At 46.3% G+C, this 138,438-nt stretch overlaps 1 protein-coding gene across 1 annotated transcript; it reads right to left on the bottom strand.

Moving 5' to 3' along the window:
- Positions 1-24,769: 24,769 nt before the first annotated feature.
- On the bottom strand, positions 24,770-98,510 carry LOC138489460 (zinc finger protein 135-like). Its single transcript, XM_069617181.1, has 3 exons — positions 98,422-98,510; positions 63,591-64,049; positions 24,770-28,748 (listed from the first exon to the last, which is right to left on the bottom strand). The coding sequence occupies exons 2-3, from the start codon at positions 63,991-63,993 to the stop codon at positions 27,481-27,483; spliced, it is 1,671 nt and encodes a 556-aa protein (XP_069473282.1). The 5' UTR covers positions 63,994-64,049; positions 98,422-98,510; the 3' UTR covers positions 24,770-27,480.
- Positions 98,511-138,438: the final 39,928 nt, after the last annotated feature.

Raw genomic sequence — 138,438 nt, 5'->3', positions numbered from 1 at the left:
ACCGGAGAGGTTCTAGGACATAGGCTGCGGTGTCGGCAGCATGCAAGTTAATCACTGTGCTACTGGCAGCTGGGTACACATTTGTGACTGCATATGGCCATATTCTGGGCAATTTAGTAGGTGTACACCAACTACCATATACATTTTCATTGCTGGGTGGATGAAGAGAACGCTCAGATCAGGGGGGCCTTCACATCATATTGAAAATGTTTTCATTTAGCTCTTCTTGGTTTGAGTTTAGTTTATGTATCCACCATGCCTCTTTATGGTTAAGAGATGCATTTATGATGATTGAATTTGGTTCTACATCAAACACCGACCATCAGATTTCGTCCTGAGTGTGTTGGTTTTGGACAGAACAAGAGATCAGAGGGGCGGTCATGGTCCTGCATCCGATCCTACACCTGCGCTCGGTAATTCTCTTGTGCACAGGTCGTTTTGTTTGGCTAACGTCCCGGGAGGATAGCTCGGGGGCAACGAGTTTGCCTTGGAAACAAGACGACAGACACAGAGCACCACAGGTTTGATCCCCGGGTCAGCGCTTAGAAGCCTCTGGGTATTAAGCGCGTTATAAATAACCTGTCATTTCATAACATACTTCAAAGTGCAGAGGCACTGAATGCAGTAAATGACATTGGCCGTTTTTGCAATTCGCATGACGTTTAAAATGCCATTTCCTGCTATTGATTACAAAGTCTGGCATTTTCTTTGTGAATTTACACATGGGCAGGTGCCACATGGGAAAAGGCCAACAATGGGTCTTCAATTCCACAATGTGGTCCTGCTAGATGGGCTTCTGAAGTAGGAATGGGTAAAATATTCTGGTATGTTTTTTGACCTTTTCAGAGCCATCAGTGGCGCTGGTTCATCAGGAAGTGTGGTTTGGACCAGTGGCCAACATTTCTTTTCTTCATGGCCTTAATTTTCATAGCTTGATGGTTTTATGTATTGACAAAGATCAATCGGTCCTGTTGTTGTGAATTTTTAGCTTTAGGGACCAGTAGGACCTCCCCTCAGTTATCATCTGGCTCTTTTGCGGGCATGTTTCATTACTGGTTTTGGGTACCCCCTTGCTTGAAATCTGGCATCAAGCTACGGAGCGTTCTCATAGTAATCCTCTATCAAAGTGCAATTGCGATAAACCCTTAGGTATTGGCCGTATGGCAGATTATTCCTCAGGGTGGTGAGGCGACGGCTTGTGTAGTGGAGCAAAGTGTTGTGGTCCATGTCCTTTTGGAACACAGTGCATTGGAGTCTGCTGCCACTGACCTGAATGGTAAGAACAAGAACGTTGATCTGGTCCTTGTGCCATGTTATGGTGAACTGAATATTGGAACTTCTAGTGTTGAGCCATGAAAGAAAGGCTTCTAGAGTATCTGATGTGCCATGCCATAAAAAGATAACCTCATCAATGTATCGCTTCTACATATGGATCTTATCATCGAATCGCCACTGTAAGTTGATCAGGAAATGTGTCCGGATTCTGTTCTGTATGTCTTGAAGTGCAAGTTCCTCCCTGGTGCACTTGATAGCTTGGATTTGCAGTATGCTGGTATAGAGTGGAGAGGGCGCTAGAGGGCCAAACCACGATGGCGGCTCCTCTATGAGCTCCTGTGAGGCTTCCCAAAAAATCCTGTTTCATCGCCGGTTCCCTGGCAAGAATTCATTCCTTCACACACCAATCATATAGAAGTAATTCCAACAGAAGACATTTCAGTCAAATAAAACATGACAATTACTGTAGTAAAAAAAAGAAACCGGCAGGGCTGTACGAGTTATACAAGACACCGCCGTCATATAGATGGTGTCCAGGTACCATTTTCATGACACTTAGCCCTCAAGGGAAGGAGCCAAAGTGGCGTTTAAACATTTTGAAACACACGCCTTGAGTGGAGGGAACCAGAATGGTAATCCCGTCTTGTCCAACACACCCCTCGAGTAGAGGGAGCGGGACTGGCGTTTCTTTCTAAAGCACGCCTCAAGTGGAGGGAGCTGGACTACAATTGCTTGCCAAGGCACGCCTCAAGTTGAAGGAACCTGAATCACGAACTTTCCAAGGCACGGATCGACTGGAGAAAGCTGCACTAGCATGCTTTGCCAAGGCACGCCAAAGGGGAGTGAACCAGAATGGTGTTCCCTTCTTCTCCAAGGCACGCCTCGAGTAGAGGGAGCTGGAGTGGCATTCCATTCTAAGATACGCCTCAAGCTGAGGGAACTGGAATGGTGTTGCCTTCTTCTCCAAGGCACACTTCGAGGAGAGGGAACTAGACTGAAGTCACTTGAGCAACGGGGGGGGGGTAGTCACAAAGTTAATTCTTGCTAATCCACCCTTAATCTATCTGCTAACCTAGCAGTCCAGGGAGTTATCCCCTTCCCTCACTCAGTTTGAAGGAGTTAACCTTCCACTTACCTCAAAATCCCAGTTCTTAGAAATTGTAACTGAAGGAGGCGTTACCTGTGTCTGTCTGGCAACCAATGGAGTAGCCGCTGGGGAAAATGGTGGTATGAACTCAGGGTCTGTGTACCCCTCTGCGGGCAGTACCGGATAGCACCCATGTGGGGTGGTGAAGAAGAAATTTGTGCACCCTCCTTTTTTGGCCCCCCACCACAATTTCAACATTATGGCCCTTCCCACCTTTTGTTATACATCCTCGTTTAAATACGTATCTAACTTTGAGCCCTTGTTCTTTACAATTAAAAAGGTATGCAGGTTCTCCAATATCCACTTATCATAGGCTCCATCAATAAGCCAGGAATGTATAATTTTTCCCTTACTTTCCCGCAACCACTCCCTGTGGTAATTTAGAATGTCTACCTTCTAGCCGGGCAACACCTGGCACAAATGATTCAATGGAGATTCCATCCTCCTTCCAAAGTTATCAAAAAATAATTTCCCAGAACAAATGTGGAGCCGAACCCACGGCACAAAACATTTTCACCCAAAGAACCCACTTTTTATTCATACCCAATTCCTTAGTTCTCTACACTCACTCACTGCACTTGTTTATATGGCAAATAACCTCACTTAGCTACTTACTTAAATTCTACTTCTACACAAAAGACAGCATCTTATCAAAACCACTAGCCGGCCAATATTTCTGAGATATCCCCACCACTGAGCATAGGAGGGGCACAATGCTTTCCACTACAGCAGCGCTGCCCTCGCTCTCTCTCTCACGAGTACGGCGTTCTGTATCCAAAAACCGTCTTTTCCTGACTACAGGAAGTTTCCCTTTCACTTCGACTAACCAAGAAAATCGTGGTGAGGGTCTCCGCCCGCACGCTAATACAAAAGGATGTCAAGGCCTACTTCAGAAAGGTATCTACCGTTGGACTTACCCTAAGATACCATCCCACATTAAGGTGAGGGCTCCCAGCCAACCAGGCAAGCAAACTAAAGGGTATCAGGATGAGCCTCACACTGGGCGTGCGGGGTAAGATGCCCCCTCCCACCTCTAAAATAACAAACTAGGTAAAAAATATATACAGTGGAATTACAACATAGAACAGTTCAACCACTCATCAAAAACATCCACTTATGCAATCCCTCCAACCTCAACTAATTTCACACCCACACCCCAAGTTTACCCTTACCAAAACCCCTTAAATCAAAGAAACAAACACTTTTTACCCCAATTTCTCCCTTGCTTTACACCCCAAACGTGCAGTCACATGAGCCTGAGGCACTCCGATGTGGTGCTCCGTCAAGTCGCCATGCACAGCTAGGCCACGGCACCACATCTCTGGGGAGCAGACAGACCTTTAACCAATATGGCATCCGCTGACCTCTTTTTCACTGTGCATGGAAGACTGACCCCCGTTGTGAAATGCCACAGCTGAGAAGTCTGGACAAAAGACCCCACCACCCCCAAAATCTCGGAAATCCTTGGCTCCTGACCTGGCTCGCCAAATTTGTAGGAGTGTGGCCCTTAATCACCTCAACCCAAGTGGGCCCACCACTTGAAGAATTTGTGCATAAAGCAAGTTTGTGCATAAGCAAGTTTATACAATTATCTGGGGAGCAGTTTGATAGTGTTGCAGGACCAAACTAACTCAAGTCTCAACAAACCGCACCAGTTGCTATCTTGTATACAATTTTGCAACAGTTAAAACACCCCCAGATACTTTATTGCAATCCACACCCAAAAATGATTGCACAAAAACCTTTTCAAAGACATCTCACGTTTCCCCAATTCCTACATTTTCATTGGCCAGTTTTATCTAAATAGTCATCTTCAGATCATATTCATAACACACCTCTTCTTAGGATTCGTTCGTGGTGGGTCATAACGTCAGCTCATGGTTAAACATTGGTTATGAATCATAATTCATTACTAGCAATAATTGGCTTAAGCCATGTAAACCCTAACTCTTGATTTGCACATGGTGCACATGAATATTCCCCACAATATGAGGGAGGCTCGGTAAATGATTTCTCTGAGTTATTGATGCCATCTCATTCCCCAGGTGACCGTTCCATTGAACATTTTCAATCTACAGAACTACCACTTCATTGCACAATTGAAACTCCTGAATAGCCTTGGGCACTGGCTTACCCCATGTTTTACTACTCACCAAAATAAACAACAAAACTCCTTATTGTGCGCTCTCAGGAGATGACCGCTATTATCAATGATAAATCAGACCATAACAACTCATGGATAGTTTCTAAAGCTTTACTGACCGTAAAGGTTATGAAGTTACTTATTACCTATCCCCTGGCTCCTATAACCTCACAGAACCAGTTTCAAAGTTAACTTTGCAAAACAGCCCTCGACTACTGTGTTTTGATTCCTTTGTGAAAAGCGCACTATAGTGAGATTCATGAATTTGCCATGTATTTGTATTAATGTGCATGTATGTGTTTATATTTGGTGGGTTTGACATTTTATATTTCTACGTGCCTGCAAGCTAATATGTATCAACTTCTAAACAACAGTAACACTAAAGTAACATCTCCTATACTTAATTAACTATGCTTTGGTACATATAAAATTGCAACATGGCCGCCACCCCCAGTTATCAATATGGCACACGCAACATGAAACCCCCGCAATCATGGGACCTTTCACCTAACATGTCCAACACATCCTTGGGTTCACTTCCATATAATAGCTCAAAGGGAGAAACTCCAGTAGATGACAGAGTTTTCCGAATAGTAAATAGGGACCAAGGTATACCAATATCACAATTTATCTTGTCTGCTTCGACTCATTTCTTTAAGATGTGTTTCGTGGTTCGGGGGTTGATTACATCTTTCAACAAGTCGTGTTTCGTGGTTCGGTGGTTGATTACATCTTTCAACAAGTCCATCAGTCTGGGGATGATAAATGGAAGTTTGCAGAGTTTTAATCTGAAGGACATCTTTTACCTGAGCCATGAGTTACTCATAAAAGTAGACCCTTGATCAGTACAAATTTCTTTTTGAAATCCAGTTCAGAAAAAAATGGAAGTAAATGTTTCAAGATCTGCTGTGAGGTATTGTTTCTTAGGGGAAAAGCTTCAGGGTAACGGTTTGCATAGTCTAAAATGACTAACATATCCATATTACCCAATTTGTTTTTTTCAAATGGACCTAATATATCCATTCCCATTCTAGAAAATGGAACATCAATAATAGGTAAAGGTTGTAAAGGAGTGGGAGGGGGCATTTTAGTACTAGTTTTCTGACACAGAAAACACGTGTTTATAACATTCTTTATATCGGCATAAATTCCAAGCCAATAGAATCTGTTTACAATTAGAACTTTTGTTTTAGCTGTCCATAAATGTCCTCCTATTAAATGAGCATGTGCAATTTTCTGTATAATATTTTTATGACTTAAGAATCACAATTTGAGTCCTAGGATTACCGGAAGAATCTACATCACCCCTATACAATAACCCCGCTTTTAGAGGAAAACAAATGGGTCTTCTTTTTTCTCCCTTCTTCCTCACTTGTAACCGGATTAAAGCTTTCCACCAGTAATGGTTCATTACTCTGTGCAAAAGCTAAATCAGGAATAATCTTGAAACTGCAGGACTTCCAGCCCTTTAAGATAGGTCAGCAATACATTTGAGAGGAATGGGAATGCAGAGGTTACTCAAACATCAATAAACAAAACGGCTCAGGAAGTTGGCAAAAAGATAACTGTTTTAATATCAATTATCTAAAACAGGGAGTACAGCGGACATCAACGGACGTCGCACAGCATGATCTCAACAAACTTTATAAAAAAAGCACTCTTTTATACTAAAATTTCATCATAGGTGATGTACAACCTGCGTATTACTAACGTCATCCTACGTGGCAAACTACAAAAACCTACTGAAGAGAGCGATAGGGTCTATGGGAATATCCAAGTATACAATCCATACTACTATAATGGGCATGAGAAAGGTGATATCAGGTGGGGCAACTAAACCCTTCTCTCAAAGCAGGTCACTATGAACGTCACTAAATATACAACGTCTTATTGGCTACTTAACTATAGGACCCCGCAATCATGCGATCCTCTATCATTGGTTGGCTTCTAACCTCCATCAGCATCCTTCAGCCCACGCTAGTAGCACGCAGGCCAGACTGCCAGGTGCTGGTGAGTTAATCTTAAACATCCGCTTCCCACCAATTAGAACATCATCACCTCAGTGGCCCGGTAGTCAATTAGGGCCTTTGAACTGGTCCTTGGGAGTGTTCTTTTGCTCTGGAAGATACAGGGGAGTAGAGGCACGCTCTGCCCTTGTGCGTAGTTGTGACCATCCTGCTCGTCCGACTCCCTCTTCTCACGTGACTGAAGACCACAAAATTGAGCTTTGTGTATTAAAAAGACTATTTTTCCAATGAGTCTCTGAAGTCTTCCTTGTCCTCTTCAAGCTTCTGAACAGGAGGTTCATTCCTTCACAAAATTGTAACTAATTTCAGTTTTTTTCAGCCAGATACGACCATGGCTTCTTGGCTCGTTCAACCTCGCCTTTCTGAACTTTGTAATCCATTTGTTTTCTAACTGCGCCACACTTGGAAAATATGGCTTTTCTCCTTTAGCTCAGCTCTACTTTATAGTTCATAATGGGACCATCCATTCTTTACTTATTCCTATGTATCCATACATTTGTGCTTGCCGCAATCTATTTTACTATAAAGCTAGCCTCATGAAAACTTTGTCTGCTTGCGTTACTTTGCGTTTGTACATGTATGAACTGGCTTAATATCTTAATCGTTTCTGTAGCATAAGCCTCTTCATCTTGAGCCCAAGATGTTCCTTATGTTTGATACTTTCTTGAAGCCTTATAGAATATCCGCAATCTCTCGTCTCTACATCTCTTCTAATATACGTCAGCTCGACTCTTTACATGACGTCACCAAGCTGCTTCGTCAGTCAGGCATCCTGCTTCTTCTGGGATTTCGTTTAAACAACAATCATACTGTCTTGAATGCAGGTAAGGTTTTCTCAATGGGAACCTAGCCTCTAGGATTTACTTTGACCTCTGTCATTTTAGTTGTTCCGCATATGTCACATACTCTGGTTTCCAACATATAGGCATTCTGGGTAAAGTGGTTGAGGTGGGGGTGCTTAACTCCTTATCTACAGTCCCCCCTCTGGGCAATTCATCAACCACTCTTCCTTTTTTCTTCATATCCAAACATCCTCGTCCGAAGAGATGCTTTTTAGGGACCCATATCTTTATGACTCCCCTCAGGCACCCAGCTGTCCTCACAAGCTCATCCTTGTTCCAGGTCATAAGCATACACTGTCCACTTGGACTGCAGTAGCTCCATCTTCCCACATACATCTTATGGTCCTTTGGATACAGGAATTTCGTTCCCTCAGGTGCATGAATACTGACTTTTATGAAGTCTCTGATTTCTTTAAACGGTCAAGTCCTTGACTTTCCATCCTGACTCAACATCGATCATGATCTTTATCCCTATGGCTTTCTTTGCTGTCTTCCTGCATTGTGTGATTATTATCTTGATCACACAGAATCCTGGCAACACTAACAAGATCAGTGCTCCAAGAAATGTTTACATATCTGCCATCCATTGTGGAATCCAGGAAAAGACTGCTCACAACCAGCTGTCATCAGCAATCTCTTCCACTTCTTCTATCATCTGGCCGGGCAGTTTTGTCAGCATAACCCAATTTATGCTGGCTTAAGGAAAATGGTGAGTGCGATGGTGGAAAGAGAATCTAAGCACACACATTCTAAATACACTAAATATACTCCTCCGCTAATACCAGCAGTACTGGATGCAGTAACCTTGGTGGAAAATGTACAGAAATTTGAGGGAACATGGTATGCAGTGATAGATTTGGCTAACGCCTTCTTCACCGTACCGATTACGGATGAATGCCAAGAGCAGTTTGCATTTTCGTGGAATGGGAGGCAGTATATGTTCAATTGTTTGCCAATGGGCTGCATGCATAGTCCAACAATCTGTCACCGGCTGGTGGCAGAACATTTGGCTAGAATTGCATGCAAACCCGACATACAAATGGTATCTTACATTGATAACATTTTGATTCAAGGCAAAAATGAACAAAGTGTGCAATTACACTTGGATCTCATTAGAGAAGGCTTGCGTAAGGAGCGATGGGAGATCAATGATGTTAAAACACAGGGTCCGGCAGAAACAGTGGTTTTCCTGGGGATACAATAGCATGATGGGCACCGTGAGATAGTGCCAAAAGCAAAACAGAAGATCCTCGAGTTTTGACTCCGAGGAACAGTTTGTTGGGCTGCTTGGATTTTGGAGACAGCGCATTCCACATTTGGGGCAGATTTTGGCACCCCTTTACAAAGTGACACGTAAAAAGTTTTATTTTGAATGAGGTGAGGAACAAGAAACAGAGTTCCAATTAGCCAAAGACACCATTCAGAAAGTGCTTGATTTATGGCCATTGGGGGATGGTGAGGTGGAGATTAATGTGTCCGGACAGGATGCCTATGCCAATTGGAGCCTGTGGCAGAAACAGGACAGAAAACTAGTACCTTTGGGATTCTGGAGTAGAAAGTTGACCGATGCGGGTGACGGATATACCCCCTTTGAGAAACAACTACTAGCATGTTATTGGTCGCTCATAGATACTGAACAAATGATGGTGAGCCATGATATAGTGTACCAACCTAGAATACCAATTATGTAATGGGTCCTAAGCTCCCCTAAAACACACCGAATTGTCATGCACAAGAGGCTAGTATCATTAAATGGCAATGGTACATTCAAGACCGTGCCAAGCCCGGTAAGGATGGCGTGGCAAAATTACATGAGCGAGTGGCGGGTATGCCGCTGATAGACATTGAACCAGAGGGAGAGAGGATTGTTGAGGAATCTCCAGTTAAATGGGTGATCCCAGATGGAGAATTATCAAATGAACAAGCCAAACATGCATGGTTTACTGATGGCGCAGCCAAATATGTGGGAATTGAGCGACATTGGAAAGCGGTGACGTACAATCCAAAATTGAAAAAGGTGCTAACCACCTCAGGAAAAGGGAAGAGTAGCCAGTTGTTTTTAATTATATGCTGTATATAAGGCATTAAATCAGGAAATACCTGAAGTTGTCATATTTATACGGATTCATGGTCTGTTGCGAATGGGTTGGTAGTATGGCTGCCGACTTGGAAAAAGAATGGATGGAAGATTCATGCAAAAGAGGTGAGGAGAAAAGAAGTGTGGCAGGACATTGCTGAGATGCTCATGCATACTACTGTAACTGGATATCACGTAGATGCACATTGCACAACAGACTTATTCGAACGGTCATTCGATTCTGTTGCAGACGAACATGCAAAGATTTAAGTCATGGGCACGAGCGCAGAGGAGGACGATTTGGAGGGAATTGCCAAATGGGCAACTCGGAGAGAAGGCTACTATCAGGTGGGGAAAAGACAGTGGAATTAGCATTCCGTTGGAAATTGTGAAAATAATCTTACAATGTCCTACGTATCAACATCAGAAACATTGATCTATTCCACACATAATTCATGGTACATTAAAACGTTGGAAATTACCTGGGAAGATTTGGCAGATTGATTATTTATTTATATTTATATAGCGCGCAGACAGCCCAGGGGCATTGTGGCACTGTTACTTGCAGGAACCTAGTTACAGGGGGTACAGGACTGGTAGCAGTTGTTGGCACATTATGATTGCTACAAACAGATTAGTCATTACAGCTCATGCATCTTTGGTTATTACATTACAGACAGTTTATTGGCAAACATGGTGCTGCGAGAGACCTTATGTGAAGAGGATGGTTTTCATAGCTTTCCGGAAGGCAATGAGGGAGGGCTCACCTCGGATTGTGGGAGGTAGGGCATTCCAGTGTGATGGTGCGAGATAAGGGAAGCTGGATCCTCCAGCTCTGGCTCTTTTTATTAGTGGCACACAGAGCATGTTGGTATTTGGTGACTTGGTTGGCCTTGTGGAGGAGACGGGGTGGATTCTTTGTGAGAGGTAGACCGGGGCAGTGAGATGGATGCACTTGTGGGTCAGTGTCAGAGCTTTGAAGATGATTCTTTCCCTTATTGGTAGCCAGTGGGCTAGTTTTCTGGCCTCAGAGATGTGTTCTCTTTTCGTGATACCTTGGGCAGTGCGGAGGGCATTGTTCTGTATGATTTGTAGCCTTTCCAGGTTTTTGTTGGAAGTTCCTAGTAAGAGTACATTGCAGTAATCTAGCCTGGAGCCAGTGATTGCTCTGGCTATGTTTGTGCAATTCTCTTTGGAGAGGAAGAGTCTGACGGCGTTGATCAGTTTGGCGTGGTACGCAGCTGAGGAGGCTATTGCGTTGACTTGTCTGTCCATGGAGATGTTGGAATCTGTCATGCCTGCGCCATGGGCGCATCCATTTGCGCTCAATATGGACTATTTGTTTATCATTTATTTACAACAGACTCTTGGATCCATCTATATTTACTTTGGGGACTTTATTTCCCATTTGCGAGACTTTGGTGCTTTATTATTTTTTCCAACAAACTACGCTTACCATAATGCACTTGGCTACAAGCATCGATTCCTGGCTGTTCCTAGTGGTCATCAAAGGAACTACACCCCCCAGAAGCCCTAGGGATTTGCTCTGCTTCCACCAGCCCAGGAACAGAAAGGGAGGTGGCCGATTGCCTGCAGGTGTGCTTTGCCAGGTGCAACCAATTAGCCTGCCTCTGTGCTGGGCTAGGCAGTATATAAGGCTGCTGCCTGCAGTGGCTCAGCCTCTTGCATTGAGAGTCCTTCCTCCACCTTTCTATGGATCTTTGTATGCTGTTTACCATCTCTCCTGCTTGGATCCTGCCTTGCAGCTTGCTACACCCTGCTGCCTACAGCCCTAGCCTTCTGAGCTCCCTGCCTCAGTCCAGCTCCTCTGGGCTTCCTGCCTTGCAGCTTGCTACACCCTGCTGCCTACAGCCCTAGCCTTCTGGGCTCCCTACCTCAGTCCAGCTCCTCTGGGCTTCCTGCCTTGCAGCCTGTTACACTTCGCTGCCTCCTGCCATTGCCTTTCAGGCTCCCTGCCTCACAGCCCTGCTCCTTTGGGCTCTCCACATTGCAGCTGATCACGCTCTGCTGCCTTCCAGCTTCCGCCCTTGCCCTGCCGGGCTCTCCACATTGCAGCCGATCACGCTCTGCTGCCTTCCAGCCTCCGCCCTTGCCCTGCGGGCTCTCTACATTTCAGCTGATCACGCTCTGCTGCTTTCCAGCCTCAGCCCTTGTCCTCTGGGCTCCCTGCTCTGCAGCCTACCTCACTCCGGTTGCCTACAGCCCTTGTCCTCTGGCCTTCCTACTTTGCAGCTTATCACGCTCCGCTGCCTACTACCTATCTTTTCCCGCTGGGTTCTCGGCCTAGCAGCCCGCTACAGTCCTCTGCTACCTTCTATGGTCAGCGGCCCTGCCCCTCAGGGCCCACTCCTTGCTGCCCGGCCCTTCTGGGTTCCTTACCGTGCAGCCTGCTTTACACTGCTGCCCTAAGCCCCTTTCATCTGGGCTCTCTAACTTACAGCCCTGCTCCTGTGGGCTTGCTCATTGCTTTCCAGCTCCTCTGAGCTCTCAACCTTGTTCCTTACTGTCCTCTGCTATCCTATCCTGTTACAGGACTTTCCCTTCATTTCCTTCTGCTAGTTTGCTATCACCTCCTTTCCTGGATTTGTCTGTAGTATCTTCTATTGTACTGTTTGTAGACCCTTTTGTACAGAGCTTGTCTGTTGGTTCCCATCAGTCAACCTCTGCCCCTTCCCTTGTTTCGTTTCTACATTACAGACACCCATAGCTGCTGTTCCAAGCCATGAGCAAACAGAGTGGGCCTCTGTTATAGCAAACTGTGTAGAAGGCTAGAGTATTTCCTAAGGTTCGTGGAATACTCTTTTCCTAGATCTGCATACACACCAAGAGGGAATTCATTCTGTACCTTTTTCCCTTGCTACTCTGGCCTACTCTTTGTTCTCTTTCCTCTCTGCTGTGTGTGTACTTATCTGTCCACTTTATTTTGGCACAACCACCCAAACCCTTTCTGGGTGTCTTGTGCTACTCTTAATAGAGTGCCATCCCTGACAGAATCCAAGTAGACACCAAGAGTTTTGACCGAATCGGAGACAGGTATTTTAATGGAGTCAATGGTGAAATGGCTGAATTGGGAGTCTAGATTTTTTAGCGTGTCGGGGGAGCCTACCAGTAGGAGTTCGGTCTTGTCGGAGTTGAGGCATAGTCCATTGTCTGCCATCCAGGCTTGGATGGTGTTGTAGAAGTTGTTGAGGGTCATTGAGTCAGTGTTATAGTTGCCAGTGAGGGTGAGGAGGATCTGGGTATCGTCAATGTAGTTGGTGTAGGAGATGCCCATGGCGTTGAGGATGAGGAAGAGGGGTCGTGTGAAGATGTTGTAGAGAGTGGGGGAGAGGCAGGAGCCTTGGGGCACACCACAGAGGATGATGGTGGGTGAGGTGGAGGCAGAGAATACTTGCAAGGTTCTGTCTTGTAGGAAGGACGTGAGCCATGCTGTGGCCTCAGGGGAGTATTTAGCGGTGGCAGAGAGGTGGTAGCATAGGACGTCATGGTCTACGAGGTTGAAGGCCACTGATAAGTCGAGAAGTAGCAGAAGTGCTGGTTTGCCCATGTCTCTGGCGTCGTCCATCTGGTTTTTCAAGTCAAGTAGCGCGGTTTCAGTCACGTGTTTGGGGCAGAAGCCAGATTGATTATATCGGTCCTATGCCCACTAGTAAAGGATGTCAATATGCGGGCACTATTGTGGACACGTATTCTGGTTATCTGATGGTTTTGCCATGTAAAAGAGCTACCCAACTGAATACAATTAAATTATTGGAGCAGGTGGCTGTATATTATGGGATTCCTTTGCAAATTCAAGTGATAATGGGAAAATTGTCCTCGATTATTGTCAAGAAAAGGGAATTGAATGGATTTTTCATGTCCCTTATCATCCGGAAGCATCTGGATTGATTAAGAGAATGAATGGATTGCTGAAAGAACAGTTGCGCAAAATAGGGGATGGTACTTTGAAAGGTTGGCGAGAACATATATTTGAAGCTTTTCAAATTATGAATAACCATCCCATTGCGAACGGTGAGACTCCATTAATGCGCATGTTGATGCCAGCCTTACAAATCAAACCGAATCGAGCCATGGAAACTATATTGTTCTGGGAAGTATCCACTGGTAGTTGGCCCCTTATCATGCCACTCCTGAGTCGGCTGGGGTGGATTTGCATCGAAGAGGAAATTCGGCTAGAAACGAGAGGTATTACTGTGATTGATACAGGAATTGGAGTGCAAATTCCATCTTCACATATGGGATTAATTTCCAGAGATCAGGTTTAGCCCTAAAAGGAATTCAAGTGTTGGGAGGGATTGTGAATGCGGACGACCAAGGTGTGATTAAGGTAATTCTCAGGAACAGTGGTGAGAATATGCTACCTACACATGAAGGGGATCGAGTGGCTCAATTGATACTAGTTCCTGTAAAACTAGCTATGGTTAAGAAAGGAGAGCCATCCATAGTATTGACAGTTTGTGGGGACAAGGGTTTTGGCACATCAGATGTTATGGTTCCAGGTGCCATGGTAGGGGTTGAGAAACCTACTGGTCCGTCCATGCCGGGGGATGCGACTGCAGCTGGGAAAGATCAGGTGGTTCTTGTGATGAAACCAGAGAAAAGGAAACGGATGCATATCCCTGCTGACAAAATGTTATTTACGTGAGTGATGTACTCCACTGAGATCTTGTTTTTTAATTTTGACATTTTTTAGATCCTGAGTATGCCGAGTGCCTGTGTGTGGCATGTTGGGCCCGGGTTCATGTCGGGGGATGTGGCAGATGTCTCTATTCTTCAAGTGTAACAGGGATATGGATGAAAACTGACGCTTTACCTGACAGTTTTGCGCCTATTGCAACTTATCATGGCACGTTGAGGAAACGGCGGGGTCCGCGAAATAATGTCTTGTTTTGCCCCCTTCTGGAATTTCGATGTCCTTTTCACATCATGGTTATTCAGCGCTTGTCAAACAACCCGAAAATGTGTGGGTCTATTTAGCCCAGCGAGTTTTGAACATTTTGTATTTCTGCTTGACTGATGTGCATAGCTCCACAGATCTGATCTCCACATGTCTTGTGGCGATTCCAACACCTACTCAGATTTTGAAAGAGTTATTCAGAGTCTTGCATAATTATTCTATAGTTCAGCATTCGGATGTCTGGAATTGTATTTCTATATATGAATACTGCAAGTTTTATGTTGACACTATCCACAAATGGAGAAACATGACCCGTATCATGACACATGACATTGTTTGCTATCAAATGACTTGATACTTCCAACATTGGCAAGTGTGAACAATTAAAAATGAATGCGTAAGAGAAAGGGACTGATTTTGAGCAACGGTTGTGTACAAGATCTATCAATGTTTGTGTTGATGTTTCGAACAATATGATTTGTAATTTTACTATTTCACCTGAGCCATGTAAAACTTGTTGTTTTCCTGTGTGAACTTCACTTACTCCTACATCCCTACTAATATTTCAGGTGGCCCATGTGCTTTAACACGTCTTGGTTTAATGATGTACCCTGTGAAACCTATTATTGGACGTTCCATACATGCTGCTTCATATACTGCTTAAACGCCAGACTGCAATCCTGAAGTGCATTTGCTTTCGGAGGCAGACGTGTTAGCATTAGCCATTTCCATTATTGGGATTTGGGGATTGGGGGCTGGGGGATGTAAAACCATGATTAAATTAGCCTGTCTGATGGTTAAAGGGCAAAATGAGATCTCACAAGCTTTGACTGAACTGCTATTAGACAATAGAAACTTTAGGAAAGCTATTTTGCAAAACAGAGCATCTATAGATTATTTGTTTTTAAAGCATAATTTAGGTTGTGAAACAATGGCAGTCATGTGTTGTTTCGACCTGGGTGACCATTCCCATTCTATTGAAAAACATATTACGGGTATTAAGGAACTGGTTGCCCGAGTAACACAAAACCAAGACAGATTGGTGGGAAAACTTGTTTTCATGGATTCCTGAAGCACTGTGTTCCGCATTGGTTTGGCTTTTTGGTGTTGCTGTTGTAGTAATTTGCTTTTGTCGTTGTGCTTCATGTATTCCTAATTCATGGTGAATGATTCGAAGGTTTTGGGTGTTCTCTTCACACCTGTCAGGATATGGTAGTTGATTGTCCAAGCGGTGGAGTGTAATACCAACATCAACAAACTAGGCCATAATTATAATTCCTTTGATATTGACGGTAACACGATTAAGGTTGCCAAGGAGGTAAAAACCTTAGGATTTTACCTCGACTCGAGCCTCACTCTGGCGAAACAAGTGAATGCAATGGCATCATCCATAGCCTACACTTGCAAGCTGATCAGAGCAGCTAAACCTTTCCTTTCAACAAGCAGTTGTACCACACTGGCAAGAGCACTTGTCCTGTCCCAGTTGAACTACTGCAACACCTTATACATTGGTTCCAATAAACACATCAAGAAAATTCAAATACTCCAAAATAATGCAGAGAGCAACGCTAGGAATGACTAAAAGATAACATATCTCGGCAGCAAGGAGACAGTCTAACTGGCTCCCCACCATCAAATAAATTAGACTAAAAACTGCTTCTCCACCATTCAAATGCCTCAATAATGCAGCAGCCCGCTACCTAACAGAGGTTGAATAGAAGAGCCACGCTCCGACCTACCAGAGCCGCATATACAAACTGCCTGACAGTCCTGCCCTTCCAAATGATGACAATCGGTGGCAACAGTTTCCCAGTCAAAGCTGCCCAACTTTGGAACTCCCTCCCTACTACCCTTAGGGCGGACCAAACCTACCCACACTTTAGACTAAAAATCATCAACTGGTTTAAAGAAAATGATCTGTAACTCAGTATGACCGTCTACCCGCATACCTCTGACTCACTCCCTGAAGACCACCTAGCCTTATGCACTGCTTTTAGCCATTACTGTATATAACTGCTTTAGCTATTTTGTATATAACCGTTTCCCATCTGTTACACCTGTAGTCTAGTATTTGTTACCCCTCACTCTGCCTTTCTTTCTGGTGGTGACCCCCAATGTAATTGATACTGCAATCCTGTATTGTACCCTTGTAACCTGTAAGAGACACTGTATTCTATGTCACACTTTGTAAATATGTAAGCTGAAAATATCCTTGTCCTCGCGCCCTGATACCTTCGGGTCTGGTGCGCGTTACAAATAAATAAACAAACAAAGAATGCTTATGTGAAATGCGACCTAAATAACATGGCGTCGTTGCATGGCCATTTTGGACACATCTCCCATCACTGTAATAAAAACATGCGTCTCTGCGGGAATCGGAAAATAAACATGCATTACAGTAGCGAAAGCAGAGCAAGGTCACATAGCAACATAAAAATTATTGCAGCGTGGACTTACTATGGAAAATAGTTGTTTTATTGTCCACTGAAGGACGAATACGAGGAGGGAGTCAGAGCGGTCTGCAGGTGCATGATAAGGGGTTCTGGGAACGAATGCAGGGAGAGGCGCGCTGGCTTTTTCCACTCTCTGCCCTTTCCACTGGTGATCTGCTCTTCCGCCGAGGGTGAGAAGGGTGAGGTCATGCCCCATAAAGAGAAAAGACCAATGGGTTTTGGTCCTTATTTCTCCCCTCCCCTCTTTCTTAGAGCTGGTCCATCTAGTACATCAAAGTAACTAATTTGGTTTTCTAATCTATTGGACCAACACACTTGTTATTGCAGCCTTCTCTCTTTGAAAAATATGAGGAAACAAATACCGAACAAATAATGACTTGGGTTGATTGTTTGACTTGTCAGGCAACTGATGGTTTTTGGTTGTTGAAATCCATTTGTGTACAACAAATATTTCTAAATATAGTTTTTCTTGCATGTTACGATGCGACTTTGTAGCACATGGACAGTACTAACCCACCAATGATTTAGAAATTGGTTATTTTCTGTACTGCATTTATCTTTGTACGATTATTGTTGTAGATTATGACTTGTATTAAGAAAAATCAAAGAAAATTAACAAAATGACTGCTAATACAATAAAGCAGTAACTAAAGACATCGGATTTACTCTGCAGTAAAATCTCTCCTCCATAAGGATACTTGGCTTACTATTTGAATTATTAGAACATAGGCATTCTAACAGAAATGTAAGGCCAACAAATGGACATGTGGTTGGAACCCCCCCTTTTTGTTCTCCATAAAGAGAAAAGGGCATTCTGAGGCAAAGTTACTTAGAACTGGGACCACCAGGTGAGGAAGTCTCACTGAGAGGGAGGACGCTCTGCCTCAGACCCCGTTGGTACGAGTGATCTCTTTACCTACCTGCTCTGAGACTAAGCAGTGTGGAAGTGGCCAAGATGAAGATGTCTTCTATGTCCTTATTAACGGTGACGCCTTCTTTTTATATATCTGATTATATGTTTGTTATGTAGGCCAAGCGTATAGCTATATATGTATATCGAGTGAATAAAGGGCCTATAATGAGCCATTTTCGTTTATTATAACAAATTAGTTCAAGTGTGATTTTGTGCCTGTCTGAGTCCAATAACTTGTTTTGCCAGCGGCCAGGCAAACATAAGAATAAGGGTTCCCCTCACGGGGCCAAGCAAAAGCAAAACACACAGGTGGTGCTGAGGGGCCCGTTTTTGGGGCAGAGCAGCCTTTTCCACGCTTTGTGGACAATAAAAATCTGTTCTGCCCTCCAATGGATTGGCGTGATCCGACTTCGGTGCCCCATACAGTCTTGCTCCCACCTGCATCCACGCCTTTGATCTACGTGGATCCAGTTGGTGGAAGACCATCCTGGCAACCATTCTCTTTGCGATCCTGGGGTATCCACGTTTCCAAGCAGCGCCTGCCCACTCCAGCGCCTAGAACCTCATCTGAGGATGCGTTTTTTGCCAATTTTCAGACACTTATGCATTCTGATCCCATGAAGGCGTACTTTAATGGATTTAAGGCAATCTATCCCAAGCCGCCTGACTGGCCCCTGCTCCGGCAATCCCTATGCAGGTTCCGGTAGTGCCTCCTCACCCACTGCCTCCCCTGCCTCCCCTGTGGAAAGAATCTGGTTGCTCTGCCAACCCCGCTTTCGGGCCCTAAGGCACCACATGCAGCGGATCAGTCTTCTGCTCCCACCTCACTGGATGAGGGTCAGGCGGACCAGGTCGGTGATGACCCGGCCCACTTTATTAGATTCTTTTACGTCCGGGTGCTGGATATGATGGCACCAATAGACATCCCAATACCCGGGCCACCAGCTCCACAAGAGGTGTACTTTCTGGAACCTTCACTCTGTCGACACAAGATTGTACCGGGCTATTCCTTCAGAAGGATGTCCTGGCCGAGGCCCAAAAGGTCTGTGAAAAACCTCATTCCGGGCAGCAGCTAAACAGGAAATTTGACGCTTGCTACAAGCTACATGCATCTGAGGATATATCCTTGTCCACATGCCCACTCCCTGTGTCGACAGTGGTAGCAGCAGCTACGCTCCAGTTGAAGCCAGCCTCTACAGCCTTCACTGCAGCATCTCAGATCCTTTCCAAGGAGGACAAACTTCTTGTCGCCATTGGGAAAAATGTTTTTCCAATTCAGCTCTTCAGCTGCGTCCGGCTAATACTGAGCTTATCCTGGCGGCTGCCAATGTCAAACTGTGGAAGGAGCTAGCCGATTTGCATTCCTCTTGACAGGCTCGAAGACTTCAAGGGAGGCTTATCGGAAGCCAGAGTACTGGCGCAATATCTACTTGAGGCTGCGGCCCATCACGTAGATACTTCCGCTCGAGGCCTCATGGCCAGAGTAGACATCTCCCGCCAAGCGTGGCTGCATGCTACAAAGTTTTCGAAGGAAGTACAGGACAAGGTACTTGATCTCCCCTTCGAGGGTAAAGAACTTTTCCACTGCTCCACGGATGAAGAACTCACGAAGACCAAGGCAAGCACTCAAACTGCCAAGTCATTGGTGGTCCTTGCGAAAACTCCAGCAAAGGCACCTTATACTCAGAGGTCAGTGTCTCAAACAAGATCATTCTCTGGTTTCAGAGGCTTTCAGGACCGCCGTGCGTGCGGGCAGATGCTCCAGCTGGTGGGCCCTGCCGTAAACAGCAACACCAAGGTGGCCGGTTTTTCTTTTGCCGAAAACAGCCTCCTCTTCAACAACGGGTGGTCTCTCCGCCGATAAAACATCTAAATGATATTTTTCATTGGTCGCACGAGACTCCGGTGGGAGGATGAATTTCATCTCATCTGGAGGGCTTCTGCTTACCCCTCCCCCCTATCCCACCCTCCAATCCTCCCATCCAGCAGACAGGGTCGCCCTCCCTCAGAGCCGAGGTACAGAAACATCTAGACCTCAGAGCAGTGGAACCTGTTCCCTTCAGGGAGCAAGGGGAGGGCTATTACTCCCGTCTGTTTACAGTGCCCAAACCCAACTAGGCTGGCTTGCGCACTATCCTCAACCTATCCAAGTTCACTCCCTTTCTACTCCAAGAGAAATTCAAGATGATTAAGCCCTGCCAGATAAAGTCCTCTCTGCGGAAGGGCGACTGGCTCAGCGTGGAACGCCTTCAGGATGCATACATGCACATTCTGATCTGGCACCCGCATCGAAAATATCTATGGTTCTCTGTGGGGACGAAACACTTACAGTATTGTGTGCTTCCGTTTGGTCTCAGCTCGGCACCACCTGCATTTACGAAGAGGACGACGGTCATCGCAGCATTCCTCAGACTGAAGGGGTGTATATGCATACTTAGTCGATTGGCTCCTGCGCAGCCTTGCCTACAGGCCGCTATGGCTAATCTTCAGTCACTCCTTCAGATCCTGTTCCATCTTGGGCTGTCAGTGAACTGGCAGAAATCGTCGATGACTGTCGCTCAAGACCTGATCTTTCTGGGTTTCTGTTGGGATACCGTCAGTACCAGAGTGTTGCTGACGGAGGACAGGATTGCAGACTTTTTGACCACGTGCCAGCTCTTCCTCCAGTCCTCTCACATGACGGCTTGGTGGTTCCAGAGACTCTTGGGCCTCATGGCTTCTTGCGTGTTAGCTCTACCTCTTACATGCCTGAAAATGAGATGCACTCAGCTTCATCTTTGGAGCAGTTGGTCTCAGGCTACGGAACCAGATTCCAAGATGATTCCATCCCTTCCTGTATGACCGCGGATCTTCAATGGTGGTCGTCCACCAGCAACCTTTCAGTGGGGACCTCCTTCCAGGAGCCCTGCCCACAAGTAACGGTTACTACAGACTCCTCCCTTCTGGGGTGGAGAGCGACACTGCGTCACCTCGAGGTGGACGCCTCAAGACCGGCGCTTCCATATCAATTACCTGGAGATCCTGGCAGTTTTTCTGGTGCTCAAGACTTTTCAACCCTCTCTCACCAACAGTGTGGTTCGAATTTGCATGGACAATTCTGTAGCAATGCTTTACATCAACAAACAAGGGAGGGGGGGCGGGCGGGCGGCCAAGTCTCCCCTCCTGGTGGACCTTGCCATCCAAATTTGGAATTGGGCTATCCAACATCTGGCTCCAAGCTGTGCACCTGCCGGGTCACATCAATGGGGCTGCCGAATCCCTCAGCCACCAATCTGCAGCGATTTACGAGTGGGAGATGAACACCGATGTTGTCACCGAGAATGTTCAGCAATGGGGTACTCCAGAGGTGGACCTCTTTGCGACATCCCTGAACAGGAAAGGTCCTATTTATGCTTCCAGGGACGAGATCGGAGTGTCTACCTTCGGGACGCCCTTAAGATCCCGTGGGACAACATGAAAGCTTACGCTTTTCCTCCTTTGCCACTGATTATCGGTCACTTTGAAAAACTCAGAAGTGCATCGAACTGCACTCTCCTCTTCATAGCTCCTTTGTGGCCAACCAGGATCTGGTTTTCGGAGCTGCAGCACCTGTCGGTCTTTCCCCCGATCAGGTTGCTGCAGATTCCCAACCTTCACCAGTGCAACCAACACTTGTGGCACCCCTCCCCACAATCGTTCAGCTCGGCAGCCTGGTGCCCGAGTTCCGATCATTAGTGCAGTTCAACCTTTCCGAGGTCAACATGCGTATAATTCAAGCGGCAAGAAAGCCCTCTACAAGAGCCCAATATAATATGTAGTGATAACCAGTTGTAGATAGCATGGTCCCTGGCCCCAGACAGCCTTATGGATGATGCAGAGGGATTTGAATTTGATCCTTGCAGCAAAGGGGAACCAGTAGAGAGATTTGAGGGCTTGAGAGATGTGGTCCCTGGGCTTGAGGCCAAGGATGTCTCACAGCCCTAGTCTGGATTAGCTTGAGGGGTTATAGAGAAGAAGAGGGTAGATGAATAGGCTATTGCAGTAGTGTAGCATAGAGAGAACCAGAAGTCTAGAGACAGAGCTTCTGAGGGAAAGTGAGGAAAGGAAGGATTCCTTTGAGGCGGTGGAGTTGAAAGTAGGCCTTCTTGGCAATATGAGGGAGGAAGGAAAGAGGAGAAGGGGGAAGAGGCCATAGAAGATGACCAGAGTGAGGAGAGGAAAGAGGGAGCAGGAGTTCCAATAGGAAGGATCTAAATCTTGCTGGCATGAGGCAGAGATCATTGCAGGTATACCAGGACTAGATGGCAGATAGGCAGTCAGAAATGGTGGCGGAAGTAAGGAGAGGATCAGAGGGAATTTTGAAGAACAGTTGTGTGTCATCTGCATAAAACTAGAAATTAGGGGAGAAAGTGGAAATGAGGTGTGTAACCGGAGCAAGATAGGTGTTAAAGAGCCAGGGAGAAAGGTTGGAGCCCTGGGGGACACCACAGGTGGAGATAGAGGTGGGCGGGAGGAGAAAGAGCTCAGAATAACCTTGGAGCAGCGGTCATTGAGGAAGGAGGTCAGCCACTACAGTGCCCTTTCAATAATTTATAAGAGTGATTCCTTTTTTGTTTTGTCATGTATTTCTCTTTGTTGGTACTATGTGTGTCAATTGATTACATTTCCAATAGATATAACATGTAACTGCCATTAATATAATAGGACTATGTTTGCTAAAAGTTATGATGATTTTATGGTAGTTTCTATTACTTAACATATTAACAATGTATATTATAATCCTTTAAAGGTATGTGATGTTATTGATTTCATATATTTTGAAAGCATACGTTTTTATGAATAAAAATATTTGTAAAACATTTTTTTAAAGAGCCAGGGGGAAAGGTGGGAGCCCAGCTGGACGCCGCAGGTGGAGATACAGGTGGAGGAGGAGAAAGAGCTCAGAATAACCTGGGATGGACAGTCATTGAGGAAGGAGGTCAACCAGTCCAGTGTCCGCTCCAATACACCGAGAGTATCGTAGAGCCGTTTTAGGAGGATGGACTGGTTGACCGTTTCAAATGCAGAGGAGAGAATGAGAACAGCTGGAGAGTTGGAGTCAAGAGATGCGAGCAGTTCTTCACTGGTGTTCAGAAGAGCAGTTTGTGGATGCTCGGAATCCAGATTGATAGTCGTGGAGGCAACCAACAAGTTCAGTGTGCTGGGTCTTTTGGGGGAAGCTTCCCCAAGAGTTTCCCAAGGAAGGGGGTGATGGAGACGGGCCGTAGTTGGCTGGACAAGACGGGTCTGCTGAAGGTTTTTTCAGGTGGGGGGCGCACAAGGAGTGCTTGAGTGAGGAGGGCAAAGATCCAGTAGCGAAAGAGCGGTTGAAGAAATCAGCAGGGGCAAGAGAGACAATATTGTCCTTAATGGTCCTGGAGGAACAGGGGGTGTGATAGGAAAAAAGGAGGAGAGAAAGGCAGAGGGGTGGATAGAAGGCCATAGGAGGCAGGGGTGCGGAAAGGGGAGCGGGAGAGGGAAGCAAGGGTGCTCAGGATGTCCTGAGTTTTTGCAGTGAAGTGTGTGTCCAGTGCGTTGCAGAGGGCCTGAGAGGGAAGAGGTGAGGAGGAGACTGTGGAAGGGTTGAAATCCGTGTTGCTGGATGCACCGGAGATGCAAGCCTGGATGTGGGCCCTTTTCTTGGAGAGAATAGAGTTGTTATTGCCTTTGGAGCAGGCAACAGGCCAGTTTGTCAGAGGGTGAGCCGGTGGTCTGTCACTTCCATTCCGCAGCTCTGCAATGCGCTTCATGGCTGCAAGTTCAGAGTCGTACAAGGTGATATGCTTGGAGGCATGTTTCAGGCGGATCCTCATGACTGGGGCAAGAACGTCAAGAGCATTTGTGAGGGCAAGATGGAGGTTGCTGAGAGCGTAGTCAGAGGTAGAGTCTATAGTGGGGACAGAGAGGGGATGAAGGTAGATGCGAAGGCAGGAGCCGACACTCGTTTCATCGGACGGATGGCAGGGCTGGGGAGGTGCGGTCAGAAGGACGAGAGGACCCAAAGGAGAGAATGGTCTGACCAGGAGAGTGGATCAGTGGGAGGAGCAAAAGATTAGTGTGGATGAAGGCATCAAGAGTGTGTCCAGTCGAGTGGGTATGACCAGAATGGAGAGGGAGAGCGAGGTGCAGAGGTCACAGAAGAGAGTGGACGCCGTGATTAAGGAGTCAAGGTGGATGTTAAAGTCAACCCGGAAAAGGATTTTAGGGGCGATTGTGAGGCGAGAGGAGGAGAAATCAGCCTATTCAGAGAGGAATAGGGCGGTAGAGCCAGGTGTCCTGTAGATAGTGGCAATGGTCAGGGAGGAGGTGGGAGAGATCACCAGCATACAAACCAGGCTCTCTAAGGCTGGGTGGGGATGAGGGAAGAAGAGACCGACTCAGGGAAGATCAGAGCAGAGAACAGAGCACCATCTGATTGACACACTCTGGTAAGCCCTCCTGGACTTTGGGCACATTGCTCTCATTTATTTACTGCCTGCTCAACTCTAAAAACTCAGTTTTGGGAATTTCAGTTTTTCAGCAAAAATATTCCTATATAGCCCGAGGGGCTTGCTTGCCTTCCTTATTGGTCTCTTTCTTTCCTGCTGGTTGCAATTACTTTCGTCCTTATCCCCTAAGGTGGAGTCACTTCCAATGAGGTCCCACATGCCCAGACCCTTAGGGAGCGTCTTGCATAGCACGCTCAGCTGCATAGCCTCAAAGGGTATGGCTCCTCCTTGGGGAGAACGGACAAATACCCTAGATTCATCACAGCATCCATACACCAGACCCACCAAGTGACCCACAGTAGCCACTGGGCCCAGTGCCTACTAGGGGTGTCTTAGAGGGTCTGGGTTATGAAGGAACCTCATGCCCAGCCACTTCAGCCAGAACGTAGATTCCCAACATGCACTGTTCAAAGTGACACACATTAATATGTGCTGCAAAACATGTTTTTGTTACAGGAACATATAAGGTTTTTCATATATGCTCAAAAAGAGACATTTTAATAATTCACATCCATTGATGGAACATCACAAAACATCTTCATTTACAAAAACCATTCAAATTCAGTGAAAAAGCTTTTTAGCTGGACATTATGGCTGCAGAGCAAAATCTGAAAAGCAACAGAAATTCAGCAGTTATGGTAAGCTATTGTTATGTGTTATTTACATTTGATAAACGTTTTTATATTTCTTCTGGACACTTGTTATTATACATTTCTATTGGTTACTTGTTATTTGGTTGCTGTGTGACAGGGTTAAGAACATCACATGTCTACCTGTTTCAAAGGGAACCTGGAATCATCCTAGGTTCCGGGCAAGTAGCTTTAAAAGACCTGGGCAATGCACAGTTTGGTAGTGGACAGGCTGGACAGGAGGGCCTCCGTGTGTATGAACAAAACCTTACGTTTTTGCAACATACCTGATGTCCTGTGGATCCTTTATAACAGCTACTTTATTTTTTATTTTATTTATTTGTATTTATAAAGCGCGCAGAACTGCCCTGAGGCATCGTGGCACTGTTACAGTAGACTTGAGCTTGAACATAGCATAGGCAAAGGATAGGGTAAACAAGTAATGCAGTGTGTATTAGTAATGCATTGCTATAGTTACAGTGCAGGCATAACTGAGCTTGAGAACATTAACAATTGACATTGGCCTTGTTATGAGCTTAAATGTTATGCTATGCTGTGGGTTGTAATGCATGTGGGTAGACTTTAGCAGAATAGAAGGGTTTTTAAGTTTTTGCGGAAGGTGGGGTATGATTTTTCATTCCTTAGTGAGGTAGGTAAGGAGTTCCAATTTTGAGGTGCAAGGTGTTGGAAGCTGGATCCTCCAGCCCTGGTTCTTTGAAACATGGGCACATGAATCATGTTGGTGAGGTGAGCCCTGATGGGTCTGTTGGATGCTTTGGGTGCGATTCTTTCTGCGAGATAAGGTGGGGCATCCCGTGAGAGGCATCTATGAGTGATGGCCATGGATTTAAAGAGTATGCGTTCCTTTACCGGTAGCCAATGGGCATCTTTCCTTGCTTGCGAGATATGTTCCCTTTTTGGGATAGTGCGTTGTTTTGCGTGATTTGGAGTTTTTTTTAAGTTTTGGGCGGAGGTGCCTAAGAAGAGGGCATTACAATAGTCCAGTTTGGTACCTATCGTGGCTCTGGCGATGGCCAGGCAGTTTGTAGTGGAGAGAAAAGGCTTGACAGCGTTTATCATTTTGGCGGTGATCGCAGAGGAAGAGGCTATGGCATTGACCTGGCGGGACATGGATAGCGAAGCATCTAGGTGAACACCTAGGGTTTTTACAGTCTTGGAGACTGTGATGGTGGTGTTGTCGATGTTAAAGGATTTGTATTTCGAGGGGAGTTTGTTGAGGATTTCACTGGTCCCTACTATGAGGATTTCCGTTTTATCTCCATTTAAGCAGAGACCGTTTGCGGCCATCAATGTTTGGATGGCTGTGTAGATTTGGGTTAGTGCTGTGGCATCTTCTTGATATGTCCCAGTTAGCGGGAGTAGTACCTGCGTGTCGTCTGCGTAGTTGGTGTATGCTATGTTTCGACAGTTTAGGTCGTTGAAGAGAGGTAGGGTGACTATATTGTAGAGAGTGGGGGCAGTGCAGGAGCCTTGGGGCACTCCGCAGTGGATGATGGTGGGGGTAGCCGAGGCGGTGTCTGAGAAGACTTTCATGAGTCTCCCATTTAAAAATGAGGCCACCCATGCAATGGCATCCGGAGAAGTGTGCTTCATTTTTTAGGTGCATGCCTAGAATGTCGTGGTTGACAAGGTCAAAGGCGGCAGATAGATCTAGAAGGAGAGCCGGTTTGCTTTTATCCAGGGTGTCAGCAAGCTGTATTTTTAAATCAAGTAGGGCTGATTTTGTCCCGTGACCAGGTCGGAAACCTGTCTGTCTTTTACCTAGGATATGGTTGGTTTCAAGGTATTCCTGGATTTGTGTGTAGGCAACTTTATCAAGGATCTTAAGCACGCAACCATAAGTCGCACCCCTGCCATACACTGCTCAGACTAACGTGCTTTTCCCGGGAGGATAGCTCAGGGGCAACGGGCTCGCCTTGGAAGCAAGACGACACGGAGCAACAGAGGTTCGATCCCTGGGCCCACGCTTAGAAACCTCTGGGTATTAAGCGTGTTATAAATAACCTATCATATCATTATATATGAAGGTTTTAACCTAGTGGAATGTGCGTAAATTAGTTTCTTCATGGTTTTAGTTTTACACTGAATTTCAAAAGGTTATTAAAGCAGATTACCCCTTAAGCGTTTTAACTGGCAAAACAAATATATACACGCACGCACATACATACATACATACGTACGTACGTACGTACACACACACACAAAAAGTGTGATTTTTCTTTGCGGTTAGGGTTTATATATGCACATATCCCAATCTGTGTGAGGGGGCTAGACAGTTGTGAGCCCCTTCGCCCCCCACTTGCAAGTCTCCAAGGGGCTTTTAGAGTTTGAATACTTAAAAGGGTGAAAATATCAACACTCCATGCACTCCTTAAGGCTTGTTGCGAGAATGAACTGCACACTCCATTCACCAGACAGTCTTTCCTTTGTGCGGAATCTGATGCACCCTCGTTTTTGCTCTGGTGTCACATGCTTATGTTCTGTGCAGCCAGGAGGGGTTGCCCCCGGTATGAATTCTTTGCTGCATGTTTAGAGTGAACAAAACCTTTCTCTCTGTGCATTGATGTGGCTTTTCCTTTGATGCCTGATCAGAGATGAGGAGTCAATAAAGGTTTTCATGCACTCTAAACATTCATAGGGCTTCTCCCCTGTATGCATCCTTATGTGCTTGATTAGAACTGAGGACTGACTGAAGCTTTTCTTGCACTCTGTGCACTCATAGGGCTTTTCCCCTGTATGGGTCCTTCGATGCCTGATCAAAGAGGAGGAGTCAATAAAGGTTTTATTGCACTCTATGCATTCATAGGGCTTCTCCCCTGTATGAATTCTTCTGTGTAGGATTAGAGCCGATGATTGACTGAAGCTTTTCTTGCACTCTGTGCACTCATAGGGCTTCTCCCCTGTATGGGTCCTTCGATGCTTGCTCAGAGATGAGAAAGCACTGAATTGTTTATTGCACTCTGTGCACTTATAAGGCTTCTCCCCAGTATGGATCCTCGCATGGTTTCTCAGAGTAGAGAAGAGACTGAATTTTTTCTTGCAAACTGTGCATTCATAGGGCTTTTCTTTTGTATGGATTCTTTGATGTTGGTGAAGATGTGACTTTAAAGTAAAACGTTTTTCACACTCCATACACTGGTATGGTTGCTCCCCAGAATGTATCTTCTGATGGGTGTTCAGGTGTGACCTCAGAGTGAAGCTTTTCCCACACTCCTTGCACAAGTATGATCGGTCACTAGTGTGGATCTTCCGATGCTGGCACAATGCTGAACTCTGAGTGAAACACTTTTCACACTCTGTACACTGGTACGGTCGCTCAGTAGAATGGATCTTCTGATGCTGGTGTAGATTTGACCTCTGAGTGAAGCTTTTCCCACACTCCGTACACTGGTAAGGTCGTTCTCCAGTATGGATCTTCTGATGCTGGTACAGCGACGTGCTCGGAGTGAAGCTTTTCTCACACTCAGTACATGGGTATAATCTCTCTTCAGTGCACTCCGAATTCTTTTCCCCAGTATGAAGCATGTGATGCTGGTTTAGAGTTGACTTCAGAGTGAAAGTTGCATCACACTCTGTGCACTTATAGGGTCTATCAGCTGTGTGGGTTCTCTTGTGAATGATTAGACAGGATCTATTATTGAAGTCCTCTCTACAGATGCCACAGGTAAAAACTTTTTCCTTCATGTGGATTCTCAAATGTATCAGGAGTTGGGAGTGCTCCTTAAAACTTTCATCGCAGTACGTGCATTTTCCAGGGTTCAATTGCAGGCTCTTTCTTTTGGTAATGGCCCCACTGTCTGTTAAAAGAAGGAGAGGTAACAGGCATTATTACTAGTAATTGTACAGTCTAAAAATCAGTAGACATACAGTACAGCTGTGGATTATTATTTCTGTTTCCCTTATACACAATGGATGATCCTAAGGAAATCTAGTGGGTTCCTGTCCATCAGATCACATGTTGGCATAAAACATACAACTTTGAAACCCAAACAGAGAATACAAGTGCATAATCCCATAAACAAGGAAACTAAAATCTTCTAAGCCTTCTGTGATGAAGCTGATGATGTCATCACTCCTTTCCGGGGATAGCCTCTCCGCATGTGGCCAAGGAAAGTCACAAGCTGCCTGATCCTGACCCTAGGGGTGGCCATTTGGGGGGGGGGAGAATACATTGGGGGAGGCAACCCTAAGGGGGTTGGAAAGACAGATGATACATGGTGTATCCCCCCTTTTCCTTTCAATGACAATCCCTTTATAGAATATTGTAATAACATTTTACCACATACCACGAAGGCTAATGACAAAACCTTTAAGAATTCACAAGTGACTAAACAGGAAATACTGAGACGAAGAACATTACCGGAAGGAAGATGAACTCGGGTGAACCGAAGTGAGCAGTATAGTGATTTGATAAATGTGATTGGTTCCAAATAACTCCCTTTCTCAACGCGGGAGTACAAATAAGTACAACTGACAGGAGAATTCCACCGGGTAGTTGCTACTGGTGAAGCCAAGCTGTCAGCCAGACAGTCGAGCATGGAGACACCAGATGAAAGCAGAGAATTCTCCCCAGCAGGAGCTGGTAACCCGGTGTAGAGGGAAGCGGGGCAGCGGCATGGCCAGAACAGAAGGGAAGGCAGAGGATGGCCAGAGAGGATGGCCAGAGAGGCTTTGCAAAGGGAACCAGAAATGCAGAAGTGGGATGCAAGGCAGTGGAGAAGCTTTGAGCCTGCGAGGGAAACATATATTCACAGTTCTTTATCCCACCAACATGGCACACTCCACTACCAAGTGTATGATTGCTTTGACCAGTTCCAGGGGGGGGGGGGGGGGGGGGGGGTGTGTGTGTGTGTGTGTGTGTGTGTGTGTGTGTGTGTGTGTGTGTGTGTGTGTGTGTGTGTGTGTGTGTGTGTGTGTGTGTGTGTGTGTGTGTGTGTGTGTGTGTGTGTGTGTGTGTGTGTGTGTGTGTGTGTGTGTGTGTGTGTGTGTGTGTGTGTGTGTGTGTGTGTGTGTGTGTGTGTGTGTGTGTGTGTGTGTGTGTGTGTGTGTGTGTGTGTGTGTGTGTGTGTGTGTGTGTGTGTGTGTGTGTGTGTGTGTGTGTGTGTGTGTGTGTGTGTGTGTGTGTGTGTGTGTGTGTGTGTGTGTGTGTGTGTGTGTGTGTGTGTGTGTGTGTGTGTGTGTGTGTGTGTGTGTGTGTGTGTGTGTGTGTGTGTGTGTGTGTGTGTGTGTGTGTGTGTGTGTGTGGGGGGGGGGGGGGGGGGGGGGGGGGGGGGGGGGGGGGGGGGGGGGGGGGGGCTGGGGGGTGGGGGGTCCCAGACTCGCAGAAAGGCTTGGATCACTTTCCTGCCAAGCCAGAGTCCTCTTATGGACTTTCTCTCTTTCCCGGATTCTTTTATATTTTGGTTTCTCAGAATAGGTGCGGGTTCCAGACTAGCAGTGTAGCATGGTGTCCACTTGAATTACTCCCCTGCCAAGCATACAACTCTTCCTTGTTTACATCGTTTATATTCACGGTCCCATGCCCTCTTATTCTTGACTTCTTATTTGGGTGCGGGTCCAAGACTCACAGTGTAGCTATCAGTTTGGTTCACTCTCCTGCCAAGCATACAACTCTTGCTGGTTTGCAATCAGGATCCCAGACTCTCTTCTTCCTGGCTTCTTATTTGGGTGCAGGTCCCAGATTCACCCTGTAGAATAGTATCTGCTTGGTTCACTTTCCTGCCAAGTATACAACTCTTCTCAATCTGCTATTTTCGCATTCAAGAATCCAGACCCTCTGCTGGGTTCTTGTCCTTCATCAAGATGTCTAAAGCAAAAATACCTCCAGCATCAGAAATCCTATTCTGGCCCTCATTCTAAAGCTAACTCTAAGGTGCAAAGGAAATTGTTTCTGGATCTCAAAGTGCACAAATGTACAAATTCAACACGCAGATGTAAATCCAACCAAAAAGTTCCAAGTGGACAAATGTTCACATTTCCAGGGAATGGATTCCTTCCCTAGATTACACAACAACAAATGTTCCAACAAAGAACAATCAAGCTTCTCCATTCTGGGGAGTTCCTGTCTTCACCTCGTCGCTACCCTGGACCTCTAGGGCGTCTTGAGTAACCCACGTACCTGTTTGATTCTTCCCTGCAGTTATAAGAGTTTCCCGTGCAGCTGTGTCACTTTGAGGCTACGGAAGGATATGATATGGCATTTGTAACACACCTATACACAAGTGTTTAAAGGCGCGACAAGGTAAGCAAGGGGGAACAGAGGGAGGACAGAAACAACAATCTTACTAGGACAAGTGACATTGAGATCGCACAAGTGCAGGGGAGGGGAATGGGAAAAGTGCCAGAGGTAAGGAGAGGGGGCAGTGCTGTACATGGGATCAAAACAATAACAAGTGCAGCCAGCAGGTGCAAAGGTAAGTGCAGACAGCAGGTGTCCAAAAGTGCAGCTAGGGGGACTGTAGGGTTACAGATACAGACCCGAATGCAAGGTTTGCCTGGAGGCAGTGCAGGTGTGCAACTGGTCGGGCAGGTACCTGGGCCCGAAATCAAAGGGTAGCCAGGTGACCAGTGAAGGTAATGTTCTTAAAACCGGGGGTGTCTCTTTCTAGCGCTATGCCGGGACCTGGGGCACCCAGAGGATTCGCTCAGCAGTAGGCCAAATAGTTCTTTCCGTCCTGGACCACGTTAAGAGTTCTCCTGTTCCTCCGGTCGCGGCTCCCCTTGCGGCTCACGTCTGCAGTTCCTGTGCACGGCTCGCACTGTTCCTCCTCAGAGGATTGCCCTCTCTCCCTAGCATCCCAGCTTAGCTACTTTCAAACTCCTGCATGGGATTGTTGTACTGATTTGGGCCAATTGCTTGCCTTGAGAAGCTAGACCACTCACCTTGTTCTCTAGAGTGATCCTTGGACTCTCAGTAATCTTCCTTCCTTTGCGAATCCCCACAGTCGCTGAGATTAGTGACCAGGGGCCTCATTTGTCTACCTGGGCCCTGGCCTCCCACCCCTAATCACCTTCTGCTTCCAGCCACGCCTAGCACTTGCCTTGGCGGCCACTGGCCTATGCCATCATAGGCCTGCACTCATTTATTGGCAGTTGACCACTCTTACCATGTGATCTCTGCCAGTCACGTAACAGTTGTTTGCAACATACTCCCTAGCACTTACCTCTGTGTTACACCTAGCACTTACCTCTTCCCCCCTCACACCTCTCCCTCTCTGCACTTGCACGTTCTGAGTGCTCACACGGCCTAATAGGACCGCCTCTCTCTATCATTGTTATATTTGCCTTTCATTCCCATGTCCCCTCCCTGTTGCCCTGTGGGCGCTTTGAAACACAATTTACTTGACGTTTAAGTCCCTTACAAATGCACAATAAATAAATACATCTTCACAGTACCACTGTGAAAACCATATGCATGATAGTCTGTACTACAGCCTTGTCACGTATGTTAGGTTGACAGACTTAAGAAAACACATTGGCTCTATTTAGGGGCGGGGGATTAGTATTGGGATCATACTGCAGTCTATGATAATGGCCGTCCCCAATCCCATGTATGGATTCCTTCCCCGTGTGATTCCCCCCTCAGTGCACCACCCCCAGGGGGACTATTGTACTGTGGGTGCACCCTCCTTTCCCAATAGAAAAGGTCTCCCCCCCAAGAGAAGGAGGAACAACCTCCTCAGATTCGTCACAGTCCATAGATAGCTCCATTTGGTTCCCGTAGACTTCTCATGAATATCAGCTCAACTAAAAATATCTTAAAACTGGATTCTTAGCTTCACATGGCACACATATGCAGGCAGAAGAAGGGGTTTCCCAGGGTTTGTGTTTGGAACAAGGCTAGAAACCGGGTCTTGACGATATGATTTTAATCATACTTACACTAGTAGATCTGCCTCTGGGCTAGTATGCAAATTATTGTTGTTTGTTCATTCGGAATCTTCAAGGCCTGAGAATGACGTAACCCCTTGTTCCCTTCCCGCTTTGAAGCACTTCACTTGTGTATAAGCGCTTTACAAATAAACAATTACAATATCCAGAGCCTAATATTCTTCCCAGAGGAAAGTTTACCAAGACCTGTCTGGGTCTATATCAGGTTTTGCAGCAGAGAATACTGCTATACCTGGAGCAGGGCTTCAGAGGGGTATGTGTTTCTGCACCTATGACAAGAGAACCCTCTACCTTTCGACATTTGATAGCAGAAGTATTAGTCATCGTAATTATCATGGGCCGATCACCAGAGCCTGAGAGCCTACACTTGCTGTACTTGTGTAAAAGATCAACATTAAATGCCAAAGCCTCTGCAGTATTCTCATTAAGCATTTACTCTTGCAATATATATTGCCTTATAATACAGAAGACCACATACAAAATGATCTCACTCTTCTTCTTCACATTTATGTAAGCAAAGTAATATGTGAACATTAAAAATAGAAAGTAAAAAAAATAAGCAATTTCCAATATTAGCAAAGGTGCAGTTGAATACAAGCCTAACATCCTATCCACCCCCAGTCCCCTTGAAGTACGAAATGGATGTGATAGGTCAGATATGAGAGTCAGAAACAGAGCTGTAATATTCTCATTGTCAGACATTTTTATTAAACAGAAATAGGCTGGATACACGCCTCTCTGACTCTATCCTAAAGAGCTCTACTCTGAAACTCACACTAAAAACAAACACATAAGGGGTGCAAGGAAATGTTTAGTAAAACGTGTTTATAATCAAAATAAAAAGGTAAATCCAACAGTGTTTTCCAAGGAGGAACCCTTGGATCCAGAGGGTGGTTCCCTTCCCCTGGATATTTAGGTAGGATGGCAAAAGAGTCTCTTCTGAACAACAATTTATTTAGTTCCTTATATGAGATTCAGGAAGTTCTTGATCAAACAACATATTCCATGTCATCCAACACGTCTGTGGTTTCTTTGTACTAGATTCACAAAAGCTCTTATTCATATAATAATTTCCACAAAAAGTGTTAACTTCTCTTGTACTTTATAAGTTTGCCTGATGTGTTCCTTTACCAGGAATCCTTTTGTGAGATCTTCAGATCTCCTGGTATACTCCCCTGCCAGGTATCATGTCACAGTTTTAAGAGTCTTCTTTCATGCGCTTCTTAGTTTCCCTAGTATACTTCCCCATCAGGTATTTTATAATATGGTTACATTTTCCTCTACAATCTCGGGTGGGACTCCTGGTATGCTCCCCTGCCAGGAATCCTTTTATGGGTTCTTCAGATCCCCCGGTATACTTCTCTTCCAGGTATCTTCCGACAGTTTTAGACTTTTTCTTTACAGTTTTGGTGGATTGCATGGTATACACCTCTGCCAGCAATCTGGGCTCTTCAGATCCCCTGGTAGACTTCCCCGCCAGGTATCTTCCCACAGAAGTTCTTATATAGCTTCAAAATGCCTGGTATATTTGGCGGCCCTGACTTCTTTTAATGTACTTATTTAGATCCCCTGGCATACTCCTTTGCCAGGAACCCTTCTCTGGGGTACTGCAGATCCCCTGGTATACCTTTCTAACAGGTATCATTCCCCAAATGTCAACTGCCTGGTGTGTTCCTCTTTCCAGGACTTCTTATTGGTTTTCACAGTCCTTTTTCACTATGCCACAGTCGTATCAACTTTGTTGTGCTTCGATATGTTTACTTAGGGTAACACTTGTTTGTTTGTTTGATTTATAATGCGCGAGCGTACCCGGGGGTATCAGGGCGCAGCATTTAAGAAATTTCAAAGCTTGGTTACAATACACAGACAATATACATGATACAAAAATAGGTACATAGTATTATATACAAATCAGCAGTCATATTATGGGACCGTAATATTAAAGTAAGCAAGAAGGCACACGTGGTTACAATGTGTGCGGGTAGCGCTGGGCATTTCATTGTCTTAATGGGACTCCAATTTCAGCCAGGAGACAACCTTGGAACGGAAGTTCTGATAGGGTAGGTCTGCTATAGGGTTTGGAGGCAGCGAGTTCCAGAGCTTGGCAGCTTTTACCGGGAAACTGTTACCCCCTATGGTGGCCCGTTTTTAATGGGGAACAGATAAACAGTCTTTGTATATAGTTCTGACGGGTCTTGAGGAGGATTGTCTGTGGAATCTGTTGATCAGGTAAATTGGGGCAGCATTGTTAAGGGACTTGTGGGCGAGTGATGCCGTTTTTAAGAGAATTTTATCTCTAGTGGAGAGCCAGTTGTTCTGGTGGCTGAATCCTGTGATGTGCTCTCTTCTGGAGATGCCCAGAGCTGCTCTGAGAGCGTTGTTCTGGAGGGTTTGCAATTTACTAGTGGTGGCCTTGGTGGACCCCAGGTACATGGCATTGCAATAGTCGAGGCGAGACAGTATGAGGGCTCTAGCAAGTGTCAGGCAGCTGGAGTTCGACAGGAAATGTCTGGCTGCGCGGATTAATTTACACGTATAGGCTGTGGCGGATGCAAGAGAACTCACTTGTCTTTTGAGGGGAAAAAATAGAGTCTAGGTAGAATCCCAATGTTTTGACCTCCTGTCCGACTTTGATGTTGTTCCCGTCAATCATGAAGGAATTATAGGCAGGGCCAAGTTTCTTTATACTGAATGTGGTACCAAAGATGATAAGTTCTGTTTTATCATCATTCAGGCATAGTCCATGAGTGGCCATCCATGCCTGGATGATGATGTACACCCTATTTAGCAAGGCCAAATCCTTTTCATAATCTCCTGAAAGCAGATGAGGATCCGAGTATCATCTGCATAGTTAGTGTAGGTGGTACCAAGATGATCCAAATCATCGAAAAGGGGCTTGGTAAATCTGTTGTATAGTGTGGGGGAGACACAGGAGCCTGAGGACACCGCAGGTGATGGGTATAGGGTCAGCTGGCGCAGTGGGAGAGAAGACCCTCATGGTCCTACCGTTAAGGAAGGATGTGATCCAGGTGATGGCTTCAGTGGAAAAGTAAGCTCAGGTGTTAGCATAGGATAGAGTGATAGACCAAGTCAAAAGCTGCAGATAGGTCGAGGAGGAGGAGTAGGGCCACTTGTCCATTGACTCTGAGCAGATCGATCTGTGCTTTCAAGTCAACGAGAGCAGTTTTGGTCCCATGTTGGGGACGGAATCCAGATTGTCTAGATACTAGAAGGTTGTGTGTACATAGGCAACCTTGTCCAGAATTTAGTAAAAAGGGAACAGTCGTTATAGGGCAGTAATTTGTAGGTATGGCTGGGTCAAGTGTGGGTTTTTTCAGTAGTGGGAGTACCCAGGATTGTTTTAGGTTTGTAGGGATGGATCCAGTAGCGAAGGAGGCATTTATCAATTTTGTGATGAAAGGGGAGAGATCACGGGCAGCATCTTTAATGAGCTGTGCAACTTCCAGAATGTTGACTTTGGAGAACTGGAAGCAGGTGGGGTATGTGGGCATGAGCTTCTCTGGAATTTTTAAGTTGAGGGTGTCATTCAGGGTGGCTCTTTTGCTGGAGATTTTGCTTTGAAGAGTGACGATCTTATTCGCTAGGGCACTTTGTATTTCTGAGCACCAGTTTTTATCTTTGATGCACATGTCAAGGGGTGCTATGGGGGTTTCTATTTCTGTAAGGATGGAGAAAAGTTCTTTCATGTTGGATTTAGCTTGGGATATACGAGAGTCAAAGGAAGCTTGTTTGGCCAGGTAGATTTCTTTTTTGTAGAGTGCAGCTAGTTTGGAGAATTTGGTTTTGTTAGAGATTGAAGGGGATTTTTTCCAAATGGCCTCGCAGTTTCTTTTTTGCTGCCTTAGATTTTTGAGGAATGGTGTGTACCATTTGTTGGTGTGTTTTTGGTTTGCTAGATCTAAGTTTAATGGGGGGCGATGCGGTCCAGCGAGGTGGCCATAATCTTATTGTATTCTTCGACCAGGGACTCGGGATCCAGGTTGTCAGGAAGTGTTTTAAGTGTGGGAAGTAGGTTAGGGGATAAGTCTTTCAACTGTCATGTTCTTCGTGTTTCTGGTGAGAGTGGGTGGGGCCTTAGTGATGGGTGTCGGTGGAAAGCATGAATGATACCAGGTGGTGGTCCGTCCAGGCTAAAGGTGAAGTATTTATGATATTCACTAGGCAGTTGTGGTCAGCCATCCAGTCGAGTGTTCTGCCTTTTGCGTGCGTAGGTGTCGAGCATCTTTGCACGAAGCCTAGTGCAGTAAGAGTGTTGGCTGTGGCGCTGGCGAGATGGTCATCCGGGTCATTGTAGCCCAGGTTGAAGTCCCCTAATGTGAGAGCTTGAGTGGAACTTTTAAGGTTGTTAGATAGAATAGAGTTAAGGTCTTCCTCAAAGGTGCCAATGGGGCCTGGTGTGCGGTAGATCAGGTAGATGTTAAGAGTTTGGGTGTTGGTGAGTGGTAGTTTAACTGCTAGTGTTTCACAAGAGAGGGCATCAGTAGAGGTAGCTAGTCTCATGGCGAGACTGCACTTATGGATGATGGCGACACCACCTCCACTGGAATTGGGGCGGTCTTGTCTTAAGATAGAGTAATTATCTGGGACTGCCAGCATAGGCATAGGGCCCGCTGCTGGGTGTAACCAAGTCTCAGTGATGGCCAGGAAGTCGAGGTCTTCAGTAAGGATTAAGTCTGCAATTTCTATAGCATGAGCTACTAGCGATCTTGCATTGATTAAGGCTCCCTTAATTTTAGGGCAAACTGGGTTTTTTGAAGTAGTGACTGAATTTTTTGAAGTGGTGGTATGGCGCTTGTCCTGTGTGGGTTCAGGAGTGCCCTGGATGGGGGCATTATGGAGGGGTGTAGGGTGGAGGTTTTGTAATGGGTTACTGGTTTGTGTGGAGGGATTAGGTCAGAGTGGTGACGTTCTAGAATTTTGTGTGAAGGGCAATGAGCGGGCAGGAGGCTCATAGATTTTTGCTAGTCTGGCTCTGAGTGGTCTCTTTCTATAGTGGTGCGTGGGTGATTGGACAGAAGCAATCCTTGAGGGTCGTTTTGGTCTAGGTATGGTGCTTGGTTGATAGACCTGGATGAGACTGGCACGTTGGGTAAGTATGGAGCCATCTTGGTTGGTAATGCAAGATTGAGGCTAATCAGGAAGTAGACAACCAAATTAGTGGTGAATAGACGCATACTAGAAGGTGAGGTCGACATGCATTGAGTAGTGCTTAAATTAGGCTGAGCGGATTGGCCGCAGTACCTGGGTAAACAACTAACTTTGAGGTATGGCAGTTTAGCGAAGTTGCAGAAGGTGAACAGCTAGGTTCGAAATGCAGCAATTTGACTAAAATGCATGGATAAACCACTAAGTTCAAAGGGAGGCAGTCTGGCTAGAATGCAAAGAGTGAACAGCTAAGGTCAGAATACGGCAGTTTTAGCTAATATGCATGGTTAGACAGTTGAGAGTTGACCAGATTTCAGGCACTCTAAGTGCCACTTTATCAAGTAAGGTTGTGAGCAAGTTAGGAGATCAGCATATTCACACAAGGTGTCAATGCAGTTCTGAGCAGAACAAAATTACAGGCGGTCAAAGTGTGATTTATCAGGTGCGGTTAGAGGCAACATAGCGACATTTTTAGCAGATGGAGTTTGAAAGCCAACATTTTTGCACAAGCGGTATATCGCAGGTGAATAATGTGAAACAGTGTGGCATCATAACATTAGAAGGGCGAGTAGGGATATAGTAGTGGTGAATATTGACCCATAACATATGTGGCCACAGTGCAGAGGAGGGCTGCAGATGTTACCTTGTGGTGGGGCAAAGGGAAACGGCCAGGGGAACTGGTAGAAGGCAGTCATGGCAGTAAACAGGCAGCAAAACATGTGTTGTCCTTGTTCTCCAGCTTTCCCCCCACATTGACATTCCATGCATAGATATTAGTTCAGGTTTTTCTGCTGCACTTTGTCGCTATTCAATTATGATTCCTTTTGGGCATTGCTTTAACATTAGGTTCTTTCTGTATTTAGACATCTTGGTTTTTGTACTTTGCCTTGCCTGCCTTCAAATAATTCATATACAGTTTCTGCATTCACATGCTGATGCTATTTTCTGAGTGCCCAGGTGGTCCCCTTCCACTTTAGATGTACTCACTGGGTCTTCTTTGTGCCTCTGATGCAGTTCAAGTCTCGGTAGGATGATTTCCTTCATCCGTTCTCCAGCTTAGAGTGTGCAAACATCCCTCTAGCTGACCGCGTGGCTCCACGGTTGCAGGTTGGCTTGCTTCTTCGGTCCGGGTATGGAATTGCTGTGGCCTCAAGCAGCCTTCCGCCGGGGAGCTTATGCGTTGCTCTCAATGCCATTGAGACCTTCCGTAATCATCAGAACCGTCTCTCCCCCAGCAATGGCAGCCTGCTCAGATGCTGTACGCTTCGCGTCAATGAGCCTCCAGCTGGGACCCAACATCCTCTCCTGCACTCTCACCTCCCAGTGTGCCTTCTGGTTTTAAAGGTCCAGCACACTTCAGGGTTTGGAAACAACTAGCCTGCTTGTTGTTCTTTGAGCTCTTGTCGATCTGCATCAACTCCTTCCTCCCATTCTTCGTCTCAGTACTTGAGGCTTTATGGGAGCTGAAGTCCATACATGTTATTGGATTTCAGACAGAGAAACAGGAGATGTTATATGTGTGTTCTGTGTTTGAGGTATAAATGGGATTTTGACTAGCGTAACAAAACGGAAGGGGTTTCTGTCTTTTACAATTGGGGGAGGGGGGGATTTGTGGGATGACAAGAAGCCATGAAAACCCGGGTATTTTAAGGTCTTCTTCAGTAGAAGGTGCGAATACTGCATCTCGTCCGATGGAGTCACCACTTCCCCCCCCCGACAGAACTCTCCTTCCATGTGTTCCTCCCTCATATATCCACCCCCAGGGTCAGGATCAGGCAGCGAATGCCGTCCCTTGGCCACATGGGAGGAGGTGACTGCTGGGGAATCACCTTTGATAAGCGCAACGCCAAAACTTGTATCCCAGCATAGCAGGTTATGGCTGTTAAATTTTGCAGGACAGTAATTGCCAAAACCCGGATCCTTTGTCTGTGCAGTACTTCAAGCAGGCTCTACCATGTCTCTTTGATCTACCAACCTTACCTAAAGTCCAGCTTTAGTGTATAAACGTCCAACATGTATCCACATATTCCTCCAAATAGTAGGTTTCTCCAATGTACGACTACCGCACATGGCGTATGTATTTCAGAAAAGTTCAGTTGGGGTGGGTCTCCATATAGGCAAGCGCTGTGGGATCTGATATTCCTTCGCCTAATCCTCACGATGATAAACAGATCTGCGATTGTTACCACAGAGCTCTGCAGCAATTGCTCAACTAAGCCATCCTACCGGGATAGGAACTTGTGTCATGTAGGTGAGAAACAGATCATTGCTGTAGGTGTTCAACCAGTTGAGCTGATTGATCTCGCCCATGTGCTCACCCCACTGAGGCTTGTCACATATTTTATATGAGCAGGGTCTGAACTGCTTACAGGCTAAAGAAAGCAATTTGACTGAATTATATTAAGTACGTAGTATTGGGTTTCACAAGTTTCATGCCTGCGTGTGTCGCTATTGAAACACTTTATTCATTTAAAAATGGACAGGCTTCGGCATGGAAACTGGCATTAATGTGCAGGATTATCTGCGCTTGGATGCGTAAACACAAAGTCTCCTCTGAATAAAAGCCAAATTTGTGGATTTTGCTGTTCATTGCCCAGTTTTCACATGCAAGACATTTAAGTATTTTTACATTGCGTTAGATTGTTTGTGCATTTGAAAATGTGCTCTGTGTAGTTGCTAGTGATGCACAAGACCGGTTTCAGTACTTGCACATTAAATAAAATAGTTTAAACATAACTCAAAGTGTCAGCTGCATCCTGGTATCCTCCGGTTGTAAAACACTGATAGAATTCATGGTTTGTGTATTATTAAGGACCTTGAATAATAAACTGAATGCATTGGTATTCTCCATTATAGAGAATGCATCTGCAGTGTAATTTGGTCTTCAAGCCATTTTGAAAATTCCAATTGCATATAGACAAAAAGAAATCCGAACACTTGAATAATCAGGGTTCAAAATGGAGGGGAGCTGGGAGCCATTTAGCTCCTGCTCTTAGCCTAAAAGAGCCCCTTTAGCTTGACAGCAACAGATACCAGAAGCTACTTTTTCCTCCCCACGTCAACGGATATCGAACAAACACACCTATGTGAATTTAACTGTGTGCATATGGAACAGTCCACATTAGGGCGCATCCATACACCATTTAAAGCATACAGGGTCCTAAATAAGGGACAAACCTGATATGTTTGCATCTTATGTGGAAGTTAAATTTGAAGAACGTTATGTACTAGCTCCTCGTTACCCAGTGATATCTCCTGTTAACAGGTTATCCAGGAGCTGCTTTTAGCTCCTGCTTATCCAATCTTGATATTGAGCCCTGAAGAATAAATGGATATGGGGGCACCACTTAGTTGTTGTTTATGAAACATGTTCACTGTCTTTTCACAAAAAGATGTTAAGCCATGTTGAAAGAAATAGTCAGCGGAATGAGTTTTTACAGTGGCCTGGCTCCGTTTTGTTGTCGGGAAAGGGCCAGATAGCAGGTCATGACCTCACCATGTCATTCATTTCCAGTCCTTTTCCTAAAAAAGGAAAGATCAAGAAGATCAGACAAGGATGCCCCCAAATCAGCAATGGCTATTAGGAAACCGGTGAGGCTTTAGGACTGAATTTACTCTATACAGCCAGCTCCAAAGGGCGAGTGGTAACAGAGCTCCCGAGTTTCCTGGTGAGCAGATCCTAAGTGGGGCAAAGTTAGCATGCAGAGTAGTTCCACAGAACTGAATAGCACTCCTGAGCGGCTTCAGTAAGAAGCTATTCTAATACATTTACCAGAACAGGAAAAAAATGTTTTGTGTGCCTAAATATTGACACTTTGCCAAAATTCAAGTGTTGTTTTTTTCCCCTGCATTTTGGGGCTCAGTTAGGCCCTTCTACCCATTTGTCACATGTTTCCTTGGTTGTAACTAAAGCATTGGTTCTCAGATCTTTTTATACTGAACTCCCCCAGCCCCCTGAGTAAATATATTGTTTCTGGGTCATCCCATAAACTAGAAATGTTTCTATTTAAATGTGTATATATTCTACTAATATCAGTCATTGTAATTCCTTAGTCTTGTCCGCCCCCCGGATATCTCCGGGCCCTCCTATGGGGGGGCCATACCCACTGTTTGAAGATCACTGGGCTGAAGGAAAATAAGAGTGAACCATTATTCGTTGCTCTTGAATGTATCATTGCTCCCGTTGTAATAAAGCCAAGAATCTAAGTTCCACACCATTTGCTTTTGGTATAGTTGCTAGGTTCTTCCCACCATCTATACACTCAAAAAGAATCCAGATGAAATTCAACCAGGGGAACTTCAGTAAGTGGCGCATTGCAATGCGTTGTACATCAACTAGCATCAACGTTAATATGAGAATGCAGAATGAGTTTTTGCTTTCTTTGTTAGGACTTGCCATACTGGATGAAGCAGTGTGGGCGTGAAAATCCATAGAAGCAATTCAATGCCAGCCCACTTCGAGTCGGGTAAGGTGTTTATTTTTTTACTTTTATCTTTGATCAACTGTGAACATGAAGGTGTGGAACAGATAGTTATGCAGTTGCACACGACTATGGAACGATACTCAGCAGATTAAGAGTTAGTGACTGAGTTATGCAAATGTAATTGTGAATGAGGAAGCACAAGTCAATAGATAATGACAATAGAATTTCTAGAAAGCATTGAATGTTAAGTACAGAGAACAGCACTTTAGCAATAGAAGTAGTATACATTTGGATATCCGAAACGCGTCGGCATCACCACAATGCTAAGAATTATTGACTAGGCTGCCTGAATTTGTTATGTTGTAAAAGAACATTTTTTGTTCAGAACAATTGTTGATGATAAATTGTGGTTGTAACCCAAAGGATGGGTTACTTGTGAAGCATTATATGACAAATTGATTTTTGTGGAAAATAAATGCTGTTAATTTTGTTTTACCAAAAATATTTTTGGGGACTCTACTTGCTTCACATAGAAACAATAGAAGAGGGGAATCCCCAATTAGAGTGCTCCAGGGTGACCTGTTGGCAACAATAGTTCATGTTTGTGTGATTAAAGTTCATCATACCAGACTTAAGACCTCTTAATTTCTGCTTACCCAGTTCAGTTGTAGCAAGTAGCAAGGCGTCATGTCATGGGCATATAGCAGAATTGGAAGACAATGAGCAGATGGAGACAGAGCATCACAGGTTAAAGGTATCAAAACAGCTGTCAGTATATAAGAAACAATAGGACATCTCAGAGGACACATGCTTTAACACCCAATACCATGTTGGACTCGTGTATAAAGATGTCGCTATTATCATGACGGAGTGGAGAGATGGGATCTGTAGAAAGACCCTTTGTTGGAAACACTATCAGAAGGTATTCCCAATTTAGAGTGGTCTCAAGTTTGGGCTTGTCAACACAATCGAAAGCTGAGGATAGGTTCATAGACGCCATATCAAATGAAGAGTTTTAGTCATGGACCAGTTTCAATATCGATGGGCTCAAATGTAACGCTTGCCTGAAACCATATTGGCATCTAAAGAATCCCACGGCTGTTAAGACAATCATCTGATCTATCAAACCTAATTATACCCAATAATTTAGCCGAGGGATCTAGCAGCAATACAAGGCAGTGATACTTATAAAACCCAGCATCAAACTGTTCTGTGGCATGTGGACAGGTAATGAGCCGTGGCATATGGCAAGTCTTGGGCAGGTGTATTTAAAAATCTCCGGCCCTCCTTGCAGTATCCCTAGCCACATATGCACTGGTGGATGGATATGAAAAGACCAGCAAATAGATTTCAACTGTGTTCCTGTATTTTTAATCCATAACTTGGTGGTTGTTTTCTTTTTTAGGTAATTGCCCCTAGAAATGATTAGCTTTTGAGTCCATTCCATTTAAGTGCAGTGAGGCTACCAATTGTGGCAGACAGGAGTTATACAAGACCACTTGCATGCCATTCATGGATTTACAGTGGTTGGCACACCACCATCAGTCTTACTGGCTCATCAACCCTGAGAGTACTACTGTAGGTATATCTAAGTTTTACTGTGCCATATTTTAGATAGTTATACACATTATTAATTGGTTGTAAGCATTGCATTCCTAGAAGTGCAGAAGAGGTGTAAAATGCTAGGACTATACCAAAATACGTTATTGCTAATATTTGGGAGCGATTATACTATTTTGAATGCTCATATCTCAATAAGATAACTATTCATACATAAGCAAGCATTCTTCATTTGTTTCTATTCATGATTAGTACCCCGGCGAGAGAATCAGAATGCAACAAGCATTCTGATTGGCTCTCGCCAGGTCCCTACCCGGCCGGGAATCCCTCTGTTGGGATTCCACGGCCTTTGTCCCCGGCGGGGGGCGTGGCAGCCCCTCAGCCAATGAGGAGGCTCGAAGCGGGGCCATCCCCGCTCCGAGCCTCCCCGCGGCGGAGAGGCTGCCTTCGCCCCCCGCCGGGGACTCGGGTAAGTCTTTATTTTTATTTTTCCCTCCCCCTACTTACCTTCTTGATCCTGCGTCCCCGGCGGGGGACGAGGGAAGCCTCCAGCCGTGTGGAGGCTCGGAGTGGGGCCATGCCCGCTCTGTGCCTCCACACGGTTGGAGGCTTCCCTCGTCCCCCGCCAGGGACGCAGGTACTTTTTTTTTCTTTTTCCCTCCGTCCCACTCCGTGCTCCCAACCCCACTTACCTTTTTTTTATTTTTTTTTGGGAGCGGACGCGCTGGGAACACAAGTGTTCCCAGCGCGTCCTCTCCCGATGGCCGCCATGGAAAGGGAAAGCGGACTCCGTTTTCCCTTTCCATGGCGGTGGCCATTTTCTTGGTCATTTTATTTTTTTCTGTCCCAAAACACTGCAGCAAATCTTGCGGGCCGGGATACTAATAGCAATAGAACCCGAGCGGCGGGGGCATTACCGACTCAGGTAATGCCCCGGGGCCCATAGGTAAGGACCCGAGCGAAGCAAGGGCCTTACCGAAGGCCCTGGGGCATTCATTACCCGAGTCGGTAATGCCCTCGCCGCTCGGGTTCTTTTGCTATTAGTATAAAAGAGGCACTATTGTGTGCAAATGCTTTTTGATTAGCGATGCAACTGTACAGGCACGTTATTGATGACATCTAATGTTAATTATGGATGCAAGGGTAACAAAAATGGATCCTCAGATATTCTCAGGATAGGCCCACATCCAAAATGCAGTCCAATAGTAAACATGTTTGGTGATCAGGCAAAGTTTCTTTTGCACCAAGTGCAGATATCTAACTCTGTATGGAGACATTGGTCTAGTATAGCACTATTCTCTGTTGTACAACGTGCCACAGACACTGGTGGACATTTTAACAGCCTTTGAGGTGGAAGTTAGGATATGGCAAGCAGGGCATGATGAAAAGTCATCATAATGAATTTGGAACCTGTGCCACATAAGTTAAATACGATTATGCTGCTGGTGCTCAACACACTGAACTATACTACTGTGCTAAGAATCTGTGCCTTGTGATCTCAGCACCAGTTGCTATCAGACAAATATTGGATCCTATGCCATGCAGTTCCCAAACTGATCCCTGCACCAGGGACTCAATTATCTAAATTATATCAAACCCCTTAGCACTTGATCATCTCTAAAACCACTGCTTATTTTCAGGATGGCACCAACAGCATTCACCCTACGTAATCTCCAGCTCTGAATTCGCTCAAACATTAAAAACATGCAGGTCTGTACAATTGTGCATTACTGATCCTTCAGACTCACTAAAAGGGTTATTTTAAGTCTTTGAATTGTAGCCTGGTGTTGAGTTCACACAGTGTACCCTCACGGTCAGTAGGTCTAGTTGAGCTCAATTCATCTTCAGATGTCTCACCTATGATAAATCACTGCTACTTGCTGTGATGAATCTGATGAGGCCATCACTCTTTTCCCGGAGGTAGCCTCTCCTCGTGTGGCATGGGGATGGTAGCGGCTACCTGATACAGACCCTTTGGGTGGCTATATAAGGGAGGACCACATGGGGCGGAGGCAACCCTTAGGAGGATGACCCGGCATCATCAGATGAAAACACATATCCATCTTTCCCTTTCAGGGATATCCCCTCCATTGCTTATGCCTTTATGACATACTGCGAGAGTGCCCTTTAATCACTCAAAACTGTAAGGAACTCATGGGGGCAACAGTAAAGACAGCTCAAGGGTGTTTATTAAACTGTATAGGTAGGTTAGGAAAACACCTAATCCAAACCTAAAACTAAGATGGGAGCAAGCTACGACCATCAAATAATAATACCACCATTCAAGTCAGTCTAGTCAAATCAAAAGGGCCTATACTAAAAAACCTATTGCCAATCCTTACCGCTATGCTACAAGAAAATGTGGGATAATGTTCACAAGAAAAGAAAGAAGTGATAAGTCGGGATGGTATGGCTGGGTCTCCCTTCTGCACGTTTTAGCACGGGACAAGGCGGGACTCTTGAGCACAGCACACTCCTGGGCCTCGCCAGCAACAGATTACAGTTTGTTTCCAAAATATCAGGGCCTTTTATGGGCAAGTCTCTTTCACACAGTTTCTTGTCTCAGAGGCCCTGATGTGTCAACTATTACAATGAAAGTTCCTTCATTAAATCTTTACTGTGCGATTACTCTTCACCTTAGGATCCCTCCTCTGCCAGGCTCCGATCCTTCATGCAATGTGGGCCTCCCTCTGTCAGATTCACTACGGCCTTTCAATCAAGTTATCTCGAGCTTGAAATAATCAAGAGTCTTCATATCTTTTATGCAACCATTCACTGTGGACAACCCACAGACGGGTTCACTCTTGTCGACACAATGTTCATGGGTGTATTACTCTTCAACCCAATTCGCAGGCACCCCAGTGGAGTGCTACCTCTTGGGCTATAAAGAACTTTGATTGTCTTGTTGATCTGTTATATTGAAGAGGAACCGGGGGGGGGCGGAGGGGGGAGGGAGACATTCCCTGGAACCATGAACACTATCCATTGAGAACTTTTCTGTTGGAGTTACATCGGTCTTCTGAAATTGATGCACCTTCAAGGCCAAAGACATTACCCTTTGCACCCTAGAGTTACTTTTAGAACGTGAGGGCTAGAATAGGATTTCAGACACAGGACATTTTGCTTTGGGCATCTTGACACAGGACAGACCCTTAATTTTTGGTTGAGGTAGGGAAATCCCTCCTAGAGTAGGGACAGTAAGGCATTTTCCAACCCCTTTATTATTTTGAATAAAAGTGTGTAACCAAAATCATATGTTCTGTGTCCGTGTCTCATTCCTGACTTCTCACATTGCCCAATTGTGTCCTCTTTGGATTTATAAATCATAGGCCTCTTCATGCAAACAACTGAATCATCATTGAGAGGCACATTTTCTCCTATATCTGTATTGTTTTTAAGGTTTAGGTCGAATTGACTGGAAAAAAAAAAAAAAGGTTGAAACGACCAAAAGTTCTAAAAATGCTACCACCAAAGGATCGAACACCAAAAGTTCGATCCTTTGGTGGTAGCACTGAAAAATAACAGAGGCTGCGGGGTTGTCACCCGCACTGCCCTGCTCACTATACTTTATGGTATAGTGAGAGGGGGGGGTGCGGGGGACACCCCCGCAGCCGTCCGTTTAAAATAAAAAAGAAAAGGACCCTGCAACGCCTGTTCCCGATCACGGAAATGAAAGGGAACTGGCGCTGCAGGAACCAGCTTGAAGATGAAGGTAAGTGGGTTTGTTTATGTTGGTGGTGTGGGTGGGGGTGTGGGTGGAGGGGGTGTTACGGGTGTGTTGTGTGTGTGTGTGAGAGAGAATGTGTGTTTTCACAAATTATCGGGGCTGAAATGTCCGAAAACAAAGTGTTCAAACTTTTGGTCATTCGAGCACTTTGTTTTCAGATATTTCAGCCGCGATAATTTTGCCTTCGGTAAAATCACTTGGATTCGTTTTTAAGGCATTAAACAGAAGTTATAACATTTATACAGTGTATAGTTTTAAACGCTTATACACACACACACATCAGCAAATAAAAAGGTTCTATTGTTTATGGATAATAGCTTCCAACTATCCTGGCCTTGTCAAAGAGTGTCAAACATCCCTCTCAGCTGTGGGTGGGAGGCCTACCAGCGAGGAATCCAGAGCCAGCCCTATTCCTGTGGTGGATGGTGGCAGTAGAAGAGGAACCCATTTCTGCCACTGACTTGTGCCAGAGTGTGGCTTTGCAGATTCACATCTCCACCCTTGCCTCTTGCTACATATTCTGGCCACTTATTTTCTATTTGCAGAAACATCCAAACTACAGAAGGGAGAGAACGGGGAAACTAACAAAGATAGTCTCTGGACCACATATGCCAAAATATTGGAAAAGAGCCCTGCAAACAGCACTGTGGAGAACCGATTGCAGGCCCTGGTTTAAGTTTAGTAACTAATCCTTATTATATACCTTTAAATAATGTTGTAAATAACAAATCTAAGTGTAGAAGTGAAATTCACAAACGTAAGTCCCATAATCCTCCAAGTACTGGGACGAGGAAGATGGCCGAAGAGGTGCAATATTATAGGAGTGGTCTGATCGTTAAAGTAAATGAGCCACACCTGAGGGAGAGTCAGAGACTTAAAAGACCCCCTCAGGTGCAGGTCATAAGAAAAGGAGAGAGGAGCAGCAGGAAGCAGAAGCAGCCTTGTTTATGCAGACAGCCCAAGCAGAAGCTAGAGGAGCAAGAGGACGACGGGACGACGGGACCTTTGCGTGGCAGAGAGCAACTGTCTGTCCCGAGAGGGCCTGTACCGCTCAAATCCTGAAGTGCAGAGGTTGCGTAGCAAGAAGCGTTCAAGAGGGAAGCTTGCACTCTGGCGACCTAATCTGCAGAGGCGGCACAGCAGGAAGTGAAGCCGAGGGAAGTTGTCCCTTCCAAGAGGCCATCTCAGGTGGCTGGCATGCAACCGAGAGCCTCAAGGCTGTATCTGGTGGCTGGCGTGCACCAGAGAAACTCAGGAGCGACGAGGGCTCCAGTCGCCGGTTGTGCATTGCGGCGGCAGACTGAAAGAAGAGGTTTGCCAAATCGTTAGAAGTCACAAGAAGATAAATCCTGAAAGCAGCGAGAGGAAGAGAAGAGTGCAATGCAGGTGGTCAGTCAGTGAAAGTCACCCTGCCTGTGAATGAAAGTGACTTGAAAGCACATTTGAATCTCGTGCTACTGAAAATAAGCAAAAGCAGGGAAAGCGAGCAAACATTTCAAAGTAATTTTAAATAAGAAAGAAATAAAAAGCAGCAAAACCACATTATATGAAAAACAAAGACTAATACTACAAGTGTGAGTTTTCAATGAAAACACCAACATTATAAAGGGGCAACATTGTTAATAGTGAACACATAAAAGCATTGCACGAGCCAAGACTGAGCCAAACCAAGGCAGTTACAATCTAGCAGACATTGCCTACAATGGCAGGGGAGTATTGGAAGATTCATAAACAGTGACACTTATTGCTCAACGTTCAACAACCTGTGGAAAAAGTTGGTATAAACTCACATTATGCAAGTCAAGGGAAGAGAATTTAAATACCCTATTCCGATCAGTCATTGGTTACTTGTATAGCAGGGAAACAAGAGTGGTACAAAGCCTGCCCTTCTGGGAAAACAGATGCAGCGGGAGAGGAGCATTACTTTCAGTAGAGTGTCAAAGAGCACATTTGTTGGGAGTTTTGAAGCTGCAATTTGTTGAACAATATGAGGTTGTGGTGATCCATTTATGATATGATAGGATAGGATAGGTTATTTATAACATGCATAATACCCACAGGTTTCTAAGCGCGGACCCAGGGATCGAACCTGTGTTGCTCAGTATCGTCTTGCTTCCAAGGCAAGTATGTTGCCCCTGAGCTATCCTCTCTTGGGGTTATCAAGTGATATTAACCCCAAAAGCACCTGTGGTTGTGAAATGCTGTTCGGGCAGGGGAGCATACCTGGACTGCAAATTGTTGAAGGAGTAGTCTTGGCATGGGAGTGAATCAGGTGGAAGTTGAAGACGTGCTTAAAAGGGGTCCTGACAAATATAATTAATGTTGAATGCGATGCTAAAGGCATTTGTGGCAAATCATCCTGACTAAGACAATTATTGTTGCTATTGATGAACTGAAGAATTGTTCAAGGAAGTGAAAGCATCTTCCATTTACTGAGTTGAACTTTCTGTTGACAAATTGAAGTTATACCAAATTGAGTTGGAGCTTTCTGTTGACAAGGTGAAGCTACATCACACAGAGTTGGCACTTTCTATTGACTAGTTGAAGTGGAAACGAACTGTGGTTGAACATTGTTCCAAATCAGGATTTCCTCTTTTTCTTTTCTTGAACTGTGAAACAGAATCACGTTTGAACTTGGGGAAGGGAAATCGCCCAGGTTACAAAGAGACTGCAATGACATTACAATTCATTCATTATTGTTGGTTTATAATTGCCATGTATGTCCTTGTTTATTTGTTTAATGTATAAGTGTGAGGGACAGATATTCTTTCATTTATCTTAAGTAGGGAAATATTCGTCAGGGTTGCGAGAAGTAAGGGGTTCATCCAACCTAATCTTATAATAAAATGGCATTTGTTGAGAAATCTTCACAAAGTTGTCTGCCTCACATTTCAAACCCCCTCACAGATGCCAGTCGTGCACTCCTACAGGGTGGAGTCCTGTTTTGCTGGACCAACAGAAACCACTGGCAGTCTCGTACCTGCACACAGCAACCCACTGGACCACCAGAAACAAAGGAACTAGAGACCATTTCCCAAACTTACCAAAATGATCCAGGAAATCAAACCCTGAAACACAAACTGCCCACATGTACGCAGAGAAAGTGGGCAGGGCTCATCTCCCTTTTCAAGACTCTTCCTGCAAATACAAGCCCGGGAAGGGGAAGAAATGGCCAGGTTGGTTAGGGAGAATCGGCCAATCCTCACAGAGGGAGACGTTTTCAAATGATTATTATTAGGGTATTTATTGAGGATGGACCTGGCTTCGGGAAGCAACAGAGCGCTTTACAATCATAGGGGGCAGAACAAGGTGCAGGGAGCTAACACGGGAGGGCGGCCAGCGTGATGGCAAGGGATCTACAAGCAATCAGGTGAGGAAACAGTGGATGCAGATCGAGAGTATGTGGACCTTGGTGTTAAGGAGGTGCCAGTCATTGAAGAGGAGGGTCGTGAGCTCCTTCCGGAACTGCAAAAGCGAGGGGGCAAGTCTGATGCTGAACAGGAGGTGGTTCCAGATTCTTGGGGCGTAGACAGACAGGGAGTGTGGGTGTATCGAGTGAGGTCAGAGGTGGAGGTGCACAGTGACCAAGAGACCCGAAGAAGGAAATTAGGAGCAGTGGCTTTTCGGGAATAGTTGTAGAGCAGGTGAAGCAGTGATTTAGGAGCGTTAGTGTTCTGTAGTGTGTGCGTTTTAAGGGGTCAAAATTAGGATTTGTTGACCAGGAGCAAAAAGAGGCTCTGTGGTATCAGGCATCTCCCTTTAGGCAGGAAATACCGGTAGGGAAAGCAGGAATCAGCCCATAAACTGCAGCAAATGTAACATGAGCACAAGAAGCCCACTTTAAATTGTTGTCCATTTGCATATTATACAATATGCTTTAAATGTCCCTTAGCATGTGCTTTATTCTCAGGCATGTCCTCCTTTCTCCTGTAAATACATTCCCAAAACTACACAGTTCATCATCACATTGCTTGGTGTGTTTGGCACCACTTGTCTGAGGAGTCAAGTGTAGCTCCTGGTAGTGGTTGATGCCAAGCTAACCAGGCTCCCCTTGGCTATAACCACAAGCTAATTAGCTCCCCAACTCCTGAGAATTTCAGACCCTGGTATTTGTGAGACTTGTGTATAGAGAGGGCAGTGTAATGTGAGACTGTAAGAAGCCTGATATGGGGCAAAAGGGGGGCGACTGAGTATTAGTGAGGGTGACGGCAGGGTAGCAGTGGGGGCGGCAAGAGGGTAGCCATGGTGGTCCGCGACAGGGTAGCAGTGAGGGGAGGTGGTGTGGTAGTCGGGGAGGTGGAGTAGTAGTTCGGGAGGAGTAGAAGTGGGAGAAACATCAAACAGGTGGAGGTAGGAGGCGGGAGGAGTGAAACATCTATGCGGCAGAGGATTGGCGGGTTTAGTCGGGGGAGGAGGAGAATTAGAGTAGAAGAGAAGGGGGACCATGGGCGTGACTGAAATCAGTTGAATCACTAGCCCAATCCCAATAAAAACATTAACCTTTGGTGAGAGTAAGGATAGTAGGGATAGTTAGGAAGTCCCTGGTGGAAGTCAGTGAGTCTGCAATTAGGGAGTCCTACTTGGTTCGAGACAGACCATAGACAATAGGGGGTCATCATTCAGTAGCATTAACGGACGTTACAGACGCCTGGGTTAGGTAGGAGGGTTATAGCAAGACGAGGGGACAGGAAACCCTTGCACTGCCCTGGATACTCAGCGTTTTCTGCACCATCTGCAACAGTTGTAAGGAAGGTATGGTATCAAACAGTGAAGACAGACAAGTGATCACAGTTCAAGGGTGTTTATTGAACTTCAATGGGTTTATTGATTTTTTTTTACCTGGAGAGAGTGAGACCCTTTTTTTCCCCCCACTCCCTCGTGTATTTTACTGTGATTTTAACTCTATGTTTCTTTTGGCTGTGGAGTCTGACAAACTCCATAGGCATCATCTTTTACATTGTGTCACACAGCACCTTTGGTGCAGTGGCACAGTCTCTCAAAGTGAAATTGACTTTACTTACATTTGTAACTTTCTAGACCCAGTACACACCATCTTACCATAGGGTGCTGGAGGGGTTACCTAGTATCCCCTATGTCGAGCTTTTCATGTAACATTTTTATGTTACACTTTCCTCACTGAATGGCTGGTGGCAGTGGTTTACTTTTTACTACCATTATGGGATTTTACCACAGGCTGCGTTCACAGCCAATGTAAAGCACCCATGGGTGCCATTTCTGCCAAAATGGCCCCGGTCTTCTTTTTTCGCCATTTCTTCGTGGAAAGGTCCTTCTTGAGATTTACTCTGCACGCCAAACCCAGTTTGGTCACTTTATTCCTTTTGTCTTTGGCGAACTTCACAAGTGAAACCCGCCTCTGCCTCCAGGGTGTCTGGGATGGGCAGGAAGTGAGAGAGGTGCCCGAAACTCCCTGTACTTAGTCTCCTAGGAGACCTAAATGCACTCTGTGATGATTGGCCGGCTGACTGTCCGGCAAGGACAGCCACCCTGCTGGGTGACTGACAGCTAGGCTGGAATGAATGGGAGAGAACTGAATAAAAGGTGAGAATTTTGACTTGGAAGGCAGAGTCGACCACTGGACCAAGGAACCGAAGAAGAACTTGAAGTGGACGCCTGCTGCAACTCCTGGACCATTTGGTCTGCCCCATGAAGCTCTGCTGCAGTGCTGAAACGCCACGTTTGCATCGACAGAGAAGCCCCTGCAAGGACGACTTCTCCCCTTGAGTTGGTGGGACCAATCAACACCAAAGTAAGCCACCTGGACATTCTCTCAGAGCTGGTTGCATTTCCACAGAGTTGCTGCTGGAAACCAAAATGCCGGGGAGATGAACACCAGTTTGTGTGAGTTGCTTTTAAGTTGGCCAAGAGCTCCAGGAAGATCCTCCGGACTCCCAGGAAGCAGAACTGACCGAGCAGGGGGATGTGAAAGTATTTGCCTGCTTAAGAATATTTGTGATCTCTTGTATGTTCTAATAACCTTTCCCTTTGACTTACTCTTAAATAATTCTGAATGTCAACAGTAATACATTAATGTCAACAGCACCCTAGCTACTGAGGTCACCTGTGGTTGTAGGCCCTGCTGTATGCGATCCCTAATGGGCATTTACTGATTTAGAAATCAAGAAAGTGTAAAACTTTGATGTATATTTGTGTGGTGTTTTGCAGTGCTCCCTTCTGAAGAAGGCTTACATTAACTGACTGGTAAATAAATTAATAATTGTTTTATCAAGAAACCCTGTGTGTAAGTGTTTACTTGAATACTTGTCACTGTGAACCTCTGTGTAACTCCCCTACAGCTCACATTGACCGCTCGAGATATACCTGGCTACTCGTTCACACTACCAACCTGTGTAGGACCGACTTCTACCAAAGGTTGTGTTGCCACTGCCAGGAGGTCAGGGTTGTTGTAGTGCACCCAAAGGGTACGGCATACAATCTTGCCTAACACACTGGTTTACTCTTCTACCAAGGACTGTATGCATCCTTGGGATATGTCCTTCTGATGTGGGTGCCAGACCCCTTTCTCTAGATTATTCCCAATGTTCTCAGCCCTGGTTTACTTCTGCCAAGGTCTGTGTGTATCCCTTCTGTCTGCCATGGTGCGTGTGTATCCCTTCTGTCTGCCATGGTGCGTGTGTATCCCTTCTGTCTGCCATTGTGCGTGTGTATCCCTTCTGTCTGCCATTGTGCGTGTGTATCCCTTCTGTCTGCCATTGTGCGTGTGTATCCCTTCTGTCTGCCATGGTGCGTGTGTATCCCTTCTGTCTGCCATGGTGCGTGTGTATCCCTTCTGTCTGCCAAGGTCTGTGTGTATCCCTTCTGTCTGCCAAGGTCTGTGTGTATCCCTTCTGTCTGCCAAGGTCTGTGTGTATCCCTTCTGTCTGCCAAGGTCTGTGTGTATCCCTTCTGTCTGCCAAGGTCTGTGTGTATCCCTTCTGTCTGCCAAGGTCTGTGTGTATCCCTTCTGTCTGCCGGTCTTTCTCTAGATTATACCCAATGTGCTCTTGCTTTGGCTCCACTTCTGCCCACAGCCCTGGTTTACTCTTCTACTAAGGTTATGAGTATGTCTGCCTATCGGGAAATGCTCTTCTGATGTTGGGCCCAGACCCCTTTCTCCATCGTCCTTTCCTGGTGTGTATTTCTCCTTTACTTTGTTTCCTGTCCCACACGCTCTCTGGATCTCCTGAACTGCCTGACTAGCCACCCCGATACCCAGAGGGCCTTGGCTGCCTGTATCCAATGGTTTGCGGGTCTCCCAAGGGATTTGCCGGTCTTTCGGTAGCAGCGGGACCTCTCCCAGTCACTCACGGGCTTCCCCTGCAGCCTGCTGGTGCTTTGTGGACAGCGCAGCAACTAGGTTCCCAGCAAGTAGGTTTTCTCCTCTCCGGTTCGCTTCCCACTTCCTGTGCCTTCGGTGGGTCTACTTCACTGCGGGACACCGTCTGCTTCTGTTCCCCGTGTGTCTGCGTTGCTCCTGCCACACACTCGGTCCGCATCGAGCAGAGAAGGTAGACGCAATTGTTCCGTTTCCTCCCTGTCTTTTATTGACAGCTGGACAATCGGGTTACTGCAAAAGCTAGAGCGTATGCCGGCTTTTAGGTTGGTGATCCAAATTACTCGTTGCCTATTCCTGGTCCCAGTGGTTTCTATCTGAGATGTCTTGCAAAGCACATGGGGACATTAGGTATTGGGGAATGGAAGGGTCTTTGAGGGACGGTGGGTGGCTTAAGGGGATACCGCGTTCTACCAGGTTCACCACTGCTCTCGATGGGGTCCCTCCTCCCCATGAGATCCTCCCGCTGAGCACCACCTCAGGAGAAATCTTAGGTAGCCGCCTCAACTCCCTGACCTGATGCGAAGGGACTCCCCCATCTGAAGCGGTGACGAGAACCCAGGATTCGTCACATTGCTTTTAAAGCTCGATGTTCTGACAATTAGTGAGCAAAGGTGTAGTCCTGATTTAGATGTATAAAAGGAAGTTCATTCGGCATACTGGGAAGAGAAGGGGGGGGGGCTAGGAGTGCCATGAAAAATGAGCAAGCCTGCTGTTCATATCTGCTTCCCTGCAGTTATCATTGGTGACTTGGGGCACCTAAGCTCTTACAATCAAGAAGGAAATGTGGGTGGGTCCACTGAAATGTCGCCTTTGAAGGTAGGTATGGCCTGTGGCTCCTGTAGTCCATTTCTTGCTGGCTTCCACGCACATAAGGCAGGGTGCTTGCTGTGTCCTCTCTCCGGGCGAAGGTCTTGTGGGGCCTTGGCGATTCGGTGCTCAAACTTGCCAGTTTCTCCTGTTGATGCAGTCTTCCTCTCAGTGCAGTGATGACAGCGCATTGGGCTGTGCAGGCTCCCAAACTGGACTGGCCACTCAAGTCAAGAGGGCCACCCCCTGCACCATTTTCCATTAAAGGCTTTGCTTGTGTTGGTTCCAGATGAGCAGAAAATTGCAATAAACATCCAGCCCATGTAATGGACATGACCAGAGAGTCTCAGCGCTTTACGTCCATGTCCACTCTCCTTGTTCCAGTACTTAATTCATGAGGCCCCTGCCTCCGACACAAGACCTTCTATTTCTTTTATTTCCTATAACTCCTCCCCTTAACCCACAGCATCCAGTTAAATTTTTCCTGCCTCCGGCAGGTAGGCCTGTTCCCGGAGCGGGGCTCTGGGGAGCTACAGTTACTGGCAACCCTGATGGGTCTGTGTGGCGGGGCCTCCGTTTCCTCCAGGTGCAGTGTGCTCCTGAGCCCCCTACGGGGCTTGGAGGCATCAATGCCTGGGTCCTGCAGGGCCTCGGGCTGCGGTAAGGTGATGGGGGTGTTGGACCCATGTATGCCCCTGGGTGGTGGGGGGGGGGGAGGGGTATGCGGGGGCAGAGTGAGGAATATTTGCACACCTTTTCCGTTGCGGTAGGCCCCGCGGGACTCAGCATTCCGTTTGTTGCAGCATAACGGTTGTTTGGTGATGCTTGCGGGGGTTACTGCTCCAGAGGACAGGGAGAGTTTTTCGTGTTTATGTTTCTCTGTGTCTTGAGGGGGGACGCTGAATTTAACGGCCCGGTCCCATGAGGGTGGATTGTTCGTTTCCCCTGTTGATGGGTTTTCTCCTGGTCTGCAGTCAATGTTTTTGGTGGATCCCGATAACTCACAGGTGGCATGTGGGTCCCCCTGCTACAACATGTAGGGTTCAGGCCACCTTTCAGGCATGAGAAAGTAAAATGGCTGATTGAGGTGCAAGTAAATATTTTAAACTCGGCTAGTGATGTGCCCGTTTGCCATTACTACACTCCTTGGACCCATACTAACGTTCCCCTGACCCAAGCAGCAAGATCTACCGTGTCAGGCGGAGGAGAAGACACTGCTGATAAAGTAAGGAGAGGTAGGTGCAGTGTTGATAAAGACATGAAGGGAGTTGACACGTATCTCACAGACACAACACAAGTAACAAACATGTGTTAAAAGCACATTTTCAAAGTTGGTAGGGACACCACCCGGGAGAGCTGCTATGCCTGTTCTTTAATCCCCTACTCCATGAATGCCTCCAGAACCTTTGCTGCAACAGAGATACCAATAGCAAGTGCACAATGTCGGATGTACCTCGCGATGTACCTGACACAAAGACTCCAAGGGAGGACAGCAACATTGAGGTGGATGTCCAAGGGGACCTTCCCATATGAAGAGAATTACATCAAGACACTAGATATGATGAACAATTACTGACAACTCCATGAAGGGCTGCAATACATAAGGATGGACTCGAAAAGGGAGACACCAAGATGATATGATAGTTTATTTATATAGCACCTATACACAATGTGTTTCAAGGCGCTTCACGACTGTTAGACAGAATTATATGCGGTACCCTTTGGGAACACTACACACAATTAAGACTACAAGTGACAGTACAATTTCACCTTTGGTACAAGCCTGTACTACACAGTTATAGTGGTAGCGGTGGCGCAGCAGCCAGACTTATCTCAAGAGTAAGTGAGCAGTACAAATAGTTACACAAAGAACAGCAATTACTATGATTCAGGCAAACACGGACTCAAGGTTTCTAAGTAAAAGAATATATATATATATTTATTGACGCAACAGTTGTATAACATTTCGCTATTCGTAGCAAGTTAAAAATCGCAATGATAAATACACCACACCACTTCCCTTAAATTCCAGACAAGTTAAGCTCACAAAATGAAGTGAGAGCAAAATGGCACTCTAGCAATTTAAAGTGAGGGAAAGACAAAGTTATTAGAGATTAGGCAACACCAACAGGCAAGTACTCTGAGCAATTTGAACAAGAGAGACTACAGTGAAAAGATCAGCTAGAAAAGGCTTAAGGCCAAAGTCAATGGGTCAAAAGTCTTTTGCTCAAGATCACACAGTTCAGGGTAGTTTGCGGTAAAGTTCATGGCACAGATTCCGGACGAGGTTGGTTGGTAGAAAAGTTAGTTTAAAGACAAGAGAAGGACAAGCCCTCAGCTTGGAGAAAGATTTCAAACAGTTTCACCGCGGCTGAGCGGAACGCACAACTGGATTTGCACAGTACCTTAAAACGGAGAGGGAGCTGTAGCTGGGGCGGACGTTCCTGGTGGTTCCTGCAGGCTCACGGTTCCTGAAGCGACTGTCGGACTGATCAGAAGTAGGAAGACTGGAGGGTCCTGCGCCACCCAGGGAAGAAGCCAGCAGCAGAGCAAAACAACGAATAAAAGGTGCGCTCCTTAAAACCCAAGCAGGGTCCGACCTTCCTGGCTATCCGGCCCACTGTAGCTCTGTGAAGCAAATCCAACCAGAGGAGGGGCTCTGGCTTGTAGTTTGGGCGAACTGGTTGGTCCCACCTCTCAAGGGAAGAAGTTTCCTGGAGGATCTTCTCCGTCGTCGGATTTGGAGATTCAGACCTGCAGCAGGGCTTCACTGGGCGGTTCAGTCGGTGTAGGGGTCCTCGGTGGTTCTTTCATTCCAGTGGCGACTCTGTCTTTCCAGTCCCAGTGCAGTTTTTCCCCCATTCATACAGCCTGGCTGTCAATCACACAGCAGGGTGGCTGGCCTGCAAGGCCAGTCCCCTTAGCCAATTAGACAAGAGTGCGACTTGGGTGGCTAAGGCAGGGGTCCGAAGATCCCTCCCTCACATCCTGCCCTCTAGACTATCAGGCACCTTAAGGAGGGCTTCTGTGCAGCAGCCCGCGAAAAGACAGCGAACAAAGGAATCATCCCCGGTTTGGCATGCAGAAATAAAACACGAGAAAGACTTTAACAAAAAGAAAAGGCGAATAAACCCAGCCGGAACCAAAATAAAATGTATTTGGTCAAGCGGGTTTATGTTCGAGGCTAATATAATAGCCTGGAACAATACCACATTTATAGAATATAATCGCGGTAGGAAAGTTAGGGTAGATACCACTGCCACCAGCCAAGTCTTAATGTTAAGGGAGCGAAACAAGGCTACAAGAGGCAGACAAAAAGGGATAAGAGTTAACCCTTTCCAATACTCCATGTAAGATGGGGTGTACTGGGTCTGTGGTTTAAAGGGGCTATATAAAGTTAATGGCAACTTTACCTGTTTCTGGGGGACAGTAGTCAGCCCCAGAAAAATGGAGTCAGTGTGAAGTCTCAAAGACAACCCTGTGTCACTGCACTGACGGTGCAGTGTAACACACACAAAAAGTGGTGCACATGGAGTAGGTGAGGCTCCAGTGCCCAAGATCACACAAACAGTGAAAATACACACAGCAAAACACATGTAAGAGTGGGGGAAAAGGCTCGCTCTTACCTGGGGGAAAAAACAATAGAAATCCAGCAAAGCTGCTGGGGAACTCTTTAGGCAAGGGAAATCAGCCATTTATGAGAATACTCCCCAACAACGACAAGGGAGGGAACAAGGGAAAATACAAAACATTGTTACAGGCCATGAACAACAAGAATTTGAAAATAACTATCATACTCGGCCTAGCGACATTTCAGATAGTGCAAGTGCTAAGACAAAAATAGGAAGGAAATGGGAAACAGACAGGCAACTACCGTACTAGACCTAACAACATTTCTGGTAGAGCCGGAGAATTACACAGGGCGAGGGAGAGGGGAGGAGAACCAAAAAAAAGGCAGCTATCGTACTCTGCCTGATGACATTTCAGATAGTGCTGGAAGGGGAGGAGGGGGAGGAGGGCAATAACAGGTAAAGAGGGGGGAGGGACGATCAAATTTACTATCATACTAGGACAAGGGACCGTTCAGATAGAGTAAGTGCATAAAAAAAAGAAAGGGGAGGGGGAGATGGAGAGCAAGGGGGAAGGGAGAGGAGAAGAGAGCAGAGAATAAAACAGTGAAAAGAGCAGAGAAGCAAAGGGGAGAGCAAAAACAGATTGCAGAGGTCAGTGAGGCACAAAGTTTCAAGGGAACCAAACATGTGGGCAAGGAATTCACAAAGATAATGTGCACAGCAAGATTCAGGGCCACCCTCAGTGGGAGATCCAGGGAAGGCCCAGCATGAGACTTGGGGGGGGGTGAGGCCCCAAGGTCAATCCAAGCGTTGGCAAAAGACATTAATGGTGAACCCTTTGTGAATCAACACAACTTCAGCAATGAAAAGGGGGGGGGGTCCAGAAAGGGGCGGAGGGGGGGCATACACACGCATCACGGAGGGACAGAGAGGGGTGGGGGCATACACGCATCACGGGGGTACAGAGAGGGGTGGGGGGGGATCAGAGAGGGGTGGGGGATACACACACATCACGGGGGGGGACGGTGGGGTGGCGGCGTACCGCACATGGACAGGTGCAGACAGAGCTTTTGTTGTGGGCCTTAGTGGTCTGGTGCCAGCTCCCGCCTCCCTTTTGCCCCGATTGGCCTATTTAGGCCAGGCAACCAATGGGAGAGCGAGTCAGGGCCTGGCCACAGAGAAGGAACCAACAGTTGAAGCACGCAGAAGATGGGTGCTTTGTTGAACAAAAGCGAGAAACCCAGCAAATGGGTTTTATCCAGGTGTAAAATGTCACTCCAGCAAACATTGTGCACCCCACAGCAAAATCAGATGATTATTCAAAATAATGCACAAAACCGATGACATCCATAAATGCCAGGCTTACCATGGCAGAGTGGAAGGGTCCGATGAGGCATTGTAGTCAGGGCGAAGGCTGCTGGAGCAGCAAGGCAGGCTCCCAACTATCACATTGAAAGACTTGCCATGTCCATGGACGAGAGTGAAGTAGGAGGAGAGCCAGGCTGCTGGGAGACACCGCAAATATTGATCTATGGACAAGTATATACTAACGATGGTAGGGAAAACGGAGTGGTGGGAAGCATGGCAATGACCTTAGCGAAGTCAGCAGTGAACAAGGTACAAGAAGAAAATGTCAAGTGCCTGAAAGAATGGGAACGGAGTGCAAAGTTGGTGACCTGGATGGAGAACGAAGCTGGACCAATGCCAATAATTCCCCTGAAGACACCAGCCTTGTGTTATCAGCACAACAGCGATGAAGAACTAGGAGAAAACGAAGGATGTAAAAGTATAGAAACAATCCCAGATAAGGCAGCAGGAATAGCAGTGCTGATGGATCACTATTAGGCTAAAGCATATGAGAAATTGCCACCTGACTGCGGGGAAATATGCTGCCTAGTACATGTCAACATGCCCTCACTAGCGGTACCCAGGAAGGACGTGAAGCTGACGACTTCCCAAAAATAACACGAGACGCAGAAAGAACTGAGCAGAATGAAAAGAGATGGGAATTGCTTCTCTGGGAAATCAGAAGCCACATTAGATGAGGTACCAGCATCACAAAGACTGTTCAGTAGAACACACATTTCTTTGCATCAACGATCCCTGGAATACAGACGTACACTAATGCCAAATGGTTACAAATCACTCGCTGGGAGTCGATAGTAACTATAAACTCAACAGTGAATGGGTTCAACGCCATAAAAGAAGAACTCAGCAATAAGATTGGTGGCGCTCCAAAATGGATACGTCCTGGATCTCCTCACAGTGATGAAAGGAGGAGTTTGCACAAAGAGAGGGAGTTCATGTTGCCCGTTCATACCTACAAACGATTAAGATAACAGAACACTAGCAGACGCAATAACACAATTATCCAAGATGTATGGAAAGATGGAGGACGAGGCACGGGGAACAGGGAAGGACAAAAGCTGGCTAGCAGATCTCTGGTCACGGATGCCATTTTAGATAGCAGATGGACTGAAGGTGATAGTTGGAGCTCTGGCATTAGGAGCAGCATCCCTCTGTGGGATCAAAATAAGTTTCGGAAGGTGCAAGAAAACAGATGAAGCAATAGGGATGCAAATTGTCATGGATATGAATATTGAAGGAACAATGGATGAAATTGTAAAAGAAAGAGACTAAGAGAAAAAAAATGTGTGACCTATTTCCGGCTGGAATAGAGGTGGACAATCCACTTAACCCAAGGAAGCATGAAGGGAAGTGGGCATGGTGCAAACCCGAAGGAGGATGGGCCTACATGTACTGGTACTGCAACTAACCCCACAGAACACAGGAACACTCGGGGGAACCAGCAGAGCCGGAACCCGCTGTTACGCTGGCCTGGTCTCTGCGGGGACGTCAGGCGCTGTTTGGCGATAGAAAATCTTCCACTGGTTCACTGGTCGGGATAGCTTACCTATGGATACTATGGGAAAGCACATACAGTAGAAACCAGACTACGGCTCAGGAAGTCACAGTAGGCCACAACGGTCTCAGAAAGCTGAGGCTAAGCTGAATACAGCTCGAACCAGAGAGCTGCCACGTGTAGAACAGGACCACTGCCAAGGTCCCGTTGTTGCAAATGACATTCGCTCTCCTGAACACTGGTGTGGCAGACCCGAATAATTCTCCTAAATTCAGACTAATTCAGACTAATTCAAAGCTTCAGAAACTCACAAACACAGTCTCTGGACATGTGGTCCAGCAGAGCTGACGACGAGCCTAGAATTGACGGCGGAGAAGAGCAGAGGTCTCAGGAGCCAGGCCGTGGCTGGCAACAAAGTTGTTACACGATGGGCTAGGAACACTCTTAGTCTTGGTGGTTCACATGCGGGTATAATGCAGACACATAGTTGCACATGTTACTTTCAACAGGTACACTACGAGCCGAGAACCAACTTGGGTCCCAGGCTGGGGCTAGCAGCTCGATCAAACACAATTTTTGGCCCAAGGGGTGGGTAGTGGCGGGCTACCAACCAATCATTGGATCCGCACACTGAAACATTTAGAAGTAACACTTTTTTAGGCCTGATCCAGGCCTGACACCTGACATGGGAGGACCAGTATGCTAACCTCAATAGGGACTGATATAAGGGAACTACCACTCAACACCCAATCACAGTCAATGATAGGTTTGCTGGAGAAGGGTCCAGGTTGTGACGTCATTGTGACGTGGATTTGTCTAAGAACTGGCCTACGAGCCAGTGTTCGCTGAGTGTGCCTGGACTTGTATCCATGTGCTAATCCCTGATGGTTTGTTGGCTGTAATAAACCGCAGTTGAACTTTCTAACTGTCTGGACTTCTGTTCCTTTTGGGAAAGGGAAGGAGTTGGGCCTTCCACGCGTTTGGGGTCCGGGAACTCCTAGCAAACCCTCCCTGCTTGCCTGGGAGTTCTCCCCTAGCACAGTGGACACATACATGTAAACACTTTACATGTAACGCGTGCTCCTAAGTCAGTACAAAGATCAGGTTATTCAGATGTCCTACTTTTGTTGGGAAATTAGAGAAAGTATATGTAGTCTTCTTTATTTACATCCTACAGTATCTAGCAGCGCAAAATGCTGGATTACGGTAGTTTCGATTTTAGTAAACCATGTCAAATAAAATTGGAATACTTTGGTGTAATGCATTTACTCCTCACCTGCAGCCGAGCTTCCGATCTTCCTTCCCTTGGAAATACGAGAATCTCTGGCAAACATCTCCTCCTCCTCCTCCTCCTCCTCCTCAACTTTTATCAACTTCTTAAAGTCCTGAAGTTCTCGGTCAGAGGCTTCTTCCATCTCTTCAGTATTCACCAGGGCCACTGAATTATGACAATCCTTGACATGGTGTTCCTCTCCCACTACAATCTTCACCCAATCTTCTGGAATCCCACAATTGTCAGAAGAAGCATCTTCCTCTTCTTCAACCTTCACATTTATAACGGGGTGCGGACAATCAGTGAAAGACAAACTCTCTTCTACTTCAACCTTCACCCAATCCATTGAGTCTTTACAATCCCAGACAGAAGGTTCTTCTGCTTTTTCACTCTTCAGCTGGTCCATGATGTCCTGGGAATTCTTAGCAGATGGTTCAATGCCCTCTTCAATCTTCAGCAAGTCTACAAAAGTGAGAAAGAAAAGAAATGGAAAGGTGGATAGAGTGCGAGAACAAAAGACAGATGTTAACCTAACCAAGGAATTTACTGCCCGCTTTGTCCAAGTTAAACCACTTGCCCCCCTATGCATTCTATGAAGGTCTTCCTTTTCCAGGGCTATGAAGGAAGGAGAAGCACCAGCAGCTTCCTCTCTGCCAAACCTGGTACAAAGGGAGAACCTGCCTCCGATTAATCACGTCACTCAGCCATCTCGCAGAGAAGCTCTGCATATCAAGCGACAGCGCACCACCAGAAGCCAGGACACGTGCAGACTTGAAATCCGCCACTGGAAAAAGGACCAGAAAACAAGCCTTCTCTGCCTATGCCCCCACAATTTAGAAAAAAAACACTCAAGACCCACCTCTTCAAGGAGTCTCTCCTCAACACCTAGGCCATCACATTGCCCCTTTCGCCACCTGACGCGCAAGACGATGCTGCACCTCTCCTCCCCACCACCCGGTACAGCTATACCCCCTCCTCTTTCCCCCCCACCCCTGTATCCTACCCCCGGCTGTATATCTGTTCTGTTACCACTAAAAAACGCTCCGTTATGTATCCGTATTGGTGTATACCTCTGTAAAGAGCTCTGTTGCTTTTCAAACCTCGGTCAGCACTCAATAAATCCAATAACAATCTGTGAACTTTATCTTCAATTTCAGAAAAACTTCGTTAACACCCTCCCACCCCATTATAATGCATCTTCTGGGTTCATCTTTTTTTCATTTAAAGCATCTCGTACATTCTATCTTCATCAGCCAGCCCTTCCTTTATTGAAGGTCCCTGAAAAGCTGTCTTCCTTTATGTGTGGTTTCCTATGAGACACTGCAACTACAATAAAGCAAGTTACCGGAAGTACCTGTTTTACATCAGAGACATACCCCTTGCTCTTGGTGAACATTGCTGAAAAATCTAAGAGAAGGGAATCTTTCTCTAGGCATTGAGAAAAGCTTGAGGAAGGCCGGGGGAAGGGAGAGACAGACCCCTTTGCATTGAGGAACACTGTGGAAGGAGCCAACAGGAAGGGAAAGATGCTCTTGGCATTGTGATACATTTGATCAATGCAAGGAGGAGAAAGACTTGTCCTGGCACTGTGAAAACCATTGAGAAACTAAACAAAAAAAGTAGGGGGGGCAGAGTCACCCCCCACCCCAACGCTGTGAAGATACAAGACTTGTTGACCCATGTGCTTTGCTGCAACCCAACTCAAACACTTTTGATTTACATCCCTATAGAAGAACATTTTTGTTGTGCATCCTCCAGAAGTGAACTTTTGGCTTCCCATCCAGAAGAAAGGAGCCATCCTTCTGGACCAAGGCGGCCCCACCTTTTCTTTTGAGTTTATAGTATAAGGGTCAGAAATAGGTTTTGGACACAGGACGGTGGGCACTTTGCGTTGGACTGACATCCTGACAGATTCCCAAGTATTTAGTTGAGGCAGGGAAACCCCTCTTAGACCTGGGGTTAGATAGGGTTTTCTCTTTCATTTGTACTCCAATAAATGTTTATAGCAAAGGAGCATGCCACCTGCGAGTCAATCCCTTACAAAGGTAGTTGAGAATTCAGGAAAAGCCTGCGATGGTAAAATTGAGTCAGCCAGGCCAGTACACACATACTGTGATGAATCCAGTGGATTCATCACGGATTCCCCACGGTGGACTCCTCCCATCTGCCATGGGGATGGAAGCCGCTACCGGATCCTGACCCCGGGGGCAGCTATATGCGGGAGGAGCACATGTGAGGAGATAGCTACCAGGGAGGTGGGGCGACTCGACGAGACGCAGCATTTCTCCCTTTTTCATGAGGAAGACTCTCTAATACACAAAGCCTTATTGGCATATTCAGGTATTGGTTCCCAAAGAGTCATTTTCTCATTTTTCCTTAGGTCAAAACCCCATCTTTGACATAGACACACAAAGCTCCAACAGAACCCTTTTTGCTTCTAATACACCTTTGTATGAAGATGTCCGCTCATGTAAAACTACAGAGAAAAAAAAAACTAAAATGCTATATATCCGATGACATCCATGGACTCCAACTCCCATAATCCCAGAGACGAGGATGGTGAAGGAGTTAGTACAAGGTAATAGAAGCTTGAAGCTCAGTGTGCAGACCAGTTCTACAGAAGAACTAGTTACTCTTACCTTGTAACGTTCTTTCGATGGGATGTTCCTCCGACGTATTCCTCATCTTAGATAGAAATCCTTCAGCTTTGCTGGCCTCGGAAAATTTTTTCGCCAGAGGGCGCTGCGCGTCGATGATCGCCGAGTCGATGACCCTCGACGGCCTCCGTGCCGACGTCGACGTCATCCTGCCTATAAAGGCCGCGCGCAGCGTCCGTTGCTCAGTTCCGTTTTGTAGTCCCCAGTAATGTTTTTGGATTAGACTAATCACCTTGAAGGAGCCTAGGCTGCAAACCCACAGGAAGTCATACTGCGGGGATGGATGGGAGGGTCGATAAGGAATACGTCGGAGGAACATCCCATCGAAAGAACGTTACAAGGTAAGAGTAACTAGTTCTTCGAAGGGATTGTGTCCTCCGACGTATTCCTTATCTTAGATAGACTCCCATAGCAGTGGTATTGTGACTGGAGGCGGGAGTAATAAAAGTTATGTTACCCTTCCAGAATGGACAGAGTGTAACACAGCCTTGCCGAATCTAGTTTCTTGACTAGAGGAGGAATCCAGGCTATAGAATTTGGTAAATGTATGTGCGGACGACCATGTGGCAGCCGCACATATATCTCGAATTGGCACCCCTCTTTGAAGGGCTGAGGATGTTGCGATACCCCTGGTAGAATGAGCCCTTAGATTTTGAGGAGGCTCCTTTCCTGCCAATTTGTAGCACTCCAGAATGGCTAAAATAATCCATCTGGAGATGGTTTGTTTTGTTATTGGAAGGCCCAACTTATGTCCTGCATAACCTACAAAGAGTTGGTCTGCTTGTCTGATCTTAGCCAATCTGCTGATATAAAAGCTCAAGGCTCGCTTAGGGTCCAGCCTGTGCAGTCTCTCTTCCTCCTTCCCCGGATGAGGAGGAGGGTAGAAAGAAGGTAATATAATCTTCTGAGTGATGTGAAACTCCGAGACTACCTTCGGGAGGAAGTTAGGCTTCACCTGAAGAACAACTTTGTCCTTGTAAAAGATTGTATGTGGAGGTTTACACGATAAGGCTTGCAACTCGCTAACCCTTCTAGCAGATGTCAATGCTATTAGCAAAACAGTTTTGAGGGTGAGAAGCTTCAATGAACAAGAGTGTAGTGGTTCAAAAGGGGCACCCTTTAGGAAGTTTAAAATTAGGTTTAAATCCCATAAGGGAACTTGAAAAGGTTTCGGGGGATAAACATTAGTTAATCCTTTTAGGTATTGTATTACCAATGGAATTTTGAAGTATGAAGGCTCCTCTGCAGTGCGCTTAAAGATTGATAGCGCTGCGAGATAGCCCTTAATTGTGCCAACCTGTAGGCCTGAATTAGCCAGGTAAAGTAAGAATGACAACACCATAGGTGTACCACAAGAAAAGGGTTCAATATTCTTTTCTCTGCACCAGCTGCAAAATTTGTTCCAACGGCAGCGGTATAGAGTTTTAGTTGCCGGCCTTCTGGCCGAAAGCAACACCTCCATAACATCATCCGGAAGGTCCCAATCCTTGTACCTCAACCTTTCAGACACCAAGCGTGAAGGTTGAGGGTCTTGATGGCTGGATGGAGAACCTGACCTTCCTTCTGCGAGAGAAGATCCTCTCTGTATGGCAGTCGAATTGGAGGGCAGATGGACATGTCTAGAAGGTCCGGGTACCACGTTCTCCTGGCCCAATCCGGGGCAATTAGGATCATGGTCTTCCGAAACCTTCTCAACCTCCTGATCATTTGAGGAATGACAGGGACCGGAGGGAACGCGTACAGAAGTGGGAACTCCCAGTCCACTACGAACGCATCTCCTAGAGCTCCTCTCGGGGGAAATTCCCTTGAGCAAAATCTGTCGCACTTCCTGTTGATACTGGTGGCGAACAGATCCACTTGAGGGGTTCCCCAAAGGGCGAAGATCTCTTGAAGGACTTCCTGAGCTATCTCCCACTCGTGAGAGACTGTGCTCTGCCTGCTCAGAGCGTCCGCTGTCAAGTTCTTCTCTCCGGCTAGGTGAATTGCCGATAGAGAGATTCCTTCCTGAATTGCCCAAAACCAGAGCTGCATCGCCTCTCTGCACAGTGGTAGTGAGCCTACGCCTCCTCTTTTGTTGAGGTAGTGCATGGCCACTGTATTGTCCGTCATTATTAGGACGTTTCTTCCCCGTACCGACGGCAGAAAAGCCTTCAGCGCTAGTCTGATGGCTCTCAGCTCCAACAGGTTGATATGTAGTCTGGACTCCGATGGAGACCAACGACCGCTGATGGTCAAGTCGTTGGCGTGAGCTCCCCACCCCGTGAGTGAGGCATCCGTGACTACTGTTATCTCCGGCCATGGTTGCCAAAACATTTCTCCTTTCAGGATGTTCTCCCGACAGGCCCACCACTGAAGGTCTCGGGCTACTTTGACCGGGATCCGAAGGAGATCTGTCATCCTTCCTGAGAACTGTGACCACTGAGTTCTCAGTGCCCACTGGAGGGATCTCATTCTCAGGCGAGCCTCCGGCACGAGGAATATGCAGGATGCCATGAGGCCTAGCAACCTCAGAAAGTCGTAGGCTGGGAGATATTGGGCATTCTGAAATCTGATGACCATCTGCAGAATATCTCGAGCCCTCACCTCTGGTGGCAAGGCTCTTCCCAGGGAAGTGTCCAGGACTGCTCCAATGAATTGGAGTCTCTGTGATGGTATCATCTGTGACTTCTTTAAATTGAGGGAGAAGCCCAGCTTGTGAAGGAAGTGGCAAACATAATCTAGTTGTCTCTGAGCCTGTTCCGAAGATACAGCTCTGATCAACCAATCGTCTAGGTAAGGGTAGACGTGAATCCCTTCCCTCCTTAGACTTGCAGCCACAACCGACATTAGCTTGGTAAAGACCCTCGGGGCGGAGGTTAGCCCAAATGGCAGAACTCGAAATTGATAATGAGAGCTGCCAATTGCGAACCTCAGGTATCTCCTGTGCCTGGGATGGATCGGCACATGGAAATAAGCGTCCTGGAGGTCTAGAGATACCAACCAGTCCTGAAGCTGGAGGGCCTGAAGGATCTGAGAGAGAGTCACCATCTTGAACTTGTCCTTTCGGAGGAATTTGTTCAATTCCCGTAAGTCTAAGATGGGTCTCAGTCCTCCGTCCTTCTTCGGTATTATGAAGTAGGGGGAGTACCAACCCTTGTTCCTTTCCGCTACAGGTACCAGTTCTATGGCACCTTTCTCTAGCAGGTCTAAAACCTCCTGCAAGAGGAGCGGATCTGGAAGCTTCAAAGGGTTGTTCCCCGGTGGATGACTCTGAGGGATATGTAGGAAGGGCAGGCAGTAACCTTGGGCCACTGTCTCCAGAGCCCAAGCATCTGACGTAATAGCCTGCCATTCCGTCAGATGGTGAGTTAACCTGCCCCCTACTGGTGTTCTGTGAGGGGAGACCTCAGAGTGGTTTTGAAGCGGCTGATGCAGTTGCCGAAGGTAAAGTGGCTCCTGCTCCTGCGGGTGCGGCTTTCTTTCCCCTACCCCGTCCACCACGGGTAAATCTTCCTTGGCCTCTTTGAGCCGGTCGTCCTCTGCCCTTTCCATATGAGGAATAGTAACGAAAGGACCGTCCTCTCCACGATGATCCCGAAGGACGAAAGGTATTCTGACGGATAGCAGCTCCCAATGACTTGGCTGCTGCCTTGGACGTTTGCAGTTTCTCCAAACTGTCATCCGCCTTCTTTCCAAAGAGGGTAGAACCGTCAAAGGGCATATTCAAAAGCCTGGTCTGCACGTCAGAGGCAAAACCAGACTTCCTCAACCACGCATGCCTGCGGATTGTGGTACTTGCCGCCATGGCCCTGCTGATACTGTCAGCAGAATCTAGGCCAGTTTGTAGGGTCTCGCACATCGCATCTTTACCATCCCTGATGATGTTTAAAAATGCGTCCCTTTCCTCTCCTTCTTGGAGGCAGTCAGCCGCTGATGAAGCGCACTCCCAAAGGGTGTGGCTGAACCTAGCGAGCGTACAGGTCGCGTTAATAGACTTTAACGCCATGCTACAGGCAGAAAAAACCTTCTTAGCCATGGCATCATACTTTTTGTCATCCCTATCCTGCGGAGCAGTGGGGTATGCAGATGTGCTGCCTGATGAGGTTGCAGCCTGTACAACTAAGCTCTCAGGAGTAGGGTGTTTTGACAAATATTCAGGGTCAGAACTAGCCACCCTGTATTTTGTTGACAGTTTTTTATTTACTGCCGGGATAATTTCCGGCGTTTCCCAGTTTGTCAAAATCCTTCTCTGTAGAGCAGAGTGAAATGGAACCACAGGATCCTCCTGTGGGCCCTTGTCCAGTATGTCAGTGAGGTCATCCTGCTGAAAGGCAGGAGAAGGTGCAGACCAACCCATAAATTCTATGATTCTAGACATCAGAGCTCTATATGGAGTCTCCGCATGTTCTCCTGGGTCTGGTTTGATAAATTCTGCTTCAGGAGAAGTGTCCAAGCCACTAGCTTCCTGAAGTGCATCCTGAAGATTTTTTAATCCTCTTTCCTCAGAGGCGAAAGTCTCTGGCTCTGGTGATGTGGTCCTCTGTAAATCAATATCTTGGTCTGAATCCTCCCTTTCCTCAAAAATCGAGGTTAAAGGGGGATACTTTGGTTTTTGGAATGGTATAAACCCCATTTCCAATGCAGAAGGAGCCATCATCACAGGCCTTGAAAACGTCGATGTCGTCGACACCGACGTGAAAGTACTCGAAGGCGCCGTGAAAAGCGTCGAGAAATGTGTACTAGGCCTCGAGGAACTCGAAAGGATCGGAGTCCTGCTCGAGAACGACGTCGACGTTCTCGGCGTCGAGTCGGAGGTCTTTTGTCTAACCGTTGGCTGTGGAGTAGCCGTGGTTCTTTCCTTCACCGGCGTCGATATCGGCGTCGACGTCGGCGTCGACTCGATCGACTGATGCGCCGATGAATCCTTCGACAACGGCGTCGATGGCGCCGACCTCTGTTTCGAAGGAGTTTTCGACGATGGCGTCGATGATGCTTTATCTCCCGATGGCTCGAGGCGCTTTCGGGTTGACTTTTCCGCCGGGTACTGCGACTCGCGGCGTTTAGATTTTTTGGGTTTTTTACCCGGGGTATCACCCTCAGCTGTCTTCGAGGGGGACGAGGCCGCTTTCTCGAAGACGCTTAGCATCTTTTTCCTGAATTCCTCCCACTCAGCTTGCGAGCTGCGTTTTGTGGGGCAATGAACTCTCTCAGGAGAACTCGACGAAGATGACGAAGGGGATCTCCTACGTCTCTTCTTCGAGTGTCTCGATGTCGACGAGTGGTGGGAGCCACTTCGTGATCTAGATCGAGAGTGTTTTTTATGGTGAGGAGACGAACGTCTCGACTCTACCGAAGAAGCTTTCGAGGAAGTTAAAGTTGACCTACCTCTCTCGAGCTTTCCCCTACGCTCCTTCAAGGCTTTCGCCGTCATGGAAAGGCATTCCTCACACTCCGAACTCTGGTGCGTGATTCCCAGACACCACAAACAGACCCTGTGAGGGTCCGTCAACGACATTTTCTTCCCGCAGTCTCGGCACTTTTTGAAACCGGACCGAGGGGTCGTCGGGTCGGAGGAGGATGCCATCGATATCGAGGTTAAATATTATATACGTTATCTGACGAGAACTGAGCAACGGTGTTCCGAGGCACAACGAAGCGCGGAAAAACGGAACTAAGCAACGGACGCTGCGCGCGGCCTTTATAGGCAGGATGACGTCGACGTCGGCACGGAGGCCGTCGAGGGTCATCGACTCGGCGATCATCGACGCGCAGCGCCCTCTGGCGAAAAAATTTTCCGAGGCCAGCAAAGCTGAAGGATTTCTATCTAAGATAAGGAATACGTCGGAGGACACAATCCCTTCGAAATACCGGTTTGCAGGTATTTAAAGCTGGCAACCGCACTACAGACGGCAACAGTGCAGGAAAGACGTTGGCTCCAAAGAGAAGGCTTTCGAACGCGCGAGACACGTACCGGTGGGGCAGAGGAATCCACAGAAGGAGAAACGCAGAGCGAGAGCAGGAATGCAGTGGAGCCACTGGGAGCCTCGAGAGAGTTCCTGGGCGCTTGGCAGCTCGAAGAAGCAGTGTTTTCTAGACCAAGACCAGAAGGGAGACAGGCGTGTGACTGTGGAGCCGTGAAGGAAGCTGGAAGTATGTCTGCAGCATCCAAAGGGGGAAACGAGCCACACGCTGCAGAAGCGCCAGAAAGACCAGAGATGCTGGAGAGAACCAGTGAGTCAACCCGAAGCAAGTAGAGACCCAAAGGCGTTCCAGCAACCGCACCAACGACAAATTGAACGTCTTGAGATTACAGATACAGAAAATACAAGACGCTTATTCGAATGCAGAAAAGGCAAAGTGCGGAATCAAAGCCCAATATGAAGTTTGTTTGAACGCAGAAAAGGAAAAGTACAGAGTCAAGCTCCAATGAGCTACAAGTGCATGAGATGCAAGTGTGGGGCAAAGTTTGAACAAATATCACTGCAGACAGATCTACCGAGCATACCACGGTATGTACAGTCCTGGTGATACAGAAGAACTATGACATACATATGAGGTCCTGGCAAGAGAAAGATACCAGGACATTGAAACACATCAGTAGTCCTGGCAGGGGAGTATGGCAGGCAAAATGCAAAGCTACAATGAATACAAAAGAAGAACAGCGTTTTGCTAGTTAAGGAAATATTTGTGTTGAAAAAAGATTGTTGCAGAACTTGCTGCCTAACAGGAACATTCTGAGTCCAGGAGAGACACAAAAAGGAACCGTTAGTAAAAGACATTGCCATCCATTTCAAATCCAGGGGAAGGAAACAACCCTCTGGGTCCAAGGTCTTTCAACCTGGAGAGCATTTTTGTTGGAGTTAATCTTCAGTTGTAAACACTTTTTTTTTGGCAATCTCAATTTGAAGACATTTCCTTGCACACGTTATTTTCTTGAGGGTCAGGATAGGATGTTTTGGTGACAAGGACAGCTTTTCAGTTATTCACAGCCTGACACAGACCGATCACTGTCTTTTGCTTTAGAAGTAGAAAAACTCCTCTTTAGCATAGGGTCAGAGAGGCATTTTCCAAACCCAATTTCATTTAAATAAAAGACTAACAAAAAGCATGACAACTTTGTGAAAGGCTTTCATTTCTGACCCCTCACAATACACAAAAAAAAAAGAAAAAAAAAAAAAGAATAAACCACACTGTCCCGATGCTTGATTTCCCTTACAGCCTGGTGCAGGATAAACTAATCCCCAGTATTGTGCCACCATTGAGTCTAAGAGGGAAACAACAGCAGTTCCACCCCGTAGAACAAGGGAACTATTAAGGATGGAGCAAAAAGGCAAAGCGCAGAGGGATTTACAAGAAGCGCTGAGAAGGGCGGAAGAGGAATTAGCACAAGCAGCGCAGGAAAGCAGGGAGGGGCAGAGTGCAGAGACAGGCCTGGATCAGTGGTTCTGTTCAAAATTGATAGCATGGTTATTAGAGATGTCAAGGTGGACACAGACGAGGAAGGTCTTGGTCTAGATGGGATAACTGAAGTTCCGGCACATGGAATGGCACACCGTGGTAGTGTAGGCTACAAGTCAGTGAATACTGAAAGAGAAGCAGAGTAACAGAAGAGGGAGAATGTGTAACAGATGACGAACAGGGGGAAGCACCAAGAGGTTTGTTTGTTTATTTATTGTGCGCGCCGGACCCTGGGGTAGCAGGGTGCATGTGTCAGGAAGGCTTACAGTTTAGGTACAGTAGTTACAAATTTGCAGCTTAGGTACAGAAGTTACATATTTACAGAGCAAGGTGACAATCAGTTGTCTTGACTCCACAGGACGAGCAAGTATAGACAGTGTGCGGACAACAAGTCATCATATCGCTAGCATTTACATAATAGTAAATCTATGTCCGGTACAATAGATGAGGTAGGTATGCATGGGGAGGGTGCGCGTTACGTAGTCTTCTAAGTGAGCCAATTTACTTTCTGAATTTGTTAAACGTTTGGTCAAATCTGAGTGTGTGAGGTAGGGAGTTCCACAATTGAGCTGCCCTAATTGGGAAGCTGGATCCTCCAATAGTGGTCAGTTTAAATCTAGGCACTAGAAGGCAGTTGGGGCTGACTATTCTTGTGGGTCTGGTGGAATTTTTTCTGGTGAATCGTTCTGTTAGGTAGCGTGGGGCTTTGTCTAAACATTTGTGGATGAGGGAGGCAGATTTGAGGTTGATTTTTTCTTGGGTAGAGAGCCATTTGTATTTCCGTCTTATTTCAGAGATATGGGCTCTTCTGGGGATATTTAGGGCTGTTCTAAGTGCATTGTTTTGGAGCACTTGTATTCTGTTGATGATTTGTTTAGATGCCCCTATGTAGAGTGAGTTGCAATAGTCTAGTTTTGACAGAATAAGAGCTCTGGCTAAGATTAGACAGCCAATAGGAATTCTTTCCCGGCTCATATTCGTTTGCATGTATAGGCCATAGTTGAGGCCAGTGAGTTCACCCGTTTGGTGAGGTACGAGGGAGATTACGCCGAGTGGCTGTCATGAAATGTAGAAAAGAAGAAGAAACAACACCACCACGAGGAGGAGGAGGAGGCGGCGGCGGTGGTGGTTCATCTCCCATGAAGATCTGTTCTATAATCTGGACTCTAGTCTTCCTTCTGTCCTCATCCTCCTTGGTCTTTAATCTGGTTTTGACATGGTCAATCACGCCATCCTGATCAATTGACTCTGAAAACCTGGGCATCATAGATCAGGCCCTGGAGTGGTTGACCCCTTTCCTCCTGGACCGATCCTCCCAGCCTCCTCTACTCTCTCGCTCATTCCCAAAAGTCTATCCGCGATTCAGGATTGGTGCGCCTCCACCGATCTCTGCATTAAAGTAACACTTAACTCTAGTGCCCTGCAGGAGTGCCATTTCCGGACTGTTCCAAAGTGTTGTCTCCACTGGCTGGACTGGTATGATAGGCATCCAAACCACTCCCTCCTCCACTGACCCACCGGAGAGCTGTAGCCCAGTGACCAGTGTGGTTGGGAGGGGTCCGGTAGGATTCTGAGCCTCTGGTAAGATGTGAGAGGGGGTCTGGATTGAGACCCAAGGACAAGCAAGTACAGGTATTCAGTAGGTGTCTCCTGACTCTTCCCAAAGCTCCCCCTTATCTATCCCTTAGGTATGCTGGCTGGCGTGCAGGCGGTTGTGCTCACCGTGTTTAAAAGAAGGCTGAAGGTGCCAGGTAAGCATCCGACTCAAGTTGCTTCACTGGATGTAGTGGCTCAGGCCAGCTGCGACTCACGAGATGCTGAGGGTGCAGAATAAGTCTTTGTATAGCGCTTTGTGGTCTGTCTAGAGTTCTAGCAGCTTGTGGTGCGAAGCGCGGCTTGTTTTGTATGGTTTGTTCTTCCCTGGTGGTGCAATGCGCTTTAACAAGTCTCTTTTTCCTTGCAGGTGTGGATTATACAAAAATGGTGTTCCGGATCGGGGCGCTGCATGAAGAATGCTTGGAGCGGCTGCCTAGCAGGCTTCCAGCCAGCTGACAGTTCTGGTAAGTGCGTTCTCAATGGGGAACTCGGGTGGGCATGGTCTTAACACTTCAGGCTCTTACTGTAGTTTCTCTGTTGCAGGAGTTGCGGTTGCCACGGGACCCGATCAGTGGAATCCAAGAACCGAGAGAGCTCAATCGCTGAAGTCTTCAGGTAAGTATGGATGCAAAGACAGACTCCAAGCAAAGAAGAATTCGGGCATGCACCGGTAAGGTAAGAGACTCTGTGCACGTGGAAATAGGAGCGGTAAGCATTACACTGCTCTTGCAGGGAGCAGAAGAAACGCTAAGCACAGGGTGTGGCCCAGGGCGTGGTTTTATGCACCCTGTAACACTAGACCACCGGGGATGTCAGGCCAGCTGGGGGCCATCTTGAGTTCCGCAGCAGGTCCTAACTTGGTGGCCATGTTGGTGCGGGTCGTAGCAGCTCCTAATAAACGCCTGCGCCAGACAGCCATCCTCAACGTTCAGTCCCTTCCTACACTACCATAGGAGGGTATGCATTGTGTTCTCATGAATGTGCCTTGTGTTCATACTGGGTTCATGACACTTAATACCAGTAAGACAGAGATCCTCACTGGGACCCCTGCGCCTGCTTCCCCCCCCCTCACTGTGGAGTCTTCCTTGGGGCCTCTACCTTCACCCTTCCTGTGAGGCAAAAAACACTTTGACTCCACTCTCTCCTTCTCTTCTCTTCAATCATAGACCTTGCCAAGAAGGCCCACTGCCAACTGCACCTCGTCAGAGGTATTCTTCCTTTTCCCACTTTCTCCCAGAAGATAACTGTCTCCAGAGCACTGGTTCTCTCTAGGCTGGACTACTGCAACAGCCTCTTCTTAATCTGCCTTCCTCGACTCTCGCCCCTTGCCTGTGACTAATCCAGAACAGGACTGCAAGACTTATCCTTGGCCACAAGCCCAAGCACTGCATCTTTCCACCCCTGAAATCTCTCCATTGGCTACAAGGATTGGGTTCGACCCTCTGCATCATCCACAACGCTTTCTGGGGCCGGGGATGCACTACATGCAACGCTCTTCCAAAATACCTTCTCTTTTTTTTTTGTTCTTTTTTGTACTTAATCATATAAACGATTTGTTTAAGGCTCACTTCTGTTTATTTGTCATCATCTGATTCCACCAGCCCTCATCAGTTGTCGTCTGATGTTTAAGTCTGGGCATCCGAAGGTAGGTTGATCATTTATCTGTTCCTGGGCAGAGGAGAAGTAAATGTCGCACTGTCTCGGTGTTATCCATCTCTGAGCAGTACCGACATTTATTATTTTCAGCTTGTTTTCGGAAAAATAGCACCTCGTTTGTCTTTAGAATGTTCAGGCGTGCTCTTAAGAAAGTTGCTCGCAGGTGTTTGTTCGGAATTTCTTTAGGTAGGTTCTTACTTCATCTACTTTTTGTGTATTAAATGTCAGGTTCGATGAAGATGTATACTCACTTGCTCTGTCCAGAGTATCAATCCAATCTTGGGTTTTCAGTCTGTCTTTAATTTTTCCTAGAGTTCTTTCGATATCCCATACACCCAAATTGTCCTGCGAGGGCCAGTTGTTTTTTGTACCATGTGGTCAATAACGGAGTCTATTCACTTTCTATTTCTTTATAGATGATATCCAAGATGTATGGACACAGGGTTCGCAATATTTTTCCCAAGAACAGTAGGCTATTTCTTTCAATAACGTATTTCAGTGATGACAGACTTAGCTCGCATCTGATTACTGCTATCGGTGTTGATTATGGCAGCTTCAGTACTTTTCGCCAAAACAGACCCTCAAGTCTGTCCCATATTGTAATTGGCAGTTGTAACAGCGCTTCTGCCCCGTAAGTTATCGCCGGCATAGCTTTTGTTTTATAAAAGTTTAACGCAGGGAGAAGCGAAAACTTACCATATTTCCTGTCCAGGGTCAAAGCTTGGGCTGCAAGAAGATGTTCCTGCATACAAATTTCTATTTTGCTTCGGCAAATTTTTACTCCGAGATATGCAAAGCTTTCTACTGTTTCTAATTTCTCTGAGTTTATAAACCAGTGATGTTTCTTTTTTGCTCTTTTTGGCTTGTCAATTATCATAATCTTCGTTTTGTTCGTATTAATGGCCAAATTGTTCTTTTTCAGATGTCTAATTGTCTTTGTAATCAGATTGCAGTTTGATACAGCAAAATTATATCATCGGCATACAACAGCCTTGTGACTTTAGCTTCGCCAATTTTTGGAGGAATGGAGCGTGTATCATTTTCTGACTCTACTATATCGGCCATATAGGCTTTGTACAGTGCTGGAGCCAGGGGGCAGCCCTGCTTAACCCCTCTTGTAGTTTTGATTGCTTTTGACAGCTGACCAGCTCCGTTTAACCTCACTCTCACCGAGGTATCACTGTGTAAGGCTATGATCGGTGCTAGTATGGAAGATGGACATTTTGATCTTTCTAATTTCTTCCACAATCTATTTCTGTTTACCTGGTCAAAAGCTTGCACTAAATCTATGGAGGCTATAAATGTTGGTAATTTGCCTTCCCAAGCTCTTGCCTTCAAAATACTGATCATTATGTTGATTACTGTTCCCAGGTTTGTTTCAAAACCCGATTGAAACGGATCTGTTGATTTTGCTTCTTTTTGCCATTCTTGCCTTCCTTCTCAAGCCCTTCGCTCAGCTACCTCCAGCTCTCTTAGGGTTAGACGCTTCTCCAGGCAGAGAGTGGGGGGGGGTAGATCTCTCTCCTCTGCAGGCGCTTCCCTCTGGAATGGCCTCCCTGCCCGTCTCAAACTTGAGCCGGACCACCGGAAGTTCCAAAAACAGCTGTAGACCTTCCTTTTCTCCCAAGGTTTCACGCGCGCGCGCGCTCCCTTGCTGACCTACCCGTCTGCTGCGCCGACTGGTACCAGGCTCCTCCATGATCAGTCTCCCCTGCACTGGCTCCAGGCCGACAGCGCACTTAGGGGCTGTAACTGTAACCTCTACAGTCTCCTGCCTCCTTACTCTTACCCAGAGCGGCGCTGCCCTGGCTGATCTTACCCAGAGCCGCGCTGCCCTGGCTGATCTTACCCAGAGCCGCGCTGCCCTGGCTGATCTTACCCAGAGCCGCGCTGCCCTGGCTGATCTTACCCAGAGCCGCGCTGCCCTAATTGCACTCCCCCCACCCCTCCCTGGCACTCCTCCCTCTCCCTTCCTCCTGCACTTTGCGTTGCCGTACTTGCACGATCTGAATGACACAAGCCTAGTAAGAGCCTATGTCTTGTCTTTCCTCCCTCGTCTTGTCACGCCTAGAAGCACTTGTGGACAGGCATGTTATAAATGGCATGGCATATCATACAACTTCACAAAAGCATGGGGAAAACATTCTTTCATGCAGCAAAAGGAACACAAAGAGCCTTACCTACCATCTACCCAGGAGGAGCAAACCAGATAAACTGGAGCAGATCTTATAAGAGAATTAATTGGAATGCCTAATTGATCCAACTGTTATTTAAGCTAACCCACAGGGGATGACCTAACCTGGGAGGATATGATGCAAGCACTACTTCCACCAACAGTGAAGCAGGACTGTTCAGCCAATCAGTAGTCAGATAGTCAGATATTGGGATACAGGACTGAATACAATGAGAGCCAGTTCATTTGCAAGTTGTCTCAGCTGGGGACTGGTTCCCTGCCTGTCTAAGGGAAAGCAGTGGAGAAGGGGAAGCAGTGAAGAAGAAGCCTGAAGCAAGCAAGAAAGGGAGGGAAGGCTCTCTTGTACCTAGGAGCTGCCCTGCAGTGCTGTAGTGGAGAAACAGGGGAAGGAAGGCTATGTGCCTGCTAGCTACATTGCTACGCTAAAGAGGGAAATCAGAGAGCCATGCTGAACCCAGAGAGGGAGAAGAGGCCATTAACCCTCTTATCCAGGAGCACAGAGAACCTTGAAGAAAGGCAGGCTGTGCTAGCCTGTGAAAGGGGCTAGGCAACCCAAAGTTCCCCAGTGAAGAAGGGACTGTGGGCAGCTGGACTACTCCTGGAGGTCAAGAGGCAAGAAGGGGTGAGTCCAGATTGAATGAGTCAATTAAGAGACAAATCCCATTTTGTTAACCTATGAGAGTGAGACTACCCTGAGAGAGGGAAAGGAGAGTCAAGTGACCTCAAGAGAAGGAGAGGGCAAGAAGCTTGAAGGGGTGAGCCCAGTTTGAATGTTCTTTAAGAGACTCAACCCCTTGCTCAGCGTAAAGATACCCCAAGAGAAGGGGATGAGAGTCAAGGGAAGTAGAGAAAGTGAAGATACCCCAAGAGAGGGGAACAAGTCTCGAGAGACCCCAGAAGAGGGGGAAGAGAATGCAGATACCCTGGAACAGGGATGAAAGAAATACCCTGAAAGGAGTAAAAGAGTGTGAAGTGCTCCAGAAAGGGGTAAACAAATGGAAAACGGCACCCTGAGATGTCAGGAGAAAGAGACTGAAATACCTCAAGTAATATTGGATTTGGAACATTTAGCCATTACAGTGGCACCCGAAGAACTTATTATCCAGGGGAGAAAACCTGGAACAGAAGCAGCAGTCAAGCATCTTTTTAGTTGTTAAACCCTTTAGATTTGTGTGTGTTAGTTTTGCTTAAATGTGGTCGGCTAGTATAGTAATTGGAACTTTGTTTTGATTCATCCTGACAAGAATAACTTTTCCTTGAATATTTGAATTTTAGAATAGGGAACTTAGCAATTAGAGTTAATTTTCATTATTTTAGTTTGTTATTTTCTTTGAAGCTACCAAAAAAGGTCAGACGGTAAGTGAAGATAATAAAAATCCTTGAATAGGATGCCCCAGGGTGATTCCAACTTCTGGTTCGCCAAACACGACAACTCAATTATGTCTGATGTAAAGCAGGTCTGCAGGCACTTCAAGTTAGTTACCAGTAGGTTGCTTTATTGTACTTAAATCAAGATACATTAAGAGGTCTCATAGTAGCCCACTGGCACCCATCACCCAGGCAGAGGCTCTTCAATTGCCAAGATGTAGAACCTTTACACATAACATTCCCACACTCCTACCACAACATTCTCTCAGAATTTTCTCTTACATCATAAGTCCCATGCATCCATCACAAGCACATTACAACATGTCTCCCTTCATTTCCAGCTCTCACCACATCCCAACCAAGCACATCACATCTCCTTTCCTTACCTAGTCCAAACCAACCATCCCCAAGCAAGCACCCACACACATCATTACAGCCCTGGCCGCTCAAAGAACTTGTGAATAGAGATGGGGCAGCGCAGAACCCTCCACAGGGCCAAGTGGAGGCCATATGTCCTTACCCTCATGTAAGGCACCCCCACGCATCGAACACTCCTCCTTTGAACCCATCACGTGATGCTGAAAACAAAACACACACACACCTCTCTCACACAATAAATACCTTTTTAACGAGAGGTGTAACTCAGGATCCTCACAGAGGGTATACCCCCCTTTCTACTCAGGTTGAAATGTATACACTTCAATGATTCTCCTGTAACTACCTCCCACACCTTTGAGTGTGGGTACATATCTGCACACCTTTTTATAGAGCTGTGGCGCACTGTACATACTGCACCCATACTTTCACAGCAGATCCAGACACCCATGACTACTTCACTCAAGACAAAATACCATAGTTTCCACATACACACAGGTGGACTTCAAAGAGCACAGGGTCGCTCAACAATACCCGACACAGATGCCCTGGTGCAGTCACCCACACTCTACACACTAGTACACATTTCCAATATTCATCACACAATGTTAAATACAATATTGTAAATTTGTAAACCGCTTATACACAGTCAAGTGCTTCAAAGCGCTTCAAGGTGGGAAGGGAACAGGGGAATAAAGTCATTCTTAGGCCTTGAAGTTTCTGATGATCTAACAAAAATGACTAGCATACTAGGCCAGAGGCATTACTACTAGTGATATATGGGGAACCAACTACCACTGGTGCAGTGAATATGATTATGATAGGTTATTTATAACGCGCTTAATACCCAGAGCTTTCTAAGCGTGGACCCGGGGATCGAACCTGTAATGCTCCACGTTGTCTTGCTTCCAAGGCGAGCACGTTGCCTCTGAGCTATCCTCAGACAATCGTACAGAGACTTGCACCAACAATTACCTTGGATTAAAATTGCATACCTGTGTTGCTCTGCTTGAGAGCTTTAGCTCCCAGTAGCCCTTGTACCTGCCCATAGTCTCTTTTAAATAAGCACAGCATTACTACTGCATACCACTGTAGTACCTACAAAAGTGTAAATAAATCACCTGTTATGTTCTAGAGCTTCTGGTTCTTAGTAGCCATGTTATTCGCCTAGAGATCAGTTAATAGATTGTTAATACATCACTTGGTTGATGCTCACTACGGCAGCTCTCACAGACGCATGTGCAGTTCCCTAGGTGTTACGGCACTGCCATTTACTCGGCGCATGCTCTTATCCTACCCCACTTTGTAAAACAATTAAATAACTTAGCTTAACTTAAGTCACTGTTAGGTTAGTCCACTAGCCTTAGAAACGATAAGCTTCCATCATGACTGACCCAATTCATGACAAGCCTACAGCTATTGGGGAAAAGCTTAAGCATGCCCAAATCACTTCATCCTGCCAAATCAGTACAACCAACTGAGTTCTTACCTACAGTTCAAGAACGTAGCTTCTCATACACCAGAGACTACACCTAATCTGAACTCAATACTTACCCCAACCAGTGGATTCTGAAATGTGTTTCTCGACCCACACCTAACATACCTTGCCAGCCTATCATAAGGAATCTCAGACTAAGATCACAAACTACAATGACCTTTGACACCCACGGAAACAATTTGTCTTATACCAAGAACTCCTTGGGGACTTGTAAGAATCCTTCCAAACCCAGAACCTTAAAAGACAAACTCAACAAATCGTGATGCTTAACTAACACCTCAAACAAACCTGTCTCTACTCATCCCAACTCCAGCATACACAAGTCTGAGTTATCACTTATCAGGTGTGCGCACATTAATGCGAGATTGCTTACTGCTCATGCACTGGACATTGCTGACCTCATCTTGACTAATAACCTGGATATCTTAGCGATATCGGAAACCTGGCTACATGCAGCAGCCGGCCCGGCTCCATCATTGGCCATTCCAGATGACTATATGATCCTCAGAACAGACAGAGAAAACGCGAGAGGAGGCGTAGTAGCATTTATCACTAAAAAACAATTGGTTGTAAGAGAAGTACCTACCTACCAATCTTTTACCTCAGGAGAACTCCTCACTGTGAAAATACCCCTTACAGCTACGTCTACATTGACTGTACATCTCGTAAATATACCTCCAGGACCAGTATCCTCCAACAATGCTAAACCAGCATAAAAAATTATCTTATTAGGTGGCATGTCCCGAAAGATAATAATGCCCTAGCATTAGCCAATACAATTACTGAACTAGGTTTCCTAAATCGTATCATGAACCCAATGCATAACAAATGCAGAACCCTTGATTGGATCGCAGATCTTAACTGTGACATTAAGATACTATCTAACACGCCTTGTGCTTGTTCGGATCACCACATGATCACTTTCACTATCCAGGACCAGCCTTCTTCATACCCAGACCATTACCAGAAATAAGCGCAATATCACAGCAGAAAGGATACCCCCTCTACGTAACCCTATTATCAGCCCACAAAACGTAAACCCTGCAGAGATGGTAGATGTGTACAACCAAACTCTCCCTCAGGCTATAGACAAAGTGGCCACCCTATATAAGTGGGTAAAATCAGCTCACCTAAATACCTGGTATACTACAAATCTAAAAAAAACTTTTTAACACCAATAGAGCATCGGAAGGGCTGTGGAAAAAAAAAAAAACATCCCCCACCAACAAAGAGAAAGAAATTTGTCACTGCGTCAAACAATTACAAAAACGCCATCCACCAAGCGAAAAGTGATACCTAGAACGAGAGAACTAGCTATGCTAAATCAGGTACCAAAAAATGATTTACTATCCATAGGGAATTAGAAACTTCAGTGACCCCACAGGAACATTGCACTAATGATGAATATCCAAAAAGCTTTGTTGGAAAATCTCGCTCCTTCAAACCAAAATTGAGAACAAAAAAATGTGTGTCATCAGACACTCATCACTTTGAGCATACTGACATCATGACGAATCAGCCTACCCATTTCAGTTTGCCCCAGTCGCTGCACCTAAAGTGATAAAAATAATTGAGAGCCTCAAACCTTCAATATGTCAGGGGGACATATGCCCAGCCAGTCTAATCAAAGATTTGGCAGCGGAGGTCACACCTTACATCACCTCTCTAATAAAGCCATCTTTTGAAACTAGCACAGTCCCCACTAATCTCAAGGATGCATGGGTCTGCCCTCTTCTAAAGAAACCCACACTAGACCAAATATTCCTACTAACTATTGGGCCATAACTACGGTACCCTTCCTTCTTAAAATATTGGACAGGGCTGCATACCTCCAACTTAAAAATCATCTCAAATCAAACAACCTCCTTGGCTTTCGCAGTCTGGTTTTAGACCAGGTTAGGGCACAGAAACGGCTCTTATTTACTTGAAAATACAAATGGATGAGTTAAGGGACAACGGTAACATAGCTCTCCTTCTACTAGACCCAGTGCTCCAGATAAGATTTTGAGGTGGGAGTATTTTATGCATGATTTTTCAAATTAGAGCGTAAATGCAATTTCAAGAGTAAAAATTAGTTTTCTTCTCTGCAAGAGAGTAAAACTTATCCAACACATACGTTATGGGTATGAACACATTTTAAAAGGGTGCGTGCTTTATTGTGTTGCTCGCTTAGCTGTCACAGATTTGGTCTTTCAGTTGGAAATTCACCATCATGCATAAGAAGACTATGCTGCTGACAAAAGAAATGCTACATTGCCATCTAGTGGTGGAAAGTATGTTTTTTTAATGAATAAAGCAAAGCGTACACGGTACGCAGTACAAAATTAAATGGTCCGTATTTGCCATATTTACATGCGTAAAAGGGCTAGATACGCACGTTAACTGGTAGGCTGACTAGACCCATCTGCGGTCTTTGACCCGGTCAACCATAATGTCCTATGCAAACACTTGACTTCAGCAGTACACTTTTCCGCCAAAGCCACATGGATTAAATCCTTCCTCTCAAATGGGACAATGCGAGTATTTGCACCAACAGCAACAGCCGACCCAGCTCCAGTCCCATGTGGAATTCCCCGAGGCTCCTGTGTCTCACCTACTTTGTACAATGTCTGTACAAAGCCACTTTTTGACTACCTTGATAGTTTGGGTGTCACCTACACCAACTATGCAGATGACACCCAAATACTCATCCCCCTATCAGGCTCCTACGACACCGACGCAAACTTCTGAACGAAATCTTCTGAACGAAATCTACTAAGCCATTCAGGCATGGATGGCCATTCATGGCCTCTGCCTAAATGAAGACAAAACTGAACTGCTACTGATCGGTTCGCAAAACCGAACAAATTACCTGAACAATTCAAATCCTTTATCACTGATAATAATACCATCAAAGTAGCAAAAGTTGTAAAAACGCTAGGGATCTACATTGACTCGACACTCTCCCTAACTGAACAAATAAATGCTACAGCTTCCTCGGTTGCATATATAGCAAAACGTATCACTGCCTGCAGACCATTCCTGTCCCCCGACAGCTGTATCATCTTGGCTAGAGCACTTTTATTGGCGGAACTGCACTATTGCAATGCCCTATATATCGGCACCAGCCTGTATAAACGAAATAAACTACAAGTATTACAGAATAATGCATTAAGAGCGGCACTCAACATACCAAAAGCCAATCACATCACCTCTACCAGACAACAGGTTTACTGGCTTCCAGTGAAGAACAGAATTGCCTACAAAACGTTATCACTTACCCACAAGTGTCTAGCAAACAAAGCCCCTGAATACCTTAACTGTAAATTTACTAAGAATCAATCGGCCCAACTTACCTCAGGTCAATCAACTGATGATACCAAAATACAAACTGGAAAAAGCTGGGCGTAGGAGTTTTCCAGTCCCAGCCTCTACGTTTCGGAATGCCCTGCCTTCAGACGTCAGAACTAAGCCAGCGTACTGGGCTTTCCGAAAAAAAAATATATATATATGACTAGTCTCACAATAATAATACGTTCCATGTGTTAATATCGCCATACAAAGATATTGCATATTATTTTAAAGGGAGCAGGGGACACCCCCGCTCCCATTAATCCCAAATATTATCCCCACTAAAAATATCACCTATGGCCGTTCCCGATGACCATATATATGGAGATATTTTTGGTGGGGATAATATTACCCGATACCAAATAATAATGACCCAAGTTACAGACTTTAGACAAATTGAGGCAATCCAATGTACCATAGCACTGTAACTGCTTGATGTCTTTTGTACTATCCACTCCTTCTCTTCTCAATGTAATCATACTACTGTATTTTTCCCCTCGCTATGTAATTGTACTACTGTATCCTTGACTTACAATGAAATTGTACTACTGTAACTGTCCCCATACCTCTGTATGTAGTTGCTAATTGTAATGTTAAATACTTGCACTTTAACTGTATCTTGTAAACTTGCGCCCAGATACCTTAGGGTTAGGAGCGCTATATAAATAAAAAACAAGCAAACAAAAGCAAGTGCATGACAAGCAGGAAGACGCGAAAGGAGGGAGGAGAGGGTGAAGAACATACATCCCATAAACTACAGTACTAGGCCAACAATGTTTCAGATAGTTCAAGTGCATGACAAAGAGTGAGGTGATAAGGGGGAGGGAGAAGAGCATACAGAAACAAACAACTACCGTACTAGGCCTGGCGAATTAGGCCTAGTGCATTCTGGTAATGTAAGTGCGCAGACAAGAAGTGAAAGGGAGGGGGAGGGGAACAAGTGCGTCCAGTCCAGCAGGGCCCTGGGTTAAGTGCATAGATGTTTCCCCTTTCGTGGAACGAATTCCAGAAGTGCAGTAGTGGTGATTAGAGTGCGGGACCCAGAGGTAAGTGCAAGGATTGGCGGGGGAGCCTGGGACCTGAGGCTCTGGATGTGCACCAGGCGACCCGTCAGAAGACTGGAGCGGAGCTAGGGGAGAGTAGAGAGGAGGTTAGCAAGGGAGAGGGAAAGAGGAATCTCCTCTTCAATACCCACATTATGACTATTTACATCTTTGAAAAATATGCAAAAAGTCCTGGTAGCGCAGCTCTACACCTGATAATCCTCAAAAAAGTTATAGCTTCTTAAACATTTGCCCACATTCTCAGATGCTCAAACACAACATTTTAAGCTCTGCATGTTTTAGCCCAAATGTTCATTACTGCATTTAAAGCGCTGAATTACTATCATTGCCTAAATGTCCATGCTGCTATTGAAGCTCAAACCTGAAAATCCTCGAATATATTAATGCTAATAACATTGAACCTCCTGCAGGGATATAGCATCTTAATCATGGCCACACTATGTCACCGTTCTTATGCGCATACCCAATGAACCCAGCACTGTAGGTCCCTGCTAAAACACCAGCACACACACTTGCATTTCACTCTGTTGCTAAAACAACTCAAAATGATGTACATTGTACATACAAACATACTCATCGCTCTGCAGCAACATAATCATCAAAACACTTATGTCAGATTGATCTAGCACCACGCTCCGCTGTAAACTGTCACTTCCGATAAACTTGTTTTTTCTTTGCTAACTTCCATCGGCAGACAATGCACAGTCTCAACACTTAAGTTTTCTTTCTACAGTCACTATTGGTGCCCTCTCCTCTTGCCAGAATGATCCCTTGCGGATCTGGCACCCGTTACACTCCGGTGCCGCTCACGATTCTAACCCAACCCTGTAAAGCTTTTGCATCTGAGAGGAACCCATGGGCGTCCTCAATTCCTTCTCTCCGATAAACTGGGCTAAGGTGGCCAGGGAAGGGCCATTACTTTTGGATCCCGACCCCGAGTTTGGATCTGCAAGGGAGGATCACCTGGGTAGAGGAGCATTGGGGAATGGAAGGCCGTTGTCTTTGGAAGAGACAAGGTACCCTCCATTTCCATTTCATGATGAACCTCCAGTCCCAGCAGTCTTTATGGGATATTGTTATCCTATCCCCTTTTCTTCATTTCAGGATGATCCAAGGCATGAAATAACCGGTATCGCATCGCAATTCACTGGACAAGAATGATTAATTGCTTTTCATTTTATAAATCATGTCGCGCTAACTGCGATGTAATTTCAGAGAAGGTGAGCACGTTTATTATTCTTTGTACCAAGCTCCAGGACAGTATAGGGCCTATACAGAGGAAAGCAGAGATCCAGGCTGCAGGCTGACCCCAAAGTTCACTTTTAATGAGCACTTTGGCTGATGGAAACTACAGATAAGGGTGACTGTGTGGGAGTGTGCCTGTCTTTCACTGTAAATATTGGGAGGGTTGCAGGATGGCACTAAAAAGTTAGCCCTTTCTCTCTGATCCATCATTGCTTCCTGTACCCCAGCATTTTTCCTTTTTATAATTTGTTTGCTCACTTTTGTTACCCTTAAAAGGGCTACCCCTTTTTTCTATGTTCACTTTGCTCTTCTGTATCCACCGACCCTATAACTTTCTCTCTTGCCCATCCCCCCTCATAGCTTCCGAGAGGCTCTTCTTTCATCTGTCTCTTTCTCACACATCTTGCTTCCTAAATCAGTTGTCTAATTCTCCTCTCTTCCATTTCCAACTTTGCTGAGCTCTATATCCCACTCAAGACAGCAATGGCCTTAAACATGATAGGCCTTCATGTTGGGCATGCAAAAGGCTATTTTGTCATGCATCTGAAAGGTTGAGTGTGCACATGTGCATTTTTGGTGTGCATGCACGTGAAAGGCTACATTTGTTTGTGCCTGAAAAGCTATGCTGCATATGAAAGGCTAGGCGTGCACATGTAAGGCTGAGGTCTATGTGTATGTGAAAGGCTGCATTGCTCATGCACAGCTGTGGTGCTATGGTATGTGTTGGTGAATGTATTGCACATGTTACCATTTGGAGACCATCTTAATTCAATGACCGCACCAAAAGCTAAGATTATGGTTAACCCATCTATTACCAGGTTCTATTGTCCGAGCCAAGCATGTGAAGCGCAGACTAGTCTTTTTTAATTAATGCACATGCCATGTGATGGGAACTTGATATGCATGCCGGCATTAAACTCATGACAAACATGAACTTTGCTTTCCATTGAAAGTTGCCAGGTTTAGAATTTAAGTGGCTGTGCAATACATGAAGCCTCCCCTAATTTGCATATGTATTGACATCGCTGGAAGCAATACCACAGAAAATGAGCGCATATGTAGCCTTGGATATTAAATGTGATGATGGTCAGTTACATTACAAAGGTTTTTTTAAGTAAGCCAAGAGACAAATAACTCTGCTGTCCAGATTAAGTGGCATTATCATTATTATATAGGAAGCAGTACCTTGAGTGAGCTTTTTTGTGTAGCAGACACATGTCAACTGAATGGCTCGTGGGCACTTCTGTGAGATCAAATGATTCCAAGGATCACACACGTTAGTTAATTGTGAAGCCGGGATTTGAGACCAGTCTGCAAAATAAGGCCCATAACCAAATATCTTCCCAGCTTTAGTTGGTAGAACTAGTACTTTGGTTTTAAATAACACTCTGTTTTGTAGAGATGTTTTGAAACTGAAAAATTTATAAACCCATGTTGAGAACACACACTATGGCCGTAGCTTTAGTTACTAATTCTTGAATTGAAAATTACAAGAACACAAAGTAATTTTAAGCTAAAAAACATCCTAGGAGTTTGGTAACTGCACGTTTAAGACTTAGAAACACATAAAAGGTATTGTATGATAAGGTCAACTTCTTGTAGTCATTGTTTGACAGATTCAAGCTTGCTACTGCATATCATGCGATGGGAAAGTGAACACTTGTCAGAAACAATGGTTCATCAATGAACCACCACTAAAAAGGAGCGTGCCATTTAAAGGCTCTGCCGATAGATATGTGTTTATTTTATTTATTTTTACATTTGTATAACGTACTAAGCCCAAGAGCATCAAGGCACTGTTGTATGACGAGTTACTCAGAAATGTACAGACATTGGGATAAGCATAGTGTAATAGTTATTCAGTAAAAGTTACTGTAGCTTCAAAGTTCAGACCAGGCAAGGGCTGTGTCCAGCATTCAGGCAAATGGTAGTGTTTTTAGAGTTCTTCGGAAAGTCCAGTAGGAGAGTTCAGCATGTAGGGTGGGAGGGAGGCGGTTCCAGTGTTTGGCAGCTGTGGCTGGGAAACTAGAGCCTCCAGCTTTGGTCCTCTTGAATTAAGGTGGAGAGATGCGGTTAGTGTAGGCAGCTCTGGGAATTGTTGACTATTTGCGAGGCACTGGTGGTAAGCCCTGTTGAATTTGCAAGGCTAGCAGTATCCAGTCACATGTCCAACAAAAGGCATCTTATTTATAGCACTAGTGATGAAACAAGCCTGCAAGGTCCGTAGGCCCTGCTGCCGTACAGGTGAAACATATCTTGCATTGGCCCCGATTGAATTACGGATATACAAATTTGCTAATCATATACGTTGAATTGCTAATCAAAATATTTTTATTTAGCAGTCTCGACTAATCAATTTTGCAAGACTAATTTATGCCTTGTGATCCTGGAAAATGCCAACAATGTAGTGACACCAGGAAGAGGTTAAATAGGAGGATTTTTCCCTATTCAGGAAAGGTAAACATATCAACCGCCTAACATTGTTTCAGAGAAAAAACAGGCCAAAGTAGTTTTAAAAAAAATAAACAAGATGTGCTCATAGCCCCCCCTTACAATCTCCCTACATTCATAGGTTATTGCCAATTATTTCCTCCCATTGCCCCTCAGTCATACCACTCTAGTATGGGGAAGAGGCGACTGGGAGTTGTATACACCAACATACAGTTACACCACTCTAGTACTAAGACGAGGAAACGTCCTGGAAACTATTGTGAGGGTCAGGCATGTCCAGAGAACAGCAGTAATTGCGGTCAAGCAGTTGAACTGAATGGCTTGCACCTACAACCTGTTATCAGGTCACAGGTGCATAAAAGATGGAGTTGCCAGCAAGGAGGGGGAAACCCGCAGGAGAGAAGCCAGGCTGGGAACTGTGGGCCTGAGAGGGGAGAATTCCTGCCGTGGACAGTCCTGCCTGGATGCCAGTGATTGCAGAGGAGAGAAGGTGAGAGGCTCAAAGCCGCTGGAGTCTCCTCTGCCTTGTGCCCACAGCCGGTGCTGTGTGGCACGCAAGACTCCTGGGCGATGCAGGCCATCGGTAGCATCCGCATATAGAGAGCAGTTCTACCGGCAACCCACAACAAAGATTGCAGAACGCGAGCACTGCTCGCATAGCTCCCAAAACATGTGTGGGGGGGGGGGTAAGCTTTGATAAACCTGAAAATGAAATAAAAGCAAGTGTGAAACACACGTAATGAACATTTAAAGACACAGAATGAATACAGTAACCAAGTGAACACTTATGAAATTAATCTCCATGAATACAGTAAAGCAAGTGACAGCACATATGAAGAGTGTGAAAGCAAAGCGGAGGAAGAGAGTGATAACATTCTCTCACTCATATCACAACATTCTCCCTTACATCATACGTTCCATGCATCCATCTCAAGCACATTACAACAGGCTCGTACTAGGAAGGTGGACGATGATCCGGCCTTGTATATTCAGCAGATCCAGGAAATGTGGTGAGCCAAGACAGGGGAGGCATGGGAAAGAAATGTGATATTTTTATCATATTTTCAGGAAGGAAATCCCCAAAGATGTACAGATTGATTGAAAGGCAGTGGGAATAGAAGCAAAAGGATGGGCTGAAATTCAAACACACACAGTCCATCATTGTAGGAAACAGTACAAGGAGCCACAGAACAGGCACAGAAAGCTGAAGCAAAGTTAGTACAGAAGAAACTAGCCAAGTCTAGAAGGGGAAATGATTACAAACTCCACAGAATGACAGCAGGGACAGCAAGGGCAGTGCTAACAGAATATGGCACAGGGATGGGCAGATGGCTAGGACACAGCTAGAAGGGAGATGGGAAGGAAGTTTCCAGAGGGGCTGATGAGGTGTTCATAAAAGGGAGAGTGGTTACATCCAGAGGGATGAGGCCTAGGTTTGGCAGACAATTTGGAGGGGAGTGTTGGTCTTGTGTAAGGATGGGGCATTTAGCGTGGCATTGCATGTGTAGCTCGCCATATTATTAGGATTCTAGAACTAACCCAAACAGATCACAAGGTAGGTTTGTGTCTCATCCCTTGTCACAAATGCAACCCCCAAATATGCCATATGCCCCAGTATCCGTGCAGCCACATCAAGCACAGGTAGTTCAGTACCCAGCGCATGAGGCTGCACAGACCTATGTGCAACATCCAAGTGTACCAGACAGCTATACAATCCTGGGCTAGGAACCCTTTTCCCAAGTGTCATAAATTGCTATTCTTTATGGAACAGGTGGAAACTTTGTAAATAAACCATTTCCCCCATTCCAACATTTTTTCCAATGGGTCTGCATTTGGCATGCACCTTCCACGTTCTAGTTGATTTAAACATGTCAGTCGTTACTTCACACATATTCCTTTAAAAGCACTCTGAGGAATTCAGCCTGTGCGTTGCTACAATCATGACTCTGTGCCACACTGCCTGAAATTCCCTTCAGAGTAAGTACATTCTTCCTTTCCTTTCGCCCTCTTCCTTCCCACCTCCCTTTTGCTCCCTGCCTGCCCCGCCCGCTTCGCCGTCTTGGCACAGTCGCTTTGCGACCATTATTTGCTGCTGCAATAATTGAATGCACGTTTCTTCAACCCTTATAAAGTAAACGTATCTCTACAGGCTTTAGTTTAAGCAGATTTCTTGGCCTTTGATGCCGTGTATACTTTTACCGGCAGCCGAATCAAACGCTTGCTTATGTGTTCCTCATTTTCCTAGCTCAAAGCAATTTATCTTGCAACCGAATTCAGAGTACATTCTGTGTCGGAAAGGCTGCAGCAGGGAACACAGCAGTTTTCCTCCTCTTAAAGAACACGAGCTGTTATTGAAATGCATCTTCTTGCCCGCAGGTAAGGGTTCTGTGAGCCAACCTAAATTTAAATGTTATAGTAGATCATTCTTAAATGTCATAACAAGTGTTTTAGGAGTTAATCCTTTCCCGATCCCGGGTACGAGCACATATCCTCACTAGGACAGCCCACAGGGAAATCTGGTGTGTCCAGTCCTGTCTATTACCACCAATCCGGAAGAGGAACCACAGGTTGGTGTGACGATAGGAGACTGTACATTTACTTTTATGGTTGATACACGGGTAACTAAATATTACATCAAGGAGAGTTTTTATTTCGGCCAGCTGTCCCACAAGAAAAAAAACACCAGGTACTGTTATTACTTTGCACACAAAAGCAGTGATTACAAAGAAGGACAGAGTTATTTGTTTAGGCACAAACGAGGAAGGAGGGGAATGGTGCACAGTACTGTGTATAGATCCAACGTTGCCATTCAGTAGGGTGCAGGATGTTAAAGGAAACCGAGGACACAGGGCAAATGATATTTGAGATTTGAATACCTTGCCAAATTATGATAGAGCATGGAGAGGTACCGCAGACTAGGTCTATTGTTAGACCCATTACCAAGCCATTTATGGACCAGTAATCCCAATGATGTGGGGGTCACTGGAAGGCATTGGAGCAGTACAGATAAATTGAAAGCCAGGTGCAATACTTCCCGAGTGAGGCAATACCTCATGTCAAGGGATCTAGGATACCTTGTGGCATTGTGTAAACAAGGTATAATACACCCATCCGTGTCACCCTGCCATACAGCAATATATCCAGTAAAGAAAGCGCAGGTGTCAAGTCAGAGGATGGGATTTACGCCATTGGAATAATATCGTTGAGATGGAATGTCCAGTGATTCCGAATTCTGCTACCATTGTGCTACGATTCATTTAAAAAAAAAAAAATAAAAAAAAAACACTATTGTTCTCAGTTCCCTTGCACCACATTCCCATTATCTCACTGCGTTCACGTATCGTGGAAAAGAGTTCCGCAAATGACGTTACCATAGGGGGGTATTAGCACATGCCAGCACAATGATCCAGTATGTGGATGATTTGTTAGCGTGTAGCACCTTGGAGCAACAGTGTCAAGAAGACGCAATGCTTCTCACCGACAAGGGGTACAAGGTGGACAAAGATAAAGTGCAATATTGTCAGCAAGAGGTAGTGTACCTAGGGCAAGTAATTTCACCGGCAGGAAGGAAAGAAATGCCAGACAGAGCAGTTGCAGTGAAAAACACACCAGAGCCAGTTACCGTTAAGCAAATTCAGCAATTCCTAGGGCTCTATTGTAGGTCATGGATCTTTGACTAGTCTAGCTACACAAGACCGCTATTGCAAGGACTTAAGGAAGCGCAAAAAGTGAAGGGTTCAATCAGCTGGACAGAAGAAATGATCACCAGTTTCCAGGAGCTTAAAGCTGCGACCAGTAATTCACCAATTTTAGCAACACCAGATTATAAGAAACCATTTTTCCTATGTTCGCACTCGAACTGGCAAGTGATGACAGCTATACTCATGCAACGAACATCTATGGGTCACAAACGCTTGGCCTATTTTAGTGGGCGCGTATATCTAGTGATGCAGGGCCATTTTCCTTGCGAGCAAGCTTTAACGGCAGCAACTTTCACAATCCAGAAATCTTCGACTATTAGTATGGGGTGTGCAAGGAACTCATGGTGGCAACAGTAAAGACAGACAAGTGATCACAGTTCAGGGGTGTTTATTGAACTTTATAATGGGTGAGATAAATGCCTAATCTAAACCTAAAGATGAGAGCACGCCGAGACCATCAAATAATAAGGCAGTCCTAGTGGTATCTTGTCACAAAATGATAAATAAGGATGGTATGACTGGGTCTCCCTTCCCCAAGTTTGAAGCACAGCATGGGACTCTCGAGCACAGCACACTCCTAGGCCTCGAAAGCCTGAGGTTCACAGTTCAGTTCAACGATATCAAAACGCCTTCAGAGACCAAGTCTCTGTCCTGCAAAAGTCCATTGTCTTAGAAGGTTTGCTGATGCAAAGTAACAAACAATAGTTCTCTCAGTGATCTTACACCTTGAGCGATCACTTTTTGCACCTAGGATCTACTTCTGCGGGCTCGGATCCTCCTTGCAAAAACCGGGCCTCCCTCCATCGGGTTCACTACGGCCTCTCAGATACCGCTCGTAATCATTATGAGCTTTAATGTCCATTTAGACAACAAGGTGCACAACCCTCTACCGGGTTCACTTACGTCACACTATTCTTCACCCCTTTTTGTAAAACGGCAAACAAACAAAAGTTCTTTGGGTGAGTGCTCTTCGCCCCTGGGATCTCCCTCCGCCGGACTCGGATCCTTCCTGCAACTTGGGCCTCCCTCTATCTGGTTCACTAGAGCCTTCCTTTATCACATTTCATGCATTGTTCAGTTCATCAGAAAGCTGGGCTTTCCTTCCCCTAGCTCTCTTTCGGCAACCCTCTGTTGGGAAAGGTAAAAGGCGTCAGGTGTGCGCGATTATTGTTAATTGCCTGACTCTGCCTGACCCGAGTGTTGGGGAAAAGTCAGGTAAACTCCTTTGGTGTTCGTCCATTGTCTGTTACCGTGTAAGAAAGTGTTTGTGTGGGAAAGTGGGGGGGGGGTTAGGGCTTCTAAATATCCTACAGGGTGGGATGGGGAAAAGGTGTTATAGGGAAGGGGATACCGTGTCTCAACCCTCAGTGTCCCACTTCCGCTCACCAAAGACCCCCCCCCCGCCCAGGTGACCAAGCCACACACCCCCAGGAATTGGATCCAATAGCGATGGCCATGTCCTGGCCACCTGGCCCACAGATCTCTGGGGACCAGTGGGTGAGACACCTTCGGGTTTCTCACAGCTGCCAAGTAGCCTTATACGTGGAGCATGCAGTTTTGCAATCTTGGAATAATCTAAATCAAACAAAAACCAGGGGGTCCTGGGAGTCCCTCTACCGGCCATTAGTCCTGATTTCGACAGCCTTAGCCAGATTCTTTAGCTCACTATCTCTTTCACAGAGGAGAAATATCCGTAAAATCTCAGTATTTGTTCTGCCCTGGGGCAGTCTAGCACCGAAATGCCAGGCAATTCTCCTCTGAACAAAAGTGCAGACAGCAACCCCACATTGGACCTCATCAGTAGGGTGGAACTGTGCCTCTCTAAGAGCAGTGAGCCAGGGGTTGATTTCAAACCCTGCATAATTATGGTCCCAATGCGCTTTTGGTTGCAACGTCCTCGGACGGACAAGTGTCCAGAAATTTGGGAAAGGTTTGGGAGGCGCTATTATGAGTGTGTGCAGTTCAGCCATTATGGTTATGCAAGGGAGGCCAAGACCCGGGTAGTCACCCATGTCTAAATGGAGTGGGTATGGGCGCAGCAGAGGAATACTATGGAATAAAGGGGAATTGTGTTTAAGGCAACAGAGTTATGGGGGAAGCTACAGTTTGAATTTTTTCGTTAAAAGTGGCTTCATTCTTATGGCAGAGGTGATGTGCAATCGTGTTCTTGTTTTATGTTGTGCATGGTGTATGGAGTGAAGCTGTGCCTTCCACTAAGCTGCGAAGTTGCGGTGTGTGAGGGGAGATATAGGTTAATTGTACAAATAACAATGAGTAATTCCTGGGTTACATCTAAGTACTAGGAGCATTGCTTCGTCTCACAGGACATTTAAGTGCTTGATGAACCCTCTGGCAGGCTTGGTCACATGGGTATTGGGGTACCCAAGTGACCAAGACAATGAAAGAGACGAGCCGTTTCCGACTCGTCGGTCAAGCCAAGATCTGACTCCTGTGTCATGTGTAGAGCAGCAGGTGGGTGCCATGCAGCATGCCCAAGGCCTGCCACGTGGCCCGGCATCAGGACGGTGCCCCTGCTGGGCAACGCCATCCCTATCGATCGGATCTGCTGTGCGATCAAGGCCGCTGGGAGGACCCCAGCCTGAGTGCCCCCAGAGCCGGGCCACAGTGTGCTCGGTACCCCCAGTCACTGTGATACGCTCCGGTGAACCGGGGCATGCAGGGTGCCCCCTACTGAATGTTTGGCTGCGTGAGCGCAGCTCCAAATGTATCTGTCGGGTGACCCCGACACCTGTGGGGCCTGCCCCAGTGATCCAGGGGCAGGCCTCTAACACAGAGCTGGCTGAAGAAAGTATACCAGACAACAGATCAAGATCTTTGTAAATGATGTACCCACAACACACGTTAGGGATTAATACTCGTTCACTGCCTGAGAATTGAATGGACAGTTCATCTTTATTGTATTTAACATTTCCTAAATTCCAGGATTATTGAGCCGGAAATGTGGGGGTTGGACTCTGAAATGCAAATAGGGGGCGGGAGGGGTCAGCTTCCCCGTCCCTCATTCCCCCTAGGAGGCTAAGTAAGGGCAGCCCAGCACGAGACCCTGCAGGGGGGGCTCAGCTTCCCCACCCCTCATTCCCCTAGGAGGCTAAGTAATGGCAGCCCAGCGCGAGACCCTGCAGGGGGGGGGGGCTCAGCTGCCCCACCCCTCATTCCCCCTAGGAGGCTAAGTAAGGGCAGCCCAGTGCGAGACCCTGCAGGGGGGGGGGGGCTCAGCTGCCCCACCCCTCATTCCCCCTAGAAGGCTAAGTAAGGGCAGCCCAGTGCGAGACCCTGCAGGGGGGGGGGGCTCAGCTGCCCCACCCCTCATTCCCCCTAGGAGGCTAAGTAAGGGCAGCCCAGTGCGAGACCCTGCAGGGGGGGGGCTCCGCTTCCCCACCCCTCATTCCCCCTAGAAGGCTAAGTAAGGACAGCCCAGCACGAGACCCTGCAGGGGGGGCTCAGCTTCCCCACCCCTCATTCCCCCTAGAAGGCTAAGTAAGGGCAGCCCAGCACGAGGCCCTGCAAGGGGGCGGGGGGGAGGCTCAGCTTCCCCACCCCTCATTCCCCCTAGAAGGCTAAGTAAGGGCAGCCCAGTGCGAGACCCTGCAGGGGGGGGGGGGCTCCGCTTCCCCACCCCTCATTCCCCCTAGAAGGCTAAGTAAGGGCAGCCCAGCACGAGACCCTGCAAGGGGGCGGGGGGGAGGCTCAGCTTCCCCACCCCTCATTCCCCCTAGAAGGCTAAGTAAGGGCAGCTCAGTGCGAGACCCTGCAGGGGGGGGGGGGGGGCTCCGCTTCCCCACCCCTCATTCCCCCTAGAAGGCTAAGTAAGGGCAGCCCAGTGCGAGACCCTGCAAGGGGGAGGGGGCTCAGCTTCCCCACCCCTCACTCCCCCTAGAAGGCTAAGTAAGGGCAGCCCAGTGCGAGACCCTGCAGGGGGCGCTCAGCTTCCCCACCCCTCATTCCCCCTAGAAGGCTAAGTAAGGGCAGCCCAGTGCGAGACCCTGCAGGGGGGCGCTCAGCTTCCCCGCAGGAAGCTAAGTAAGTGCAGCACCGCGCGAAACCTTGTAGGGGGGGCTCAGCAGCCTCTCCGCCCCCCTTCCTTGTTCCTCTGGCCTCATGTAGTCCAGTGCCCGTGTGGGAATAGTTGGGGTCCTCTTTCCTCCCTCCCGGGCTTCTGGGGCTGCGTGGCTTTGCCACTCTTGAGGGGGGTGTGGCCTGGGGGGGGGGGGGAATCTGCGAGGACGGCCGGCACCTCTTACCCCGTTACTCTGCAGTTTCCTACAGCTGCTTCTCCTGGAGTCCTGGGTCTTTCTGTTCCCGACCCCAGAGTCCCCTCCCACAATCACAGGAAGTGACGAAAAAGAAGCAATAAACATAGCGGGAGAGGCGGCTTCCTGTTCCGGATTAGCGGAGGCAGTGACAGCACAGGCAGGGCGGATGCAGAACACCGGGGCAGCACTGGAGGGGCGGGGCTTACCCTCACGTCTAATGGGAAAGGGCTGCTCTTCAAATAACGCTCTACATCCCCTACCTGAGCCGCCCGGGAGTAAGGAACTGTGCCCCAGAAAGTCACACACTATCAGGCAAGAGCTGGGGGTAAAATAGACTCATATTCCCCCCTCACCCCCCCCCCAGCTGCTCGCTTGCCTACCTTCCTTGCATCCTCCCCATACTTGCCAACATTCTGTGGCCAAAAATATGTAGGATTTTTCAAGTTTCAAAAATAATACTTCATAGCTCTCAACTCACACGCTTTTGGCGGGTGTCACCCGCCTTGTAAAGAGCTGCATCACACGCCAAGCCTCCTGCACGCCCGTTCATTTCAATGGGCTCTCACCCGCCAAAATTAAAATCGGGTGTTTTAGCTATGATAACTTTGCATAACAGTGATATCAAAGGAAAATGCAAAACCTACATTGTTGGCACCAGTGGCGCATTCTAAAATACACAACCCATCAAACAGCACAACATGGAAAGATGCTCAAATGTATAATTCTGAATGGCAAGTTAACACCAAATGCTGTGTGATGATGGTACGCTCTGCCACTTGCCTTTACTGGTTTTTCACGTAAGGCCTATCCCGGCAGAGTGCAGGGCAGAGCCATGTAGTTGTCCATCACTGGATTGGTATGAGCCCATCACTCAAAGTAATCACTTACCTGCCCACCACTCAGACAGACTAATATGTTGCATGCTTTGTTGTGGGGCCGGTCTCAAGAAGCCTGCCCTAGAGTCACATAAATTACCTGCCCCTGTAAAAAGAAGTAGGATCTGTCACCCAAATATGTAGGCAGTAGGACTGCTCAAAAAGCAGTAACCTACTGCCTAAATCAGTAGGTTTGGGAAGTATGCCTCCCCCCACATTCTTCAATCTACCTGCCTCTCCCATCTTGACCGCCAACAGCTCAGTTCCTCACCCCCCCCTGTCAGGACCCAGGATTGGAAACATTGGTATCGCTGGCGGTTCCGACGGTGAGCGGTCTAGTCCTCACCCAACATGGCGCCCAACATGACGCTGGAGCTTATATAATCTGGCTCCGCCCACTTTTTGACGCGTTGTATCTGTTGTTTCACTTTCTCAACGCTCCGACTGTGGATTATCGCCATCCTGTGTATTACCCTCCTCGTCCTTATTTCACCTTGTTCCTTCCCATTATCCCTTGTCCATTTCCTTTCTATTGTCTTCGTGCTACAGTTCTACTCTGTGTTCACGGGTGCCGCTCTTATATTTGCTGCGGTGCCTCTCCGCTTCCCTATTTCCTCCATCGCTCTCAACTTTCTATCTACCTTACTTCTACCTGGTATTCCGGCCGCGAGGGTGCTTGTCGCACTGTGTTCCGCGTCCGTGAACAGGAGCTTCCTTACTGGACTTGCTATCGGCTGTTCTCTCAGCCCTTCTGGCTGGTAATTTCTTCCTTTAACAGGCGCGGTAGCGCTGCGCTTTGCTCTTGAGCCCTTGTTGCTTATTCTACCTTTTCTACCTTCTCGGCGCACTACCTTCTGGCGAGTTATTCCTTTCCATTCCGCCACGGTGGTTTAGCGCTGCTTCAGACTACTTGAGGCATTCCTGTTGCCTTCTCCCTGATTTGGTACGATAGTCTCCTTCCTGTTGCTTCTTACTTCTGTATACCTTTTCATTTCTATACCTTCCTTTTCCTACCCTTCTCACAGGGTCTGCTACCCTTCCTCTCCGTATTTTGGCTTTGCTTCTTGGATTCCTGCCTTCAGCTACATTGACTACGTCATCACACCTGGCATCTTGGAACTGCAAACTAAAGATCTGTACCATCTAAAAGACCTACCTTCCGAACCCATCTATGGACTAGGATTTTTTCTGCCTTCGGGCTTTTTCCCTAGAGCTGAGGCTGGCCCCCTGGGGTTCCCCGGTGACAGGTCCACTCTTCTGTCAAGGTGGCCTCCGGAGGGGCCAGACCTTATCTTCACGAAAAGAAGACCAGAACACAGAAAGGCAAGGTTCCAAGGACTAAGGAGAAGCCAGGCAAGGTTGAGACGGATCCTTGTGTACTTACCTCGGAGGAGTCAGGTGAGGAGAAAGGGGAGGTGGACTCTCTTCACAACCCCCCCCGGACACCAACGAACCAAGGAGTTACCCAGTGATGTGTGGGGACCACCTCGCCTAAAAGCTACAGTAGAGTGGACCCGACCACACATAGCGGGCCGCCTCGTTTCTGTGAAGTCTTCTGTCTGCTTGCTGAAGCTTGGGAACAGTGGTGCCTCTGTGCACGTAGGTGTGTGTTGTATCTGTGAGTATGTTTATGTGTGAATGCAGAGGTAGGCCTGGAATCAGATGAGCTAAGGTAGCATGAAGGGAACCGTGGGGTTTCAAGAATGACAGTTAAGGGACTTGGAGTAGAGATAGGAAGCAGGATGGATGTATGTACTCCACTCTCGCCCTGCTAACCTCAATTGCTAATCCTTCTGTAATATCAAAAACGAGGGGGCATGAGGCATCATCTGCAGGTAAGTACCTTTATTAGATGGCACTAGGTACATCATCAGCTATGTAGAAACGGCGATGGGCAAATGCAGTCCTGTTACAGCAGCTATACCGGACCCATAAAAGCTCCATGCGTTTGTCACTCACTCTAGGTTACATACACACAGGCAGCAAAGCAACAAGGAAGAAGGTAAGCAATGACGAGGAGAGTCAGGCCTGACAAGCAAGCCACACACACACCTGGAATGTGACAGTGGGAGCTAACACAGCCTTTCTTTATCCACCTGCAAAGAAGACTGGTAATTGAAGATGAAGCTGAGCAGATGCACCACCACGACCGGCAAAGAAGACTGTGTAGTAACCCCTTTCAAGAACATTGGGAAGAGGTAGGGACATCTCTATTTTCATCTTAAGAACTGTACCCTTCATAGCAGCATGTAAAGCAATCCCTCAACGTTGGCGTCCTCGCATCGTTCTCCTATCTCTCACGTTCTAAACTCCAATCTCTATATCAAGCCACAACACATCCCCAACCCACACAATTTTTTATTTGAATCTAAAACATAGGAGAAATGACATATTATGAACCAGCAGGGTGATTAAAACTATAACACAATAATTAACTAAGAACTCCACATCATTCAGTGTGTGACAACATTTCTGCGTGTGTGTCATGAAATGTATATACAATAACTTAAACATCTGTGTAAGACCATCTGCCGGTGCAAGAAACACTTAAGTGATGTTCTTGGTCTTACCCATAACACTAATGAGACATGTTATAATCCTCTGTCCGCCTAGGTGGTCTTCTGACGCTCTTCTCTCTCATTATAAAACTACCCTCAATTCTCCCTGTACATCCACTACTGTCACTTCTCTCACTCACTTCCTAATCCACCATACTGCCATTATTTTCTTGGTTCCACATCTAACTGCTTCCTTCATTGACCCAAACATCCCTCTCATTTCTTGGGCCCCTTCCTGATTACTTGGCAACTCTGTTAAAATTCCATACAGAGCCATCTTCTACCCTCACAACATTGAACAACAAGTCTCGTACTTGAATTGGATCCAAAAAACGTAAAACAGTTGTGAGAAACCTGATGGCATCCTCCCATATGCTCCCTTTGGATCCTCTTCTCAGGTGACCAGTAAAAGGCCATAGCTTTTGGATCCTGCCCCTGGGCGTGGATATGCGAGGGAGGATCACCTGGGTGAAGGGACCTTGGGGAGTAGGGAGAGGCATGGTGGCATGTCCCACTAATTGTGGTCAGGCAAAGGTCTTACGCCTGCAGCCATTTGAAAGGCTGCAGGTGTGTATAAGGAGAAGTGACCCGCTTGGAAAGAGAGTCCCGCCTGGAGGAAGATACCCCCTTGGGATGAAGAAACGGCAACCCGGTACAGAGCAGGCTGTAGAGGGGCCGGTGTAGTGGTCACCTAAATGCAGGAGAGCGAGAAAGACGCTCCAGCCTGAACGGGCTGTGAGAAGTCACACTTATTTATCGTTTCTCATATATCGATACATTTCTTACAAATCAATTTTCATTTTATTATATATAAATATTCAATCTTTAAAAGCAAATCAGTTTAATCTGTATGTAAATATTCCCACAGATTTTTGGTCCAGATTTGACCAAAGATCTGTGGCAATATTTACATACAGATTGAGTAGTTAGTGACCGATGTTAGACGGTCATTCGTGTGTGAATTTAGGATAGTGTGTGAAGATGGAATGAGAGTGAATCAATGGTGGGGAAATGGATGTGAGCTGAAAAAATGTTGTGCTAATATTTTTGGGAAAATTACTTATGTAAACTGATTTGTCTTAAAAGATTCAATATTTATATATAATAAAATGAAAATTGATTTGTAAGAAATGTATCGATATATGAGAAACGATAAATAAGTGCGACTTATCCTCCATCCACTGGTCCACATTGCTGTTCTTATAGATATTTTATAGCCTAAAGGACCAGGGATTATAGTCAAGCACCCCTTATTTTGGAAGCTGTGAGAAGGTCGGGAGCCCTGCAGAATATAGTGCTGTTTGTCCCCAGCAGAAGCTGGGGAACACTGAAGACTCCAGGGAGCTGCCAAAAGCAGCAGGAAGGTTTGAAAGAGGAGAGCGCTGCTTGTCTGAGCACCCGGCGAGTGAAAGGGGAGCGAGAGACTGCAGAGGAGAAAACCAAAAGCACCCAGAGGAACTGCCGGATACCGGTGAGTGACGGAGAGGGAACAGTCATGCCGGGGTGCACCATGGGCTGGGTTCGGGCACAAAGAGATGCTGATCAGAGGAAACCTTATGAAAAAAGTGTCGAGAGACCGAAAGATTTGTGAATGCTGAACAAGCTGCAAAGTATTTTATGCATTATTGAATACTGAACTAAGGACAAGTTATGCAAAGTACATGAAAGTATTGTACGAGTGAAATGAAAGTGATGTGCAATTTCGAATACAATGAAAGCAAGTCACAAGCATTAATGGACAATGTGAAAGTATGAACCACAAATAAAAGAGCCAGTGACAAGGGCTGAGAAAACAAGTGAAAAGCAAGTAATAAGCACAATTGTGAAATGTGAAAACAACGTGGTGACAAGGAAAAGATCCCACAAAGTGAATGATGTGAAAAGTCACATTGTGGCTGAGGCAAGAAACTGCCAAGGAGAAAAGGAACTGCAAGTGGACAATTAACACAGGTTCAAAGTGAGAGCCTGTGTTGGCAAGGAAGTCCAAGGAGAACAAGTGAATATAACAAAGTGCTAAGGGTTATCATTTATGTGACCTGTAGTGGGTGAACTGTGTGGTCTGACAACTGTGCCTAGACCGAGTAACCCCTACTTGGAGTGAACCAAGGAGACTTAAGTTACTAAAGCTTTTGTGCCTATCAAGTAGTGAATTGATTCAGGAAAAGAGCAAGCTAAGTGGACTGTTGAAAAGCCTAAAAGTTTGCAAAGTTGTTTTCGAATATCTCTTGAAAGTCAAGAGAACTGACAGTGGTTTGGAAGCTAAAAGAGCTGGTTTCTTGAGGAAGGGAACTCCAAGGTCTTTTGGAACTGTGTTGAACTTGGGGAACGGAACCCCAAGGTCTTTTGTGTGAAACTGTTTGAAACTTGGTGAAGGGGCTGAAACACAAGCCAAGGAGCTGTAAGAACCCCGGAACTTGATTTTGAGCACTGTTTCTTTGGTTGCTGACATCCCTACACATTGTATATCTTTAGTTGTGAGGCAAGTAAAGGTTTTGTACACAGACAGACTTTTGATTTGAACGTAATGTCACAGACTATCCTTGGTTTCCTTAGGGAGGGATATCCCACTTTACCATAGGGCAAGTTAGGCCTTACTCCATCCTGAGAAATATGAATGGTGTGCGGAGTGGGATGCGGCTCAACCGGTGCAAGTTGGGGTACCCTCACATTTGAAAAACTACCCAACCATCAGACCCCTCAGTAGACACTAAGGGCTTTATTGAGTTTGATATGTGTAGTAGCAGGGACACAAGGATTGCCCCAGAAGATTAACACCTACTGATTTGATTCTAATTCCACCCCCTGAAACTTATATTAGATTGGCTCCCAAATCAGGACTCATGTGGAGGTTTGGAATTGATGTACTGGCTGGGTTTATAGACCCCGACTTTGGAGGTGATGTTAAAGTGTTGTTACAGAACCATGGAAAATATCCCTTCTATATTCATCAAGGAGTGTGAAATACCTGAGGGTATCTCACCTAGCAAACCTCAAGAGTCCCTTATTCAGGTGGTCAAGAAAGGGAAGACCTTCTCTTATCCTGACCCGAAAGGCATATGAGCGGGCCTGGGTAGGGGAGCACAGGGTTATGCTCAGGAGAATGCCCAAGGGGAGACGCAGTCTCTTGCCAGACAAGGAAAGGAGGGCGAGATATATGAAGCTTTCATGGGCTGTATTGCATCTGCCTCCCTTCCTCCCTTTAGAACTTTCCTGCCCTGATCCAACATCCTCTCTGTACGTAATCAATCCTCAAAGGTCCCAAACCCGGTTACACCCAGAAAGCACAACTCAGAGAATCATTGTTTCACCAGTCTCCATTCTAATACTCCCCTTCCTTCTTCCCCCGTCCCTCTGATTATCATTTTCCGCATTCCCAACCTGATCAGACAAAACACTACGATTCCCACAATCCCCTTTGTTAATGTCACGAACCCCGCTATTTCCGCTTACCCAGCAAACTCTTCCAATTCAGGCCTTTTGATTGTCATCTTTTGAAACCCCAATCTCCTATGACAGAATACTATTGGTCCACGATTTCCTATGTTCTGTTCTGCATCCCGGTCATTCTTGTCCATTTCGCAGATCTTCCCCATCCTACCCGTAGGAGACGCGAAACCTCTAACACCCTCTTTTTCCAATACGAATAATTTTTGTTACTGTGATAGAAAACAGACTAACGGACTAATGATGAAACCGTTTACCTGACATGTCTCAACCAAAGGGTCAGGCAGAGTCAGGTAATTACTGGCGATAACCACACACGCCTGACAGCCCTTTCCTTTTCCCACAGGGATAAAAGGTGGAGCAAGAGAGCACACTATGAGCACAGCAGACAGCACGATGAGATGGCTAAGCAGGCTCAGCAGTTCAAGAGACAGAGAAAGGCGGCAGGAAGCGAGAGGGTGACGAGGAGAGAAGTGACCTTGCCCTTTTCATCCCAAACATGCAGAACCTTTGTGGAGGAGAGTCTAAGACTGCGGACAATAGCACAACTGTCTTGCAACAGATGTCAAAAGTACACAGAGCGAGAGTGTGTTGACGCTGATAAGTGGGAGCGAGGGAACCTCCTGCTACCGTGGTACCGGCCTTGACTCCAGTACCACAGAAAGCCAAGCGGTTCATCACAGCCAGTGAGTCGAGTGGAGAACCAATAAGTGCCGGGCTGTGTTGAATGAGGAATGCAAAGGGGCAAGTTTGAACCTAACTTCAATGAACTGTGAAAGAACTGTACAGTGTTGGGGGGAGACAAGCTGCAGAGGGAACCGACACCATGTGGGTGTCGCTCCAAGAGACTCTGGTAGATCCCCATCTCAGCAAAACTACGGAAACCAGAAGGTCGTAGAAGAGCTGCCAAAAGAGGTCAAAGTGGTCATAATGGAGGTATAATAAAATCCTTGTACTTACTGGCACCGTTCATTCTGTGGCCACCATGGACGTAATGAGGCCCATTGAGACACTGAGGAGGGGACAAGAGACGTACACTGCCCCGCTGCTTGTTTGGAATCCGAGCCCAACTGAGGGAGAAACCAAGAAGCACTGCAGGAAAGGGAGAAGTACATTGTCCCTCTTGTCATAGAGGGTTCGAGCCCGGCAGAGGGAGATCCAGAGGTGGAAGGCTAACACCCTGAAAATACATAAAGCAATCACGTGAACCCGAGCAAGGGAGGTTCACGACGAACTGTTGAACAGACCTTTCTTGTGAGAACAATAGCAGGAAGACTTGTTGAAAGCCATAAGGAACCTGGCAGAGGGCGGCCAACAGTCGAGACGGGTCTGAGCCTGAACGAGGGAGATCCAGGGGTGAAGTCATCTCCCAAAATCCTTTAAGAAGAGGAACATTTTTGAAGGGTCTGCCCCAGAAGAGGGGGACCCGAGGTTGAAATCATCACCCCACGTGAACTGCAAAGAGAACTTTGTGTTTGTTTGTTTTGTGAATACCTCAGGCCCTTGAAGGCAAGAGACTTTCAAGAAGAAATGAGACTCAGCCATCGACAGTCCTGATTGCTGCCATTGGAACTGTTAATTCATGCTGGGAAAGCTCGAGTGTGTGCTGTGCTATCTCTTAGACTGCAAGTTCATACTGATCACAGTGTTAAAGGAAGTGCTACGTGGGCGCTCCATACCTGCTCTTCCTGGTGATTCCATCTTTGAGCCACCTACATTGGCAACATAAGAGACGCAGGGTTATTTTGCTCCTTCTTCTACAGTTTCCCAATCGATATTATCAGACTATTTTGCAAAAATTACGTTGGAACATCTTGCCTACCCGTGAGGTGTTATTACGAAGGAAAAAGGTCATCCCAGAAGATGTGGTCTGTCAATTATGTACGAAGGAGAGAGAAACTGAAACAGTGAGGCACCTCTTATCAGCCTGTCCTGCACATTGTACTGAAAGGTCGGTCTTCTTGGCCAAATGTGGGGGGTAAATGGGGATGAGCGTATATGGTCCTGCTGTATTAATATTCAGACTACATCAAAGATGTGAGAAACCTGAGGGTATTCTCCCAGGTAGACCTCGAGAATCCCTTATTCAGGTGGCCATGGAAGAGTTGGCGCTCTCAGATACCAACCCTGGGGACGATTGAGTGAGGAAGGATCACCTGGGTAGGGGAGCCCGGAATTATACTCGGGCGAATACCCCAGGTGAATGCAGTATTATACCAGGGGTCAAGACGAGAAGGCCGAAGTCCCTGAGCCCTTTGTAGGTTGTTCTACATCTACCTCCCTTCCACCCAAAGAATCTCCCTTAACTGTATCCAATGACCCTTCCACATCTGATACATCCCCTAGAAGCCCAAACCCTGTTACATTCGGAAACCACATCTTCCAGAATCCCTGTTTTCCTGTTTCCTACCCAAATACTCCCAGTCATTCTTCTCCACGTCCCTCTGATTATTATTTCCCGAACTCCCAGTCTGCTTTGAGGAAACACTACCATTCCCACAATCCCCCCTGTTCATTTCACGCTAATAATCCTGGTTATTCCCGTTTGTTTCACTAACCCTGCACACCTCACCCTTTTTAGTTTACCAAACCCCCTAGTACGAAGGCTACAATTCCGTACAACACCTTTACCCCATCATAACCCGTAGGATGTTTAGAAACTCTAAACCCCCCCTTTCCGATACAAACACTTTCTCACACTGTGAGAGACAATGGACTAACACCAAAGCCGTTCACCTGACATGTCCCAACACAAGGGTCAGGCAGATTCAGGCAATTTACAGTAACCACACACACCTGACAACCCTTTACTTTCCCCACAGGGATAAAGCCGGAACACAAGAGCACACTACGAGCAAGGCCGAATGCACGAGGAAACAGCTACACTGAACTGGCAGTTCAAACAGAAGAGAAAGGCAGCGAGACCCGGAGGGACCACGAACGGAGAACTGCCCTTGCCCTTTTCATCTCATACCAGCGAAGCCTCTGAAAGGGAAATCATAAGACCGGGAATTTCAGCTGGCATGTGGAGGAACAGATGTCAATGCTGCATGGGGGCCCCCTGCATCGATAGCACAGGCAGGAAGGCATGCTGGCTACCATGGTACCGTCCTTGACTACAGAAGCAAGACAAGCCAACGCGTTCAACACAGCCAGTGAGTCGGAGGAAGCTGATAGCGAACCAAACTGTGTTGAGCTCAAGGTTGCAAGTAGCAACCTCATATGAATGCAATTTCCCCTCCTCCTCACCTGATTCATCTGAACTGTTCGGAAGATTCTTGCCTCCTTTCTTTCTTTGATTGTTCTGCTTTTTCTTGAAGAGGTATGGCCTCCCTCAAAGAGAAGCCACTATGCCTATGTACGGTGTAGATCCTTGTAAAGAATGCTGGAAGACACTCCAGTGTCATAAGCGAGGACCCCCTTACTTAGAGCAGAATAATCCACGGTAAGTAGAGAAAAGTGAGTAGAACGGTTGTTAAGGAACCACGTGGTAGTGAGCGGTAGCTTCCAGTGATGCAAGAACCACAGAGATTGGTATGCCAGGACAAGCTCAGGTAGGAGTACTGTAGAAGACAGGAAGGGCAGCTAGCAGGAGTGCCAGTATGCTGGTTAGCTACCCTGGATACCTAATGATGTCCAGCAGCGAATCCGAGAAGAAATGAGAGGACGGCCAGAGATGGCATAGCCAAAAAGGCTGAGAGAAAGGAGAGCGAATGGCTCGCGGAAGACCAGAGCCGAGAGAGGCAAAGCTTGCAGCAGCCGCCATAGAAAAGGAGCAGGAGTGGGTGCAGAGACGTGACCCACACAAAAGGAAGAGAAAGATTGGCGAACCGCGAACAGGAATATGCAGAGGATAACTCACGGCAGGAAGCAGGAGAAAGCAAGCTGCAGGGGTAGCCAAGGAAAACAGCATCAACGCCCAAAAGCAACAGAGCAGTCTGAAGTGTTGCAATGCACAGGGCTTTGGGTCCGGAGTGGCTAAGAGCAGCCTGGCGGCGGCCATGACAGCTGAAGACTAGACCGCTAGTGCAAGTTAGTGCGGAACGTGGTATGCTGTTTCAATGGTGCCTGAATTTCCAAGGCTTCCACAAGCGCCAGGATGGCAGTCGAGTGACAGAATGTGAGAAAAAGTACTTGTGTGTGTGTGTTTGAACATTTGGGAAAGTCCAGACAAGGGCCAGCTGCAGAATTGTCAGGCAGCGCAGGAGTGCTCATTCGAAGTACTCTCGCTGGCCCCTTTGGTTTTGTGTTGAAACTGCAAGTACCAGAAGACCCTACGAAAGGGTGGTGTGAGGTGTCAGAGTGGTCCTACAAGGGCACATCAAATCCCTTGTACAGTAGAAAGTCTCGGACCCATTGCCAGGAGAAATCTAGGGAAGGGAACCCTGCTTTCTGATAAGATTGTTAACTGTGGAATAAGGCAAGTGTGAACCCGACAGAGGGATGCCAAAAGGAACCCACACTTTCTAATGAAAATGAGCAAATCATGAACTTTGTTAGAAATTCATGAACTGTGTTAAAGAATGCTGTAGTGAACCCGACGGAGGGAGGCCCACTTTAGAAGGAGGATCCGAGCCCGGTGGAGGGAGTTCCTAGAAGCGAAGAACAATCACCCAAAGCAAACTGAACTATATAATTGGCAAATGTGAACCCGGCTGAGGGATGCCTGCGAGTTGGGGTGAAGAGTAATACAACCGTGAACATTGTGTCGACAAGAGTGAACCCAGCTGAGGGTCGTCCACAGTGAGAAGTTGTTTAAAAAGACATTAAGACTCTTGAATATTGCAAGCAGCAGTTGAAAGCCCGTAGTGAACCCGACGGAGGAGGGCCCAAGTTGCAAGAAGGATCTGAGCCCGGCAGAGGGAGATCCAATGGGCTAAGAGGCAATCGCCCAACATGCAAGATTACAGACGGAACATTTGCTTGTTGTTTTTATCCATCAGGCCTTCAAAGGCGAGAGACTTTGTAGAAAAGAGACTTAGCCCCTGAAGGTTTTGGTATCGTTGAACTGGAATTGTGAGCCTCGTGCTAGAGAGGCCCAGGAGTGTGCTGTGCTCAGGAGTTCCGCCTTGTCCTGTGCTTAAAACATGGGGAAGGGAGACCCAGCCATACCATCCTGACTTATCATTTTGTGAAGACTTCTTTCTTTTCTAGTGAACATTATCCCACACTCTTTTTGTAACTTAGTTGTAAGGATTGGCAATCGTTTACTTTTTGTATAGACCCTTTTCATTTGACAAGACACCACTAGGACTGCCTCATTATTATTTGATGGTCGTCGCTTGCTCCCATCTTAGCTTTAGGTTTAAATTAGGCGTTGTTCTCACTCATGCATAGAGTTTAATAAACACCCTTGAACTATCATCACTTGAGTCTGTCTTTATTGTTGCCACCATGAGTTCCTTACAGAGGCCACACAATGTCCAGTAGACTTGATCCAGCAGAATAACAAGGTTCCACGAAGGTGCAGTGCGCAGGTCTCGGGAGGCAAGGTGCTGGTCACATGAGGCAGGGTACCAAACGGAGATGCTAGGCAGGGCAATACCAAGAGGCTGAGGCCCCGGTAACAAGAAATGGCAAACAGGGACAGGAAAACTGGGGGACTGGAAGGAAGGGAACCAGAGTAGGTGGTCTGTAAGTGGAAGCCCAACCAGAATGAGGACCCCAAAGAGAACCCAAAACAGGGAACAAGGACCTAGGAACCAACCAGGAGACCAGGGCTGATCCCAGACAGAGAACAGAGACCCAGGAACAGACCCAGTGATCAGGCAGGTAAAGGAAGGCAGCACCAATGGGGTACAAGGCAGGATCAGGAGCACTGAAGAACAAGGAACCGGAATAGTTCCGAGCAAACTGCAATCAATGAACTGAACTCATTGAGATGAGGTGCGCTGTGGGAAGCAAGACCCTAATAAGGGTATGGGACCCAAACAAGGCTTGTAACGCTAACTAGACGATCACTGTGACAAGAAGAAGCCCGCTCATCCCCCAGCCGGGGCACGAAAGCTGCTCAGCTACCTCCTTAAGACCCCAACTGATCAAGACCCACAGGGGACAAGATGTACTAATATTCTGCCTTGAGCAAAACCTATGGTTAAAACACGTGTCGGCACTGAAAGCATAAGCAAGCCGCTCATGACCTAAGTCTGAAAAATGCACACTGAGTGACAACCATTACTCACTAACGTGCAATTAACCATCTGGTACAATAAAAACAGCTTATCCCAAAGCACAAAAGGGTGTCACCTATCATTGAAGACTGAACCTTGATCATTCCAAATTGAAACAGACTAACACCGGATCCAGCGCCACAGTACAATAGGGTTTCAACCTCTAGAAAATCATACATTTCCATAATCTGGGACTGCAGGAGCATTGTCCCTGTGGAGCTCCATGCACAGGCTGCTGGAAAAATAGCAACAAACAGACAAATATCTACTATTTATGGATAAAGCTATGTGCAGAAATCCACAGTTCCGTTAAGCTCCAACCGCCCAACCTATTGTAACAAAAGCCCGTGCTGTCCCAAGGCCAGGCGGGCTGGCATGCGTGGAAGGTAGGATACGGACATCCACAAATGTGCAGACCCACGAACATGACTGCAACAAGGAAGCCGGCAATCGGACCGAACGCGGCCGCAACAAGCGCAACAGGGTAGAGCCTCCATGTCGGGTCCTGCTGGCCAGGAGCCCCAGACTTCCAAGGATGCCTGAGAAAGACCTCACAAACCAAACGAGGAGCATGCACAAAACTACGGGGCTCCCAAGTTCAATCACAAGCCGGGTAGCCAGCCCTTCCAAACCACCAGAAATTGGAGCACCACACGTCAGATCTGTGAATCACAAATCTCCTGTACTTCAAACTCTGGGGTACCCTGAACACTAACAGAGGGAGGACGGAGTGTCTGACACTTAGGGTTTCAGAAGGGAAACATGGACCACCGGGTGAATGCGCCAGGTGGAGGGTAACTGTAAGAGAAACGCCACTGGAGGCACACACTTGGTGATCTTGAAGGGCCCAAAATAACAGGGTGCAAGTTTGGTAGGCAGATTGTGTACAGGCAGGTTTTTTGAGGGCAACCAAACCATGTCTCCAACCCGAAGCCTAGGCTTGGGGAAATGTCCCTTGTCAACCAGTTCTTTCATGCGCTCACATGCCTATGCAAGGGTACCTGCTGCCAGATTGTGTTGGTTCTGGCTATAAGTCACCAGTTGATCACCTGACGGAACAGCGCTGGGTAACACTGGGCAGAAAGGCAGCAGCTTAGAATGTTGTCCAGAGGAACAAAAAAAGGGCTAAAACCAGTAGCTGTGTGTACTGAATTGTTATATGCCACATCTGCAGAATCCAGATGTCCAACCAACTGCTCCAGTGTCTGGTTGGTTTGCTCTGTCTGTCCTTTGCTCTGGGGGTGATAGCCCGAGCTCAGTGCTCGCTGAATGCCAAGATTGGTACACAACTGGTTCCAAAAGGAAGAGATGAACTGAGAGCCACGATCAGACAATATCTTCTCTGGTAAACCATGGAGAACCGGCCTGCTGAACCTTCCGCAAAAACATAAAGACCTGGCTTTTCAACCAACGCAGCTCCTCCTAAGACTCATCACCCATCCTGATGCATTCCTTCTTATTTTCCCCTGAATATAACTACAGCCTAGATACCCGAGGGTTTTGTGCGCTGCAGTAAATGCAAAAATAAATAAATAAATGAAGAGGATACTCCTCGTGAAGAAAACCGAGAGCCATCTGGAGGGTAGTGGGGATCTTTGGGAACGGAATGAAGTGAGCCATTTTAGAGAAACACAACCACCATGATACAGGTGTGTCCTTCAGAAGGAGGTAGACCAACAATAAAATGAGTGGCGATGGTATGCCAAGGATAGGGTGGCACTTCAGTAGGCTGTTGGAGGCACCAGGTTTTTTTTCTTGGAATCTTGGTTTGAGCACAAACGGGACAGGATTCCACATATTGTGTCACTTGACTGGCCCATCCCGGCCACCAAAACTGTCTGGCAATCAATTTGTGAGTGGCAGTAACTCCTCAGTGACCACTATAGAATCCTGAAAGCTATGTTGAATCACAGTCTGAAGGTTGGCAGAGGGAATGTACAGTCGATCCTGAAAAAATACCAATCCATTACGTTCACATATGTGGGGCTGGCATAATAGCGCTGGTCTAGCCACATCTGACAGGGTGTCCCACAAGATTGACCATAACTGAGGAGTGGGAGTGAGTAAGAAATGTTTTGGAGCGATCAGCGGAGCACCCATATCGGTTCTTTCAACATCGTTCAGCAAAGAGCGAGACAGTGCATCGGCTTTCGGGAATATAGGTCACAACAAAATCGTAATGGGAAAAGTAGAAGGCCCAACGAGCCTGTCCGGTGGTGTGACACTGTAAAGACCATAGGTACTGCAAATTCCTGTGATCAGTGCGTACCTCCACAGAAAACCTTCCTTCCAGTAGGTGATGTCTTCGTTCTTCAAACGAAGCTTTTATGGCCAGGAGTTCTTTTTTTATTACTCCGTAATTTCATTCACTCTGGATTAGCATGCTTGAATAGTAAGTAATAGGATATTCCGTCCCGGAACCCGGATCCTGTTGTAGCAACACTGCCCCAATGGCGAAATCAGATGCATCCACCTCGACTATGAACGGCATCTCATCCTTAGGATACAGAAGGATAAGTGCTGGCATAAAGGCATCCTTTAGTTTCCTGAAAGCCGCATCCGCCTGGGTATCCCAGTGAAAGTGTAACTGGGGCTTTTGGGCATGCTCCAAGTGGCATGATGCCTGCTTCCGGGGCTGCTGAGCCTGGTCTGGTTTTCCGGGGGCAGGCATCATGACAGCACTCCCCCTCAAGGCCCCTCCTAAAGTCGTTCTCCCCCTTGGACGTGGTTTGTCTGGAAATTCCCGATGGAACCTCTTCGCTAAACGAGGTGCATGCACGTGGTCACTAGGTTCCCAAGACCTTTCCTGCTGACCATAACCTTTCCAGTCAATTAGGTAAAAGAGTTTTGATCTCACTCTTTTTGAGTCCAAAATATTCTTGACTTCGAACTCGGGCTCCCCGTCTATGAGGATAGGTTCAGGTGGAGTGGTTAGCCTAGTTCCTGGTTGCACTGGCTTCAAAAGAGACACGTGGAAGACGGGATGGATTCGCATATGAGCAGGTAGGTCCAACTTGACGGCCACTGGGTTAATAATTGCCTTGACAGAAAAAGGTCCCAAATACCTGGGGTTAAAGGTCCGAGTCCCCTTGAGTGGTAAGTGCTTAGTGGCTAACCATACTTAGTCCCCTATTTGGTATTGAGGAGCTTCACTTCTGTGCTGATCCGCATCCTTTTTGTATTTTTCCTTAGCCTTTTGCAAATGGATGGTTGCTTCTTGAAAGGCTTGTGTAATAACAGCGTGGAGATGGTCCACTGCGGGCATCTCTAAATGCTGGGGTGAGTCCAAATCCGAGGTTCGAGGATGGTGCCCATAAATGGTAAAAAAAGGGCTTTGTCCAGTTCCTGAGTGTACGGAATTATTGTACGCATACTCTGCGATCCACAGAATGTCTTTCCAATTCCCCTCAGACTGATGTAGCATACAACGGAGGTACTGTTCAAGAGTCTGGTTGGTCCTCTCCGTTTGACCGTCAGTCTGAGGGTGGTGACTGGTCGAAAGCCTAACATCAATTTGTGCCAGTTGGCAGCATTTCCTCCAAAAATGTGAAATGAATTGACTGCCCCGATCTGAAATTAACACTGAAGGAAAGCCATGTAGGCGGACACATTTTCAAGGAATTCCTTGGCCAGGATTGAAGCTGAAGGTATCCCTTTTAAAGGAATGAAGTGGGCCATTTTAGAAAAAAAGATCTACAATAACTAGAATGGTATTGTAACCTTGGTACGGGGGTAAATCCGTGATAAAGTCTAATGACAAGGTATGCCAAGGGGTAGGTGGTATGTCTAATGGTTGCAATAATCCAGCAGGTTTTTTCTTTTCCCCTTTATTTTGTGCGCAAATGCCACAAGACATGACAAATGACTTGACATCCTTTCGCCAGGTGGGCCACCAAAATTGCTTCCTAATTTTAGCTTTGGTTTTTGCAATACCCGGATGCCCTTCTATTAAGGTGTCATGGTAATGGGAAATGACAAGTTCCTGTAGTTCTTTTTGCGGTAAAAATAGCCGGCCTTGGTAATAAGGTAAATCATCGATGACAGAGTACTCTGGACCTTTCTTTGCCCAGTCCTGTAGAGCAACGGAATCAAAGAGTTGGTGGATCTTGTTTTGAATGTCCTCCAGTGTCTGTATGGATGTCAGGCCAAGGATTCTCTGTTCCGGAATTATGGGTACGGGTTCTAAAGTTATTTCTGCTTCTCCCATTCCAATCCGGGACAAGGCGTCTGCTTTACCATTCTTACAACCTGGTCGATAGGTTATTACAAAATCAAACTCGGCGAAGAACAATGCCCAACGGAGTTGGCGCGAAGATTGGGCTTTGGCTGTCTTTAGGTATTGTAAATTGCGGTGATCGTTGATGACCGTGATGGTATGTCTGGCACCCAGTAGATAGTGCCGCCAAGCCTTGAAGGCGGACTTGGTGGCCAGCAGCTCCTTGTCGGTTATGGCATAGTTTAATTCGGGGGCTGAAAATTTTCTTGACCAAAACGCCACTGGGTGAAGCTGGTTAGTTTCGGGATCCTTTTGGGAAAGGACTGCTCCCATGGCTGAACTGGATGCATCTGTTTCCACTATGTAGGGAAGCTCGGGGCACGGGTGTCTTAATATGGGAGCAGATGTGAATTTAGCTTTTAACTCTTGGAAGGCGTTCTCGGCTTCCTCTGTCCCTTGACCTTTTCAACAAGGAACCGTTGCTTTCGTGAGCCCTCAAGATTGGAAAGCGTAAGAGCAGGAAAAGAGGGTGAAGAATCCTGCATTGTGTGTCAGAGATACGTGGGGCCCTCCTGCGTCTTGAATCAAGGCGGGCAGAATTCTCAGCCACTATGGTACTGTCCTTGGCTCCAAGAAAAAAGCAGTATCAGTGAAATTAACACAGCTGGTGAGTTCGGGAGACCAATACAAGACCGGTCTGTATTAAAGCCAAGGTTGCAAGCAGCAACATGACCAATGAACATTTTTTGAAATACGTGTGATAAAAGACGTAAGTAATATAATACCTTTGACAGAGTGGTCCGGCACCACGTGGGTGCTCAATCGAAGGTCTCTGTAAGGTATCCAGCTGGAAAGGAAAAGAGTTGCAGAGAATTGGGAATGGAAGTGGTCCCACGATGGGTCAAGCAAAACCCTGCGCACAATCAAAAGTCTTCGATGTTGATACAGTAAAGAACAATTGTGGCAAAGTTGATAAAAATTGGTCCGAGCCCGGCAGGGGGAGATCAATTGAAAGCTTTGTGTTAAAGTGGGTCTGAGCCCAACAGAGGGTGATCCGGGTGAAGCAAAAATCATCCAAGAAGGTTTTGTTTTGAGGTGGGTCTGAGCCTGGCGAAGGGGGACCCAGGGTGAACAGAAAATCACCCGAGAATGTATATGTGTGAAAACCTAGGGAGGAAGGAACTATGTTGTTTGTCATATTGCATCAGGCCTCTGAAAAAGACACTTTGAATGGCAAAGAGACTTTGGCATAAAAGTCCATGATGTTGAAGTTTTGAACTGTACCGTTGTGCTAGAAAAGCCAGAGACGATGCTAAGCTCGAGTGTGCTACCTTGTCCCTTGCGGGAAACATGGTGAAAGGAAGCCAACAGCTTGAATATCCTGACATATGATTTCTTGAACACTTTTCTTTTGCATAACATTGTTTCCTGCACTAATTGTATTTAGAAGGTTTGGCAATAGGTTTATTAGCATAGGCCCTTTTATTTGAACACACACAACTAGGACTGCTTTATTATTATTTGATGGTCGTTACTTTCTCCCATTTTTACATTTAGGATTAGATAGGCGTTTTTCAAATCCAATTGAAGTTCAATAAACACCCTTGAACTGTGATCACCTGTGTGTGTCTAACTGTTTGATTACATGTCTTCCTTACACTACACACCTGTTCTGCCAACCAATCTGTATCTTCAAAACCAACAAGGCTACTAGCTGCATAGGTTGAAGGACCGAAATGCGATTCAGAAGGACTGGAACAGAAGAAGGGCCTGCTATTGCCTCCCCCATACATGACAGGCCTGTGAGTTTTCTGATTTCCTTGGAGGACGCAGAGGACAGGATCCCAAATAATGACCGGCGGCTCCCCAGTATAAACATAAATGAAGGGTTCTCCGTGGCTTCTTCTCAGTCTCAGACAAAGGGCCCCTTATTGCTCCCAGTGGCATAGGTTCCAGACCAGTTTCCGTAGGACCCAGTGCCCCCTTAGGAGCGACTTGAGGTCTGGGGTATGTCTTAGTGATAACTTTGAATACCGAACTGATATAAAGAAGTTGAAGTGGCAGAATAAGAACTTTGGCAACAGACAAGAAGGTTATAATTGTATTTATAAAGGGCAAAGTTATTGTCAAAGCCAAAAGAGGCCAATACTAAAAGAAGTTAACAATAACCACCATTGCCAAACCCTATAGAGGGAACTATTAAAAGAAGTTACTAATAACCACATTGCCAAAGCCAAGAGAGAGTAATACGAAAGCAAGTTAACAAGAATCATCATTGTCAAAACCAAGATGGGGCAATTCAGAAGCAAGATAATTAGAACCCCTATTTCCAAAGAGAGAAAGAAGGGATAGTTGAAAAAGACCTAAACAAGCTTTGCCTAAGCCAAAGAAGAGCAAATGTGATAAACAGGCATTATCAGCATTTGGTTGATGTTCGAGTGGGAAAACAAGAGTGGCAGGAAAGTAGCCCTCCTGATAGATAGCATTCAGAAGGAGAGAAGCATAACCTGCATTGCATGTGGCAATCACAAGAGTGGAACAACCAGCACCAATGTGAATCATGTCTTCCCAGAAGTCGTAGTTCATACTGATGTTGTTGAAAGTCCACACTGATGTTGTTGGAAGACAAAAGCCGTTATTATTTGGTGTAAACTTTACCACAGAAGTACTTGTATTAGTGTTAGGAGTGTTTAGTCCTGGCAGGCGAGTATACCAGGGCAGGGACTTTGTAGTGATAGACCTGGCAGGGTAGTGGACCAGGAAGAAGTCATTGAAGTACTGTGGTATGGTTAAAGGCTGTGAAGAAGAAGTGGCAAGATGACTAAAGTATTTTGTGAACTGTTGTGTAATCATCCTGGCAAAACATTGATGTTGATATAGATGAACTGTGGAAGTATTTTTGTTTTCTAAGAAGAAGTTGTCTTGAACTCTTTGCTATAAGTGGAGAGATATAGTCTTGTCGTCTAGTTGAACTGTTGGTGAAAGCCCAAGTGAAAGACGTTTTGAAGTGAGAAGAACTTTATAATTAGAACTTGGTTACCAAACAGAGCATTTCTATTTTGAACTGTTAGTTGAAAATCCTGCTTTGAATCTGGCAAAGGGAATCTCACACAGGTTACAAGGAGAAACAGTTGTTGGGTTTATGTTGGATATACCTGTTATTTATGTTATAATTGAATTGCCATAAATTCCCTTCATGAGTTGGTTGTATGCATAAATGTGAGGGACAGATTACTTTTGTTAGAGTGTTTCCTTTAGTTTATTTTGATAGGCAGTAAAATTCTCTTCAGGGTAGGGATAATGAGGCATTTATCAAACCCTTTTCAGTTAATAAAATGCCATCTAATGAAAACCCTTTACCATGTTGTCCGCCTCACATTTCTGCCCTCTCACATGTTTCACAACTTTAAACAGCCTGTTTATTTTGAAATGGCTGTACCTATTTAAAATCCTTTTAATTGAAACTGTTTGAATATAATTTTAAAAATTATATTTTTCGATTCATGTTCTCTTGTTTGTGAATATTATTTTTAAATTCTGTATCAGGGGTATTGTTTTATTTATTCATAATATTTTCGGAAAAATTATGAACTGTTATTGTTTTGTATATTGTGATAAATCGAGGCGATTCATCCCTTCTTCTAAGGGGGGCGCCTCCCCCTTTGAGGATAGGGATGGGAGCCCGTTTCACAAAACCCTTCCTAGGGGCGTGGGCAAGTGGGATCTCACTGGGAGAGACTGCCCTCCTGCCCCCTTAGGGGACAAGGACTCCCGTTCCTGTGAGGAACTCCCTACGCAATTCCCCATGGTGGCATGCATGGGACCATCCGATGTGAAGAACAGTCTAAAACTTAGAGATGTGGCTGAAGACAAAACTAAAATATACTGTTGCAAAAAAGAGGATCTGTCTCTTTAAAGCAGACCTTCATTTAACTGAGACAAGGAGGCTAGAGTGTGAGAGAAAGAGAGAGAGAGAGAGAGAGAGAGAGAGAGAGCAACGAGCAAAGTGAGGCAGAGAGAAGTGCACACAAGCAGGGGAAGCCCCCTGACAGCCTCACACCCGAGAGAGGCAAAGCCAGCCAAGGAGAACTGTGTAGCCCGTGACTTTTAGGACTGCTCTGAGAGCGAAACAGGAAAAACTGAGGAGAAAGCAGCATAAATCCCAATGGTGGCGTGACCAAGACGACTTCATGGTGGCCAGGGTGCCCGTCCAACAATGCTGAAACCAGTACGCTGAGAAATCACGAACTGCCAGCTTACCCACAGTGTTACTTGTCCACACAGAGAGAGAGAGGACTGAGAGTGGGACGCCAGAGAAAACGAGAAAGCAAAGAACTGGAACAACCAAGGAGGACCTGAGAGAGCCAAGGCCCCGGAGAGGGTCCCCTACAGATTTCAAGGTAATGGGGAGAACGTGAGACAGCTGGGAAATAGTTATGTAACAAAGGAAACTCATCCCAGTGAAATTGACGAGACAGTAAAGTTGATAAAACATAACTATGATATTGAGAAAAAAAGAATCATTATAATACATGAACAAGAGATCATTACACGCAGGATACAAATACCCCAGGAAGAGGTGAAAGTACCAAATAGGCTAAGAAATAAAGAGTGCAACAAATCAGAGAGAAAGAGAAAGAGAACCCTGAGTAAACCTGAAAGAAAGATCATTAAGAGTGGGACACAAATACTGTAAGAAGAAGGGAAAGTACCACACATATTAAGCAGAGACGGTAGCAAACTAGACGCACAATTCTATTAAGTAAGGGCAAGGGAAGCCAATAAGAGAAACATAGTACAAAACCAAGCTCCCAGGAGGGAGGACATTAACTGCCAAGAAAGCACATCCCATCTAAGGATGTATATGTTACAGGAGTACCAAAGGCAGATCAGTGTGGAGTAGAGGATACATCAAATCCAAGCTCAATGCACAGCAATAATGTTCCAGCACTGACATGAATCTGTGTCTGGAACACGATGATGGTAAGAATCTCCCCAGTGGCTCCACCTCCCCTTCTTCGTGGAAGGCAGAATCAGGGGAGACAGAACCTCCAGGGAAACCCTCAGGGTGTGAAAACCCTGGTGGTCTGGTGTCTTCCGGGTCCTAGGCGCTGGGACTGTCGAGACCGGAGGATGAGGTGTTTGGGTGCTGGTGTTGGCTTGCTGTGTCTTGTGGTAGCATGGAACTACACAGATGAGGACAAGCTCATGCACTGAGAGACTGGTAGTGTATCACAAGCGAAAGTAATTACCCTTAGGTCTTCCTCTGAACCACACAGGAGTGTAAGCACTGTCGTCGGGCTAATGGGATAGTAGAATGTTAAAGCGTGAAAGGGAGAGAATGTCATAACTTAGGAAGAGAGAGGGATGAAACCTACCGATGCGCCAAAGAAGAGAAAACTCTGAGGTCGGAATTCCGATGCAGAGCGGGACAGCAACAGCTGTGAATGTCTTGCTGCAAAAGTCAGAATGTTAGTAGGCACAGACAAACAAGGAAAGTTTGTGGGTAGAAGAGAGAGATAAGGTATCAGTGAGAAGACTGCTAGAAGGCGATCGAATGGGAATTGCGAACACCAGGAAATGCATGAAGCGGGCTAAGGGCAAAGACTCGAGAGGGAGTGTCTTGAGTGGAAGCGAGCACTGCATAGAGTAGCGACGCGTCTGCTCTCTGCCTGCGGTCTTTGATAACTTCCTCCCACAGTTCCAATGGGCGGGGACTGAGCAGGGAGAGGAGACAAGGATGTAATGTTAATGGAGCTCAGGGGCGCCATCTTGGGAGAACGACATGTCACTAACCTGATAAATCTCCACCTGTTCCAGAGAGACCACCGCCGGCCACGGAGCATGACAGGATAAGACAGAGGGTTAAAATGGATTCCTGGAAGAAAATCCCTACAGAGGAGGGAAAACCCAAAGAAGTTGGAAAAGAGTTACAAGAACATGCACAGAAGGTGATTAGAGACTAAGTTAGCCTACTAAGAAGTGTGAAGCAAAGGAGAAGCATTGCAAGAAAAGACAATCAGGAGATTGGAGACATTTTCCTGATCTTAATTTTGTAGAATAGTGTTAGGGTCAGTTAGAATTTGTTTTGGACAGCAGACTTTTTTCATTTAACAACTTCCCGACGACGGACAAGCACTGTAGTTATTTATATAGGCAGGGAACACCCAAATAGCAACAAAGTTCTGCCTTTTTCTTATCATTTAATAATCAGTAAAAAATGTCAACCCGATATCTGAATCTGCATCCTTCTACTGACCCAAACATAGGGTGTCAGAAGTGGGATGTTAAATTCCTGATACAGAGACAAACCCGCAGTACCTAAAGTACATGGCAACACCTATCAACAACCTTCACCAATCGGACCACTGGGCATAAAACCTTCCTTGGGGGTAAAATCCCACATTGTCCTAGTTGAACCCCTACTGCCCACGGCCATGGTTCCAAACTACCGGACTATTCAGACCTGGAAGAAGGATTAGAAGAGACCCTGTAAGTCACTGAAAATTCAGACGAGTGGGAGGAAGCAGGAAGCAATTGCTCAGAGACTTCTTCCTCGATTAACCCTAATGTTGAAATAAGTACCATCAAGTCTCTCCTGCAACTCTTAGTAGACCACCGGATCCAACTGGATTGATGACTTCAGGAAGGCCTTGACTGTCATGGCTATTGGACAAAGGTCCAGGCCTTCATCACCCCCAGGGCCCAAATGGACCCAGTCCTGGCGCCTCTGGTGCCAGGCTCATGAAAAAGTTTGCTTTGCACACTCTGTGCCTAGGGCACGTGCATCAGGGCTGGGCATGGCCATAGACTATCATTGGAAAGCACGTGCAAGAGTCCCTGGGAGGGGCAAGCTGGAGCCACAAGGCGGGGCCAAAGGGAGGTGCCAGGGCCAGCCTATTTAAGGCAACCCACCCACATTCCTTTGCTTCACGTTATTCTGCTTTCAGCAGCGTAACGCTTACTGCTGTCCTTACCTATTCTTCATCTCATCGTGCCTCCACTAGATTCCAGCCGCTCCATCGCTGAAGGCGCCTCTTACCTGAATCCAGGCACTCCATCACTGAAGGCGTATCTTACCTGATTCCAGCTACTCCATCGCTGAAGGCGCCTCTTACCTGAATCCAGCTACTCCATCGCTGAAGGTGTATTTTACCTGATTCCAGCTACTCCATCGCTGAAGGCGCCTCTTACTTGAATACAGGTACTCCATCGCTGAAGGCGTATCTTACCTGATTCCAGCTACTCCATCGCTGGGCGCGCATCTTACCTGCATCCCATCGCTATCGGAGTCGGAGCCTTTCCTCACCTGATCTGGGTTTGTAGCAACGCGGAGCTCCACTTCCTTTCTTCATCTTCGTAATGCCTTCATCCTGCAGCTGCAGACCTGCTCCCGAGCCTCCAAACTCTGCTCTACGCTGCCAGTCTTCTTCTGCAAGGGAAAAAGAACATAACAGGTTAGAAACCATATAAATAACGAATGCTTGACTGCACCATACCTGAGTCTAGAGTTCCATTATAAAGGCCAATTTACCAGCTAATTCGGGAGCTCCATCATCCTCAAGGGAATCCCCGGACTCGCTCCACGACTCCGATTGGCCATCTTCACACCTATTGGGAAAACGATGAGACATTGCAAGAATTACTGTTAATAATCAAGGCAAAAGACATTATAAAGAAAACAAGCATTAATCATAACCAAAAGACTTACCTTCTAAGTGGATTGGTCGCAGCCGGTCGCGATCACCACTTCCACGGACTAGTGAAGCAACTAGGTCTACTCTATGCACCCCTGCTACACGAAGCAGGACGGAGAGCTCAGCATTACAAAACCACAGGTGAGCTTGCATGGGAAAACGTTTGCGCACTTCATTTTGGCAAGAGAGGGTCAAGGGAAGTCACGACACCACCACGCCATTCTCATTGCCTCCCAGGGGCAATACCAGCGTCCAGAACAGCAGGCTCAGCAGCAGTTAGGGGAGAGAGTCTATCCAAGGGAGCCAAGTCGAGGGAGGGCTCCAACCGTGCCCCAACGTCCCCGCAGAGACCAGGTGAGCGTAACATTGACCTAGTTCAAACCAGGCTCTCACCCTGTATAGTTCCCCATGATGTACTCCAACCTTACCAGGAAGGGGAGGATTTGAGGGCTTTTTTTAAATCTTTGAGAAGCTTGCTGTCCAATTTACTTGGGACAAGGGGTTAAAAACCTGTTACCTGTCCCCCTTCCTAAAAGAAAACATGCAAGCCTCCTATCAAAATGCAAATCCATTGGGAACTACCCCTTTTCTGGGGATCAAACGGGCGTTAGAACGGGTGGGACAAACAGATGTATTTTACTGTAATTAAATAATTTCGGGACCTGCATCTCTTCCCCAATGAAAGCCCCTTAGAATTAGCAGGCCAGGTACAAAATTCCATTACCCAATGGTTGGTAAGGAAAAGCCTACCAGAGGTCATAGAGACGCTCGCATTGGAAAAATTAATTTGTGCCCTTCCTCTGTATTTGCACAGAGGTATATTACAACAACCTCAACCCCCACTTGAGACGGCCATTCAGGTAGCCCAAAACCACTTAGAAGCAGCCAAATACTTAAGGAACCTAGGGAACCAGTAGAAGTAAAGAAGGATGTAAAGGGCTATCCTAAGTTTGTATCACCAGAGAAACATATAAAGGCCTGAGAAAACTCCTTCTGGAGAATACGTATGGAAGAAACCACTAATAGAAACCCTCCTCTGCCAATTACCAAAACATGAATAACTCCTAGAAAAGAAATAGGGAAAATGGAAACTCCCTTACCACCTCCCCCCTTATGTTTTCCTGTGAAGAAAGGGGCATAGAGCCAGATCCTGTCCTATAAACACCATAGAAGTACCTATGGAGATAGACTGGCTAGCAGGAGAACCATGGAGTAGAGATGAAGATTATGAATGCAACCCTGATAAGCCCGAAATATATTATTGCGCATATAAATCTTTTCAGACTCATGAGAAGGTGGAAATAAACAAAATATGGCTAAGACCTGCATAGATTTAGGAAGCCGATGTACCACCGTCAGAGCCGATCTCCTATATCCAGACGACTTATAGGGTAATCGAGCAGTAAGAATAACCTGCATGAATAGTGATGTAGAGACGTACCCTAAAGTTCCTCTGTCATTGAGAGTTAGTGACCAGCCCATGATCATGAAGACTGCGGTTGTACCTGGTCTACCAGAAGAGGTAATCATTGGTACAGGCTTTCCAACCTTTGCAGAACTTCTAACTCCTCCTTCAGTCCAGGATACGAAATCCTCATACTCTCCTTTACAATCTTGGAACCCTCAAAAGATCTCTGATACCTCCACATGGAACTGAGGAGAGACCAGATCATCAGATCCAGGATGAAAATACAAACCCAAACAATAAAAACGAAAAGCTACCTTCAAGAAGGAGATGGGGAATCCACAACATTAAGGGTAAGGGTATGTGACGAATCAAGAGGGTTTTCCCTTTTTCCCAGAGGAAAGTCTTCTCTTGCAAGGGAAAAAGAACACAACAGGTTAGAAACCATATAAATAACGAACGCTTGGCAGCACCACTCCTGAGTCTAGAGTTCCATTATAAAGGCCAACCTAACAGCTAATTTGGGAGCTCCATCATCCTCAAGGGAATTCCCGGACTCGCTCCACGACTCCAATTGGCCGTCATCCCACCTATTGGGAAAGAGATAAGACATTGCAAGAATTACTATTAATAATCAAGGCAAAAGACATTATAAAGAAAACAAACATTAATCATAACCAAAAGACTTACCTTCTAAGTGGATTGGTCGCAGCCGGTCTGGATCACCACTTCCATGGACTAGTGAAGCAACTAGGTCCACTCTATGCGCTTCTGCTACACGAAGCAGGACGGAGAGCTCAGCGTTACAAAACCACAGGTTAGCTTGCATGGGAAAACGCTTGCACCCTTCATTTTGGCACGAGAGGGTCGAGGGAATTCACGACACCACCACGCCATTCTCATTGACTCTCATCTTCTCTCAGGGGCAATACCAGCGTCCAGAACAACAGGCTCAGCAGCAGCTGGGGGAGAGAGTCTATCCTAGGGAGCCAAGACGAGGGAGGGCTCCAACCGTGCCCCAACATCCCCGCAGAGACCAGGTGAGCGTAACACAAAGCCTCATCAAAACTCTGCCTGGGCGTTATGGAAACCTCTGAAACCGACCAGTTAGCCCAATTAATGGGGGAGCTGCGGGCTGAAGTGCATGCCTCAAGACAAGAGACTTGTTCCTTAAGGAGAGACCTTATTGTAGCCCGAGAACAGACGGATGATTTGGCAAGGCAAATGCTCCAGGCAAACGCAGGACAATTTCTGTTACCCGGGATGGCACCAACTCCTTTTCCTCAACCATCACCACCAGTGCAAGTGGTACTTCCAGGGGCAGTTCCACTGGCTCCACCAGAACACTTCTTTGGTGAACCAGACAAGTATGCTGTGTTCATGAACCAGTGCTGTCTCCACTTTTTGTGCCGACCAGGAGGCTACCCTAACAACAGCACAAGGGTGGCCTTTGTACTTTCCTATTTGGGAGGCTGTGCAGCTGACTGGTCCATACCATTAGTAACCCAGGATGATCCAATACTTTGGAAATTTGGGGAATTCCAACGGGAATTGGAAAAAGTTGTTTGCCAGGCACACCCAAGGACAAGCATTAGACAACAAATTACTATCTCTTAGACAAGGAAACCATGACTTATTGACTTACATTGCCACCTTCAACTGTCTCATTGCACAGACTAATTGGCCTGAGGAGAAACGGACCACACTTTTTTACCAGGGGCTATGTGGTGAGTTAAAAGACGTACTAACTCAAGTGATCAATCCTCAGAGTGTTGTGCGGAATATATCAATCTAACTGTGCAATTGGACCACCGGTTGCAAGACCGAAAAATGGACCGCACGAGGACGGAAGGGAAATCAGTTTACGTGCAACCCCGGGACAATCAAACCAGGGCTCATGAAACCACTGAACCTATGCAAATTGGACGATTACGAACTCCCATTTCCAAGGCTGAGAGGGAAAAAAGTAGACAACAACAACTTTGTCTATATTGCGGAAAGGCTGGACATTTCTTGCAAGATTGCCCTATTAAACCTCCCAAGAAGATGGTAGGTGCCACGGACAATAGTAATGAAGAAAAAGAACAGAAGTTGGAAAACTCAAACGCCCAGCAAGCATAGAGGTCCACTTGTCGAGCGGAATTAAGAAAGTTGTACAGACCTCACACCTGGTCATCCCGGTATTAATAACCCATCACCAACAACCGTCAAGAGTACATGCTCTAGAAGCCTACATCGATAGTGGTGCGGTGGTAAATTACATCGATCAGGATTTGGCCACACGGATAGGCCTTCCACTTCAGCAAAAATCACACTCGGAAAACGTTACTGCCGTTAATGGCTCTCAGCTGTCTTCATGGCCAGTAACTCAACACACCGATAAGGTAATTCTGAAATGTCAGGATGGCCACCGGGAAAGCATCTTGTTTGATCTTATAGGGGCCCCCCAGTTACAAATGATCCTAGGAATGCTGTGGCTTGAAACCCATAACCCAAGGATTGACTGGCACACAAGAAAGCTGACTTTCCCTCAAGAATATTTAAAGAGCTGCTACAATGGGGATGTGAGGAATCAACAACTTAAGGGGAAACCCATCCTAGGAATTTCTGGTTCATTACCTTCCGAATATCAAGATTTTCTGGACTTGTTCCAAAAGGAACAAGCTAACACCCTGCCTCCACACAGAACTTACGACTGCCAAATCGATCTGGTCCCAGGGGCCCAAATTGCCTGCAGCAGAATCTACACTCTGAATGAAGAAGAAAATCAGCACCTAAGGTCATATCTAGATCAGTACCTAGCTAATGGGTTCATCCGCCTGTCTAAGTCCACAGCCTCCTCAGCTCTCTTCTTCGTGCCAAAGAAGGAAGGGGACCTCAGAACTTGTATAGATTATAGGGCGTTAAACCAGATTACCGTGAAGAATAGATACCCTCTGCCACTCATTCCCGAACTACTTGACCAAGTACAGAATGCTCAAATCTATACAAAATTGGACCTACGAGGAGCTTACCATGTGGTAAGGGTAAAGAAAGGCGAAAAATGGAAGACGGCATTCCGAACCAAATACAGACTTTTCGAGTACCGGGTCATGCCCTTTGGGTTATGCAACGCACCAGCAGCATTCCAGTTCTTTATGAACAATGTACTCCACAAACTGCTGGATTTCTGTGTCTTTGTCTACATCGACGACATCCTCATCTATTCAGCATCCAAGGAAGATCACGTGGGCCATGTAAGGACCGTTCTGGAAAAACTCTGTAAGCATCAGCTTTTTGCCAAATTGGAAAAAATGTTTTTCCATGTCACGGTAGTCGAGTTCTTGGGCTGTATGCTTACCCACGAGGGGTGCACATGGACACTCGTAAGGTGGAAGCTATTCTTCAGTGGCCATCCCCAACATCGACAAAGGGAGTGCAGAGTGTACTTGGGTTTGCCAATTTCTACCGGCGATTCATCCTGGATTTTCTCAAATCGTTCATCCTAACACTTATTTACTAAGAAAGAATAAAATGTTTTCTTGGACTCCTGACGCCGAAAAGGCCTTCCAGGAATTGAAATTGGCTTTCACTTCAGCACCCGTTCTTCGGCATCCTCGTCCCAATCTGCCCTATGTCGTTGAGACCGATGCCTCCAGTGTGGCCATGGGGGCGGTGTTATCACAAAGGGACACGGGGCAGTTACATCCCATAGCATTTTGGTCCCGTAAGTTTACAGCACCAGAAAATAACTATGCCATAACCGACAAAGAATTATTGGCGATCAAAGGAGCCCTTAAAACCTGGAGACACTACCTCCTGGGAGCTAGACATACTGTCACCGTTATCACGGATCACCGTAATTTGCAATATTTAAAAACTGCCAAGGCCCAATCTTCTCGTCAGCTTCGCTGGGCTCTTTTCTTCGCGGAGTACGATTTTGTGATCACATGCCGACCAGGAGTGCGTAACGGAAAAGCAGACACTCTGTCGCGATTGGGAGAAGACAAAAATGCTTTTATACCATCAGAACCAGAACCCATCATTTCGGAACAGCAAATCCAAAATCAAACGCAGTAACCGCCTGCTCGGAAGATTTCAAGGTCGACCTCCAGTCTCAAATGGACCAAACAGCCCAACAAGAATGGTTAGACAAGGGAGACCAGTACTCCATCACGGATAATTTACCCTATTTCCAGGGGAGACTATATATTAAAGACAAAGAAACTCAGAATAGGATTATAGCTAATTACCACGAGTCGTTAGTGGAGGGACATCCCGGGATTACTAAAATACAAGCCAAAATCAGGAAGAATTATTGGTGGCCAACCTGGAGAAAGGATGTGGCCCAATTCATTGCAACCTGCGGAGTTTGTGCACAACAGAAATCCCAAAAGTCAAGTCCCACAGGACTATTGCGTCCTCTAGCTATACCACCAGTTCCTTGGCATACATTATCCATGGACTTCATCACAGACTTACCTCGATGCAATGGCTTCAACACAATTTTAGTGGTGGTAGATTTATTCTCCAAGATGGCACACTTTATTCCACTAAAAGGACTTCCTACTGCTGGAACTCTGGCTACTGTATTCCTAGAACAAGTAATCAAACTGCATGGTTTCCCTTTGGTACTGATTTCTGATTGAGGAACGCAATTTGTCTCAGCCTTCTGGAGGAGTTGTTGCAAGATAGCGCAGATCGATCTTCGTCTGTCCACCAGTCATCATCCCCAAACCGATGGTCAGACTGAGAGGACTAATCAGACGTTAGAGCAATACCTGAGATGCATGTTGCAGCAAACGGAAGGATCCTGGAAGGACATTCTTTGGTTAACCGAATGTGCATACAATAACTCTATCCACACCAGTACTGGACAAACCCCATTCTATATCCTGAATGGTCAGCATCCCCGGACGTCCTCCTTTGACCCGCATGACGAGCTAGAAATGCCGGCAATCATCTCTCTACATAAGACAATTACTCAAACTCTTAAAGAAGCAACCAAGAATTTAACCAAAGGCAAGGAACAACAAAAGAAGTATGCTGACAGGCATAGAAGGGAAGCTCCACATGATCAAATTGGGGACAGAGTATGGTTGGCTGCCAGAAATATACCATTAAAAGGACCGTAGGTCTTTCGTCCCAGATATCTCGGACCTTATCCCATCAAGGCCATCATCAACCCGGCGCAGTAATACTAAATCTAGCCAATAATATGCAATTTCATCCAGTGTTTCACGTTTCCCTCTTAAAGCCTGTGAAACCTGAGACTAGGATCAAAAAACCACTGGAGCCTGAAGTTATCAAAGGAGAACCGGAGTACGAAGTTAAAGACATCCTGGATTCCAAAATAGTACAATCAAAACTGTACTATTTAATCGATTGGGAGTGTTATGGACCTCAGGATCGCACTTGGGAACCTGTGGAATTTGTTCATGCACCTCGACTAATCAGGCGGTTTCACCATAACAATCCCACCAAACCTGGACTGAGGAGAAGAACGCCGTGAGAGCGACCTTGCGAGGGAGTGCTGTCATGGCCATTCGACAAGGGTCCAAGCCTTCATCACCCCCAGAGCCCAAATGGACCCAGTCCTGGCACCTCTGGCACCAGGCTCATGAAAAAGTGTGCTTTGCACACTCTGTGCCTAGGGCACGTGCATCAGGGCCGGGCGTGGTCATAGACTATCATTGGAAGGCACGTGCAAGAGTCCCTGGGAGGGGTAAGGTGGAGCCACAAGGCAGGGCCAAAGGAGTGGGCCAGGGCCAGCCTATTTAAGGCCAACCCACCCACATGCCTTTGCTTCGCATTATTCTGCTTTAAGCAACGTAACGCTTACCGCTGTCCTTACCTGTTCTTCATCTCATTGTGCATCCACTAGATTCCAGCTGCTCCATCGCTGAAGGTGCCTCTTACCTGAATCCAGCTACTCCATCACTGAAGGTGTCTCATACCTGATTCCAGCTACTCCATCACTGAAGGCACCTCTTACCTGAATCAAGCTACTCCATTGCTGAAGGCGTATCTTACCTGAATCCAGCTACTCCATCGCTGAAGGCGCTCCTTACCTGATTCCAGCCGCTCCATCGGTGGGCGCGCATTTTACCTGCATCCCATCGCTATCGGAGTCGGAGCCTTTCCTCACCTGATCCGGGCTTCTAGCAACGCAGAGCTCCACATCCTTTCTTCATCTTTGTGATACCTTCATCCTGCTGCCACAGACTTGCTCCTGAGCCTCCAAACTCCGCTCTACGCCGCCAGTCTTCTTCTGCAAGGGAAAAAGAACATAACAGGTTAGAAACCATATAAATAACGAACGCTTGACCGCACCATACCTGAGTCTAGAGTTCCATTATAAAGGCCAATTTACCAGCTAATTCGAGAGCTCCGTCATCCTCAAGGGAATCCCCGGACTCGCTCCAGGACTCCGATTGGCCATCTTCACACCTATTGGGAAAGAGATGAGACATTGCAAGAATTACTGTTAATAATCAAGGCAAAAGACATTATAAAGAAAACGAACATTAATCATAACCAAAAGACTTACCTTCTAAGGTCTGGATCACCACTTCCACGGACTAGTGAAGCAACTAGGTCCACTCTATGCACCCCTGCTACACGAAGCAGGACGGAGAGCTCAGCGTTACAAAACCACAGGTGAGCTTGCATGGGAAAACGCTTGCCCACTTCATTTTGGCACGAGAGGGTCAAGGGAAGTCACGACACCACCACGCCATTCTCATTGCCTCTCATCTCCTCTCAGGGACAATACCAGCGTCCAGAACAGCAGGCTCAGCAGCAGTTGGCGGAGAGAGTCTATCCAAGGGAGCCAAGTCGAGGGAGGGCTCCAACCATGCCCCAACGTCCCCGCAGAGACCAGGTGAGCGTAACATTGACCTAGTTCAAACCAGGCTCTCACCCTGTATAGTTCCCCATGATGTACTCCAACCTTACCAGGAAGGGGAGGATTTGAGGGCTTTTTTAAAATCTTTGAGAAGCTTGCTGTCCAATTTACTTGGCACAAGGGGTTAAAGACCTGTTACCTGTCCCCCTTCCTAAAAGAAAACATGCAAGCCTACTATCAAAATGCAAATTCATTGGGAACTACCCCTTTTCTGGGGATCAAACGGGCATTAGAACAGGTGGGACAAACAGATGAATTTTACTGTAATTACATAATTCCGGGACCTGCATCTCTTCCCTAATGAAAGCCCCTCAGAATTAGCAGGCCAGGTACAACATTCCCTTACCCAATGGTTGGTAAGGGAAAGCCTACCAGAGGTCATAGAGACCCTCGCATTGGAAAAATTAATTTGTGCCCTTCCTCTGTATTTGCACAGAGGTATACTACAACAACCTCAAGCCTCACTTGAGACGGCCATTCAGGTAGCCAAAAACCACTTAGAAGCAGCCAAATACTTAAGGAACCTAGGGAACCAGTAGAAGTAAAGAAGGATGTAAAGGGCTATCCTAAGTTTCTATCACCAGAGAAACATCAAAGGCCTGTGGAAACTCCTTCTGGAGAATAAGCAAGGAAAAAACCACTAATAGAAAACCTCCTCTGCCAATTACCAAAACATGAATAACTCCTAGAAAAGAAATAGGGAAAATGGAAACTCCCTTACCACCTCCACCCTTATGTTTTCCTGTAAAGAAAGGGGCATAGAGCCAGATCCTGTCCTATAAACACCATAGAAGTACTTATGGAGGTAGACTGGCTAGCAGGAGAACCATGGAGTAGAGATGAAGATTATGAATGCAACCCTGATAAGCCCGCAATATATTATTGCGCATATAAATCTTTTCAGACTCATGAAAAGGTGGAAATAAACAAAATATGGCTAAGACCTGCATAGATTTAGGAAGACGATGTACCACCGTCAGAGCCGATCTCCTATACCCAGACGACTTATAGGGTAATCGAGCAGTAAGAATAACCTGCATGAATAGTGATGTAGAGACTTACCCTAAAATTTCTCTGTCATTGAGAGTTAGTGACCAGCCCATGATCATGAAGACTGCGGTTGTACCTGGTCTACCAGAAGAGGTAATCATTGGTACAGGCTTTCCAACCTTTGCAGAACTTCTAACTCCTCCTTCAGTCCAGGATATGAAATCCTCATACTCTCCTTTACAATCTTGGAACCCTCAAAAGATCTCTGATACCTCCACATGGAACTGAGGAGAGACCAGATCATCAGATCCAGGATGAAAATACAAACCGAAACAATAAAAACGAAAAGCTACCTTCAAGAAGGAGGTGGGGAATCCACAACATTAAGGGTAACGGTATGTGACGAATCAAGAGGTTTTTCCCTTTTTCCCAGAGGGTTGCCTACGCCTTTGATTCTAGGGAGGTGAGCCGGCTTCGCAAGATCCTCCCCAGGGGTCTGGACAAGTGGTACGTCACTGTGAAAGGCTCCCTCTTAGAGGGCAAAGACTCCTGTTCCTGTGTGGAACTTCCTAAATCATTCTCCATGGTGGCATACATTGTCATGCACCATCAAACTCGCCCTTTCTGGGCCTCCTGGTCCCTGACACGTCAGGGTCTACACTCCATAATACTACCAACATGGCTGCAAGCCCAGAACGCTGCTCACCAGTCTTTGCATTCTACACAACGTGCTCTATAAAGAGGCCACATCTCTGCGGCCCCGCGCTTCTCAACACTGCTGCTTGCTGTAACCGGACGTGTTCGCCATACTCTTCCTTTTACTATTCTGTTGTTTCCTGGTTGCAGGAAACCCTTCTTCCATTCTACCTTCCCTCCTTCTTATCCAGCCTTCCCGGAATCCTTGCACCACCTCTGCGTGCTCCTTATCCTTTTTTCTGAGTTTCCTGGAGTTTCCCCTTGATCCCGGACATCGAAGCTGAACGAACACTGGAAGCCGAGGATGGCCGAGCAGGCTTGTATAAGACCCGAACCATACGAAAGAAGACTCCTCCTAAAGAAGTCATCAGGCAACGAAAACAGGTTGGAAAGGGGGAAACCTGTGACAGATTGAGACGACACCTGACCGAAGTCGATACTGACATGGAGGCGGCCATCCAGGATCTTATGCGCGGCATGCAAGAACTAACGACCGAAGTACAAAACCTGAAAGCTGAGAACACCGCGTTAAAACAATTGGTACTATCCCGCGACTCTGCCACAAAGGACAGTGTGCTACTGGGCGGCATTGTTGACAAATATGATGGCTCTGCAAAAACCCTCCGTGGATTCCTAGATTCATGGATTCTTGTTTGGTCCACTTTACCTTTAAACCTTATTATTTTTCCACCCACAGGGCTAAAGTGGCCTTTATTATTTCACACCTTTCCGGGAACGCATTAGACTGGGCCACACCATTAGTTAATTCCGGAGATGCCCTTTTGGATGATTATGGCGGATTCATCCAAGCACTTAAAACCATGTTTGACCACCCAGAACAGGTCTTTAGTGCTCAAGAACGTTTACTCGATTTCCAGCAAGGCTCTCAGGACATGTTCACTTATGTGACTCGATTCAAGCCACTGGCTAAAGAAGCGGGTTGGCCTACTGAAGCTTGCTTCACTCTCTTTCAAAGAGGGCTAAATGAAGATATCAAGGATGAATTAGCCAGGGTGGCACGTCCAAGTTCTTACCAGGCACTTATGGATCTTGCTCTACAGATTGATTTTCGCATCCAGGAAAGGAAGGCAGAGAAAAGGAAGACCAAGTCACCCCTCCAGAAGAACCCCTTAGAGACCTCCTCAAAATCTGAAGATCCTTCTGTCCCTACAAACGAACCCGAACCCATGCAACTAGGGTCCTTCCGTGGACCCATATCCCCCCAAGAAAGGTTTCGAAGGATCCATACTGGCTTATGCATGTACTGTGCCTCGGACAAGCATTTAGTCAGGGAATGTCCAATAGCCCCTCCGCGGCGTTCGGGAAACGCCAGCTCCCGATCCTAGATGGAGCTCAGTTTCGGGAGAGAGATGTAGGCTCCACATCTATACCATCCTTGAACTCTCCTGGACAAAACACTCTGGTAATTTTACAGGCCTTTCTATTGCCATCAATGAAGAAAACCTACCCCATTCTGGCATTAGTGGACTGTGGGGCCATGGGAATATTCATAGATCAAGAATGGGTCCTTAAACATCATATTCCCTACGAATCCCGGACTATCTTGCAACCCGTAGAAGCAATTGATGGGAGACCTCTCTCTTCTGGACCTATAACCTTTCAGACCAAGGAAATCGAGCTTGCAATAAACCATCATCGAGAGAAGATAAAGTTTGACATCATAAATTCTGCCCATTACCCAATGGTATTGGGAATGCCCTGGCTACAAAAACACAATCCATACATCATTTGGACAGCAGGTTCCATGTTCCTAGGTTCTGAATTTTGCATGTCTCATTGTCTACTCCCGGATCCTTCTCCAACACCATCGGAAGAACTTTCAACAACCCAGCAAGGTCCTCTCGCGGTCTCCAACATCGTCCAGGTTCCTAAAGCCTACCAGGAATACGGCGATGTGTTCTCTTCTGCTATTGTCCAAGTCTTACCACCCCATAGGCCAGAAGACTGTGCTATTGAAACTGAACCTTCAGCTGTGATTCCCTTTGGAAGGATGTTTATTCTGTCTGAACCCGAGAAAAAGGCCTTTCGTGAATACTTAGATACTAACCTAGAAAACGGCACCATACGCCCATCCAAGTCTCCAGCCCGAGCTTCACTATTTTTTGTAACTAAGAAAGATACCAAAGAGCTCAGACCTTGTTTTGATTATCGAGGTCTAAATCAGTGCACCCTTAAGGATCGTTATCCATTACCCTTGATCTCAGACATCCGGGAAGCCGTAAGAGGAGCCGTAATATTCACCAAATTGGATCTCAGGCGTGCCTACCATCTGATCCGTATTAGGGAAGGAGACAAATGGAAGACAGCCTTCAGAACACCCTTTGGTCATTATGAATACTTGCCCTTTGGACTCGCTAATGCTCCGGCGATCTTCCAACACTTTATGGATCGGGTGTTTTCGGATATGCTGTTTCTCTTCATCATCGTCTACCTGGACGATATTTTGGTATTCTCTAAGGATCCTCTCAAGCATGAAGGATATGTTAAGGCAGTATTACAACGACTACGTGAGCACAAGCTTCTAGCAAAACCCGAGAAGTGCCTTTTTCATGTGTCCACAGTTCACTATCTAGGATTTATCCTTAGCCCAGACGGCATAGGAATGGATCAATCTAAGGTTAAAGCCATACTATCCTGGCCAACTCCGACCACTGTAAAACAAATCCAGTCTTTCCTGGGCCTAGCTAATTTCTATCGAAAGTTCATACCATCCTTCTCTGAGATTGTTCAGCCGATAATTGCCTTGTTGAAGAAATATACTCCCTTTCATTGGACATCAGTCCAAGAGAAGGCCTTCCAATGCTTGAAAACAGAGTTTACACAAGCCCCCATCCTGGCTCAACCTGATATAAATCGACCCTTCCTAGTGGAAACAGACGCCTCTAACTATGCCATCGGAGCAGTTCTGAAACAGGAACTCGTTGACAGACTGGCCACATAAAGAGGCCACGTCCTGCGCGTCTCAACGCTGCTGCTAGCTGTGACTGGACGTGTTCTCTGTACTCTTCCTTGTACTATTCTGTTGTTTCCTGGTTCCAGTAAACCCTTCTTCCAATCTACCTTCCTTCCTTCTTATCCAGCCTTCCCAGAATCCTTGCACCGCCTCCACGTGCTCCTTATCCCTTTTTCTGAGTTTCCTGGAGTTTCCCCTTGATCCCAGACATCGAAGCTGAACGAACACTGGAAGCCGAGGACGGCTGATCGGGCTTGTATAAGACCCGAACCATATGAAAGAAGACTCCTCCTAAAGAAGTCATCAGGCAACGAAAACAGGTGAGAAAGGGGGAAACCTGTGACATACATGGGAGCATACATTGTGAAGAACAGTCTAAAACATAGTGATTGGCTGAACAAAACTAAAATATACTGTTGCTAACAAGAAAAGGGTTCTGCCTCTTGACACCGAAACCAGTACGCTGAGAATCAGAGAACTGCCGTTTACCTGCAGTGTTACTTGTCCGCACTGAGAGAGGACCAAGAGCGAGACGCGAGAAAAAATGAGAAAGTGTAGAAACTGGAACAACCAAAGAGAATCTGAGTGAGCCAAGGCCTCAAAGTGGTTCCCCACACAGATTCTGAGGCAACAGGGAAACCTGGGGGCTGCCAGGGAATTGGTATGTAATAAGAGAAACTTGTACCCGTGAAATTGACAAGACAGTAAAGTTGATGAAACTTAGCTGTGAAATTGAGAGAATAAGAATCACGATAAGACCTGAAAAAGAGACCATTAGGAGCGGGATACAAATACCCTGGGACGAGGGGAAAGTACCAAATAGGTGAAGATATAAAGAGTGGAACAAATCAGTGAGAAAGAATACTCTGAGAGAAAGAGCGTCCTGAGTAAACCTGAAAGAGTGATCAGTAAGACCGTAACACAAATATCCTGGGAAGAAGGGAAAGTACAGCACATGTTAAGAAGTAGACGGTAACACATATGTGACACGAGTACCAAAGGCATATCAGTGAGTAGCAGAGGCTAAGACTGAGGGTTAAAAGGAATTCCTGCAAGATAATCCCTAAAGTTGTGAAATAGTTATAAGAACTTGTACAGAAGGTGACAGGGGACTATTTAAAGTTATCCTACTAACAAGAAGTCTCAAGCAAAGGAGAAACATTGCAAGAAAAGACAATCAGGAGAAGGGAGACATTCTCCTGACTGTAGTTTTGGAGAATAGTAGTAGGGTCAGTTAGAATTTGGATAGCAGACTTTTTTTACTTTGACGACTTCCTGACGGCGGATGATCACCGTAGCTATTTATGTAGGCAGGGAGCACCCACATAGCAATAGGGAAAGTTAGGCCTTTTTCTTATCATTTAATAATTAACGAGTGAAAGTTTCAAGCCAGCGTCCGCGTCCTTCTGACCCGCCGCCAATAAATATTCCTTTCTAAATACAATCAATTGATTTGTATGTAAGCACACTCAATATTGCATCTAAACCATAACATACCTCCGTAACAAAGCTTTGTTTATACAGCATAATGATCCCTTGCATGCTATATCCAGCAGTACTTAAGGCAAGCTTTCTGATTGAAGCAGTAAGCATAACACCTTATGATGTTTCTCAGTTATTCGCCCGATAGTTCCCTTTCAGTCCAAACTCCATCCCAAGGGGATGAGCTTCACAGTACCCTCTTCCAGATGTATAGGAGAATTCCTTTATCTGTTATTTCCATAATACATGCGTTTGATTTTTTCCACGTTTAAAATTACATAATTCTCTTTTACATATTTTCCTAACTCCACAGATGATCTGTGTAGGCTGATTAAAGTGTGGTCTAGGATGACAATGTCATCCATGTATGATAACCATTCCACGAGCATGTTTTCAATTTTGGAGGGGCAATTATGAATAGCTCTTAAGTTCCCCAGCAAGTCTGCCAGGTAAAGGTTGAACAGAAGAAAGACCAGCACACATCCTTGTTTGACCCCACGGTTAACTGGGGTGATCCCCTTACTGACCCCTCCTGTTTCCAACTGTACCAAGAGCCGTATAGAGTCGTGCAGCTGTACTATAATTTGTAGGAGCCATGTTGGAATCGGAGGC

Source organism: Ambystoma mexicanum, chromosome 9 (genome assembly GCF_040938575.1).
Source record: "Ambystoma mexicanum isolate Mex_15411 chromosome 9, UKY_AmexF1_1, whole genome shotgun sequence".
In the NCBI taxonomy this organism is placed as follows: domain Eukaryota; kingdom Metazoa; phylum Chordata; class Amphibia; order Caudata; family Ambystomatidae; genus Ambystoma; species Ambystoma mexicanum.
Note: the sequence above shows the minus strand (reverse complement) of the source record. Positions and strands in the feature narration are given on the sequence as shown.

Bases quoted from the DNA above. Each gene is read 5' to 3' on its own strand.
- LOC138489460 (XM_069617181.1), bottom strand. From the start codon at position 63,993: ATGGACCAGCTGAAGAGTGAAAAAGCAGAAGAACCTTCTGTCTGGGAT. The intron at 28,749-63,590 runs GTGAGGAGTAAA...TTCTTTTAACAG, and splicing joins GATCGGAAGCTCGGCTGCAG to ACAGTGGGGCCATTACCAAA.